The sequence below is a fragment of the Populus trichocarpa genome, chromosome 6 (genome assembly GCF_000002775.5).
Source record: "Populus trichocarpa isolate Nisqually-1 chromosome 6, P.trichocarpa_v4.1, whole genome shotgun sequence".
In the NCBI taxonomy this organism is placed as follows: Eukaryota; Viridiplantae; Streptophyta; class Magnoliopsida; order Malpighiales; family Salicaceae; genus Populus; species Populus trichocarpa.
Genome location: NC_037290.2, coordinates 4,615,935 through 4,731,918, shown reverse-complemented (window position 1 = coordinate 4,731,918; position 115,984 = coordinate 4,615,935). Strand labels below are relative to the sequence as shown.

The 115,984-nt window shown below is 33.7% G+C and overlaps 11 protein-coding genes across 39 annotated transcripts; 3 read left to right on the top strand and 8 right to left on the bottom strand.

Annotated features, from left to right (window-relative positions):
- Positions 1-4,130: 4,130 nt before the first annotated feature.
- On the top strand, positions 4,131-10,245 carry LOC18099925 (uncharacterized). 9 transcript variants are annotated; one of them, XM_024603157.2, is made up of 8 exons: positions 4,131-4,435; positions 6,958-7,027; positions 7,143-7,269; positions 7,611-7,724; positions 8,367-8,565; positions 8,682-8,727; positions 8,929-9,004; positions 9,589-10,245. In XM_024603157.2, exons 2-8 carry the CDS (start codon positions 6,971-6,973, stop codon positions 9,900-9,902), a joined length of 933 nt encoding a protein of 310 aa, XP_024458925.1. In that variant the 5' UTR covers positions 4,131-4,435; positions 6,958-6,970; the 3' UTR covers positions 9,903-10,245. The 9 variants fall into 9 exon arrangements, with proteins under 9 accessions (XP_024458925.1, XP_024458930.1, XP_024458929.1 ...); XM_024603162.2 differs by having other exon boundaries at positions 4,132-4,435; positions 7,190-7,269; XM_024603161.2 differs by lacking the exon at positions 4,131-4,435 and adding an exon at positions 6,358-6,518 and having other exon boundaries at positions 7,190-7,269.
- A 494-nt stretch (positions 10,246-10,739) lies between these two features.
- On the bottom strand, positions 10,740-14,193 carry LOC7485462 (probable galactinol--sucrose galactosyltransferase 6). Of its 2 annotated transcripts, none has more exons than XM_002308025.4 (6): positions 13,971-14,193; positions 13,811-13,853; positions 12,311-13,695; positions 12,004-12,213; positions 11,752-11,886; positions 10,740-11,608 (listed from the first exon to the last, which is right to left on the bottom strand). In XM_002308025.4, exons 1-6 carry the CDS (start codon positions 14,111-14,113, stop codon positions 10,921-10,923), a joined length of 2,604 nt encoding a protein of 867 aa, XP_002308061.4. In that variant the 5' UTR covers positions 14,114-14,193; the 3' UTR covers positions 10,740-10,920. The 2 variants fall into 2 exon arrangements, with proteins under 2 accessions (XP_002308061.4, XP_006381111.3); XM_006381049.3 differs by having other exon boundaries at positions 13,811-13,860; positions 13,971-14,119.
- A 5,308-nt stretch (positions 14,194-19,501) lies between these two features.
- Positions 19,502-28,422, top strand: LOC18099924 (uncharacterized). Its single transcript, XM_006381048.3, has 6 exons — positions 19,502-19,852; positions 20,292-20,378; positions 23,659-23,841; positions 23,940-24,026; positions 24,106-24,177; positions 26,156-28,422. Exons 1-6 carry the CDS (start codon positions 19,640-19,642, stop codon positions 28,100-28,102), a joined length of 2,589 nt encoding a protein of 862 aa, XP_006381110.3. The 5' UTR covers positions 19,502-19,639; the 3' UTR covers positions 28,103-28,422.
- Positions 28,423-33,475: 5,053 nt separating this feature from the next.
- Positions 33,476-34,988, bottom strand: LOC7474675 (36.4 kDa proline-rich protein). The gene is made up of 2 exons (XM_052453930.1): positions 34,318-34,988; positions 33,476-33,757 (listed from the first exon to the last, which is right to left on the bottom strand). The coding sequence occupies exon 1, from the start codon at positions 34,918-34,920 to the stop codon at positions 34,324-34,326; it is 597 nt and encodes a 198-aa protein (XP_052309890.1). The 5' UTR covers positions 34,921-34,988; the 3' UTR covers positions 33,476-33,757; positions 34,318-34,323.
- Positions 34,989-48,806: 13,818 nt separating this feature from the next.
- LOC7474674 (uncharacterized) lies at positions 48,807-56,454 on the top strand. Of its 4 annotated transcripts, none has more exons than XR_002982548.2 (8): positions 48,807-50,179; positions 50,662-51,087; positions 51,207-51,529; positions 51,972-52,133; positions 52,222-53,136; positions 53,240-53,455; positions 54,247-54,384; positions 54,778-54,918. XR_002982548.2 is itself a non-coding variant. In XM_024604024.2 (8 exons), the coding sequence occupies exons 1-8, from the start codon at positions 48,949-48,951 to the stop codon at positions 56,031-56,033; spliced, it is 3,783 nt and encodes a 1,260-aa protein (XP_024459792.1). In that variant the 5' UTR covers positions 48,807-48,948; the 3' UTR covers positions 56,034-56,454. The 4 variants fall into 4 exon arrangements, 3 of the variants coding, with proteins under 3 accessions (XP_024459792.1, XP_024459793.1, XP_024459794.1); XM_024604024.2 differs by lacking the exon at positions 54,247-54,384 and adding an exon at positions 55,785-56,454 and having other exon boundaries at positions 54,778-55,038; XM_024604025.2 differs by lacking the exon at positions 54,247-54,384 and adding an exon at positions 55,687-56,004 and having other exon boundaries at positions 54,778-55,038.
- Positions 56,455-57,214: 760 nt separating this feature from the next.
- On the bottom strand, positions 57,215-60,663 carry LOC7474673 (uncharacterized). The gene is made up of 3 exons (XM_002308022.4): positions 59,955-60,663; positions 59,477-59,661; positions 57,215-57,963 (listed from the first exon to the last, which is right to left on the bottom strand). Exons 1-3 carry the CDS (start codon positions 60,397-60,399, stop codon positions 57,478-57,480), a joined length of 1,116 nt encoding a protein of 371 aa, XP_002308058.2. The 5' UTR covers positions 60,400-60,663; the 3' UTR covers positions 57,215-57,477.
- Positions 60,664-64,035: 3,372 nt separating this feature from the next.
- LOC7474672 (putative clathrin assembly protein At5g35200) lies at positions 64,036-72,395 on the bottom strand. Of its 3 annotated transcripts, none has more exons than XM_024604172.2 (16): positions 72,133-72,395; positions 71,344-71,465; positions 71,166-71,235; positions 70,923-71,020; positions 67,639-67,780; positions 67,438-67,559; positions 67,066-67,149; positions 66,894-66,944; positions 66,724-66,789; positions 66,556-66,621; positions 66,368-66,448; positions 66,194-66,271; positions 65,568-65,717; positions 65,376-65,451; positions 64,977-65,089; positions 64,036-64,822 (listed from the first exon to the last, which is right to left on the bottom strand). In XM_024604172.2, the coding sequence occupies exons 2-16, from the start codon at positions 71,437-71,439 to the stop codon at positions 64,445-64,447; spliced, it is 1,671 nt and encodes a 556-aa protein (XP_024459940.2). In that variant the 5' UTR covers positions 71,440-71,465; positions 72,133-72,395; the 3' UTR covers positions 64,036-64,444. The 3 variants fall into 3 exon arrangements, with proteins under 3 accessions (XP_024459940.2, XP_024459941.2, XP_002308057.4); XM_024604173.2 differs by having other exon boundaries at positions 72,129-72,388; XM_002308021.4 differs by having other exon boundaries at positions 67,459-67,559; positions 72,133-72,384.
- A 3,277-nt stretch (positions 72,396-75,672) lies between these two features.
- Positions 75,673-84,001, bottom strand: LOC7474671 (uncharacterized). 2 transcript variants are annotated; one of them, XM_024603770.2, is made up of 16 exons: positions 83,693-84,001; positions 83,357-83,424; positions 83,108-83,263; positions 82,390-82,557; positions 82,038-82,188; positions 81,603-81,682; positions 80,663-80,935; positions 80,442-80,585; positions 79,890-80,024; positions 79,502-79,600; positions 78,859-78,918; positions 77,824-78,028; positions 77,286-77,404; positions 76,687-76,755; positions 76,183-76,281; positions 75,673-76,098 (listed from the first exon to the last, which is right to left on the bottom strand). In XM_024603770.2, exons 1-16 carry the CDS (start codon positions 83,796-83,798, stop codon positions 75,859-75,861), a joined length of 2,172 nt encoding a protein of 723 aa, XP_024459538.2. In that variant the 5' UTR covers positions 83,799-84,001; the 3' UTR covers positions 75,673-75,858. The 2 variants fall into 2 exon arrangements, with proteins under 2 accessions (XP_024459538.2, XP_002308056.3); XM_002308020.4 differs by having other exon boundaries at positions 78,859-78,915; positions 83,693-83,998.
- A 591-nt stretch (positions 84,002-84,592) lies between these two features.
- On the bottom strand, positions 84,593-100,641 carry LOC7474668 (probable glycosyltransferase At5g20260). 14 transcript variants are annotated; one of them, XM_052453921.1, is made up of 7 exons: positions 100,197-100,641; positions 99,959-100,072; positions 99,716-99,870; positions 97,800-98,154; positions 97,426-97,515; positions 96,688-97,288; positions 92,179-92,348 (listed from the first exon to the last, which is right to left on the bottom strand). In XM_052453921.1, the coding sequence occupies exons 1-7, from the start codon at positions 100,440-100,442 to the stop codon at positions 92,272-92,274; spliced, it is 1,638 nt and encodes a 545-aa protein (XP_052309881.1). In that variant the 5' UTR covers positions 100,443-100,641; the 3' UTR covers positions 92,179-92,271. The 14 variants fall into 14 exon arrangements, with proteins under 14 accessions (XP_052309884.1, XP_052309889.1, XP_052309888.1 ...); XM_052453923.1 differs by having other exon boundaries at positions 92,179-92,693; positions 97,010-97,288; XM_024602913.2 differs by lacking the exon at positions 92,179-92,348 and having other exon boundaries at positions 96,408-97,288.
- A 5,019-nt stretch (positions 100,642-105,660) lies between these two features.
- LOC18099923 (probable glycosyltransferase At5g20260) lies at positions 105,661-108,482 on the bottom strand. The gene is made up of 4 exons (XM_006381047.3): positions 107,947-108,482; positions 107,715-107,866; positions 106,607-106,961; positions 105,661-106,509 (listed from the first exon to the last, which is right to left on the bottom strand). Exons 1-4 carry the CDS (start codon positions 108,262-108,264, stop codon positions 105,841-105,843), a joined length of 1,494 nt encoding a protein of 497 aa, XP_006381109.1. The 5' UTR covers positions 108,265-108,482; the 3' UTR covers positions 105,661-105,840.
- Positions 108,483-111,572: 3,090 nt separating this feature from the next.
- Positions 111,573-114,915, bottom strand: LOC18099922 (probable glycosyltransferase At5g20260). Its single transcript, XM_006381046.3, has 4 exons — positions 114,526-114,915; positions 114,266-114,420; positions 112,489-112,843; positions 111,573-112,310 (listed from the first exon to the last, which is right to left on the bottom strand). The coding sequence occupies exons 1-4, from the start codon at positions 114,814-114,816 to the stop codon at positions 111,648-111,650; spliced, it is 1,464 nt and encodes a 487-aa protein (XP_006381108.3). The 5' UTR covers positions 114,817-114,915; the 3' UTR covers positions 111,573-111,647.
- Between the last annotated feature and the right edge of the window lie 1,069 nt (positions 114,916-115,984).

Below are 115,984 nucleotides of genomic sequence, written 5' to 3'. Positions count from 1 at the left end.
ATGCTTAAATATGTTTGTAGATCAATTACTAAAATAAGTAAAATATATAATTAGATACTCGAATAAAATAAAAAATAAAAATCGGGCATTGAAATTTCAGTTTTCTCTGATTGTGGTCTTCACGCAAACATGTCATGCGAGGTTGCATTTTAAATGACCGCTAAGCAAATGTTCCAAAGAGCGTAGAAATTAAAAGTACGAAGAAATTAAAGGGTTTTTTTTAGTAATATATTAAAATAATATTTTTTTTTATTTTTTAAAAATTATTTTTGATATCAGTGTATCAAAATAATTTTAAAATACCAAAAACATATTCATTTAAAGCAAATAAAAAAATAAATAAAATTTAAATTTTTTCTAAAATACTTTTAAAACGCAAAAACAAAAACGCTTTCTCTTCAATAATGCGCGTCCAATAAAAAATCAGGTGTTATTTCTATTATTGCATAATTATAAAATTCAATTTGTATAAGGCACGAATTTGGAAGGATCAATTTCTAGAAGAAAAGGAATTTAAGAAGCATCAAAACAACATAACATTGTTATGATAGAACAAATTTTCAAATAAAATAAAATAAAATAAATGAATCTAGTTATGAATTTATTTTTATTTTTTATTAAATTAATAGGATTTTCTTTATTAAAGTAGTTTCTTGATCATCTAAGTAGTTTCAACATAACATTGGATTTTAACCTGTGTATTATTAAAAAAATTTAAAAAATTATTTTTTTATTTTTTAATTGTTTTGATATAATAATATCAATAATAAATTTTAAAAAATAAAAAAATATTTTTTTTATATTTTTTAAGCAATAAATATTTTAAAAATACATTTTTAAACACCGCTTAAATTTCCAGCGACGCAAACTCCTTTTACATTCAAACACATGATTCTGGATGCCTTTTCATCTGAAACCAAATTTATATACAAGAAGAAGAAAAAAACGTATGAGCTACCAAATTAAAGGCCCCAGTAATCCATTAAAGCCACATATAAACTAGTTCTTAATCATGAATAATTGGCAATGAATTAAAAAAATGGCATGTTTTAAGAACATGTTTTAATATTTTATTTATCTCATTTAACACATCAATGAATTAAAAAAATGGCAAGACTTGAAATATGACCGGTCATGTTTTAAGAACATGAGAGGATTGAAATCCATATCGTGAGACCTTAAATTACATAATTTAAAGTCTTAACAGACACTCCAATGCACAAAATAATAGTAATAATAATTACATTTATTAAAATGCTGGTATGATTTTCAAAATTAGTTTTTTTTTTTCTTTTAGGTAGTTAAGGTAGCATGGGAGAGCAATGAATTTGCCTATGTTGTCATGTTGAATGATTAAAAAGAAAAGAAAAAAAAAGGAAAAAGGATTAAAAAGAAAAGAAAAAAAAAAGGTCTGAATCATCAATAGCAATCAAATAATAATTGGGTCATGATACTTAGACCACTTGATCTTGGGTCTTGACAGCAGACTCTTTTTTCTTGGGTCAACCGACACTATCCAAGTGCCAGGTGTCCCCAAGTGGGGCGCGGACATGGTTATGCCCAGAGCAATCCAAGCGCCACATGTATGCTAGGTTGTGCCCAACCCCTAAACAGGAGCCCAAGAGCCACGCGTGCTTAGCATTGAGGCAGGACTCAAACGTCACGTATGTGCTTCAGGCAGCAACCCAAACACCACATGTCCCCGCGTAGTTTTTTTCCCGATAATAATAACAATTTTTTGAAATTTATTAATGATGATAATAATAATAGTAATAGTAATAGTAATTTTTAGTTTTACCTTTCAAATCAAATTTATGGTTGTTTTTCAATATTAAGAATAAGTTTTTTTTTTCAAATTTAGTAATTATTTTATTAGTAATATTCATTATTATAAAAATAATAATATTTATAACACCAAAGATAATATTTTTATTATTAATACTTTTGATCATAGGAAAAATAATAATATTCATAACACAAATAATACTATTTTTAATTCCAAGAATACTATTTTTAATTCCAAGAATATTGAAAACACAAATAATAATATTTTTTATATTAAAAATTTGAATTCTTATAATAATAATAATAATATAACACCAATAATAATATTTTAAAAACAAATAATAATATTTAGAATCCTATGACTCAGGAACCTGGGGTCTTGATGAAGAACCCAATAATAATTGGGTCCTGACTCTCGACCCGTTCATCGTGGGTCTTGACGCCGGACCCATTCCCTTTGGGTCCAGTGGCATGACTCAAGTGTATGGTGTCCCAAGTAGGGCGTGGGCATGGGTCACGCCCAGTGCAGCCCAAGCGCCACGTGCGCGCTGGGATGTGCTCAGCCCCCAAGCAGGCAGCCCAAGCGCCACGTGCGCGCAGAGGTGTGCCCAGCACTAAGGCAGAGCCTAAGCACCATGTGTACGCTTGGTCTACCCAACTCACCGGCTGGCAGCCTAAGCGTCCAAGGCTAGGCAGACCGAGCGCCAGGTGGCTACAGCCCAGGGTGCGGCTAGCGGGCGTGGCTTGTCTAGCACCTGTTTGGCAGCCAAGCGCCAGGTGTCCGCAGTACCCCGGGCGCGCCTCCAGCCTGGCGCTTGGGTCCTGTAGGCTGCAGCCTCCCCACATACCCCCACCAACAGTGCAGTCCATAGTGAAAGCATTCACAGTCTACTGCACCCCCGCGCTACAGTGCAGGACAATGCAATCCACAGTGAATTCACTCGCAGTGATCAATATTTCATGTTACAGTGAAACAGTGATTAATTTTAGTTATAGTTAATTCCCCCCTGTTGTACGGCTGAACGGGTCAATTTTTTTAATAGAAAAAATATTTAAATAATAATAACTTGAATGAATCTGAGTTAACTTGACTATCTCATTATTATAGATAATCTAAATAAAAAAAAAGTTCAAGGCTCAATAATCTAATGTCAAAGGATAAAATTAATTTTTTTAAAAAAAAACCGAAGTTAAATAAGGCTAATCTTTGAAACCAACAACTATGGTCATGAAACCATGATGACCATACAGAATAACAAAAAAAAAATTCAATAAATTTCTTAACCATCAAAAAATTAAAAAGAAAACAAATAGTAATTAAAATAATGAGAACCAAATATAGTTTAAAAGCTAATGAAAGAAATAATGAGGGATATAAATGGAAAAATAAAATGAAAAAAGAAAAAGAATAAAAAAAAAGGGGTGGCGCGATGCTTTAGTCGACGCCGCGGAAGGCTACCAACAACCACCAGGAGGCACCACCCGCTTTGCCCAAAGGGTGCGGACACCTCCCACTAGTTTGCGTGTGCTTTGCACACGTCATCCACTTTTGTTTTTGAATTATAGAAAGACCATAACACTCTTGACTCCACTGGAAATTTCTAAGAAAATTGAGGTTAGAAAACCTAAAATGTCCCTTAATCTTAGGCAAAAAAAAGTTAACCCAGAGGGTTATGCGGTAATTATATTGTACAAAAAAGTAAAAATTCAAAAACACCCCTCAAACATTAATTGTGTTATTTTTTTAATGGCACGTGAGTAATTACATTGTATAATAAACATGTGAAAATACAATTCTACCTCAAAGTGTATATATATATTTTTTTACTTTCAAATGGTTATACTTGTAAACTATACTGTGCATAATTTATAGAAAAATACTAATAAATTTTAGTTTTATTTGTAATTTAAAAATCGACCATAACATCCTAATCAATGTTATTAAATTCGCAAGTTAACTCGTAAAATAGTATAATTTTATGAGTCAATATATGCTTAACATGCAAAATCATTTTAAAAACTTGAAAATGGTTAAAATGGGTAAAATCAAGTGAAATCGCGAGTTTAGAACCGTTTTTATGATTTTAACAAAAAAAACTATACTGCAGTATTTCAGGCTTTTAGCCATTGTTGTTAAAATTATGAGTTATATATAACATGTAAAATCAGGTTAAAAACTCGAAAATCAGTATAATCAGTTAAAATCAGACTAACTCAGTAAAATCAGTCCGATTTTACCGAGTTTGAGAAAAGTTTAAAAAAAAATACCGTTTCCCTGAACTTGTATCATTTTTTGGTGGTGTGGCAGTTAAATAATCTTGAACTGCTGTTAATCTTGCAAAAAGAGGGAATCTTCCTGGTATTGAAAATCTGGTAAACATATTACTTGCTGTTAATTTCGGGTGGACATTAATCTTTGTGTTTTGTTGGATTCTCAGGCTCAGGCTCTCAGCCATTAATGATTCAACAATTAACCAGCCACCGTGAGATCGACGACTTCCTCTTCATCAACAACACTCCTTTTTTTCCCGTCATCAACACTTCAACAGCTTTCTCTTCAGTCTTCACTCTTCATCAACATCGCAATCCTTTTTTCCCCATCATCAACGACATCCTTTTCAGTCTTCACTGAATCACTATTCATCAACAGGTAATACTTAATTGCTTATATTGAATTTTTCTTGTTGGAAAGGGATTTTTAGCCCCGGTTGTTCTTTGTCCCATTCCTTGCTTTCTCCTTCTTTTCTCTCCTTACTTGAGTGTGTGACACAGAAATGGTCACCAATCATCATAGACAATTACTTTTAATTGCTTGAGTTTGATCCTTTGTTATATTCGTTCCAGTAATTCTACTTCTTTGCAAGTCTTTTCCTTTGTTAATTGTTCCAGTAATTCTACTTCGTTCCAGTAAAAAACTGGACTGATCTAAATCAATTAAAATTTCAAATTGATAGAGTTGCTATAAATATGTGAAGCTGTTCTTGGTTTAGGCTATTTGGAAACTTGCTGGTGATTTTTTTAGGAGAAGGTGTTACTCAATTTATAGACTGTGGATCGTGGAATGTAAATTGTGAGAGAACAGAGAGCGTAAAAACAGAAAAGCAATGTCATTTTTCCTATTTCAAATCATCAAGCAAAACTTAAATTCTCAGAAGATAATAAATTTACCAAACTGAACAACTGGAAAAAGCTCATCTTGCTCGAAGGGTGTTGCTGTCCGAATCTTGACTTTGTCGTGATTGCATGGGCGATGATGAGTGAGGAACAATGGATTCTATAGTTTTCATGTGAGTAATAAGTTAGACAAGAGGGTGTAAATTTTGGGGAAAAAGTTTGTTTTATCCTCAACTTAATGGGACAATTCAATTTGAACAATCTTTGCAAAAAGTAAATGCCATTTTTTAAATCGAAATCTGTAATAACCTTTCTGTCACAATTGAAAGTTCTTAAGAGAATTGAGATGTATAGCATGATTCTTGAGTACGTTTCATAACAATCAATCCCATTTTTGCTTTTCATATGTTGTCTTAAGTGTTCTTTTTCTTTTTTCAGTTATGCGGTGGTAAAAAATTTAGAGCTAGAATGAAGAAAATGGAGATTTTTCTTAGTAATCAAACATTTGGATAAGCATTTATGCTAACTTGTACCTGCCACTGCCAGGCTATTTGCCATCAGCCAGCTCTATTTTGTCTAGCTCTGCAGCAGAAGCATTATTAATTATAGCCTTTTTTCCTTAGTTTGACAGTCTCATTTTTTTTATAACGTCGATGATGTCATTCCCAATCATCTTTGATTATTACATATACAGTCTCCGTGAGCTTTATAAAGAGCATGCAAGAATTTCTTTCCTTTTTTTTGGCTAGTTTCCTTGCGACTAGTGCGACAGTGTTTTACAGTAACAAAACCAGTGGTATAATATTTACAGTGTGCTGATATGCTATTTGATATAGTCATAATTTTATTGACTATTTATTGATGATCTTTAAAATATGTGCTCTCTCCCACACCGACAAAATCAAAACACCTATAGCAGGTAAAAAACTAAGAAAACTAGAAAAAAATTGAATCAAATCAAAAATAATCACCCCTAATTAAAGGTCGCCAAGCTTCAAGTTTTTTTAAAGTTATTTTTATTTTAAAATATATTAAAATAATCTAAAAATATATATAAAAAAATAAATTTTCACGCAATTTGATTAGGGCCACGCTCGAATTTTCAACTTGAAATCAGTCTCACTATTCCTCGTAAGTTTGTGGGTTTCTTTATTATTTGCTTTCTTTGATTCTAAATTGCAAATACACTACAAGTATTTGAATCTTTTTCACCAATTATGTAAAACATTCCTCCATAGTTACCTCAAATCTAAAGGTGAGATGGAAGGATTTTAGTATTTACTTCTCTATGATTCTCTCCTGTTTAGAACATTAACCATCCACATTTTTTATTTATTTTCACTTATGGATTATTACTAAAACATATTTACGTAAAATAAATTGCCCAAGCAAGATTAGTATCCTCTTATATTACGTTAAACGTGATATATTATATTCTAAGACAAAAAAAAAAAAAAAAAGTTAAAATCAATAAAACAAACTTGCTGGACTATTTTCTCTTGTCCCCGGGAACCGCGGCTTTATGTTGTGGCATAAGATGCGCCTCGACTTTGCTTGGATCCAACCACTTTGGAGGATGGAGATTGAAAAACATTCAATTAGGGACAGTAACCAGTAAGGTAAAAAACACTCCACATGAGAAAATTAGCATCGTCGTTTGAAACAATCTAAAACCAAAGCACCACAAAAACCTTCTCTTCTTTTCTTTCTTTTTTATGGTTTCTCTCTGTTTTAATTTTGTTTTTTTGGGTTAACATAGAAAGAAAGATTATTCAAATAAAGATAGGACCTTTATGGCCAAAAAATCCTCTTTTTTGATCCTTTCTAAAAGTGTATTTCAGTGCTTGCTCAGTCGAAGATATTGCTTATTCAATTCTTAACATGGGTTTGTTCTTGTTCAATTAGAGATATGAATTTAGTCCCTTTCTTGCTTTCTTTCTCCGTTTAAAATCTTGAAATTGAACTCAATGGTTACTTAGGTTCTTATTTTTCTTGTTGATATTGTTTTTCCAAAGGGTTACTGGAATTAATATTGTCCTTGTGTTTTAATATTTGAAGAGTCTCTGGCGCTATGGATCTGTCTCCATTCAAGTTGGACATTGATGAGCTTATAAATGAGTTTGTTGAGGTATTTACTTGGATTTGTTATTTTGGGCTGTTTTTATTTTGTTTAGCTATTGTTTTTCAGGAAGGGTTATTATGTTTTGATTGTTTTAACAGTTGTGGTGTTCGGGAACTGTTAGGGTGAGTTTACAACTTTGGCTGATATGAAAAGAGTATGGCTTTCCAGGAAGTTTACCTACATCTTTGAGGCTAGTCCTCCTACCAAATTGGCCTTCTTTATGCAGTCGTTGTATGCTCATACAATTGGTGAGCTCTCACCGACTTGATTTTTGTATTGTCATTGAAGCAAATAATGTTTGCTAGAATCCAGTTGTCGTTGTGAGTTTTTCTTCAGTTTAAAAATTGTTGCCCTGGTTATAGTTTATAAAGCCCGTTTCTGATAATAGACAAGTCCCATCTGGGGCTGGATAGTTTTTGGATCATGTTGCTTTCTCATCAGATTTCTTGAGACATGTTTAAGCGAGAGCTTGTTTAATCTTACCATGCTCATAGTGAATTTAGATGATTATCTCCTTAAAAGTAAATCAAGGATTTTTTAATTCAATTTCTAATGCAAATTTTGCTAACCAACATGCAATCAATTGCAGGTCACATGATTAGCACTTCTTCTTTATCACAAAGGCTAGGAGGCCTGTATTGCCTTTACTGTCTTTATGAGACTCAACCATTCAAGCCTCCTTTCAAAATCTACTTCTCTCTTGGTATATCTGCACTTTCTGCATAAACTTTATCTTTAATGTACTTAATTTTGAGGTTTAGTTTATTATGATGAGGTTGAACTATGTGCCATGCCATATTATGAAGCTTTTGCTCTAATTTTCCTTGTTGCTTATCTGAATGGCAGGTGATGTGCAATTTGGCTTTCAAATTAATTCTTTGATTCTTCTTACCAGAACTAATTGATTACATATTACTGTGTGACTTTTGGTTGTTTGGAATGATTCTGGCACACTAATATTTTATTAAAATTGGAAGTTACCTCAGACAAACTACTTCTGCCAGGTCTTATTCTAACTCATCAGTATTGGTGTCATGAATAATCTTTGCCTTCTTTTCTTTATGGGGCCACTCTTGTATTCAGCCATGAACAAACAGGGTTTTTGCACTGTATTGCTTGTGATTAATTTTTTTCATTGGTTGGACTTTTAGGTTTAAAGTGAACATGCTTAAGGGTTTTTCTTTGTGTGAACTCCCCCCCATTTGGAAGCATTTTATTGCTCTTGATCATGCTTGATCATGTTGGGGTGAATTAAGTGATGATAGTAATAATGAAGTTATGATTAGCTGAAGTTGTGTTTTCCCTTCTCTTTTTCACCATCTTATTTCTTCTTGTTATCTGACAGGAGAGTTGAAGAAACTCAAGAACCTTGTTATAAATGCAAAAGAACATGGAATAAAAGTAGTACCTGCTTTGGTCAAAAGGATGCTAGAAAAGAACATGTTTCTCTTTGGGTTTGTGGACTTACATGAAGGTTCTGTTAGTGAGACAGTGAACCAACTCACAGAATTGCAAGATGCTCGTGTGCAAGTTGCATATAAGAAGTATGTTTCCTAAAAATGATATGATTTATTCCAATCTAATAGCATGATTAGTCAGGTTTCAGGTTTCAAAATATTCTATGGATCCTCTTATTGCTCCACTGCTTTCTTTATAACAGGTTATTTGATGATACTCGGATTGAGCAGTTCCTCCATATGGACATGGTATGTTGCATAACTCCTCATGTGAAGGTTTTACTTAGGTTCCACTAGATCAATAGTTGCAAATAGGCCCCGCCTTCTTTTCCTGTTTTGAAAATAGTTACCTGTAGGTATAATGATTTTACAATGCTCACAGTTGGTGCCATGGTTTTCCTCTTCTTTTTTTCTCCCTGAATAAGCTTGTGGATTGAACTGCATCCGCAGGGTATGGAATTTGATTTAGAGATGCTCAAGAAAATGTCAACAGAATATGCAGAGGCGAAGAAACATGCCATCAGAGGTATGTTCTTTTATCCATCTCATATCTGTATTTAAAAGTTATAGACTGAATAAGCATCAAATCGTGAAAGTAACATGTGTATTCTTCCTTAATATACCTGTATCTGTACTGCCTAGCAGAGCTAGTGATTTTAGCTGTTACCAGATGCGAAACTAGTTTATCAATTCACTTTTTTTTAACACTAAGAAGCTACATTTACTTGTCGGTGATTTTTTGAATTTATCTAATTGTTGAATTTTTGGTTATACTCCAATTTTTACTAGGATAAATGGTCGGGGTGGTTGAGTTTTTCTAAATATATTTGATTGCTTAGTTATTTCCATAACAGTTTGTGTTTATTCTTATTGTCGATTTGATACTTAACCCAAAAATTTCTCTGTGATTTCTTATATGCATCATTTATGGTGCTGTATAAACTTTGAAGCACATATCAGTTATTAATATCTAAACCATGTTAAAGATGCTTGGTCCAGATATCATGGAGTCTCCCAATTTATATTTCCCTTTCAAAATTCTTTCAGTATCTATAACGTATTTAATTTACCACACTTCTGCTTGTTTTTTTTTTTTTGTTTTTTTTACAGAAGCAAACAAGGCAGTAGATGTCCAAAACATACAGCATATATCAGATGATAGGGAATTTATTGGAGATGAAGTTGAGAGGATCACAGAGAACTGGAATGTCCAAAGGCAAGTGTTTTATCAGCAAACAGGACTGAATCAACGTCATGCTCAAAAAGATGAGCAACAACAGCAACCACAACACAAAAAACATGAACAGCAAGATGATGATTTTGGTGATGAATTTAGTCATCAACTGGAACTGCAACTAATTGAAGAAGAACAGCTACAACAAAAAGAAGAGGATGATGAATCTAATCATGAATTGGAGCTGTAACTTTCTGTAAAACAGCCATAATAATATAGAAACAAAATGGTGAGGAATTATGCTACAAAAACCAGGACAAATAGGAATCCCATGGTTTAGGACATAATTATCTAGCAAGGTGATCATTCCAATCGAGGATGCCGTGGAATTTTGTGATTAGACTGCTGCAATTCTAACCTCCCTTCAAGACCATCCCCAGGACCTTTTTCAGTTTATGGAAGAGAAAGCTGATGGGTTTTCTGGATAGGTTTTTCAAGTTACTGAATTTATTATCAGAACACAAAAAGGATATCTATGTAGAAAACGTTTGTCAGTATATGTTGAGAATGGCATCTTGAAACAATTGGAGTCATTTTTATTGTTCTTCTTTGCCATTGGTCTGCATCCTCATGAAGTCTATAAACCTAGCTTTTCCAGTTCCATTAGGGCCCCTTGTCCCACCCTTCTAGTACCAAGAAGATTTTTTTTCCTGCTAATGCCATCCATGTCTGGTTTTGATGATTGAATACTTATTGATTTTAAGTGCAGATAAAGTTCAGATTGGTTTTCTCTCGCTTTATTTTGGTCCACTGGATTCAAGTTATTGTGTTACAATCATCTTAGGATTAATCAATGGGTTTCATTATCAATACCCCATGAATCATGCTTCACTGAAGGAAACAATTGAAGTGTATTCCCTTTCTTTTCTGGTTTCAGCTGTTCTCGTTTATGTTTGATTAATAAAAGGAGGAAACATTAGTTTTTTTTTTATGATCACCATTTTCAATGATTCAGATTATATGAAATGGCATGGAGATGGATTTTTGCAAGAGTCTAAGTTATTTGGGCTTAGCCCAAAACAGAGTATTGATTAAACAGATATATAGCAGAATTTTTATTTGACCATTCCTCCTCAATTCCTCACATGATTATATGAACTAGTAAACTATACAGAGAAGAAAATTAAAAGGGAAACATGCAAGTACAATAAATACTCCAATACCCAAACCTCTTATGCAGCCCTTAACTCTATTCTAATAGAATTTTCCTATAACTCAATCTCAACAATACGAAGTTTGCCCTCCTCAAGCAAGCTATCCAAGTTAAAACCAACCAACCCAGAATTCGAATCATACACAAAATCAACCACATTTGAGTCCACAATGCACTTCCTTGGCTTAGCAGATGAATAAGCACCAAACTTGCCACACCCTTTAACCTCTACGCAAACTTTCCCTACCAATTCATCGCTATAGTTCCCCACCCTCTCTTCAGTCACACCACTACTTTCACCCCTATATCCATCATCAAGCTCTGATAATTCAGCACCACCTTTCACTTCATACTTCAGCCCCTCAATGGCTCCACCTGCATTGAACATGTTGATTAGCCCTAGGGGTGCAAAACTGAACCCAGGTGCTAAAACCTTGATGGGTGTTACAGTGAATATGTCATGCTCAAGGACTTTGAGTGACACTGGCAATGCTGCATTGTAAGGGAGGGTGATTAGCTCTCCTGTCCGGTGACAATAGAAAGCACAATTGCCATCCCAGTTGGGGTCCGTGGCAGCTTCAGCAACGAGGTGAACATCACGGCCCCTAATTGTGCCTGTTAGGGCCTCAGTTGTGGTTTGGTGGAAAGCGTTCTTTCTTTCAGTGCTGCTCCAAGCTGCTCCTTGGCAATTGTAGACACCTAGGACCCCTGTGAACTTGTTCATGTTCCATATTTTCAATAAGCTGCAATCAAAGAAAAACTGTTTAAGAAAAATCCCCGTAATGCAACATTTCTAGGATAAGAAATTAGCTAAAATTCAGATGAAAATATTTTCATCATGCTAGCTAGCTTAGATGACAAAACTATCAAGAAGAAAAAGACTTACCTCACTCCATCACGGGCAGGGTCAGAGAACAAGCAGTCAGAGGTGGGCCTTCCAGGCAAACGAGCTCGAAGAATAGACCCATCGGGAAGTACCACCTTCTTTAATAGCTCAAAGTTGTGCTTCCCAGGTGCATCACTGCTCATCAAAAATGTTACCACAAACATTTAGCAAATGACATAGCACAAAAGTATTTGATGATATCTTAATTTAACATGGTAATTTTGATTGATGATGAAGTGTAGGATTTATTACCTGACATAGATAGGTCCACCACTAATAGCCCTAGCAGAAGCATGATACTCTGCAGCTGCATGTAGAGAATGGAACATGTCCCAATCAGGCTGCATGAACTCTCCCAAGAAAACACTGTTATATGCCACTGCTGCTATATGAATGGTGTGTGATACTGGATCGCGCGGGTAGAAATCATCTGATGCTCTCACCACTGCTGTTTGTTTGGAGCTGCGCCATGACATTTCAATGCGCACCACATCACATCAGGAAAAAGCCCCAAGCTTGCCAAAAACAAAAACAAGCTAAAGAAGAAAAGGAAACTTACCAGTACAAGGCATCAGTGTTGTGGCTCATGCAAGCAATGCAACCATTATCAAGGAAGTTCCTAGCAACAGAAGCATCAAGGGCTTGATGATATTGCCTAGTCAATTCAACCCTTCCTCCTAAACCAGCACCAAGTGTCTCCAAAATACATTGAACATCCACCTTAACCCCATCGATACCAGCTGCTGCCAAATAACTATGCAACTCATTATAAAACCTGTACACATTTTTTGGATTCACTAACCCTAATCCCTGCAATGTCAATGCATCGTTTTTCCATATGGGCTCATTCTCCACCACCCCCTTTGACACCATTGGATACTTCATCATTGACCCATATTCCTCCATCTCCTTAACTCCTGGACGGACCCCACCCCAATAACCAGTAATAGCATGCCACACATACACATATTTTAAACCGTATTTTTCTTTAGCTATGTTCACTATGCTCTTGATCCCCGCTGCTGGATCATCTTTCTTTTGGAACTTTGCGTTCTCTTTAATCCCGGTCAACCTAAGCAACGGTTGCTGATCTTGTTTCTTCACATCTTGACCATTGGTTTCCTCTTCTGGGTCACCACCAACTGATTGCCATCCATCATCAATGATCACGAATTTTGGCGGGGTACCACCAGAAGCTAGACTTTGTAGCCCAGCTTCTACCCCTTCTTGAGTCACTTCTTGATAAAAGGCATCCCAGGTACACCAACCAAAATGATCAATAATTCCAGGCAATCTTTTCTCATGCCGTTGACGAAAAGTCTTCAGATGCAACTTAACGGCTCTAACAGCCTCCGTTATTGTCCTAAACGGATCGGTCCCGGCATGAATGAACAAAGTGTGAGTAAACGACGACGTTTTGGTCTCTGCATCACCACTCTCCAAACAGAGTTCAAGCTCATCGCTAACATTCCCCTGCAAACAAGCCCTAAATGACCCTTCAATCAACGGCAGAAAAACAGTGTAAACAACCTGATTATCTTCATCTCCACCGTCTGATTCAAGGTGGGACCCATCTTTAGTTTCCACTAATAAAAACTGTGTCTCTAGAGGAATATCTCTCCCTTGATCCCCCATTTTCTGAGCCATCCACCACAACTTGAACCGGAAACAAGCCATGAACCGGACATCACGTAAGGCGCCCAAAGAAGTCACGTGTCTACTATTTTCTTGATCAAACACCGCACCTAAAAACACTCCCTCCACCGGACCTGAAGTTGAACCGGATGTTGCTATCACATTGTCTGGCACACCAGTCAATATTGTCCGGTCTTTAACGATCAATTTCCCGTCTGAAATACGAACCGCTGGTTTGATCGTCATTGCTTCCTTTTCCTCTTCCTTTCTGTCTTCCTTTTTTAAAGGTTTTAATGGAACTTCACTTCTCTGCGATTATAAACGCATACAGTAATGAGATACATCAAAATCAAAACTACTATAAATACACATTACAGAAAAATAATGGGGCATTGGGAAGCTAAAGAAAAGATGAAGAATTTACCTTAAATGCCAATAAAGAGAGTGCTTTATAATTCGAAGAATACCTACAAACTCCAAGAGACGAAACAGGGTATCAAATTTTGTTCAAATTTTCTCAGAAACCAAACAGAAAAGAATAGCAAAAACAATGGATAAACATGGAAAAGAAAAGGGATAAATACCAGAAACAGAAGGCTTTTTTGGTTTTTGCTTTACAGAAGTTTGGAGAGATCCCGATCGAAGATGAAGGTAAGTGAAAATGAGGTCTGCTATTTATAGTACAAGATTGTGGATTGACATTACTGTAACAAAAATTTGACAACATTTTCTTTTCCTCCTATGATCCTCGTCTCTGTTGTGGTTTATTGTCTCTGTAAGAGATTAGAATCCTTCTTTCTTGGATTTCTTAATGCCAAAAAGCAGCTTTAATTATTACCAACGGTATAGATAAGACCTTATTAAGATTCTAACGGCAGATTTATCCGCCACGTCGGATCCACGAAATACCAGTCCACTTACCCGGTTCTAAGAACGTGGACTCTCATTCTTTCACATCAAGGTTCACGTTTTTTCTATGAATTTACGGCTCTTAGCTTGACGTGTAATGCTTTGAGCATGTACAGGTGGTGGTTAGGGTTTGGGTGCATGGAGAATACAATGTATCGTGTGTGGGTTTATTTTTGTTTCTTTTAGTGCACCCTCAACCATTATCAGTGCTGATCTGTGTCCACGTACTCGCTTTTTGGCGTCTCTTTCTTGAAAGGAAGCCAAGCTGTAGCTGTCATTAAGATCACTCCACGTGGATGTAAAAGGGTCTGAGATCATCTGACGGTGGGGACAATTTGCTTGTTTTAACCAGCCTCTCAATAGTTGTCCATTTCAATTGCCACGTTATTAGTGTTAAAAACGACCACAGTTATCGTGCTTTGTGGCCAAGCACGTTGATTGTTGTGTGCGCGCAAAATATTTGACTATTCATTGATGCGTGAGAGGATTTTGATATTTTATTTTACCAATTCTACCGTGCGTAAAAATATCTTAAAATATTAGAGTTAGTTTATTTTGGTAATTTTACTTGCGTGGTGGTCCAACCTAGTGAATTTATTAGTGTTTAAATTCAGTGTTATTAAACACGTTCTAATTAGATGACTAGTCAATCTAAAATCTAATCCAGGTCAAGTTCTTGTGTTAAATAGGATAGAGATTGACGTGATCATTCATAATTTTCCTGGTCAAGATCTAAATAAAATTATGTTTGATTCTATTTAAAAAAATTCAAATTAGCATGTTTTATTTAAAAGAAAAAACTTGAAGCTATACCGCATGAACTTTGTATTGGCACTGCGTTTTAAAAGTGTTTTTGAAAAAATTTGTATTTTTTATTTTATTTTAAATTAATATGTTTTTTATGTTTTTATATCATTTTGATGTGTCAATGTTAAAAATAATTTTTTTAAAATAAAATAATATTATTTTAATGTATCTTGGAATGAAAAGTACTTTAAAAAATAACTGTACCGCACTCCGAAAAACCCTTACTCTACTTAAAACTTTTTTAAAAAACGATTAGTAATTGTTGGGAAAGTTGGTTGGAAACTTGGAATCCATCCTTGATATTAAGCCAAAAAAAAAAAAAGGACAAACATTTAGCATAAGTAATACTTAAGCGATTTAATCCCTTAGTTTAAGGCAAAGAAATAAATTCTAATTTTTCTAGAAGTTAACGTGCATATGGTGCTACATTCACATTAATTTTCTTGTATTTAGAGTAAATTTATTCTCATGGTCAAATTAAAATATTGAAATTAGATTTTTTATAAGTTTAAGGCAAAGGAATGAGTGCACTTTTGTTCAATCATTTGATAACCCACGCTAGCTCAGGAAGGGATCCACGGTCTTATGATTTGACGAAGGTAATATTAGTTTTTGTGTTTTAAAAATGTTTTTAAAAATATTTAAATTTTTTATTTTAAATTAATATATTTTTAATATTTTCAAATTATTTTAATACAATAATATTAAAAATAATTTTTAATAAATAAAAATATATTATTTTAATACATTTCAAAATAAAAAACAACCAAAACTTACACGCCTGCTGTCACGAGGAAGATCTGCGAGTGGAAAGGTGTTATGATCGCTTTTAAAGAGCATCCTGTCACACGCATCTATTCTTTCTGTCTTGATATGGATTGAATTGTTAGTATATATATACATCAATTTGGGATTCAATGATGCATGCATATAAATATAGCAACCATTTAATAGATGGATTTGTTATAAGAATTTAGAATCAAGAAATTTGGTTTTTTTATGATTTCAGGTTCAAGTTATATAATTGCTAATATAATGATTACTGAAAGTTTACATAATCATTAATTTTAGGACCCGTAAGATTTATCAAGATAAACATAAACTCATTCAATCATTCATATTAATAAAAAAAAAATAGCTATATATTCTACTCTGAGTTTTGAAAGAATGATGGAGTAGCATAGTTTATGTTGAGAGATTCATAAAGTCTTAAAGGTTAGCATTATAAAATATTATTTGTATTTGAATTCATAAAATCAACGTAGAAGATATACTTTTAAAATAAAACGAATAAAAACTTAATCATAATGAATTGATTAAAAAAATGCTATTATTATCAAATAAAAAAATAAAATCCCATCAATGATCGATCAATTAATGAGTCGAGCAAGATTACACGAAAACCTCTAATTAACGAGGGAAAAAAAACTAAATTAACATCACTTCATTGTCGCATCATACGCTAATCCGGGAATTAATTAACAGCTTATGGACATCAAATAATGCAAATCAATAGAAAAGTCAACCAATGCACGCAGTCAACCAAGATAGTTACCTTAAATATCGACAGAAAAGCTTTGGAGTTTTTCAAGAACACAATCCAAAGCATCTTCGATCATCATCCACGGCTAAAGACAAGAAATTGCCGAGCTGCCTAACAGTGCCACATGGTGGTTACCCCTTTATCCAGGGCTCACCATGTGCGTCACTAGCTAGAAACTACTCCAACCTCATTATAATTAAACACAATTACTTTAAAGTTAAGAGAAAACTATAGATTAATCTCTGATATTCTGCCACTATTCTTGGAAGTTTAATTACGTCAAGAGACGAATCCCCGTCTTGTAAGAAGCCTAGCTTTGTTTTCTTCTTTCCTGGTTACTTGCTTGCTTCACGTCTTCACTTAACTCTTTCTCAGCCAATTTCCTATTGATCACCCCTTTGTTTTGTCTCCTTCATAATGATGTGAAACTTGATAAATTCGAGAAATAATGTTTCAGTTGGTCTTTGCTGTTAATGAGCTATTAGATTTCATTGTAATTAAAATCAATTATCTATCCATCTACACGCATTGATTAACCTTCAATATATATTACCTCTCAAAATTTTATATATATATATATATATATATATATATATATATATATATATATATATTAACTATAACTAAAACTTATCAGTGTTTCACTATAGCACGGACTACTGTGCACTGTAAATGAATTCACTGTGAACTGCATTGTTTGGTGGGGTCATGTGTGAGGCTGCATTTAGTAGGTCCCAAGTGCCAGGCTGGAGGCCCTCTAGGGCTGCGTACATGTAGCGCTTGGGCTCTTGCTTGGGGGCTGGACACCCACAGAACACACGTGGCGCTTGGGTTGCCTCCCTGTGTGCTGGCAGATCAAGCACACAAGTGGGGCTTGGGCTCTTGTCTCAGTGCTGGGCACACCACAGCGCACACATGGTGCTTGGGCTGCGTCTGGAGTGAGCCATGCATGTGCCCCACTTGGGGACACCTAGAGCTTGGATTGACATGCTGGGCCTGAAATTCCTAGGTCTTATGATTCTAAATAGTATTGTTTGTTTTAGAAATATTATTATTATTCTTATAATTAATATTATTAATGAAATAATTAATAAATTTAAAAGAAAATATTATTATTAATATTGAGAGCTGAAATAATTCGGGACTGGAGAGCTGAAGAATATGCGAGCTGAAACACTGTAGCCCAATCATAGCAGGGCTTTATTGTTCAGACCTTGATACCATAACCAGATCATTTCTCAGATCCAAGTTGGTCCATGTCCAGGAGAGATTGGATCGCATCAAGAGACGAAACCATGGTTTTAAAACAAATCAGGTTGCTTGTAACAACAAAAACTCTTACAGGAAAGGAAAAAAAAAAAAAACTTTTACTTCAATTTGTTTGTTTTTCTCTTCTAATAAATATGCTTTCTTGCTCATCCAAGACAAGAAGCATGATATCTGATCTACGATACACATTAAAAGATTAACATCCATCAATTCATGTAAAATTTTATTTTTTTTTCCTTGAAGATTAATATTTTTTTTCCTACCCCTAAATGCGAGCATTGAATCTTCAAATTAAGCAACTCCATCTTTTTTTATTGCAAATTCTATAATTTTCAAAACTACATCAAATCTTAAATTTTGTTATTTTGGCACTGTTTATTTTTATGTTTGGAATTGATATTTTTTTAGTGTTTTTGATAATTTTAATGTATTGATATCAAAAATTAAAAAAATTACTTTAACATATCTTAAAGCGAAAAATACTCCGCACCAGAACAGTAAATACATACAAAAAAAAAAAAAAAAGATTGCTTCCCCTCCTTTCTCATCAGCCAAGGAAACTTAGCACACATGACAAATTTCCCTCGACAAATTGTGAACCCTTTTACTTCTTTTGAAAACAGTCTCAAAATAACAGTTCTAGTCTAAAGTTGGAAGAACATGCCCTGCCAAAATCATCCATTGCTCTGCCTTGCCCATTAAAAGTTTACATGCCTTTGAAGTTTGAACCATCCCTCTGAAAACTAGTCCAATCCAACCCTAAAATAGCCCATACCATAAAGCCAATCTTGCCCATACCTCATTCCTTATTAAACAGTTATTTACAAAAATGGCAAACTTTATTCTAATCCTTATAGATTCTAAAATGTTCAACTTTCATGAATATAGTTTAGAACCTTTCATATCAATCTCATAATTCTCAAAAAGTTTCAATATGATCATTGTTGTTCAATTAGCTAAGCAGCTAGCAAGACCCTATTTTTGGATTTTTCCGCTCAGTAATCTTTGTTTCACTTTCAAAAAGAGAAATTAAAACAAAAAAATATTTTAAAAATAAAATAAATTTCAGTGAGTCTCCTATAACTTAAATATTTTCTTAGCTTGCCATGCTCTCTAAGAAAATATATTTTTTAGTTCATAATATTTTATATTTTTATGTTGACTCGCTGCTCGTTAATAAATTTGTTGTTATTATTATTGAAAAATTCAAACCTTGTAAGAGCTAAAATGAAGCATTGTTAAATCAATAGGGACTAAAACATAACTTAACCAAAAAAATCAATCAAAACAACAAAAACACAAAATCAAAAACAAAATCAATCATGCTCCCACACTTACTCCACTAAAATACCCAATTAAAACTCCTTTACTCAGAAACCCATTTTTTAACCTCAATCTAGAAAATATAAGAATAAAAATTAAGTACTTTCCTCTTTCTATCCTTATCTCACATTTGAGTTCTCTCCCTCTTCGCTAACTGTCCTTCTCTGCAAATTCCCAAAAACCCTAGGGCCCTTTCTGTATTTTCAACACTCCCAAAAACTCTAAAAAAAACTTCCTCTTTTTTTTTTTAAAAAATCTCAATTTCCATAAGTTAGGGGTTTTTACATTTCCATACGGTTCAGTCACAATTACACATAGATAGATTAGATTAGATAGCGAGAGTTCAAATAAACCAAAAAAAACACTCAAATCGTGACCGTTAGGTTTTTTTTGGATCTGATCATGGACGCACGAGATTCGACATCGAACCGAGACGTCTCATCGAGCGGCGGCAGCGGCACCACCACCGGCGGTGGAGGAGGAGAAGAGGACCCTATCCTTTCCGTCACTGCCGCGCTTGCCAAAGACGCTTGGTTACACTTTAACTCTCGCCGGTTCAATGAGTGCCTCGAGGTTTTGTATCAGCTAAAGCAGAAAAAGGAAGACGATCCAAAGGTGATAATTTCACAAATAATATAAAGTCACTTAATTTTGTTTGTCGGATTTTATTTGATTAAAAATTAGGTTAACTTCGAGTAAAATGTTGTAATGGACTGTTAATTTTGTGATTTAACTCACTTAATTGAGTTGCTGCTTTTTAATTTTAATATTTTCTAGATTAAGTTAGTTAATTATTAACTCACTTAATTTAGTTGCTACTTTTTATTTTTTAGTATTTTTTTTAGATTAAGTTAGATAATTAACTTGAAAAGCTTAATTTTGCACTTTATTTAGTTAGTTCAAATTAATGACAGTATCTCGGCGGGCACACGAGTGCTGAGGTTAAGCAATGTGTTAGGGTATTTGGAATATGTAATTGATGTGGAAATTTTCTCTTCTTTTCGTTTTTTCTTGTTCCTTTTAAGTTTGTAATCTCTGGGTTATGCTTTATTAGGTACTTCATAATATTGCTATTGCGGAGTATTGTAGAGATGGTTATCCAGATCCGAAGAAGTTGCTTGAAGTGCTTAATAACATTGAGGTATGTTGTTTTTGTTATGTTTTTGTAATATTGGCTGGAGGGAGGGAGTGCTACTAGTTTGGTTTTGGCTCTGTGTGAAGATGGGTTTGTTATTTAATTATCAGAGGATAGTGATTTCAAAAGGGAAAAATTATGTTGCTGAATTGAATTTTACATGTTAGATTTTGAGAGCAAGAGATTTCTAGTGGTGCTGCAGTCTATACATTTAGTTCATTGTGAAAGGATGCTATGTCATTGTGAAAGGATGCTATGTACAGTCATAAGAATCTGTTCCTGCTTTCACAGTAGCAATCACGGGTATAATTCCACAAGTGTTCAGTATTGCAGAGGTCATCTCTGAGGCACACTTGGAGTTGTGGGCATTGGGTAGTTTTATATTATTTCTTTGATAATTTACCTGTGCATATTTTATTGTATTGAAATTCAATGGAGTAATTTGATCTGTCATTTCAGTCTTGTATTAGTATCATACTGTCATTGTTTGTTTCTGTTGATTTCTTGAGCTATATCTGGTCTTCTATCCTGCCATATGTAAGTTGGAAAGCTGTTAACTCAGTAATGTATTTACTAGATTGTATTTCTATCCCATTGAAAACGATCCTGGAATTGCTTACTTGAATCCTAATCATGTTTGCATCGATGTATAGATAGATTTTTTGGGAATGAATTACCATCTCATAATACCCATTTCGGTATCTGTTTCAATCTATTTACAATGTACCACGTGGATGTTTTCCCTACTATGCTGTGTTTGGAATTTTCCTTGAGCTGGTATGATACTAAAAGAAATCCATTCCAACCCATTTCATTTTTCGATACCTCCCTCTTCTTAGCTCCTACCATTTGAATCAATCACTATTCTGCACCGGTACATCAAAAATTCATGTTTGACATAGCTAAAAGATCTCAAATCACCTCCTAACATTCATCTTTGTTATCACCAGCTTCCTATGAATGTACTCGTCTTATTCAATTTTCTGTTTTCATGATAAAATTAGTTCTTGAGTTAGAAATCCAGCCCCTTTTCTATTCATCTGTTTCAATATTGTTATCTTATCTATGTTTATTTTATTCATATGCAGCTTCATTCCAGCACTTAGTATCATATAGATAGCTAGTCTAGCTGTGATTTGAAAGAATTTTTTCTAATAATGAATCTTACAATCACATGGTACTCATGTCACTAATCATATCTTATGTCCTCCTTTGCTGTAGTGCCAAATTAAGAATTACATTGAAGCTCCTTTGTTCTACCCAACATATCAGGACATTCTTCTCTATCCTAGCACTGTGAAAGTTGCAATGCATGTGTTACTTTTTTTCTGCTATGCCTAGGCTAAAACTGTACAGCACTATCTTTATCAGACATATATATTGAATTAAAATTCCCTCCTCCTTGAACACTTGTCATTGAGCTGTGTCATCGATAATCTATCAAATGCGTTGTTTAGAGTGGTAATAACATATGGTGTTTATTTGTATCTTTTGAGTTTTCTCATTAATATTTATATGAGAAGGATAGCCTCCATATTCAATTTCCTGAGTCAGACCTTAATTGGTTTAGAATCTGATGCTTCCACACCTTAATATGTGCCCATTCTGTTTTCCAAGGCTTCATAATATAAAATTCAATACTTAATGGTTTTACAACTTTGGTTATCTCATATTTTTTTTTTTCTATAGATAAGAATTCATAGTGTCCTTTTCTGTCCATCTAAGAGTAAGTGATCCCTATCTATTCATCGGTATTTTCTTTGTCTCCAATGTTTTATAGCTAAAGTAATTCCCACTTCACCTCCCTTCAGGAATTTCAAACTTTTATTTATATTGCTGCTAGACTTGTATCAAAAAATGTTGAAAAAATTTCTTTCTCCTCTTCATGTATTTAGCCTTTTTCAAACCTCTTCTATGAATTTTAACTCTACAATCTAGAATCTTTAGTTTCCTCATAGTTTCTTTCTTAGGCAGCTTACCTTTTTTGATACGTGTCATCATGTTGACTTCTGGATACCATTCCCTTTTATCCAAGTTTGTTTTCTGCATATCTTCATTCTACTATTAGAATTTCTTTAAAGGTTAGTTTTCTAGAAATTTTATCACCAACTGTTTTATGCATCTTGCTATTTTCACTCATATGATGCCTTCAGTAGATATTGTCTAAAAGCTGCTTGCTTCTCTCTTCTCAATGCTGCTGCCTGGTTCTTGGTTTTTTTATTCATTTGTAATTTCTCCATCTTATCTGTTCTATAATGTTCACACCCAATTGACTGATTTGTGTTGAGGGATTTGCCCCTTCCTTGGTATGACATCATAATTATTGCACAAGTTCCTTTAATCTCTTTCTTGTGAGAAGCAGTTTATTTTACTTTTGTTTCATTCATTTTAAAAGATAATCAAATGGATTATGTTTTCATGGGATGGAATGTTAACAGTACTGAGTCATAAGTGAAAGAAAGCTCTAACTTCTCAATTAGCCCCCCTCCTCATTTTCATGTACTGTTTCAAAACCACTTGTTATTGCTTTCCACATTTTTATCAAAAGTTCTCCAATAAACATCTTTTCCTCACAAGTTATCCCTTAATTGGCTGTTGTATTCCTGTATCCATGCCCTCTTTTTAGATTCTGTCCAATGTTGTGGTCCTGAGCAACCTTTCCATGACTGTTCTTGAGGGTTGCACAGCATAATTGAATTTTTTATTGAACATAATTCCATTTTGATGATTTCTCTACTTGTAATTCTTTTCCATAGTTTCTTCAGTCTTCATGACAATCCTGGTGGCCTGCATCCATGAATAGGATTTGCAGGGGAGTTCTATCTTGTTGATATAATTATTATGTTTGATACTGCTATGATGACTACACTGCTATAATGACCACTTACTGAATTGACCTGATATTACCATTTAAGAAGTTCCTGTGTGGTTATTCTCCTTTGATGGATCATAAACGATGAGTCAAAGGTAGCAACAAAGTACATGGCGGTCAAAATGTGGATGATAAAGATAATGCTGAATGGTGTAAAAGGTTTTCTAGTGGGTCTACATAATGGATTTACAAATTTGTTATTGTTCTTAAATCTCATTTTGGAGTCTTTCATTATATCTTCACTTTTTTATTTACTATCATGCAGCTACTGAATGAAGCATAGACATTCTGTTAGAGAATTTTGTTAGTTGTGTGGAAAGGTTTGCTGCACCATGTTTTAGTTCCTTTTGGGGGGTTTGGATTTCTTTCATATTGTGACATTTTCTGTCATCTCATTTGCTGGTGTTGGTTCAGAGGAAAAGCAAAGAGCTTGCTCACACTTCAGGAGAGCAGGTGGAGACTGTTAGCAATCTTGGGAATAAAGGTATTTCAGGGTCTAAAGGAAGTGGTGCAATGACACTCCAAGCATCGGCGACAAACAGCACATCTGTTGTTTACATGGATGAATTTGATCCTACAGTAGCAAGGCTAAATATTGTAGGCTCTATTGATATATATATATTTGTGGTTGAACTATGGATTGCTATTGACTTTTCTTTGCAATCTTGAGTGATATGTTAATTTGTCTCTTATAGGCGATTATTTGGTATCATCTTCACGAATATTCAAAGGCATTATCAGTTCTAGAACCTTTGTATCACAATATTGAACCTATAGAGGAGGTATTTTTTTGTTAAGCTATAATTATTTCTCTCCCTTTGTTGTTTCCTTGTGTTCTGATACTTTACTTTATATGTGCAGAGAACTGCTCTTCATGTTTGCCTTCTGTTGCTAGATGTTGCTCTTGCCTGCCAGGATGCATCTAAATCTGCTGTACGTGCTGACTAAATTAGTGCTTAAATATGTTCATTAATGTATTGCAATACCCATCATAGTTGCTTCATAGATGACATTGTGGTCTTAATATCATGTTTTTTTGCTTCAATTTCTCAATCTTGGTGATTGTATGTTGAGAACAGAATGCTGATGCATGTTGGTAGAGATTCTCAATTAAAGAACTGTCTATGCAATAGTGACAATATGGACTGGACATATTGAAATATTGATATATAAGCAGTTCTTAAAAATAAATCACAAAGGAGTGTCATTCCACCAGCCAAGTGCTGAGAGAGTAGACCACAAATGTTCTTAGAGAAAAAGAAAAGAAAAGAAAAGATCACAATTCTAGCTACTGAAATTTGTCTAAAGAAATTCAAACGAGGAAAGAAAATTAACAGAGAAGAAGCCATCCATGTCTTGAATCGTTGCTTAACCTCTGCATTGGAAGTTCCACCTCTTCAAAAGTGTACATGCCTTGCACACGAATACTCCTTGTCAAACACCATCACCCTCCATGTTCTATTTCTGCTTACTGAAGCTTCCTTTTGATGTGAGCTTGAGCACATGATCAACATGACTACATTTTGAAATGCTGCATGTTTGGTTTCAAAAAATAAATTAGATCTAAGACTCCCTACTTTGGTGTTTATATGAACTGATCCAATGCACTAGGTTTTGACAATCTTTAAAAAGAGAAAACAGTAAATTGATTTCCCTGTGGCTGCACTTTTTACTTCATCCATTGGCGACAATTACATTCTCTGCATTGTATAACTCCTTGAAGTAAACTTGAAATCCTAAAAAGCACATGCTAGTCCCTGCTGGTTATCTGAACCTCTCAGTATTAGCTACCTTGATTCTTTGCTTCTGACAGTTTGTGCAAATTTCCAAATGATATCTTTTTCTTTATATTAAAAGAATCTTTTTCATACCAACTCAATTTTTCACCCTCAATTTGAACCATTTTGTACCAATCTTTAACTTATGGTATTAGGAAATAAGTTTTTGGGCACTTCTTTTGGAGTTCCTCTGATATGTTAAAAGAAATGCCAACGAGCAAAGTGACAACTATGAGAGAGACCTATTTAGCCAAGAAACACAAGTGGGGTTAGACTTAAATATGCATTAAGTTTCTTTTCTATCAAAGTCTAACCCCACTTGTGTGTCTTCTAAACTCCTGACCTCAGGCCTCAAACCTCAGCATTGGCTAAATAGGTCTCTCTCTTAATAGGCTTCAAATAAAATCAGTTTCAATGGTTGGGCTATACAACCAGGAAGGTACTTCCCCTTTCCTTGAGCCCTCTCATCCTAGGCGTGGTAGGAGTTCAATAACTAAGTTAGCTTGTGCCCTCTTCAAAATCTTTCTTTGAGGCTGAGGGAGGAGGCTCAATAGCCTATAATATAGTAAAGAATGTGATCTTACTCAAACTGGTGAAAGGATCTTATAAAGACCCCAAATAAAGAAAAGAGCTGTATGGTGAATGATGTCAATGAAAGAAATGAAGGATGATGGTATATTATAATTTGGTTTTCATCAATCATAATCTTGAATTGCAGTTGTTTAGGTAAAGCATTCTTTAATTTTCTTTCGTAGGTGACTCTGTTTGAATATGATGATTAAGTTAAGCCCCTCAGCATGGGCCCATTATTTCTGCTACATTCTGGTGCCATGTTTTTCACTCAAGATGATCTTAAATTTTCTGGTACTTGTGATTGAAAACCCTAAACCTTGCATTATATTGTAATTTGTAATGGAGTCTTTGTTTTATTGGTGTTTTCTATAGTAATTTCAGTGGAGACTATTGGAAGCCATGCATTGCAATTGCAATCCAGTATGTGGCTTTTCTGCCTTCAAACAAAAATGGCCTTTGTTGTTTGTTTGTACTGCAATGTGTTGTTTGAGTTATTGGCAGTTGAAAAGCTCTTAAACTAGGCATTCTTTATTGACTTATAACTTCTTCACCATTTTCAGGATGTTTTATTATATCTAGAAAAAGCTTTTGGCTTTGGTTGTGTGGGTCAAAGTGAGAATGGGAACACAGCACAGCAACAATCTGCAAGTCTTGTTGCAAAATCTCTGTCTGTTCCTAGCAGTTCATCAGGGATGGATGCTAATTCAGATTTAGCTTCTAGTGAGAATGCTTTGGAAAAGTCTTTATCGAGAACTCTATCTTTATCAGATGAGACACTTGAGTATGAATCGATGTTCTCACTAGACATAAGTGGGCAAGACTTAGCAAGGCCTGCGGGTCTTTCATTTTCAACTGATCTTTCAAGGACCCCGATTGATAGGTCCTTTTCTCCTTCCGAAATGAAGCTTAAGTTGCATCTTTACAAGGTTCAATTTCTACTTCTCACCAGGAATTTGAAACAAGCAAAGCGTGAAGTCAAGCTTGCTATCAACATTGCACGTGTAAGGGACTCGCCAATGGCTCTCCTCTTGAAATCTCAGCTTGAATATGCTCGTAGTAACCACCGTAAGGCCATCAAGTTGTTAATGGCAGCAAGTAATCGGACGGAGATGGGGATTTCTAGCATGTTCAACAACCTTGGGTGCATCTACTATCAGCTTGGGAAATACCATACAGCATCTGTGCTCTTTTCCAAGGCACTGAGTAGTAGTTCATCTCTTCAGAAGGACAAGCCGTGGAAGTTGTTAACTTTCTTACAGGACAAATCTCTCCTCATTGTATATAATTGTGGAGTGCAGCACTTGGCTTGTGGGAAACCCTTACTGGCTGCTCGCTGTTTTGAAAAGGCAAGTTTAGTTTTCTACAACCGGCCTTTATTGTGGCTCCGACTTGCTGAATGCTGTCTGGTGGCTTTGGAGAGGGGTCTTCTAAAAGCTAGTCGAGTTCTATCGGACAAGTCAGATGTTACAGTTCATGTTTTTGGAAAGGGAAAGTGGAGGCATCTTGCAATTGAAAATGGGATTTCAAGAAACGGGTATGTGGATTCTGCTGAAAAGGAAGATATGTTTTTGGGTAGTGACGGCCAACTGAAACTCTCTGTTCCCCTTGCTCGGCAGTGTCTCCTCAATGCTCTGCATTTGCTGGATTACTCTGGATTAAATCATTTGAAGCCTGGCTTGCCTTCTAATTTATCCTTGGATGAAAATGAAATGAGCGAAGCAGGATCTATGAAGAGTTCAAACCACAAGAATTTAACTGGCTCTGATTCCAAAACATCAACTGGAGGCCTGGGTCAGGTTAATGCAAATGGGGATGCAAAAGAACAGAAGGGTGGGACAAGTCAGGAGAGCATGCAGAACTCTATCTCTTTCCATGAAGATATTCGCAGGAGAGAAAATCAGTTGCTCAAGCAAGCACTTCTCGCTAACTTGGCATATGTAGAGTTGGAATTGGAAAATCCTGAGAAGGCCTTGTCAACTGCAAGGTCTCTTCTGGAACTTCCAGTATGTTCGAGAATTTATATTTTTCTGGGTCATTTGTATGCAGCTGAGGCCCTCTGCATGCTGAACAAGCCCAAGGAAGCTGCTGAGCATTTGTCAATTTATTTGTCCGGAGGAAATAATGTGGAGTTGCCTTTTAGCCAGGAAGACTTCGAGCAATGGAGAGTGGAAAAAGCTTTTGATTATGAAGAGATGAATGGAGGATCAGTTGCTACGAAGAATTCTTCCCCAGAAGAATCACAAGGTATTGTGTTCCTCAATCCAGAAGAGGCACGTGGAACCCTTTACACAAATTTTGCAGTCCTGTGTGCAGCACAGGGTGATCTTGAGCGGGCCCACCATTTTGTGACACAAGCATTATCCCTTGTGCCTAATCATCCACAAGCCACTCTGACGGCAGTTTATGTTGATCTTATGCTCTGTAACTCACAAGCAGCGATCGGCAAGTTAAAACAATGTAGCCGAGTGAGATTCCTCCCGAGCGGTGTACAATTGAGTAAGTGTTGACGGCTGTAACATTGGCTTTTTTTCTTCTTGTCTGGCCCACTTCGCAGTTCTAGTTAGCAGGTAGATGAGCAATCCTTTAATAGGATCTGTAACATATATATAGTTCGATTCAGAGAATAAGTTTTCTGTTCATTTTTTGATATCTAGGGTTCATTAATTGGTGCGGCCGAGTGTTTTGGGTAGAGTCGGGTGCCCACCTTTAAAATTTATATTGTGCTCTTCAAGACCAAAAACAGAAAAAAGGAATTATTCATCAATTTCTTTCAGATTTCCATGATGTTTGTCATTCAAGCAATGCGAGATATGGTTTTTGATTGCTATCTGTTGTTCGTGTAATTGCTGCATAGTATAGTATGGTGGAAAATAAAGGATTAATCTCTTCTAAGACTGCCATTTTAAGAGTGATGATTAATCATCTTTTAAGAGCATGTTTAATATTATAAATAGTAATTGTTTTTTTTTATATAGAAATGTATTGAAATAATATTTTTTTTATTTTTAAAATTTATTTTTAATATTAGTATATCAAAAATAATAAAACAATATGAAATTATAAAAACATAATTTTAAAAGAAAAAAAAATTCAAAATTTTTTAAAAACAATATTATAAAACTACCATGTTAAGAAACAAGTTATAAACAATTTTTTTAAAAAATTAATTTTTTTTGTTTAATGTTTTTTTAATCATTTTAATGCATTAATATTAAAAATAGTTTATAAAAATTAATAAAAAATGTTATTTTGATTAATATCAAATCAGCTTCAATGTTACAGGTGCTATGGTATAGTTGGTGCTTTACCATTTTCCATTTTGCCCCAATTGGGTTCACTGCTCTTCTATGCCACAAACAAGGGGTATAAACCTCGAATTATCTCATGTTACCACAATTTGATTGATTGATACAATGTAAAATTAGGTTAAGCTGTCACTGGGTTCGATCGATTCCGTCGAAGCTCCACACCGTAAACAAAAAGAACATGTAGCGTTGATTTATAGTAGAAAATAATGGAGGGAGTCATATTTATAGGATAAAACTAGATTTGTTGTCCGCCGAAAATTTTTTTTTGACATTAAAAAAATATTAGGGCAAAATAATTTATTATTCAAGTTATTGGTTCAATTAATAATTTAAATAATATAAATTAAAAAAATATAATAACAAAAAAAATAAAAAGAATCAGACCTTAGTCTGTCCAGATTATCAGGTGAAACTATAAAAAACTAATTTAAAAAAAAAGCCTATTAAACAAGACGAGCTCATAAATTCGGTATAAGATTGAAATAATTTTATAAAAAAAAAAGTAAAAAAAAAAGCTTAAATGATGAAATTGAAATAAATCAATTAAAAAAGGAACAAAAAAAAGTGAATCTGCATTAATATTTAAAACCAGTGATTGTAGGCATGAATCCGGAGCTAACCAAGACAAATTACAAAAAATAACAAAACAAAACTAAAAAAAGGGATAAAAAATAAGAAAACAATAGCTTAGAAAAGGGAGAAAAAGAAAAGATTGTTGATGCCAAACCCAAGAAGCGTTTTGGGCACACACCACCCCATCGTATCGGGAGCGCTAAGACCTTTCAAATACTGCAATGGAAGGCGATATTTGGTAGCTAGACGGCTCTGCACGCACAGCTTGGACGACTCGGGGGCCGTCCAGTACCTAGTGTGTATTACACAAGCGCCAATCAAGTTTGTCAATTCCGTTTCGGTTGGTGTTTCAGTTTCAGAAACATTTCGACGTGCCGTTTCGAAGTTGTATTGTATATGTGTGTGTGTGTGTGTGTATATTCAAAATATTAATTCAATAAACATAATTTCAACTCAAATCCAAATATAAACTAACTTGAAATTATACCATTTAAATTTCAAACACAAGTAAAAAAGTTGGAACTGAACCGATATGACCCAATAGATTAAATGAGTCCAAAGACAACCTGAACGACTGATAAATATATAGTTTGACTAAAAAAATAATTCAAGATAACATATTTTTTTAAAAAATAATATTAGACGAAAATATATTGGATTGACCTAGATCAACATGACTTAACCTTTTAAATTCATGACTTGTTCCTCATTAACCTTTCAAATATATTAGATGAAAATTATTTGTAAGATTTATTTTTTATTATTTTAATGATCTTGAAAAAAATAAAACATTAATAAGTTATTTTCCAGCTCATTTTTCATGACATAATCAAACGCTAGAAAATATTTTTACTAATATAGACATTCTAGACTCATTCATGAATTATATAACTTTGAAAAATTAACCTGGTAATTTCTCTTGATTCCTTGATTTTTAACTAAAATTGAAGTCCTACTATCTTTCTTTCTTGATTTTCTGAGTTAACCTTAAAATTAAAATATATAAAAGTTTATTATATGTATTAAGTTAACGCGAGAGGTGTGGCTTGCTTTTAAGATTGTTAAAAAATTGATTTAATTTTGATTAATGTATTGACTTGAAAATATTCCTTATCCTTGTCATAAAAAAAAACCTAAATCATATAATTGTAAGATATGTTGATTTCAAGTCTGTCATTCAACGTTAAGAGTAACACTGTCATGGATATGTCCACACCTTCCTCCATCGTAAAGTTAGGTTGCATTACTGTTAGAGGAAATTGAATAAAGTCAGAGTCTGTATCATTGACATATGCTATCACAAAGCACATTAAATATTAAATTTAGAGTAACTAGAAACTTATATAATTGTTAATTTTAGAATATGTGATATTAGTTAAGGCATGTGTAAATTAGTTCAAACATTCATATTAATAAAAAAAATATGAAGTATTACTAAACTATAAGGGGGTATAGCTCAACTGGTCAAGTCTTGAGTTTATTTCCCAAAGGTCATCAATTCGAGTCTAACAAACCTTAAGACCACTAGATGCTTCATTGAGTAAAAAATGAGTTGAAAACAGGTTTTTGGGTAAAAAAACTTAAGTCCTGATTTTTCATCTACCATAGTTGTTGAAATCTAGGCAAATCAAATGTCATGTCGGTTGATTTTTTTTTCAAAACAATTTGGGATTGAAATAAAAAAAAATTAAGGACCTAATTGCTCGAGCCTGCTAGGGCAGGCCTAAGTGTGGACCCTGACAAAATGGGCCAGGTGAGCTAGCTAGCTTGCAAAGCCCAACAACGCAAGACCTTCGCTTCTTCTTTTCTTTTTTAAAAAAAAATTAATGATTCTTATTTTATGGTTTTTTTTCTAAATTTTTTTAATTTATATTTAAATTAGTACCTCTTCTATCTTTCATTTTGTTTGAAGAGCCTATTTTAAATGATAATTATTTTTTTAGTTATACATTTAAATTTAAAGAGTTTTTCTGATTTATCTATATTCTTTTTTCATTTTGTATGGATGAACTTTATATTTTAAAATAAAAAAATTTATTTTTAGATAATACTTCTAATATGTGTAGCCTTACATGATATTTTTTTCTCTTTTTATGTTATTCAATAAATTTAATTTGTCTCTATTTTTATTATCGTTTGCTTAAATAAAAAAATATTTTTATAAATAAATTTAGCAAATACAACCAAATGAATATCCTATCTCTCAAGATTAAATATCTTAATATATACCCATCTCTTAATTTTTCAAGTTTTGTTTTTATGTATTATTAATGACTTTTTATTTATTTATTTGTATACATAGTTCTTAATTTATTTGATTATATATATATATAAATTTTTATTTGGAATTGAATTTTTTAAACTATATATATATATATATATATAATTTCTTTATATATATAAAAAAATCTGATATATGACGAAGCGCAGATGACATGGTTAGTTGGAATTCTAAAAAACCACCACCCGGCACACCGTTTCCGCCTCCCATATCTATAAAGTAAAAGCTGTGCGGAAAATATTGGGGCCTCATGCTTCGTATTCTTTCACTCATTTTACTGTGTACTTTTATAGTATTTTTTTTATCATTAAACTTTTTTTTTTTATCAATCGTATCTTTTATAATCAAATTAAAGGGTAATTACTTATATTTTTTTAAAGAAGGAAAATATTGAAAGACATGTGATCAAGATAAAAAATAAAAATGGAATAAAAAATACTGATGGCCTAGATAATTGTTTTGAAATTGACTAAAAAAGTTGATCTGGCCCTTTTAATTTTCAACAGGCTCATCTTTAATCTCTTTATTTTTTTTTCAAAACTCACTTCTGGTCTATAATTTTATTTTCTTATTTTTGTTTCTAGTTTAGGTTGGACAGAGAGACACAAACTAGTTTCTAGTGGTAAAAAAAAAAATTATCGTTAACAAAGATTTAAATAATCAAAATAGTTGATCTTGATGTCAACGAGTTTTATTTGAGGAGAAGAGTTTTATTAAGGTGTTTTTTCACCTTCAAATCACTTGAAAAAATAGATTTGACCTCTGAAAGTTCTTGAGTGAAAGGCATAAACAAGTTTGTTTAGGTCTATAGAGTGTTTTAGGGTCAAAAAATTATTGGAAATAGATTTTTAAGTGTGAAATACCGTTGACCTGACTTATTAGTGATCAAAGATTGCCAAAATCTTGACATAACAAGTGTGTTGTTTGCTATATTTGTTTTCAAAAAAATCAGGCCCATCCCATAGGAAAAAAAAATTAAGCATGCTTAGGCTGCCCTGACTTGGGCGCAAAGGTCTTTTTTCTCTTTTTTATTGTTTTTTTTTTCAATCAAATTTGATCGTTTACAATTGGATCTTTATGATTTTCCTTACTATATATATTTTTTAATTTTATACTTTAATATTTTATTCATTTCTAAAAGGGCAACATATATAATTTGTTTCGGTTTGATATTTGAAGGTTTATGGCGATCTCAAATAAATATTTTGATATTTAGCTGGTTCTTAATTTTGTGAACAACTATTTTTCTTATCATATAATTAAATATAAATTATAAAAAATAATTATTGAACCCGATTGAGTCCATGACTTGATGCACGAGTTTTGCTGATTAACTTCGGTTGATTAAGAATTGAGTTTCGTAATTTATTTTGGTTTGTTTTGTATTGAGTTATTAAAGTCTCAAATAAAAATCCTAACATTGAGTGATGCTTGATTTTAAGATTATATATATATATATATATATATATATATATATATATATATATAGTGTTGCTTAAGCTTGCAAGTAATCCTTGAGAAGTTTTGAATAACAATAATCAGTCAGTCAGATTGTTGGGACCGGGATTAATTGGAATTCCCATTTACGTGTCATGGAATATCAAATAGGTTACACATGCAGTCGATAATTTACAGTCGGTAGCTTAAGAGTTCAGCTTTTCACATGCCCAAATGTACTAAGGACAGAGAGGAAAAGACGCACAAAACAAAACGCTATGTAACAAATCGAGAATCCAATAAGATTTTGAAATGAGAGAGAAACATACTCTTGATTGCTTCCTTGTCTAAGACAAACCACACATGCAACATTAATCTTTGACAACAACAATAATAAAAAAAAACAATAAATGGTGTACAATATGGCCAAACATAATTGATACCAAATTAAAGAGAGGAGACATCAGAAACAGGAAAGAGAGCGAGTGAGTGAGAAAGGAAGGAGGGATCAGGCTCGACATCCTTTCATGTCGAATCTATCATCCATGGATCAGCTAGGCAACCTGCACACATATATACATGAGAACATGTGTATCATGAGCCAGTAATTCCCTTCCATGTATCTATACATAAAAACATTTTAAAAGCAAAAAAAGGAAAGATATATTTATATATATAATTTAGCATTGATAAGAGCAAACAAATAGTGAGGTATAGTCATGTTAAATCAAGGATCGATGAGGTCCATCTTGTTAATTTTTGTTAATTAGACGACGAGCGAGCCTTTTGGCCCCGTTGCTTTTTGAGTGTGTGCAAACAACCTTAGATAATAAAGATTAATTAAATTGTTGGCACTTAGCAATGCTAAGAATTAAATTAGTAATTCTAGTGAATATTTTAGAAATAATTTCAATGTTTTGGCTTCCAAAAATCCTTGTCATGGACTCATCTTCGCAACACGTGAGCACTTAAAAGTTCATTTTCATTTTTTTTTTTAAAGATGCAACATTATGCAAACTACTGGATCAAGATATATATATATCAACTTAAGCAAACTATTAAATAGTATGTAGGATAAGATTTTGGGATTTTAGCCAGGTAAAGTGAAGAACGTGTACTTAACTTGGATCTAGAGAGAGCAAGTGTAACCAGGAGGAGGTGTCTTCCCACAAGTAACAAGGAGTTGAAGAGCAAGCGGGACATAGATATTGAGGTTAAGAGCCTTGATTTTGAGAGTGGTGCACAAGCAGACTGCAGCTTCAAGTTCAACAAGTCCTGTAAGAACTGGGCAGCACTGGTTCACAACTGGATCACCAAGGCCAATGTGCACTAGCCCACCAAGAAGATCCACACAGGCACCAAGTTTTAGTGTATCAATAGGGCATGTATCCTTGGGTGATGGAGGTGGAGGGCATGGCTTTCCCTTTGGTGGCTTTGTAGTCACCGGAGGAACTGTGATAGGAGGGACTGTCACAGGAGGGAGTGTCACAGGAGGGAGTGTAACTGGTGGCTTCACAATTGGAGGAACTGGAAGTGGAGGCAGAGTCACTGGTGGCTTCACAATTGGAGGAACTGGAAGTGGAGGGAGTGTAATAGGAGCTTTAGGAGTCTTAGGGTGTTTGTTCTTTGGATGCTTGCCACAAGAACCACAGTCAAGAGTTGGGGCGGCTGAGGAAATGAAGATCATGCAAAGGAAGAGGAAAGCTGAAATTTTGGTAGAATCCATGTTTACACTCCCTTACTTTGTGTTAGAGAGAGAGAGAGAAATGCAATCAGAGTGGTAAAGTTTGTGGAGAGTAGTGTTGTTATATAGGAATAGTGATGGATGCTAGAAAACAAAAACCCTAGAAGCACAATCACGTGAACATATATGGGGCTTATGGCTAAAAAAGGCAGCTGCCAAATTTTGCTAGGTGGCACCTACCTTACAAATGCATGAATCCATTATGAATTTATATTCCCTGCTGTTTACTGGTTACTGGCTTTCAATTGCATGATTGTGGGGTTTTATCATGGAAACATAAAAAAACTTCCAGTAATTCCTAGCAAGTAGCTACTGCCTAAGAAAGATTGAGATTCTGATCAGTATTTAATTTGTTAATCAATCAATCACATTGTAAGATTTGGATTTTGTTTGGCAAATCTTATTGGAAGAATGGGAACTTAACTAATAAGTATGTTAGCCGTTAATGGATTGATTACATTAATAAATAAGTAAAGACAAGGTTCGTTTGTGTATGTATTTGTCACAAGAAATTCCTTGAAGGTAATGTTAATGGCGATATCCAAATTTTTGGAGCAAGAACTTCTTATAATTGTGGGGAAAAAAAAAATACTAATAAAGACTAGCTGGACCTAGATCATAGGATAGTTTATTTTTAATTTTAAATTAGGGCTTTTTCTATGCTAAGATGGAAGGAGAGATCAAACACGTTCAAAATCATGTTCAAGCTTTAAGGATTTGTTTACTACTACTAACAAAGAATGCAAGTCAGGGTAATTTTATTTATAATAAAAATATTTCCAACAATTTCACCACCTTAAGGTTGGTGTTAATATCTGAGCTGCCGCCAACAACAACTTCTATAAGCATCATCTTTTCTTCATCAATCAAGACAAGAAAATTGAAGGGAGCTGGATCAAAAATAAGGTTGGCAAAGTATTCTTATACTTAGCTCCCTCAAGAATAACTCGAGTAAAAAGCCTAGCCTAGTTGCTGCAGCCTCAGCTAGCAAGGTTGGAAGTTGAGGCAGAAGGAATGCTACCATGAGAGCCTCTATAATTGGGATTGGAACACCAGGATCTATATGGGTGGAGACCCTTTTCCTTTTAAAGCATGTGGTAGTGTCTATAATCACTTTAGAGAGATTAAAGTCTACTTGACCTCTGGTTAGAGGAGTATATATGACTACACTCAACTTTATTTTCTATGGTAGTTTTGACTCCTGTTTTTGTTTCCTCAAGAATGAAAAGTTCATAAACAATTATGGGGTAATTCTCCATCACTTCTTCAGCCTGTCTTCTACCATGACAAGAGACAAAGATTTTTTTTAGTAAACTCTCTTCTGTAAATCTCGTTGAAGTTTCTCCCTTATCTTTAGCTGTTAGCCCTATATAAAAAAAGAGAAGTCAATAATCAAATGGCAATAGAGCAATAAAAGAATAAGTAAGCAACTTACTTTGCAAAGCAACTTGGTAATATACTTTGGCTATTCTATTGACTTTATACTCTATCAAAGTTGAGGCCAGCACGACATATATTTTCTTCTTATCCGAGCTTAGACGAAGCTTACAGTTTACATCAAGGGAAGAAACCCTACAACAATGAGAATAACCCTAGATTTGTTGCATTCCATCTTTAAGGTTGATTGGCTTGTTGTACCTCACTGTCATCCATCTCCCTTTTAATTTTTGACATGTGTAGGCTTCCCACATAAAGTTCCCTTCATGGCTCATGTGGGTCAGTTGGCGAAAGTGAAAAACCGATGCATATCATTGCCATCATCAGTGCTAACAACCAAATGATAGAAACTTCTGAAGATAATGACAGAAGGCTCAATTCCAACGAGCCTACAAAACTTGTCGAAGATTGACAAAATGATCCACCCATTTGAATGTAGCTGACTTAGACCCATCTAGTAGTATTTGAACATTTCCCTTACGAATCCTTGAAGAGGGAATGAATACCTAATCTCATACATGCAAAAGGGGTTCTAATCTCAAAATAACCTTAGAAAGAGCCGATGGTCTCCTAATTGATATGCTCAGCTTAGTTAGGCATTTGAGTTGTGCACTCGTAAGCCTAAAAACAAGAAATGAACTTTATATCCTCCATGTCTAAAGTGCTTGGAAATCGGGGTGTCACTTCCTCTATTCTTGTGGCCCAATCTAATGGACCCCTGCTTCTTTTTCCAGCCTCGGGTTGGAACCTGAACTTCTCTTCAGAAGAAGTAACACCTCTCTTTTTAGAGACAAATCTGACTCCTAAGCTAGGGAGAATAAATCAGATTGTCAGAACCAAAAAATTAACCGATTATCCAAAACATAAATCTTATGCCCCTAAGCTACTTGGATTTTTTAGGACATTATCACTTTAAAATTTTTCTTTTCTTTTTGTAACTGAGTGACTAAGATCTCTCAAGAAAAAAAAATCTATTGAAGTTAACATATCTAAAAATAATATACTTATATTATATATATATATATATATATATATATATATATATATATATATATATATATATATATAGTCATATTGGGTTGTGATTCAGGCAATGGCATGGTATATATATAAATGAATATACTTATATTATATGTTGAGAACTAGATAAATAATTACATCTAGAGCTATTTTTGGAGTAATTCTGTATGTATTTTGACAATATTTCTCTTACATTTACATGAATTAAGTACTCATGATTTATAATGTTTACCTACTTGCCATTGATAGTGTATCAAAACTTATTATGATAATTTATTCTTAAGATATAGCATTAATATTCTTATTCCCCTTTATATATTTATGAGATCTAAATATTTTATCCGTTAAATTAAATCATTCCACGTTTATCCAAAAAATAAATAAATAAAAAGTTCCTCCCCGTTGATCATGTAATTCTATTATTTTAGTGGTTAAGGTATTTTTTATCAACCTTTGTTAGAAGTGACGAGTATATTATTCGGTCTAAATTGCAAATTTCACCAAAGCATGCAACGAATTCGATTTTTTTTTTTATGGTTATTTTTTTTATTCTATATATATATATATATATATATATATATATATATATATATATAACTTTAGAATTTTAAGAATACATGTCAAATTTTTAAGCATGTATATATATATGCGATGTATGTTTTCATAAATCATGTTTGTTGATTTCTGTTTTCTTCTTTCTTTTAACCTTTTGTAATAGGATTAGTAATTAAAAACTGTAAAAGGACTAGTGAAAAAAGAAAAAAGAAAAAGCCAAAACCCGATTGAAATTCCTAAAAACCGAACCATAATTTTTTTTTAAAAAAATAAAAACTAGAACCACCCGAATTTCTTAATTAAGAACTAAAAGAAAACCTTAATTTGGTTTTGGTTTGGTTAAACCAAATTGAAATCTTCTAAAATTAATTAAAACCCAAAAAGAATAATTCAAGTGGGCTCGGTTTTGGCTTCAATTAATTTGATTAAATACAAAAAGGAAAAAAAAAAAGAAGTGAAACTTGACAAAAGGTCTTAGCAGATTCAAGAGATTCACAGGGCAGTTGAAAAAATTTTGAAATTTTTTTTTTTAAAAAAATTTTATTTTATTTTTTAAATTAATATGTTTTTTTTTATGTTTTCAAATTATATTAATATCAAAAATAATTTTTTAAAAAATAAAAAATATATTATTTTAATATATTTTAAAATAAAAATCACTTTAAAAAACAATCGTTACCACATAATTTTTTTTAAAACTTTTTAAGTTCAAACCTAGAAATCAACACCTAAGTTATTTTATATTAAATTTATTTAAATATCCCAGGGTATATTCTTGGCTTTAGCATCCCAATTCCCAAGACTAAATCATTTCTAATCAGTTCTTCACAAAATTATTCATTTACAAACTCAGTTCACGAGACATATCTTTCTCCGATTAATTATGGAAAGTCCACAGCTTGCTTTTGTCTATTATCCATTGAGATCTGAAATTCATGCATGATGACTTAGACGAAGCCAATTTCTTTCTTCAATTATGCAGCATATTTATATCTGTATGACATATATAGAATCAATCATTCAAGAAGTGCGTATACCCCAGAATGAATTGTTAGATAGATGCATGAGGAAACATTTCATCAAAAAAGAGATGCATGAGGAAACAATACAGCAAGGCAAGCATGTGCCATTTGGTAAGATGATCAGTAAAGATCACGAACAAAATGAAAAAGAAGGTTGCCTACACATGCAAGAGAGAGAGAGAGAGAGAGAGAGAGAGAGAGAGAGGCATGGTTTGTAATGAACAATGGTCTCCCGTGAATGATTGGCTATGGTTATCTTTGAGAGGCTGGATTCTTTTGTTATCTTGTGGATCCGTGTTTCTACTTTGTCTCACTTTGATGTGATTGGTCTCTCCCCCACTGCAATTTCTGATGTCATTACCATATCATTGTACTTCTCTTTGAAGGGCTAGATTCAATTACAGCTAACAATTACAAAGGAAAAGAAAAAAAAAGGAGAAAGAACAAATTAACCCCACTTGGTGCTGTTGCCAGTGCTGTAATTAGGGCATGTGTGATCCTGTATCACTGTCAACTAGTCTATCAGTAATCATAAGGGACACACACTTGCAGAAAGCACAACGTTCTATCACCATAACATATATGGCTAAAATTAAGAACGAGGGCTATACATATATATCTCCATTGGAGTATCAATGAGCCTTTTGAGCTCATGACAACAGCCTTTCGATCAACAAGAGAAATGAAGGTTCCAATATCTACCATGGCATGGATCCTAATCTCACTGCAAACTAATTTGGAAAAACTACCTAACAATCAAATGAATAAAAGAAGAAACATGTATATGACATGGCTGAGGTTTGATTGAGAGAGGTTACACATAAAAGAAGAAACCTGTATATGACATACCTAACATTTTGTTTTTTTGCAAAAAAGTATTTCCTTTTAAACAAAAATTGACCCCCCCGTTGAAAAAGTCAAATTAATAGGTAATTTATCAAATTTACCGTTCAAGGTATGAAATTGAGATAATCTAATATAAAAAATAAAAAAAATTACAAAGATCATTTAAACAAAAAGATAACGTTGAATAATAAAATTGAAAATAAAAATAAAAAAACAATATCAACTCATGTTAAGTTTTAAAATTCATAAGTCGGGCTAGCTTGACTCTTTTATAGAGTTATTTTTTTCATAACAATTTTTTTCTTTTTGAATTTTAGAAAAGACCACAATAAAATATTTTTAAAATGACCTGACCATATGTTTAATGTTATAAAGAACAGAAGAGTTAAAGGGGGTTTTAATTTGGATTATCTCAGCTTGCCGCCAAACCTAAAATAAAATCCCTTCCAATTAATCACACCTTCTTTTATGGGCTTCTGGGGGAAGATGAAGGACTAGAAGAAGGTGAAGGCAGGCAATTTATCAAGACAAATTTTTCCACAACACAAGCAGACATTACTCACCATCCTTTTAACCACACCAAAATTCCAGCACATAAACCAACACAGAACATATTTATTAGACTTTGTCTTGTGTGATATCTCCACGCAACAAGTAATGATGGCTGCAAGACAAATGGCTCACATTTTCTCTTGGAGACGAATGGCTCACAGTATATACATACAATTCTGTGTGCCCCATGAGATTTGTGGGTTATGATCTGGTGGTTGTGGTTTAATTGTTTAGGATCAAATGGAAGATGAAGTACATCCCTAGCTTGTTTGATGTCAAGAAGAGAATCCAAGCAAGATAAAAAAATTCAGTTCATGAACAAACGAACCATTTTGGTTGAACGTGGAGAAAGGGACTTTATTCTTATCCTCATCTGTGAAATCTTTTTTTAACTAGGCTATGGCTTATCTTGAAAGTATACCTAGTGGTTAAGAAGGTCTGGTTGTATTTTACAGCTAACACCTAGAGAAACTGTTTCCTTGAACGTATTAGATTGATGTGAGATTTGAGAAGCGTTTTCTAAATTATTCGGAGAAAAAAATTAATTTTAATTGATAAGCAAAATGATTCTAAGATCCCTATAATGTTTTTTCCCCAAAAGAAATCCTAAGTTGATGTTTGTCAAAGGAAACAATACTTTTATTGTATAGTTTAAACTATGTAGGCTGATTGTGTTATTCCACGGGCAGAACATATTTTTTTTTAATGAAAAAAAATGTTTAAGTGTTATTAGTGTGTTTTAAAAAAGTGTGAAAAACACACGACTTAGGTCATGCACCACTCAACTTGGTCTAATAACTTGGTTTCATTTAATTATATAATGAAAACAAAAAGCTACATTAGTAAATAAACCAAATTAAAAAAGAAAAGTGGTTATGATAACATGTAAAAAAGGCGCTTGCTGGAAAAAAAAAATTGGATTTTGTTTTTCCAATACCAAACATTAACTAAACAACAAAACATTTCTTCAATAACATGCGATCTTTATACATAGGCATAATAAACAAATCACCAAGATTAATTTCAAATTAATATAACATTAAAAGACCGGAAAAAAAACAATTGAGGGGTTAAAATGAAAAAAATCCTAGAAACAAAAAAAGAAAAAGAGAAAACCTAAATTTGCAGTGATTCCTCTCAGAGGGCACAACGAGTCATTGAGCCCTCTTAATTTTCTCTCTATATATAATCAAAATAACTAATCATCTTTAATTGATTCAAAATGTATTTCATTCATTTTCAAACCAAAACTATAAAATTAATAAAGAATTGTATCTCATTATCTAAGGGTATTGATTAAATCCAGCCTCATGAATCTCAAACCATATACAGTCCAATTTTTTTTTCTTGACCTGGTAACCATGGGGCACAAGGTAGGAGGATGTTTGCCTCCTTGTTCTCCCCTCATAATTAAATAATATATTTTTAATTTTATACATACATGATTAACTTATAATATATGTTGATACATAATATTTCTTATTATTCATTATAAATTAAAATTTTATTTAAAAAATAGTTTTTAGGCTTGTCCACTACTTATAAAGGATGAAAGTAGCTAGTAAAATGATCTTTTTCCATCCTTATTTTGGACCAGGCCTAAGTTGTATAGTAGTGGGATTGAGTAGGTGAATAGTTTTGGCCTTGTTGTCACAACAACCTATAAATAGGTTGGACCTATTTCTTTCTCACCAAACTCAACTCAACCAAATTCATCTCAATTTCATGTCATTCAAAGCAAAACATTCCCTCCATTTAAAATCTAGAGTCCACCTTGTCTCTTCACTACCAAAAAAAAAATATTACTACTAAATTTATCTTATTCAAAATCCAATCTCACCTCCATTATCACCTTTTAGAAATCTTTGTTATCCATTAATATGAAGAAATGTAGTTGATGAAGAATTACTTATTGATTCATTCAAAATGCTAGGATTATATATTTATACACAGATCATGCTACTTTATTGTCTACAATTATTCAAAGTCATATACAAGAATAGAAAACAAATAATCAATTAAATTATTTAACAACTTATTCTATGAGATTCTTTCCTTTAACATATTTGATGAGATTATTTTTTTTAACACCCTTTGAAGTTAGAGTGTATGTTAATGACACCTAACTTTATAAGTAGTATTTCAAATTGTATCGAACTCAATGGCTTAGTGAACAAACCAGCTAACTGATTTGTAGCTTGAATATAAGTTGTTAGCATTATCCCCATTTAAATATTTTCACACATTAAATAACAATCAATCCTTATGTGAATTGTTCATTTCTGAAACAAAGGATTTGAAGCAATATGTATAGCAGCTTGGTTGTTACAAAACAATGTAACTCGTTGTGTGTGATTCACTCTTAGTTTTGTCAATATATTTTTCAACCAAGTAACCTCACAACAAGTAGTGGTCATTTATCGACATTCTGCCTCAGCAAGACATAATGCTTTATCTATTTGTCTTCTAAGAAATTGGTGTTTTACCGAGTAAAATGCAATAGCCAACTATTGATCTCCTTATATCTTTGCATCAGACCTAATCGGTATCATAAAATACTTGTAACTTTAATAAACCTATAGAGGGTAAGAAAATCTCTTGCCCAAGTGATTGTATGATATACTTGAGGACTTTATGTGCAGCTTCAAGGTGTGGTTGTCTAGGTTTATCTATAAATTGACTCGGTGTATAAACAACATAAACTATATCAGGTCTTGTTATGATGAGGTAATTCAATTGACCCACAAGTCATTAGTATAGGGATGGCTCAATTAATAGCTCTTTGTTTGTCTATATGAGTGACAAGTTAGGCTTGATATGGAATCATGAGGATTTTTCACCTAGAAAACCTTTATCTTTTAAAATTTCTAATGTATATTTTCTTCGACACAATATGATTTCTTGCTTTGATTGTGCAACCTCTATCCCTAATTTTTTTTTAGTTGACCTACGTCCTTTAATTTAAAATGATTTTAAAGGGATTTCTTAGTGCTTTTAATATCTTCTAAGTTATTTCCTGCCAATATTACATTGTCAATATAAACCAATAATGTTATGATGTTACTTGGATAGTTTTGAGCGAATAATGAGTAGTTGAAACATGATTGATGAAACATATTAGATTTAAGAGCACTTGATAAATTGATAAATCATTGTTGTGAAGCTTGTTTTATACCGTAAATAGATTTATGCATCTTGCATACTCGATTCTCCTTTTTTCCTACAAAACCAAAAAGTATAGACATGTAAACATCTTTGAAGAGGTCATCATTAAATAATACATTATTAATATATATCAAGTTTGGTGAAAATGTCATCCTTGAAGTGTAACAATGTTAAGTAGTATACTAATGATGGTTAATTTAGCCATCAAAGCAAATGTTTTTCTATGATCAACACTTATAATTTGGCCATAACCTTTTTCCACCAAGCAAGTTTTATATCTCTCAACAATACCATTGGGATGAAGCTTATTTTATAGACCCATTTGCAGCTAATAGGTCTTTCATGAGATGTCAAAGATCCAAGACTTAAAGCGTTGTTGGTATAAAATGCTTAGACTTCATTGTGCATGACTTGACACCACTTTGGATCTTAAACAACATGTTAAAAATTGGTTGGTTCTTTAAAGAGGGTAAGTTGTGTTGTGAAAACTTTATGAATAAGGGAAAGACGATCATATGATAAAAAAAAAAAACAAGAGAAAGGATGAGCAAAATTATTGAAAAAATACGTGATGGGCCCATAAATAATTTCAAAATGGTCCTTGGTTTTTATATTTTTTGGCTTTTTATTAAAATAAAGACAAATTAAAAACTAAACAAAAGACATTATAGTGTGTTTGACAAACATGGCCTTAGTCTAAAGGTTGGGCTTGTTAGGCCCAAGCCTAATTTGGTTGGGTTGGGCCGATTGAAGGCTCAACAATTTCTTTTTCTTTTTTTAAAAAAAATGGGCTGGATTGAGGGTCCAACCTACACAACTTAGTCATTAGCCAAGCCTAGTGACTAAATTGTGTAGTAAACCACGAAACGTGAATTCTAATTCACGTTCTGCATGTTTACACCAAAAAAAGGTGAGGAAGATGGGAGAATACGATTACCTGACTTGGAGGTGCTGCTTGACTACCGTTGCTGGGAGGTCCGGAGTGAGGATGGTGGGGACTCTAGTAGAAGAGTTGGCAATTGGCGATGCTGTTAGATAGATAGTTGGTGCCCCTATTACTGGTAGAGAGAAGAAGCTTGCGTCGTTGGAAAAAGAAGAAGTTGTAGTTGGTGGAGGGAGGTTGATTCTCATGGTGGAGAGAAGGAAAATGTTGTGGCAATGGCTGAGATGGGTGTTCATGTAGGTCTATGAAGAAGGAGAAAAATGGTTGGTTGGGAAGCTAAAAAAAGATGTGAAAAGTCTTATTTTTGGCTTACTTTCCCTTCAGATTTCTCCTCCATGTTTGCACAAAATTCACCTCTATTTACAGGGGATAAAAAGTGAAAAGTTCATCTGATGTTTATTGATAATAAATCTTAGCCCTTGATTCAAACAAGAAGGATCTCAGTCGTTGTCCAAGAGGTCAACATAACAAGCTGCGAAATTTGGTTGCAAAGGCTGATTGGGTCAGACTCTTTGGAGCAGCGTTACGGTGGCTATAGAGGCGACTAGCCGACAAGAATCATGTTAGGGTGTAGTATGGTGTCGGGTCATGAGAGTGATGTCTTGTTTGTCTTGTTTGGTAGAGAGATGAGGGATTAAATGCTTCTGAAAAGCAGCCGCCTAAGCAACCTTTTGGATATAAAAGGTTGAATATGATAAATAGTGGGCACACGACATGTCGTCTAGCACCCTCTTTTATTGTGTTGGTCAAAACAGCATCGTTTTGTACCAAAACAAATTGTTTTGGTCAAAACACATTGTTTCATTTAAATGAAACGACATTGTTTTAACACCCTTAGGGTTTTAATTATGGATTTGACTAAAACTCAATTGAGTCCTTTGTTTTTTGATTTCTTTTAATTACATCCGTAATTGACTTCAAACTTTTAATTTTATGTAATTTTACCCTCGCCAAACTCAAATATCAACTTTGAAGTTCAGCGCTTTTTATTTTGATCCTTGGTTTTGGATTTATACAAATTGATCATCAATTGACCATTTAACTTTCAATTTCACCAATGTTTTCAACCAAATTGAGTCCTCGAAGTTTAACGCCTTTTTTTAAAAATGTTCTTGGTTGCAAATTTCTTTAATTTGACCCTTAATTGACCATAAACTTTGATTTTCTTGCAATTTTATCCTTGATTTCAATTAATTAACATTGTAAAAATTAAGTTTGATCCTCTAAAATTATAATGTTCTCGATTAAGCTCAAATTGGGCTTCCAAACTTAATTTTTCACCAATTAATTCCCTAATAAAATTAATTTGACCCATTAAAAGTATAATTAAATTCTCGCACCTAATAAATCTTTTAATTTGATCCAAATTAATTCTTAAACATAATTAAACCTTTAATTTGACCCATGATTAAATCAAATTGATCTATTAAAAATATAATTCAGTCTCAGTCTCTAAACTTAATTTTTATACAGATTCGCCTAATAATCATTTAATTTAATCTTCAATCTGCATTGTCTCTTCAGTCTTAGATACAATAGGGTACAATTGGGCTCCTAATTTTATCCAAAACTGCAGCTTGATTTCTTTATACATTTGAAACACTTCTCAGTCTGCTTTTGCCAAGTTACCTGTCTTTTTGTTATTATTATTTTATTTTTTATTTTTAAAAGGAAATAGGTAAATTTGGGGGAAACCCAAGAAATGGGTTGTAACACTATGTATGAAAAAAAATAATTTTCTTATAATTTTACGATCAAGTTTACATTGTATTTTTCATGTCATATAAAAAAAAAGTTTTTGACAACCTTAATATGGACACTAATACTTAAACTTGGTTTTATATCATTAATTAGATATCATGTCAACAAGTGAATAGATGTGAAAATTCTCTCCAAAACCTATCTAAAAATTTAAAATAATAGTGATTATATATATATATATATATATATATATATATATATATATATTAGAAAAAAAACACACACACATACCCTGATGTATAACGTTGATAGCTTATATAAGAAAAACCCCCTTTTACATTTCCAATTATAGTTTTTTTTCCTTTATCAAAGTAAACCATAAGATAATTCATTCTTTATATTTTTTTAATCTTAGATATTAGTATTCATGTGTTGGTCAAAATCACAAGTGCACGAATCGTAACAAGTAATAAAGTAAATGAGTATAGTATCGTCCCACAAGGATTTGCAAAAATTATCCATAAGTACCAAATGTATTAAATTCATATCTATTTGATGATTCGATTATAAAAGTTTGTGAAACTAAAAACAATTAAAACAAACAAGCATATAATTAAACGGTGTTGAAATCAAGTTTAATGGATCCTAGGATTTTTAACTTTGTCGTAACTAATCCTATGCGAATTTTTCAATTGTTTTAATCCTATGGAAATTTCTTTATTATTGTTGATAATCAGGTTTTATTAATTTAATCACTAATCTCTCTGGAGCATCAACGAATTATTTTAACATGCAAACTTGTCAAAATTTATTAGGAACGATAAAATCCTTAAGGATTATACAAGATCCATGGATATCTCTATCCTATAGATTCCTTATGGTATTTAAAAAATGGTTGAGTCAATTGCCATTTCTCAATCTCAAATTGAATCCCAAATCATGCAAACGGTGATTAAACGTATACAAACATTAAGTTTAGAATGAAATACTCAACAAATACTGAATTAATTCAATCAAAGAAATATTTGCATAATCATAGTTAGACTATATAAAAAATACTAGAATAAAAAACTACTCATATCTAAATAAATAAAAAAACTTGACATAATGAACATCACTTAAGAGTATTAGAAGATTAGAGAGTTGGATGTCTTGAAGGGGTTGTTGTCCTTGGCTTTTTTCTTTTCAGTTCTGATTGCTTCAGCTCCTAGATGCCACCTCCTCTCTCTTGTGGTGTTTTTAGGGTATTAAAAACGTCATTTGGCTGCTTTCTAAAGGGGTTTTTATAGTATGGCTTTATCCTTCAAAGGAAAGGAAATAACTTTTCTACTGTCACGAATTCTAACTTTATTTTCTTTCCTGATATTGCGAGCCAATTTTGGGGCAGAAAATGTATGAGCTGAGACTTTTCTATTTTTAAAACAATTGTATAAAATTTTCTTTCCAACAAAACTGGTCTTGCAATTTTTGAAAATCTAGAACTCGAGATATGGGCCAAAAACCAAGACAGTGTCTAGATTGCAGGGATTCTGGGTCTGATTCATACTGTGTATTTCAACCTGTTTTTGTGATTCAAAACAACAAAACTAGGTTCTTTTATCATCATAAGAACTGTAGGCCCATGTCTTAGCTTTTCAGAAAGGTAGAGAACACATGAAACAGAGTTGTATAACTCCCGTTATAAATAAAAAACCTTTTATCATCATAAGAACTGTAGGCCCATGTCTTAGCTTTTCAGAAAGGTAGAGAACACATGAAACAGAGTTGTATAACTCCCGTTATAAATAAAAAACCAACCAGTGTTCAAGATTATCTAGGACAGACCAACCAGTGTTCGAACTCTAAGCTCAGCCCATTATTTGCCTCCTCATATGATCCCAAATTCAGCAAATTCCAGTAGTTAAATACCTGAAAAATACATTGAATCTACAAGAAATAAATACTTCTAAAAGATATCTAAAACTCTAGATAATTCACTAAGAATCAAACAAAATTCTCTAAAATAAAACACAAAGGACTAAAAATGCATGTGCTATTTATTTCCCAATCATCATGTCATCATTTAACTTACATGACAAATTAATAAATATTTACTTAAATATTTTATTATGCTAACTAGTTGCATCAAGTACTTATCTAAATAGAATTAAAAATAAAACATTCAATTATATAACTCAAATAAATTGAGACACTCAAAATTAATTATCCTAATTTTATTATGTTAGTACTAATAGTTGGGTTATCCTAAATTTATCTAGAAAAAATTATCTTTTAACACATTCAAAGAAATCTGACTGCCTCATAAAACCTAAAGTTGTAATGTCATGTATATATATATATATATATATATATATAATTTTCAGACATGTTATTTTTTTATTTCTCACCTTTGTTATTCTATTTTACTTTTTAAACAGTAATTAAATACTACCAAACATTATTGTTTTACAGGGTGCTGTACCTTCTTCTCCAGGCTTCATAATTTTTGTTTTGTTGCTTGCAACCCAATTAATCCTGAACCACGTGGCATCTCCCTGGTCAGAAATGTGGCAGGATCTTGTGGGTCCCACAAATTCACACAAATTTCCCTCCCAGTCTCAGCTCCTCTCCCCTCTCCTCTCCCTCTCCCTCTCTCAGAAACACAGCCAAGAATCAGAACCACCCAAAAACAAAAGCCTTCTCTCTCTAAAAAACAAAAAGCACGCACAAAATTCACTAAACCCATTGACATAAAAAAGAGTCTTTTTTAGTGTTTTTTAATTAAAAAAAATGAAAAACCACAGAGTAAAAACCCTTAAAACCAAAACCCCTAAACCCATTTCGTCTCCATTATCGGAAACCCCACCGGCGGCGGATTACACGGTGAATGTGGACTGTAGTGAGGACTTTCACTCCGTTTGCAAATGGGTTATCCCAGATTTCAGGAAAATAAAGTCCAGGTCTTTATATAGCAGATATTTTCAAGTTAGTGGCTATGACTTTCGTTTTTTAATGTACCCAAAAGGGGATTCTTTATCAGTACCTGGACATATCTCTCTTTACTTACAAGTTAATGACCCTTGTAGTTCTAATTGTGATTGTTATGCTTGTTACAAGATTGTCATTGTTAATGTCGTGGATGAGACTAAGTCTTTGTCTAAAGAGAGTGTTTATAGGTTTTCCAAGAACAGGAAATCTATTGGTTGGTGTGAATTTGCGGTTTCTAATACAGTTTTGGATGCTAATTCAGGGTTTTTAAAAGATGGGGTTTTAACTATTAGTGGTGAAATTCGGGTTTTGGATGAGAAAATGGAGTTTTCGAGTGATTGTAGTGAGGGAATGTCTTATGCTTTGAATGGGAAGGTTACTTGGAGTATAAGAAATTATGGTTTGTTGAAGCAAATGGTGAAGACTCAGAAGATAATTAGTTCGGCTTTTCGAGTATGGGAGGCTTATCTTGGGGTTAATTTGTCGAAAAGCATGGTTAATGGGGCTGAGAATTTGTCATTGTTCTTGGATATTAAGGATATAGAGAAGAACCCTGTGATTGATAGGAGTTGTTGGTGTCTTTTTCGAATATCAGTGTTGAGTCAAAAGCCAGGGGTTAGTCATGTAAGTAGGGAATATTATGGGAGGTTTGGGGGAGGAGGTGATACGAGTCTTGGTTGGACTGAGTTTATGAAAATCTCTGATTTTTTTGATGAAGGATATGTAGTGGATGATAATGTGTTGGTTAGTGTATCCTTTAATGCTATTCAGGAGTCAAGTTTTTCCTTCAGGATTGAAGGCGTTTCTAGTGGTAAGTGTAAGGGGATGATTAATTGTGGCTACTTGGGTGGTAAGAGCAAGTATGGTCTGGTAAAAAGATGTGATGATTACACAGGAAAAATCATTTGGAAGATTGAGAATTTCTCAAGGTTGAAGGATATTTTAAAGAAAAAGAAGATGAAAGGTCTGTGTGTGAAGAGCAGGAGGTTTCGGATTGGGAATATGGAAGTCCGCATTTTAGTTTATCCTAGAGGTAATTGTGAACCTCATTTATATTGTTTTGTTTAGGGTCTTACATTATGTTCACTTTTTATATTAGGAGCATGCATTATCAATTGGGCTGAACTCTGATGTAGAGTGGCTTCTAACACATAGAAAGAAGGAAGTGTGCTTGAATTCCATGATAATAGTTATTTGAAAAGGCTTGAAATTATTCTATACAACTCTGTGACAGTTTGCAAAATTCCAGTTTCTGCATGATTTGCAAATACATGAACGCGATTCATGTACAATCTAAAATCATAGTTGAAAATCTTATTTGGCATTTCTTTTAAGAAAATATTAGTCATAATAGCCAAGTCATTTACTGAAAAAGAATGGCTATGCTGCTGTTCAGTGCAAGTAATAAAACAATGGATGTAGATGGAGTTGATTTTTATAACAGTCACTGATATGTTGAGATTTTATTAAAGCATAAAACTGATGTGACTTTTTGGTAATTCCTGATGGCACCAGGTCAATCTCAGAAACCAATCCACCTTTCAACGTTTCTTGAAGTTTTGGATCCAGGAAACAGTTCTGGTGATTGGAGTTCTTTTATTGTCTATCAGTTGGCAGTTATGAATGGGAAGATGATAGAGAAGTCTGTTGTGAAACAATCTGCAGAACGATGCTCCAATGCTACAAAAAACCATGGCTGGTCTGAATTCATGACCCTTACTAGTCTTTTTGACCAGGACTCTGGGTTTATTGGTCATGAAACTGCTGTCTTTACAGCAGAGGTTCACATATTGAAGGAGACATTCATGACAACAGAGTCGAGCGACAATGCTTGTTCAGTTACATGGAAGATGGAAAATTTTTTATCCTTCAAGGAAATAATGCTAAGCCGAAGAATATTAAGCAGATTTTTTGAAATTGGTGGCTGTAAACTTCAAATTGGTGAGTTGGTTTTTTAAACAAATTATACAAGATTTTCAAGGTAATATCATATAAGTGGGGATCCTCTTGTCCGTAATTATTCTTACCCTGTTATTATTATTATTATTATTATTTTGCAGGGATATATCAATCATCTGCAAATATATGTGCATACTTGGGGAGTGATCCGTTGATTGACAATTTTTGGGTCAATTACAGGATTACTATAGTTAATCAAAATGACCCTGCTAAAAGTTTGTGCAAGGAGTCTTCCCTATGCACAAAGGCATATTTCAATGCCGATCTTCAATTGATGAAAGTATCAGATATGCTGGACACAGATGCTGGATTTGTTGTTCATGAGACAATTACTTTGGTTTGTGAAATCCTTGATTGCTGTCCATGGTTTGAGTTTTTTGAACCTGAGACTGGTAACATGGAAGCAGAACCAAGTGACTGCCAGGTTTGTTTATTCTCCAATTTCTGTTTGTGAAACTTTCTTGGGATTCAATTAGCCAACACAAGGCAGTGATTTATTGATTACATATGATGTGGTATTTCTTGTCCCTGTCTGATTCTGAAAAGTAAAAGACAGACTATATTCTGTCAAAGCAAGTTAGTTGTTATTGCTAGAAGTCAGTTGCCTAGGAATTGGCAAAATTGTCTGACAAAATTTTAATAACCAATATTTGTTCTGACTTCAGATTATACTGTCCTTGAACATCTTAGGCAAAATTCTTTCCTTCATAAGGTCTTGGTTGCCTTCAAAATTGCAGTAAAATGATAAGGAATGAATGGGATCCATTCCAATAAAGCAAATAATACAATAGCAAATGAGCGTAACTGTTATGACTTTCCTGCTGCACTTTTTTTTTTTTCTCGAAGTAAACTTCGTGGTATTTCAGTTCCTCTCTGCTGTCTGTCAAATGGACATCAACAACGAAGAGTGTAAAAAAACATTTTCTGAAGTTTCTGGAGTTTTGGGGAGCACACCTTATGAAGCTCTGCAATCTGTTATTCACTTGTTATTTAAATCTGCATCTCAGTGCCAGTGTATTCCTCGAGCAGTATGCATCTCAACTTGATCAAATTGTATTATCTCTTTGCTGTCTTTCTTTCTTTCTTTTGACTTGTTTTATGATTGGTTGCTTGCAGGTCAATGTTGTTCGCGCAAGGCTAGAACTTTTAGGAGCTGAGATATCACCCGATCTGTTGGATCTCCTGGGCAGCACTATGAATAGTCAGCATGAGATTGCTGAAGCAATGTTGAGAGAAATTGATAGTGTCTTTGCACTTGATGAAAAATGCAAACTGCTGGATGTGACTCCATGTCCATTATCTAAAGAAGTGCCCTATTTAGATAGTGGAACCAGACTTGCAGCCAACAGCTCACATAGGGAAGATGAATCAGGTAGTCATGTACATCATCATTTTTCTGATATCTTTATCTTGATTGATATGCTGTCTATACCTTCCCTCACCATTGAAGCTTCTGGGGTTTTTGAGAGAGGTGTTGCTCATGGATACATTGATAACCAAGTAGTGGCCTTGGTCTTGGAAAAACATGCTCAAAGATTTAGTGCAAATTCAACAGCCAGGGAGAAAAATGCAGAGTCTTTGTTTTCTGAAGAATTTTTCACCCCAGTTCTTGCTCTTGCAGAAACATTGTCCCTCTCTATAAACTCTCAAGTTCATAATTTTGTGAAAATGTTTTATGTTACACTATTTGAAGTGTTTTCTGGTGAGAGTTATCACACAAGAATGCTGAGAGGGCTAGTTGACCTTGCCACAAGCCCTGTGGAGAATTCTTTGGAGATGAATCTGGATATGTTGATCTTCTTGGTTCACAGGGAACATGGATTTGCTAGACCAGTTCTAAAAATGGTGGGGGATGCTGCTAAGCATGACAACGCTGATCATTCTGCCATCAGTCATCGTCTGCGTTGTTTAGAGGAGAAAATTATTCATATTGGCAAAGAAAAGCGAGCTGAACTTTCAAATATGTCTAGTGAGAAGGCTACTTTGTTAGAAAGGCTGACTGAAACTGAGGCTGCTCTCCTTCATTATAAGGTATTTGATCCCTTGTCTCTGCTTATCTCCCTTGTCAAATGCCACCACATGCACCTGGTTTTGGTGAGCATATGAGATTTAATGTTTTATATAAAATTGGCAGTCTGAAATGGAGCTTGAAAGGGACCACTTTACTTGTGAAAAGACAGAACTCTGTGCACATATACAAGATATTGAGACTCAACTTGAACAGTTGTGCTCCAAGCATAAGGATCATGTTGCAAAGCACTGCATGGAGAAAAGGGATTACCAAGATCATCTTTATCATGTGGAAACACAGTTGTCACATCTAAAGTCCTTAAAACACCAGGAATTGAAGGTATGAGTGTCGAGAATATATCCAACTCAGATTTTAAATTGCTATATCCAAGAAAACATGAAAAGATGATCTTTTAGCTGAAAGTTGCTATGTGAGTTTCCTTTAGGCAGTCTGAATCATGGATCACTGTGTTTAATATGATTAAATAAGAGAATTCTGAGATAGTTTCTTAGGCTTTTGTAAGTAAATTTCACAATATTTACTGCCTAAATGTGGCTAGAGATAGTGTCTTGTTTGGTTGCATTTGCAAGTTTTTTTTTTTAAGCTTATGAATCTGGTAGTAAAGCTTCTTTCTCTTAGTTGATTGGTGATTTGGCATCATTAAAATATGAGGTATTTATTGGTAGAGATTCATTGGTTCCATGATTAAGGGATCAGTTTGATCCCTTGGTTTGCTTGAGAGGTTTAGGAATGGAGAGTGGAATGGTTTCATAAGCTTTGGCAGTAAAACTCTGGAGGCAATAATTTGTCTATCATTGTTTGATTGATGGATAGATGGATAGATGGAGTGATAATGTTAAATAATTTTTTTAGACAAGCTATGATCTGTAAACATGTGAGAAACCGTATTCTGCTACCCCTTGAAGTTGGTATACCTTTGTGCTTTGTGCTGATTGCTATTCTACATTAATGGCAGATTCATTGGTTGTTAACTGCCATCGGATGGTGGTAAAATGGTCTAATGATTTTGATATTGGATACACAGTGTTAGAAGTGTTTCATCTACCACTTCAAAAAGTTTGTATTCTTGACACTTAATTGAAATATGTTGTTCTCTGTGTGACTTTTAGAGATTTTTGTTCTGTCTACCGTCATCTTCCCAACAACATAAATTCTGGAACTGGTTGCAATTTCTGTCCTGAAATTTCCTCAAGAATGGGATGTTATGCAAAATCAGAATGAAACATGTAGATGACAACTCATTACAGGTAAATCAGCATGAACCAATTAATAATGGTTGGTGGAAAGACTTCCTGTACTTACTTGAGAGTGCTCGAACAATGAAATCAGGATTATTGTTGCCACTAGAAAAGCTTATACATTATCGTCTGTAGTTAATAGAAGGATGAAGCAACATCTATTCAGCAGAATTTATCGTAATTGCCCCCTTTTGACCCATCTCCTACCTTCATCAGCACCCATCCCTTGCCCTTGAGGTGGATGACTCCCAACCAACAAGGCTACAAATTTATGTAATGAATTGCTGACTATCCTTTCTCTGTAATCTGGATGGTCTTTAGTGATGTGCTCGATTACTGTGCCCTTAACTTATGGAAAGTTCCTGAGGTTTAGATACTGAGTTTAATATGTGCGTGATGCAGAAACTACTTAAAGAGAAAGAAGTTCTTGCTGAAAGATTGAGACATGCAGAAGCTAATCTAGAAGTTTCTGATAGAAAACTGAAAAAATATGCTTCAAAAGTTGTGATTCAAGAGGAGGAACAACAGACACAACTGGATGAGATTTGGCAGTTGAAACAAAAAGTTGAACAAATTGAAATAGTGAAACAGGACAAGGAAGAGGAGGTTGCTCATTATAGAGCATGCACTTACGATTTGGAAGCAAAATTGAATGACTGCCAGGTTTGTTTCCTTACCAATTCTATTCATGAAACTTTCTTGGGGTTCAATTAACCAACTGAAGCAGTGGCTTGTGGTGTACATATCCTGAGGTGTCTTTTTCCTTTTCTAGCAGTCAAAAGTAGAAGACAGATAATTATGTCATAGCAAATAGCAAGTTAGTTTTTATGCTAGAATTCAATCTCCTAGGACTTGACAAATCTTTCTGACAAGGTTTTGAAGAATCACCCTTTGGGATGTGTGTATTTCGGAAGAGACATCCTTAGAAATGTTTTTTGGAAAATTTATTTGCCTTCATAAGTTCTTGTTTTTCCTACTGGGACATTTCTCAAGTTTTGCTCTTCTGATTAATAATATCTGGTATAATTAGATTTTGTCTGATTTGCTGCATATAATATACCGAGAATGCTCTCAATGGTTGTGATTGGTGAATCAATAGATGTGAATATATTAATTTTTGAATTGGGTTTTCTTTACATATGGAACTTCTTCTTTTGTGGGTTTTGAAATTTAGGAGACCAACTTCAACTTCTTAGGCTCAAGCTTTTGGACAAGCAAACTATACTTTTTAGTACGTGAAGTTCATTTATTATGGTAAAGAACATAGATCTTAATGGTAAAGAACAATGACCGCCTCTCATGCATCTACAGATGATGCGCGGGCAAGTACATCTTAATAATGTTGGTCTCATGGCTTTGAACTGCTTTCTTGGATGTTTATGCTATCAACTGAAAAATCCCCCCTGCAGAAACATATCCAATTTCTTGAAAATGCACATCGGGAGGAGATGGAACAGCATGCTCCTCTATATGGTGTAGGCTTGGAATCTCTCTCAATGGAATCATTGGAGAATTTGTTGCGCATCCATGAAGATGGGATAAAAAACATCCATGCCCTTCAACATCAACTAAGAAATCGGAGTGGTGATCTTGTCTCAAGTGCAAATCCTCTTCAACTCAGACAGTTTGCAACCTACAGCACAATATCCTATTGCTGATGGGCATTCCACTTTTGTCATCCCTAATGGCGTTCACATGCACAAGAATAGGCCTAACACTGCTACTACAGCATCCCGGTTTATCATAGGAGTTAACTTTTGACTGGAGATCATTCTTAACTGTATATTTCAGATAGGAATCTTAACTGCTTCTCAGGGATGGGGCTTCTTTAATCTGGCTGGCCTTTTTTCACCAGTCAAGCTCAGCAGTTATTCACTAATGAGGTCCTCTTTACGTAGTTATTTTGTATAGTTATCTACTGTGGAACTTGGAACCTCAGAATGTTAGTTGAATACATGATTATTAGAGGGGATTGTATGAAGGAGACTTCAATGCTTTTATTACTCTTTCACGTAGGTGTTTAAATGTGCTTGCCAGTGTGACTGCTGGTTGAAACCACATCTTGCTGTGGTTTTTGTATTCCTCTTGTTTGCCAGTTTCTTCTTCTGGTTGCATTGAACAGCTGTCGCATTTTTTATAGTTGCTGTCTGGACAAGGATAGGGAAATCAAGCAAACGATGGTTTCACCTTTTCTTCAGAACTTTCCTCTAGACAGCAGCAGTCATATGTGACCTTTTATTTTCTCAATAGGTGTGGTGCCGTTGGACTTGCCCATGCAGCAGTAGTTTCGGTTGAACTGGACATTGCTCCCGCTATTGGTAGGCTTACTTGACTAAGAAATCAACAAGATAGACTGAGATCTGGACATAACCTACGCGCTGCTCGTGTGAGGGCAAAAGCAATTTCTTTCTTTTTCTTCAGTTTTCACATTATGATTCCAAGTAGTTCCCTTTGAGTATGTTTTCGTTGGTCAAGTTTTTTCCATGGTAGTCATATAAGATCGGCTCCGCTTGTAGGCCCAATTGCTATATAGACGGAATAAAAACTCGGAATTTTGAACAAGAGATCCTCCATGACCCAGAAATTCCTTTCAGTCTAGGCAACTCATCCTGTATGCATTCATGTTTGAAAGTCAGGCAACAAAGAATACGGTTGATTAGCAATCGATCTCTTGTCATTAACACTATCAATCACAATCAGAAGCAAGTCTAGGGTTGATGCATGCACTTCTTTCTCTCATGACGGATTATGCACAGAATCCTAAATGATTTGCATCTGATAAAGCAATCAAAGGCTAAATAAAATTGTGACAAAATCCAACCTCAAGTTACGACCTGGAGAATTCCAATACTTCCTTAACTGAAGCATATAGAATAGCATAAACCATTAGAATAACACGTAATTATACTGACTTAATTATCAGCTAAGAACAATGGACACGTGACTGGTTGGGTTCCACAAAGTAAAGAAACCAGAGGGAGGAAGAAAAAATGTTGAAACGAACGTAACAGGTGGGATTCTGCAAGTGCAGAAACCAGAGGGAAAGGGGAAAAATTGTAGAAACTTTACAATAAAATCACTTATCAAACATTCACCAATAGTCTAATCAAACTCATCAACTTTATGCCAGTCAGTGGACTCGGCATCTGAATCTTTATCACGAGAAAATGACTGCCTTGCCTTACGTAGACCACCCAGAATGTCAGAGCTTTCATTCAGTTGGACCCAATCGCTGGATCCACTGGGTGAAGGAGCCCTAATGCTCTGTGCTTTCCTAGAAGCTGATAATCTTGTTGAAGAATCACTATAATCATCTTCCAGATCGCTGAATGACACATCCTCTTTGCCTTCAAGCTTTTTCCGGTTATCCATTGAAATGCTATTATCAATTTGCTCTTTTAAAAACTGCTTAGAATTCTCTTCATCATTAATTTTTAAGCCTTCAGTAGCATATACAATCCCGGCGACCTCTTCTCTAGATGTTGTATTCTCTCCTTGTGTCTCACTGATAGAATTCTTGGAGCTTTCCAACTTCACATTCTTCTTGTTTCGCAGCTTCTCCAGAAGTACATTTCTTGTTTCAACTATCTGCCAATAAGTCAACAGTTTAATGAGATTACATGGCCACGAGAATGAAATAGAAATATCACTGCACACAAAGGACTGTTGCCCCCTGCTCTAAACTATGATCATTATTGGGATATTGAAGTTTTAGTTTCTCTAAAAAAGAATATCAAGTCTCCTATATTAGATGCTTGAAGATTCAGTCTCCTAAATTTCCTTAAGAAATCAATACCAACTGAATCAACAGTCCATATCACTTGATACATACAACTAGCACAGCACAATAGCTCACTTACAATTAACAGGATCATTCTTCCAATATCTCAGATGTCTGAAACCTCAGAACTTTAAAACCAATTTCAGATGAAACACTTTGCTCTAATGTCAAATTATAAACACCAATTCCATCAAAAAGTGTAGAGATGGTTTGTTTCAAGTCTTATGATGTCAAAATAAGGAAAAAAGAAGTGTGCATATTTTACTAAAATTTGGAGACCCTGCACTTTTGTTTCCCCTGGGGTGAGTTTTGAAGTAATAAGTCAGCACGATTACCAATTACTCACACATATGCTTCGTTCTGCATATTCTCAGAATTCTTCAAACTTAACAATCCCTATCCCACCCCTCTTCTAAGATGACTATTAAAAAATATGCAAGTGCCATCATCCTCGCATCTTCTAGTTTTGATTCTCAATATCAAGATTGAAGATAGTAATTACTTCCTCCAGATTCTGGATGAGTACATTGGAGCTATGATTTCCATTGCAACTTTACAAGAACATAAATGAAAATACAGCTGATTGCATGTTATAAAAGATTATTATTCCATCAGGTGACAAAAGGAGGTCACCTCCTCAAAACTTTCAACCGCAAAGACATCAATTATTCTTACACACAAAATATCAGAAACCATATAACCCTCCACACTAATGGCATGTAAACTGTAGCTATGCAAAATGTTTTATTAACTGGTACGTTATCTGCTTATGCTTGCTAGATGCCTGGAAGATCAACTATTGTCTTCCCTACCTTAAGACATATAACACCACCAGCACATTTGAGGATCGAAATAAATAATGTCACAAAAAAATAGCAGTGCACACTATCTGCTCAGCAAAAGCAATAGACACCAATTATGGTTTCGCTAGTATTGTGGCTCAAAATAATTGCACACAACTGCCGGTGTGCATAATGTGTTATCAACTACTAATACAATATCTACAACAACAACAAAAACAAGACACCAATTATGGTTTCACTAGTATTGTGGGTAAAATAAATTGCTATGCTCACAAGAAGCCATAGCATGCGCACAGACCATGCTTAGTCGAGAAAAAGCAATAATGCAGCAAAACCAGCAGTACAAGTGTACAACTACAAAGCACCCTTCGACCATAACAACAATAATAATAACAAACCCCCATTATGATTTCACTACTATTGCAGCTAAAGAAACCTGAAGACTTGTCTCAGGCCCTTACTTCCACAGGCAAATTATGCATAAAAGGAATAAAACATATCAACACAGAAATCTTACCTGGGGAGTCGATAGAATCTCGAAATCACCTTCATTCAATCTTGGAATCAACAATATAAAATAAACCATCCAAAATCGGCCATCCCCCGTTTCACTCCTAAGATTATATCTAAGTTGTGCCAAACTAGGAACAAAACGTTCAATATTTGAGGCGTGTTCTCTTTGAGCATCAGTCATTCTAAAATCTGCACAAAAAAAAAAAAACTCCTTTTCACCCAAAATTGAAAAATTCTTCACATAAAATCAATTACTTTACACAGTTCAAATCCCACAATCCATATAAAATCTATAAATACATCAATTCAAAAATATATCAAACTCTTGCACTTCAGATACACATTTTTTTTCTTCAACTTCATACTAAAATATATATCACATTTGTCACAAATAATTAATAAAAAGAACAATTACTCACTACTGACAGGTAAAAAAAAAAAAAAAGGAAGACTAAATTTTTTATTTTTATTTTTATTTTTACCGTTTTGGAGTGGTAAAGGAAAATCAACCCAGTACTCAGGTCTCAGAGAAATCTCCTTAACAAAACCAATCACCTCCTCATTAATCCCCGCCACGCCATCCTCATAATCACCTTCTTGACTACTGTTGTTATGATCATCATCTTTAAATCGCAAGAAATTAAAAGTGAGTTTAGAGAGACCATATTTTAAACTGTCACCGATTTCGGCGAGATCGTTGCGAATCCCGATGAGAGCTCGTGATGATTGAGAAGAATCGGACGGTTGTGATTTGGCTGCTTCAGGACGGGACGGGGGTGGAGGGGCGAGGAAGTTAGCAACGCCACGTAATTGACGACCTATAGAAACACCGATGGCCGACAAGTGGTCTTTAACTGAAGGAGGGGGAGGAGAGTGTGGGGGTGAACCTGGGTCGTTGGATTGGAGTGATTTGAAAAGCCAAGACATATTGTTTTTAGGGTAGTTAGAGACAAGGCATTGAGTTGAGAACAGTGAGAGATTTTAAGGTTTATTTTGAGGAACCAGAAGACGAGAAGAAGCTGTGTTCCTCTTTGTTGGTGTAGTAGTTGTAGAGGAGTAGTTTCTAGTAGTAGTTATTTGGTGTTTGGCTTTGACAATCTGATTTTGGTACAGATCTTGTGCTGAGTTTTGATTGGATAATGATTTTATTCGAAGCTTACAGGTGTGTTGCTTGCTTACTACTTTTTGAGGGGTGCGGATTCTTATATCCGATTAAATTGGACTTTAATCCTCTGGTTTTCAGTATACAATATTATATTATGCTTGGACTCCCTACAGTACTGGTCTTAGGCTCCTGTGCTAACCGGTTTGTTCTCATCATGTCAGATAAAAAGTAAGGTTTTGGAAGAAGAAAAAAATGCATCGATTTGAATGTTAATGGTTTTTTTAAGCTTTCAGGATGAAACTTTATTTATTAAAATATGATGATTTAGTGTTTATGTGAAATAAAGGAATCTAAAAATCTATGGAAACTGGAAATATTCTTGAGATAAACATTTTTTTTAGTTATTTTTTAATTTTCTTATTATGTATTGTTATGTTTTTCTCTAAGAAAATAGTTTTTTATTTTTTTTTCTTATTCAGCATCACTAATGTTTTTTTCTATAGTTATGGTGTTTTTTTTTTTTTTAGATTTTAACTCGAAACATACCTATTACTCTTCACTCTCATCTAGGTTAGATATTACCATGTCATTTTATATTTTAATTTGTACTAAATCTTTCCTTGAGCTATCTTAGATAAAAGAGACGGAGAGACAAAAACACTGAAGATAAGATTAAAAAAAAAAGATAGAAATATAATTGTGTTTTGATAATGATGTACAAGACATGGTGGTTGTCTCTGTATTATGTTTTTTTATGATGGACAAGACAATATAAAATATAAAAAAGTTTATTTCACCTTTAATATATATTAGTGTCAAACTTAAATATTTTAAAAAATAATTTGATATTATTTTTTTATTTTAGTTTATATTAAGTGTTGAAATTAATAATGTTATAATAACTCTAGTTATAAAAATCAAACTGACCTGACAGGTTGACTTGACCTGACCGGTCAAAAAATAGAGAAAGAATTGACCCGACCTAACCAGTCAAAAATCCAAGATAAAACTCAGGTCAAAAACCTATTAACTTCTTCTTAAAAAATTTAGTCAAAAGAAGGTTGTTTTGATTCATTTTCTTAAAAAAATTGGTTCAACCTGGGTTGACCCTCTCGACCCGTAACTCGGGTTTTGTCTTGGGTCAACTTTTAAGTTGAGTTTTAAAATTATAATAATAACCACTTTTATCCATATATTGACTTGGGTCAACCCGGGTTGATCCTCTCAACCAGTGACCCCTGCTTTGCCCCGGTGGACCCTCGAGTTAAATTTTAAAACTATAATAATTATTATTTTTATCCTTTTATTGACCCCCCCGACCTATTACACGGGCCTTGCCCCTGGTTAACTTTCAAGTTGAGTTTTTAAACTATAATAATAACTATTTTTATTTTTATATTAACCCAGATTAACGATCAACCCATGACTTGGGTCTTGTCTCAAATCAACTTCCAAGTTGAGTTTTAAAACCATGATAATAATCACTTTTATCCTTACATGTCCTAGTTGGACAATTATAGGATTGAAAGTCTTTTACAATTATATTTAAAAACATGTTCTCTCTATACCTCATGTTTTGAAAGTATAGAAATTCACTTTAAAATTGTTTCAGAGACATTTATTTTTATATCTCTATCTCTTCAATTAAATATATTTTTGTCTCCATTATTTTTATCTCTAAATTATAAAACACAATATTCATAGTTTATCACTATTCAAAATAATGACATTTAAAAAAAAATAAGAAATGGGTTGCCTAGTAAGAGAGAAGAGAGATAAAAAAAAAGAAAAAAAAAGATATTAGAGACATATCGAAGCTATGATTATGATAACATTGATATTATAAATAAGATCTCAATAAGATAAATTAAATGACACAAAGAAAGATCATCAACGGTGATCCAAGTGAGCCCCCTGCCATCTTTGTGTGACAAGTGTGGGCACACTCGGGTCACTGTTGGTGATTTTTTTTTGTGTCATTGGATTTATCTCGTCGAGATCTTTTTTATTATACGAGTGATATTGTAATCAGAGTTTCAGTATGTCTCCGAAGTTTATTTATTTATTTATTTATTTTCTCTCCTCTCCTCTCTCCTAATATGCAGGTTATTTCATGATTTTTTTTAATGTCATTATTTTGAATAATGACAAATTATAAATATTATATTTTTTAATTATAATATATATAAATTATGTTATTTTTCCAAAAAACAATTTAAGCCAATATAATTAAAAAAATTAAAAAAGACTTCATTAATGTGAATTAAGACAACATGCACACCCAAACCTGAATTATCTATCAATGACCTTTTAAGTACATGACCAACCTTAGTTTTTGCTGGAGGTCAAGATTTTGCAAGCATACATTGATGGATTACTAGATGGGTAGCCCGTGTTACATCTCGGTTCAACCCAATATTATTTTATATAATAAAAAAAGTCAAGGTGATACAAGTGTTTTAAAACAAAAACAAGTTGAGACTCAGCTAATTGACCTAACCCGAGTTAACAAACTTGTATAATTTCAATTATATAAATAAAAAATAAAAATAAAAAATGTTGAAAAAACAATCCAAATTTATCTAGGTTGGCATGCACAATTTACAACTTGACCGTGACATCGAGGTAACCCTATCAAAGATAAAGTGATAGTTTAATCATCAAATAATTCAATGTCAAAAAAAATTAAAAAAAAAATCCTACTCAAATTAGGTTAACCTGTTAACACTCGACTATGGATATATAATTGGGATAATCCCATATAAAGTAAAGCAAAAAAAAACATAAAAATCAATTTTCAATAAATTAAATATTAAAAATTGAGATTAGAAAAAAGAAATTCAATAAAAAACCTAAAAAAAGATTGAGTTCAAACCGTGTTAATATTTAAAACTCATAATGTTTAAAACTCATAATTCTAGTTATGAGTTTGGAATTAATCTCATTGAAGATAAATTTTAAAAAATAACAAAGTAAAATTCTCCATAACAAAATATAGAAGAATGATACTTGAAAAAAAAAAAACAAAAAAAAAAAGCAAAACAACAAAAAACACCCAGGCTATATTTTTTTGCTTTTAAAGAGTAAATAAATAATCTCACCATGTACCCCAAACAAATTGATAATAACATTTAAAACCCGTGAAAATATCAATTTGCCCTAAAAACACTCTGCCCTTCTCTTGCAATTATGGAAGGCAAAATTGTAAGTGCACTTGCCTTGCTCTACAGTAAAAACTGAACAAGCGTAGCTTTTTTTTAATGCAAGGACTTTGAATCTCTTTTTTCCCACACAGAGAGTGAGAAAGCTTCAGATTTGTCAACACAACAAAATTGACTCCAAAATTCTGCTGCCTGACAAGTTCAAAATTGTTGAGAAGCTCCAACTGTGGGGCAAACAAGAGTAGACAGAGAATAGTAAGTATTGTTACAAGAACCAATGACATCTGATGCTGAGACTTTGAGTCACAAATCAAACTTGGTGTTCTTTTTTACATAAATGTGGTAATAATCACAGAGATTACATATCATTCCTATCATCTACAAGTAAACCTGACGGGGGGAAAAATAACAAGATATGAAATACCTGCTTAAACATCATCAACAACAAAGCAGGTTGAAAAAGCTGTAGTTGTCTGAAAAGCATTATTACTAACCTTCAATGCAAATAATCGCTAATCCACAGTCCTTTGTCTCACTAGTTATTAAAGAAGAATCTCATTCTAACTGACTACTGCACATACACAACATACAGTACACAACTATCGAGTCTTCAAGCATTCCCAATCTCAAAAACCAAAGCCGACCGCTCTCCCAAGATTTTTCTTTCACGTGTTTCCATAAAAAGAATGTGCTTCGCGCAAAGCTTCTAAATAAGGCCCGAATATGGATTGTATGCTTGAACAGGCGGCCTACCTGAGCCATAGGGGTGGACACTGCTTCCATAAGGGTTGTCGAAAGGATTTGAAGGTTGCTGTTGTTGGCCCATCATCATCATCATCTGCTGCTGCTGCTGCTGCTGCTGCTGTAACATAAAAGCTTGCTGTTGGCTTGCCATTTGTGCCATTTGCACTGAATGTGGTGCAGCCACCATGTTGGAGGCAAAGAAAGGATCATGCACAGCTGTTTGCATCATGGGATTAGCCATTGGGGCTGGCTCCCAAGGATTGTAGCTCACAGGCTGGTTGCTCCTTCTAATTGCATCATCATAGAGGCTGTCTAATGTAAGTTTATCGAGCCCTCCAGCCTTTGGTGTCAACACAAGTGATAAAAATCAGCATAACCAGAATGCTACTGCATACGTTGTTCATATGAACAATCCAAGTCTATGGAAGTAGACAAATTGAAATTGTTCTAGTGAGATATTAATTGCCAACAGGAAACCAATTATGGAAAATTACCAGTTTGCTAGCAGCAGCGGCACTTTCATTTGAACTAGGAGCTGTGACAAGTGCCAGTTCCCAGCCTGTAGTTCCATTTGCATGACTTGGGATAGCAGTACTTTGTTGTTCAGCTGCAACAACAGAAAACAGCAAAACATAAAACCTGATTCACTATTGCAAACAAACTATTGCAGTGGAACTTAATCTGATCAAATTATACAACCATGGTCTTCATTCTATTTTAAGTCTTAATGTTTGAGGGTTTGCCTTCCATAAGGTTAATTTTCAATGTATGTCTCAACACAGCAGCTACACATGTTGTTGTAGTGTATGCTACAATCTAATTTAAAATGAGTTCTCAAACTTTTGAGCCATAATCCAAAAGCGTGTAAGATTGGACCATCATAAGGAACTCACCGACTGGAACAATAGCAAGAGCCAGGGCATTCTTCTCATCTAGCTCTGAAGCAACTGGAAGAGGATCGCCCAAACCCTACACCAAAAGGAGGGAAAGAGCAGAGCTCATAAGAGAACCGAAAAACATTCAGAATCTTCTCTGGAAAAGAAATACCACATCCAAATTAAAAGAAACAGAGGTTGAGAAATTACCAACAAATCAGGTGGTTGAGCTACAGGCTCTTCCACTTTTACTGGTTCAGGTGGAGGTGGTGATGGCGGGCATTCCTCCTCTACCCCAGGTTCCTTTTTGTACTCTATGGCTAAGATTTCCTTGGGGGCAGCAATTTTATTATCCACAAACTGCAAAGTTGAAGATTACATTGTCAATAATCATTATTGCAAGAACATAACAAAAGGTGATAGCATAAACCAGGAACTAAAGATATATACAAATATTAGTTATTACTTTTTAGAAAGGAAAAATAGGACCTTTATAAATAATTACAGAGAGTGGGGACATGGAAAATCTTACATGCTGGCATTAGAAACGCATGCACTTTTAATTATGCCTAATTCATGTGAAAATAGATTTGATAGAGGTTTATAGCATGCCTTGCCATGTAACATTCAGTAACATCGCATGCATGACAACTTTGTGCCCATGGTGCGCAGGCAAAAGCAGAGGTTTTCCTTTTGAGAAATCCACTCCATTGTCAATTAACCAATTTCATAAAAAGTTTTGTTTAGCTAATTTTCGACATAAATGATATCTGATGCCCCTTTGCTGTTCTGTTCTTCCCTCCAACACAAATCTATTACACACAGAATTTCTGTACCTGATCCTTTCGAGCTATTGACATCCTTGGAGCATCTCGCACATACTCTTCCATGGTTTGTAGGAATGATGAAGGGGGCTTCATTATCAACAAAAAATTAGTCGACTAGAATAAAAGAGAAGGATCCTAAAAAAATATATGTTCCAGGAAAACACCACAAATGAGAATGCAAACCTGCTCAATCTTTATAAACCGTTCTCCACGTCCAATATCCATGCTTTTACATATCTCGTAAAATTCTGAAAGTCTCTCTGCCTGAAATAAGCAGAAAGTTAAAGAGTACGACCATGGAAATACATAAATAACAGCTACGCTAAGAGATGGTTAAACTGTCATATGCACAGCATTCAAGAAGATATTACCTGTTGGCAAGCCCTTCTATATATTTCCAGAGCCTTCAAAGCATCAAGGCGCGTCATCTCAAAGAACTGTCATCCATAAAAAGTATTGTAAGTACATGATTTGCTCAATAGCCTAGCTTCAAACGTGAAAAACAAACATTTATTTGACAAACAATGATGTTTGCTTACCTTGTCAACCAAATTGGCAGTACCATCAGTTATAGCTTGATAAACTCTAATGCTCTCTGAAGAAACCTATTATTATAGATGACAAAAAGTGTAAGCTGTAAGAAGTAAAAAAAACCTCTGCATGTCAAACCAGCTACACAGAATAAGCATGATTTACAAAGTCCACTCACCAATTGAAGTGCCAACTGAATGACAAAGTTATTGACTGCTGCACCTTGTGGCTGCACGAATGGTACAAAATTGTTTGCCCATTTAAATACAAAATAAAAGGCATTCATGAATAACTCTATCCTAAATCGAGAAACCATTATATTTTCACTTTAAATTGAGAAGATCACTTACCTGACAACCAAGAACACGGAAAAGAAGCTGTTGCAAAGCTGGCAACTGTTCCAGTATTTCAACAGTGTCCAGATCTTTGGTCCTCTGCATAAAAGATTTATCAATGAAACTCCACAGTTTTCGATGACACATCTAGCACAAATGTTCATGCTATTTGAGAATAAAAGGGGCTGAAATGAAGTAGCAACAATTCCTTCTAACTAAAACCAAAATTCTTTTTACCTAAATAAAAAATTCAAATTTACAAATGTCAATGCTTAGGTGCTGTAAAGTCCACACAATAGTATTTATAGTAAAATGGTTGAAATGATAAACTTTAACAGGGATTTCAACAAATAAATCAAGAATAAATTGAGAGCTAAAATATGTCACATTAAAAAGATGAGCTCTCACAGGTCGATCCATCTCAACGTCATACTTCAACACGCGAAAGCATTCCAACCTCTCCTCCAAAAACAAGGCATAGGCGCGAACCCACGCGGAATAATCCCATGCTGTCCAGCACATAACAATAATCATCATAAACAATGATTTAACAAGAATAATCACTTCACCAAGAAGAAAAAAAGATACCATTCGGACTGGAATCATCTTTGAAATGAGCCATGTTAAGCATATGACTTCGGGTTCTTCCATAATTAATGATTTCTTCGTAAAACGTGGGGTCCACTTCTCTCAAAGCACGATGAATAACGATTAAAGTTTTCAAAGCAACCTAAAAATTAGCAGCAAGTCAAACACATTGTAGGAAAACACATGGATAGATCAGAAATACACCTATGCATATGACATAATGTGAACATCAAATCACTCAAAGCAATGACTTTGGAAAGTAAGCAATTTATTAATGAATTACAACAAATGCTTTCCATAAAATGAACCACAGGATTCATGAATATTGGAAATTGAACTACGGATACCACTGACATGAAGCGCTTTAACTTTATCAAGAATAAACTTCATTAATATCTTTCTGTTTCAGAACGAGATGGATATAGAGGCAGATAGGGGAAATGTCAACCAATCCCATCTATAAATTTGAGTTGCTCAAGAAGAAACTTTCACTTATTTGTTCATGTAAAAAGGATTTTCTTGCTACTTCATTTTGAAATTGGTAAAACAGAAGACCGCAAAAACATGGTGCTGCAACAACAAAGACCACAGGGATATATATTATTCTGTCAGGTGGAAGTTCAGGTGGTCGTTAACTTTTCCAAGATATGAACTATCATGCTACATGATGCATCAAATGCCTTCAGTCTAGTACTCAAAATAGGTGACTCATCCAGAGGGCTAGTGTTGCTTATGATCAGCAGTTTATGCATTTACCATCGCCTAACTGAATTCCAATGAAAACAGGAACTGTGGCAAATATTTGACACTACCAAAAAATTAACAAATAGCATTGGAAACCCGATGAATAATATCCCGTCAATAATTTCCGATAGAAATACCAATAGAACATTTCCATCAATAATTTTCAATGGAAATAGCGATGAAATAAAAAAAATAAAAAAAAATCAATTAAAATTTCATCAGCAATTCCATCAGAAATTTTACACGTTAGTAATGCCGATAGAATTTATATCAGCCATTTTAAATGAATTAAAACCCGATAATTCTCTCTTTCCTCCCATTTCTTCATCTTCGATTGCTAAAAGAACAGCAGCAGCCCCATCTTTTAATTCCGGCAGCCCTCTTGCAAATCCAGCCCCTCAACCCACCGATGTCGACCAACATTTGTCAATAGCATCAACTTCCGTCTCTTGGTTCTATTTTTTGTCAAGTCTCACACCACCAGGTTTGTAAACCCACCTTTTTTTTTTAATTCATTTATGTTTTTAGTTAATTTATTGAAACTGTTTGTAGTATTTGTTGTATGCTTATATATTTAAGTGTTTTACAATTTTTTTCTAGATAATTTCGTTGTATTAATGCTTGATTTTATATTAGGGTTTGTTTGAGATTTTGAAAAAATTGAATTTGATTTTGTAACCTAAGTGTGTTATAATTGAAGAAATAATGGATAATTTAATGGGTACTAATTATATTTTGTTAATTTTATTGTTAAGTTGGAAATTTGAAGAAAATTGATTTTGTGGAATTGATAATAATTAAAATGTATTAATTTATGATGAATAAGCTTGAATTGAATAAATTAGTTATTCCGAGCCAACCCACACGACTCGTCAATAAGTTTGAATTGAATAAATTAGTTATTCTTGGGATATCCTTGCTACTCAAGAAACGAAAAAAAATCTGAAAGAATTGATGCTCAAATTAAATGAAAGAAACGTCAAAATAAATCTATCATTTTTTTTTTCAAATGATTAAAGGCTTGTCATTCAAATGCAGAAGATGTGAAGACTATCAACTAACATAGAGATCCCTACGGTTTCCCTTCAATAAAAACAAAATTCTCTAAACATAACATTATATTGAATCATTGATATGTTCTAAAATGATATACACTCAGAATTATAGTAGTATGAAACATTTGCACCTTTCAACTTCAAAGAATGAGGATAATGTAGCAAAAAATCGGTAGGATTTACTACAAATCTAAGCCAAAAGATTTTACTAGATTGCTATCTTTTGGTTGATGTACAATATTCTTAAACATGAGTTTGAGCTTGTCATATTGAATCATCTTTTCCATAATATTATCCTTTCTGTTGTCCGCCTTATCAAATACAACTTCCAATGACTACCACTTTTGTTTATGCAATCAAACACCAGCTCTGACAATCACCTTTTCTCAACTTGGTGAAATATTTTTCCTTTTCCATTGTCCCTAATGTAATGAGATGGTAAACATAGACAACTTTCTCTTGTCCTAGCATGTAGGCATGGTTAATAGCTTGCCTTTCAACTAATGTGTTCCACACAACATTAAGCAAAACCACCCTTGAAACGCTGACAAAATTTATCCCTTCAGAACAAATCTTATTATTTGACATTCATCTACTTTAATCTTTCTATGCATATATAATACATCTTCTCTTTGGATCCAACTGAACTTTAACTCGAGCTGCTTGATTACCATGAAGAGAAGGATTTTGATTAAAAAGTAGTGTTGAATTGATTTAGATACAATGTTTCATTGTGTAATAAAATTGAAATTGTGTAAGACATTTGTTAGTGTTTTATAATGCATTACATTCATATTTTTTGGATAATGTTTTATGTTTTTTCGATATGTGTTTATTGTTTCAATAATTCCATGAGTGTTTTTTTGTTGTGGTTATGAGTTTAATGTGAGTAATTATTGACTTGAAGATGCTTGGAGTTGTTGTATGTTTAGATTAGCTAGGGGATCATAACAACATACCAAAAAATTAGTGAAAACACTGACGGAATCACCTACGGATAGCTTCATTTATGTCGGCAATTTCACATCCATTTCATTGGAAAGTCACATAAAGTTTGGGCATTTTCAACAGAATCAGTGATTGAAAATTCCGTTGGAAATTAATTTTCGATGAAAAATGGGCAATAAATCTGATTTTTTGGTGCAAATGGCAACTTTTGTTGCCAACAAAAATACCGACAAAACAACAATTCCCGACAAGTAACTTAGCAATGACAGGTTTCCATCAAAAATTTTGTTAGCAATTAAAATACCGATGGAATATTGTGTGGTGTTTTCCAATTTTCTAGTAGTGTGAATACCTTGAAATAAAGAGGAAGTTAGTGTAGATTTGAGGGCTCCTGGAAGCCAAAACAAAAAATTTATTTCCAACCAAGGCATGAAGATTTGGATACTTAAACAGGCAGAATAGCACTTAATTTACTTCAGACCTCTCTATTCATAGCTATCTAATCACATAAGATTCATATGATGCTGATGCACATACCGCCCAGTTATGTGTCCTCGATAAACGCCGCGCAAGTGCATGGATGCAATATGCAACATCAGCCCGAGGTCTGGTAGCTGAAACGGCAGCAAAAATAGCTGCAAAGAGAATCAAATAGAAAGCACATGAGCTTCACATCCATCAAATTTTTCCTTCTCTAGAACGTCGCATTTTTTACTGCCACAATCAATATGTTGCTCCCAACTTCCTATCTTGTAAGATTAAGGAGAGCATTTCATGTACCTCTAATGTGTCTTTCCCTTGCAGGTCGCTCATAGTGATTCGTGGCCTTAACTATAGAAACGTCCAATTCCTGAAATCGCAAAAACCACCAAACCAACAAGATCAATACTTCAAAACAAAACCTAACTTTAAATAGCCACAACAACAACTTCATGATTGTTTTAAACTAGTAAAATACCTTGTAATCACTATTGACTTTGGCCAATGAAACAGTGGTGGTATCCTTGAGGGCACCAAGTGCTTTCCTCAAACTTTTCTGGGTTCCACCTGACATTCTCTCTCCCTCTCAAATACAGAATTCTACAAACAAACTCATCAAGTCAATTCTCCTCACACTAACTCTCTAATTCAATTAGCACTTAATTTAGAGAGTCAAAATCTGATCAAAGTTTTAGACCCCTGAACTGACTTTAATAAGCTCACAATTACCGTTTACATTACATTAAAGTAATTAGATCCAGATAGATAAAAGATAAAGCTTCCATCAGTAACAGTAAAATATCAGCAACATTTACTAATTTTTTTTTTAAAAAAAAGAATCTGTACTGCCACCACCATAATCACCAAAATCCCACAAAATCAAAATAAAAACACAAAAGAGAAAGAAAAGATAGGCAAGAAATCAACATAAAAAACAAAAAGCTGTGAAATCCACCAAATTCAATGAAAGAACAAAAAAATCAAGAAACGAAAAATGATGTCCAAGAAAACATTAAATACAATATCAACTAACACAAACAAGTTAAAAGACATCAACAATCAGCAGAAGCAAAATAGCATCCATGCTTAGCTAAAGAAGAAAAGAATGGAAAAGGAAGACACCCTTTGACTTATCATCGCCAAAAGATCTAAACCAAAACTAGAAAAAGAAAGAAAACTTTGCAAATTCAAGAGAATATATTATTACATCATCAAAACTCAAATTTTAAAAAAATCCAGGAAAAAAGAGCTGGTAATAATCACCTACCTGAAACTGAATACCAGAGAGAGAGAGAGAGAGAGAGAGATGGGGAGAGGCAAAGGAGGAGGAGGAGGAGGAGGAGAAGTGATAGAGACGAGAAAGAAAAGTCTGTCTGACAGAGAAATATGAAAGTATGTCAGAATTTGATTAGTTCGTTCGGTTTTGTTGGTTCGTCGGCGTCGTTGAATATTATTTATTTATTTAATGCTATTTTTATAAAATTATAAATAATGTCTCTCTCTCAAGTCTCATCTGATGGTAGTTTCTCTCTCTCTCTCTCTCTCTCTCTGTGTCAGAAATACGGCTTGTACTGCTGTCTCCTTGATAAAAATAGCTAGCCTGCCTGTGCCTGTACAAGTCAGTTAGCTGTTAAAAATCGTGGCTTTTTGCCTCTTTATTTTCAAGGAACTTATAATCTTCTCCCCAATACATCATTTGTCATATGTTCATTCATAGAGTTATATTTTTAAGTATAGGTTGTTTTTATATTTGAAATTGTATTTAGTTTTGTTTTTAATTTTAAAAAAATTAAATTGATCATTTTTTAATATTTTTAATATTTTGATGTACTTATATTAAAATTTTAAAAAAATATAACATAAAATCATTTTCATAAACTTTCAACTAAAACTTTTTAGAAAAACATTTTGTATCACAATATACATTAAGAGCCTTTTTAATTTTGTGATAGCAATTACTTTTCAAAGTATTTTCAACTTGAAAATATATTAAAATAATAATTTTTTTAAAAAAATTATTTTTGATATATCAAAACGATATAAAAGTATAAAAAATCAATTTTGTTCAATAATTTTTTTTCCACCGCAAAAACAAATAGGCTCAATGAGAAAGACAGGCCATTAATGTATTCCACCACAAGTTTAAATAAAATGGTGCGCGTGACAAATCAAACTATGAAATATGTTGTATTTTAGGATGAGAAGAGTGTGAGATAGTTGTAGCAGTTGTTTTTTAAACTGTTTTTCTGTTCAAAAAAGCATTAATTTAACTTTTTCTGTTCAAAAAAGCATTAATTAAGCATTAATTTTCTGTTCAAATAAAATGGTGCGCGTGACAAATCAAACTTTAATAAAAAACAGATTAAAACTCTTTCAAATACCGGGTAGCTTTAGGACAACACAACAGCTTGAGAATTTCTTGTCAAAGAAACAAGAACAGCAAGAAGAACGGAAAGGGAAAGTTGGGTTAAAGACAGGAGAGGTTTTTGACTATAAAAGAGTGTCAGCCAGCTAAAGTTTAAAGACATCAAATTTGAATTTTCTTTTAACTTTGGATGAGTGTCCTTGCTTTCTTGGCAATATCATCAATGCAGCCTTCTGCTATTTATATAGGATTTTTCACTCTTTCTCATGGCGAGTTGAAATGGATCCCACTTCCACGCGCCAACATCATTTACAATTTAAGCATGCATGATTATTTTCTTAATTGGTATCTCTATGTTTTTGAATTATTTTTTTTTATTTTTTTAAAAATGGTTTTTGCATGAAAATAAATTAAAATATTTTTTTATTTTTAAAAATTTATTTTTAACATCAACACATTAAAACAATATAAAACATCAAAACAATTTAAAAAAATATAAATAAAAAAAATCAGATTTTTACCAAGAATCTAGAACTACGTCTATTCATGTGAAATTTCATTGAACTCATGGGAAAATCTAAAGGACATTCATGATTATTTTTTTACAGTAAGTTGTTTAATCCAACAATGAAAATCATTGACAAAATCGAACAAACACTTATTTTTTTATTGGTGGGTGATCACTGATCAATCCGTGGACCGTAATAGTTAATACAGCTGGGAGGGAGGGAGAGGTTAGATCATCACCGTCACTGTTGGCGCCACGTGGAACGCAGCTATGCCAGCCAGCAGTGATTCAAAATGAGCCACCCTATTCGCAAAAGGATGATCACACCCTTCAATCAGGAAAAAAAAGAAAAGAAAGAGGAACAGGTTAAAAACACCACATTAAATTAAAAATATTCACGGAATAACATAGTTAAAAAATTAATGAAATATCATAGTTTATACATGTTGTGATTATAAAATGCGATATTTATAGCTTATCGCTGTTCAAAATAGCGATATCCAATAAAAAAATATTAAATGAACAGTAAAGATGAGAGATAAGAGAGAAATCGAAAGAAAGAAAAACTTCATAGACAAATCAAAACTGATCACCAATGATAACTTAAGTAGGTCACGCTTGCCGTTTAAAGATGGTGGGTGACACACTTGTCTTTAGTGGCAAGTGTCTTTCACTCGGTTCATCGTTGGTTATTTTTCTTGGTGTCATTGGATCTGTTTTTTGATATTTTTTCAATAATAGTGATGATGTTATAATCAAAATTTCGGTATATTTATAAAGTTTTTCTTTCTTTTTATTTCTCTCTTGTCCATACCGTATATTTTTTTTAATACGCTGTTCTAAATAAAACAAGCTATAAATATAATATTTTTTAATTACAATATGTACGGATTATATTATTTTTTGCATTGTTTCACCGATTAAAAAAAAATACAAATAACAAAAAAAAAAAGTAGTCATCCACCACATCTTCCTATCATTTGAACAATTCACAAGGACAGCTTTTGTCCTGTTAAATTCTGTTTTAACTTATGGTGTCCGGTCCCACTCGGATCCATCCTAGCTGGCCTTCTTGTTGGGGGGGGGGGGGGGGGGGTGTTGTATAAAAGAATCTTTTTCGATGGTTATAGGAATAATTAATACATTGATATGATATTTTAATGTAAGTTTTATTCATCGAGATTAATTTTTTTAATAAGAATTTAGATAGTTTTTCACTTATTTTTTATATATTGAGAAGGAATTTATAAATTCATCCATCAATATATTCATTAAATTTCTTCTTGTTCTATTGTGTTTTCTTCTGCGTCCAAAATAATAACACAAAAAACAAAATCATTTACCTATCTAAAGCAAAGATGAATGGTGGGTGTGAGCAAGGTTTTCACCGTGGGCTCCACTTTCTGTCATTCCTTATTTACCCTGAAAAAGTTGTAGCGGTCTGATCACTTTTTTGATGTACAAGATTTGATTTTGACTTGGAAGCAGAAATTGGAAGCATTCTAGAAAGTAGAATAGAATCTCCTGGCGATTCACGTGGTTTATATTAGTGCGAATCTACAAATGCCAAACCAGTCCAAATTTCATGAACCCTATAGCGATGCATTCAAAATCACCAGGAATTATCATAGAGCCAACTTGGATGCCAAATAATGCCTTCAAAATCACAGCTAAGAACATCACGTGGCATGATTAGATTGAAAAAAAGACCAGAAGCAGGTTGGACCGTGGCAGTCACAGAAGAGCAAAACAAGACCCGGTCTATGAGCTTGGTGGGGCTCCCGCGGGCATAAACTGAGTGCTGCTAAAGTGATATTTTTGCTAATACAAATATTAGTGGGCATTGACTGAAAATATGGAAATCTACGAGTTGAGGAGAAGCTACCCTCGGTCTGACATCATGCTGAGCAGGAAACCACCGCCCAAAAAAGGGGTTAGAATGCAATAGACGATGCTCTACTTATTTTCTCTTTGGAGATGATGGTATCTACATAAAATGATAAAAAAAAAATAATAATGGAGAGAATTTGTAGAGAAACAAATTAAAAATGTTACAATTGCTATACCACCTAACTAAATTGCCTAGTGTTTCAAAATTGACTGTCCTTAAAGATAAACCTTCAAGATCTCTTGACAACAACAGTGGCAAAACATGGATGGTGGATGAACTCAAAGGAAACCTTGAGCGACGGATCGAGAGCTCCGACCTGACAAATCACATTGAGGGCAATACTATTGTGTTCTGCAACCTGCTCCAATACGCGGAGTTCAGCTAATCTGTCTGGGTCATTGGAAAAACCACTCCTCACCTCCTTTGCAATATTCTGAGCATCCTTGAAATAATTATACATAACTAATGTCTGTAGACAGAAAGAGAAATCATTTGAGATTTATATAAGAAAAGATCATGTAGCGATAACTAGTAACCATCATAGACTACTTACAGAGAAGCGGGCGCAGGATGTTGATTCCTTGAATGAAGGGTATGAAATGTGATCAGGGATACAAGCTTTTTGTAGAAGTTCAAAATGCTGTATAAACCTCTGGAGAAAAATAAATTTGGCGTGAGAAGAAATGACATCATTGAGCCATCTCATGGTCGCTTCTGTGCGAGAAATATTTTTTTATCTGATGTCTAAGCTAATTTTTTTGCTCCTCCAATCAAATGAATTGATTTTAATGCAAAGAAAAGATAACTTGTTAAAATAAACACCGAGCACAATATCTCAGTCAAGACTCTGCAACGCCATATTTCCAACAAACATATCAATTGATCTGAATGACACCATTCATCTTGGCAACACGGTTAATGCTTAACATTATTTGTGGAGAGAGCAACCATTATTTCCTCTTTTAAACATATGGCATTCTATGATGCTCTACCAAACATTGCCTTATTGTTTATAGGTATGATATTAACTACCATATACACAAGATATACACTTTACCTCGTGTTCAGAATTAAATGGGCTGGGAGATTGTAAAACCATCAGTTCATTCCTCAAAGCAGCAAGCAGCTAGACAAATAGAACAAGTCCTTTAGAGCAATTGAGATGACAATGGTGAAACAAACGCATTTTATTTGAAGAGATGGAAGGCATATGTTCTCAGATTCACAATATATAAAAAGACAATATCGATTAAAATAAAAAAAAATCCTTTCGAAACCTGCAAAGTAGGGTTCAAACTTCCTAGAAGCAAGGGCATATAAAATGGAAAAAAGGACAAATTCCATCCACAGTAACATCAGATTAGGTAGCTCTCGAGAATGGATGCATAACCTCATAAACTAGACCCCCTCTCCCCATGTTTGTTGGTCCATCACAAGAAAGATAAAAATTACTATGATTGATTGTTGAAATTGAAAGAAAGAATCAAGACTTCGGGTTCTACTTCTACATTTTTTAATTGATTGTAATTGAATGAAGTTGTATATACATATATATTATTGCAGTTTAAGAAATTGAGTAAAAGTTTTGTATCAGTTTAGCTTTTGTGCAATGGACATACGATATGAGACAACAAGTATTAAAAAAAGGACATGTACCAGTGTGAGTCCTTCAGCAAGACATATTTGGCATTGAAGAAACAAGATTGCAGGAGGAATCCTAGTGTCTCTTGCCAGGTCCTTTGGAGAATCCTTTCTTTTCTTTCCCTTTTGTTTAGCTGATTGACAGATGAACATGAATGAAACAAATTGGTGGTGCATGCTAAGGAGATTTACCAGTGAAGAAACAATTGTATGAGGAATATAAGAAATATTTTATTATCCTGGAACTAAGAGTCTGCCCACACTCAGAGGAACTGGCCCAGTCAGCCCACCAAGTCAATTTTGTTCAATCAATGATCTGAAAATGCTAGAAAACTTTGCAAATGACCCATATGTCAATGTCCTGTTAAGCAACAGCTCATTTACAGACAGACTCATCTAGTCAAATCCTAGACTGAAACCCCAAGGCAATCTAGCAGAATTGTTTTGTGCAGTTTTATGCTTCCAATTTGTCATACTTCAGAAACGTTTTTGCTCCTAAGTTCTGGCCTCTATCCCTGAAAACAAAACATGCGAGAAGTAGAGGTATGCTTACCACTGCCATCGCTCACTGTCATCTTCAGATGTGTTTTCTCTGCAAGCCTGATCAGAACAACATACAAATACCAATACACCATGCAATATTCACTGGGAGAATAGAGCTCTAATTCGAAACCCAGAACAAGAAATCGATGGGAAATCCAATAAGTTTGCTCCTCCACCCAAATGAGGATGTGTTTTAATATTCTCGCTGATGCATTCTGCAAAACCAAATAAATTTAATAACTCTATGTAAAGTAAGTATCTCAGTTTATGACATTGGGTGAACAGAAACTGAAACACAGAACTGCTAGAATGCAAAGATAAAAGATTCACAGATACCCATTTATATCTAGTTCAATAATGAAAAAAATAATAATCTGAATCCACTCTTTTGTACTCATTTAAGCCAAATGGCAATAGAACTAATCATACAAGTATTGTCAAGTTTGGACGCATGACGACATGAAATCTCAGAACAAAGAGCCTTCCTCTCAACAAGCAACATCTATGCAAAGCCTTGCGATGAAAATTATAGTAGATTTAATCAAGATATAATAAGGATGATTAAACAAATAGAATACTTCTGCCCTAATTTCTGACAGTGTTCAATTACAACTTCATAACAGCTTTATACATGCTAGTTTTCTCACAACAGCTACGCTAATCACACTATGTTTGAATTTCAATGTTCTATTCACAATAGCAGAGTATGATTATGGCATTTCTGTTTTTCTCTTTAAGAATAAAAATAAAAATAAGAATGAAACCAAACAGTAAAGCCGCTCAGGCAATTCCCTTTTCTAAATGTATTATAAAGGACCCAAATGGTGAAACCACAAATACTGAGCATCTTGAGGCAATGAAATTGATTCCCAAACTCTTTCACTTTCAGCCATACACACGGTTACTTATTCATCTACCAATCTAAATGAGTATGTTTATATGCATAAATTGGAATTATTTATATGATTAAGAATCCAATTCCCTTTTATACACTGGTACTTTTTTGGGTGCAACAATAAGTAAAATGCTCAAGAGAGCAACATACCTCGCCATTTGAAACGCTAGAGCCTTCTCCAAACTCCTTTCTGAAAGCAAGCTCTATCTGCTAACAAACAGATGTAGAACATAAGAATAAACACCACCTGATGTCTGCCAAAATAACTCTGAAAGCAGATACATGGAACCATATAATTTACATTTGGTCTTGAAGAGTTAATAAAAATCATTAAATTGCAAGAAACTCATCAAGCTTGAATAGCCAGATACTTAACAGAATAAGGTGATGTTAAGGTTAGTGGCTGTGGAGGAGCAGACAACATTGCAATAGCAAAACCAGCACTTAAAGCATGGTAACCTTAAACATCAAATAGACCAAAATGAAAAATAAGTAAACAAAATTTTAAGCAGAAAATACTAATACAAGAGACATGCCACACTTTCATAATTTATGTAGACAAGGCAGATTGCATGATAGTTTATACAACTTTGATTAGGTTAAGCATTGTTACTCATTTCCACAATAATGGTTAGGTTCAGGACAGGTTAACATTCAATTATCTCTTCAATAAATATACTAGAAAGCATTGTCATTAAAATAAATGGTGCATTTGAAATGAAATTTGCTTCAGGAACAGAAACAAACAACCCAAGCAGACAAAGCAGACAATACATTAAGGAAGATTACAAACCTGTACATAGATAACACGCCAATCTTGTAAAATCTTTCCGAGTTTACGCCTCTGCCATGCAGCATTTGTGCAAAGAATTTTGAGCATATTGATCACTAACTGCATCACATGTGATAATTGAAAAATTATTAGAAGATAACATGGCATTGACCACCATCACTTTTCATGATATTCAACTTATTTAAATAGGATATGTGATAGTCATGACTTTTCAAATTTGCTTCTTAGTTATTATTATTATTAATAACACGTTATTTTCAAGTGTCATTTTTACAATGGAAAGGCAGCTTCAAAAATTTATAATGGGGAGTGGAGAAATAGTAAAACTTTACAAGGCAGTCACTTTTGAGACTGAGGGAATATAATAAAAGACAACACTTGTCTTCACCTGTCCTAACTGTACAACATATTCATTCTTCTGAATATCATGGTGCAGAAAGACCTCAGGAAGACGTGCAGCTCTAATAATCAGAGAAAACATAGGACACCGCCCGTAGAGTTTTCCATCTTGAACCAACAGAAGCTGTTACAAGTTGTCAAGTTTAAGAGTCCAGAAATGTAATGATAAGTAACTACCAAAAGAATCTTGTACAAAATGGTGAACAAGTTAAACTAGATAAAAAAAAAAAAGGGAAGACAAAGTAGGACAGATTATTAGAATGCCAATCACTAAGCATAACTCAAGGAACAAATAATACAGCATTCCATAACAGGCTCATGAACTGAAAAATGGCAACACGTCCATATTCTTCTTCTTTTTTTCAGCTAAAAATTAAAATAACTAGGCCTGGGCTAATAAAAAGTGAAGTGCATAATTCTTTTCAATATGATAAGAGAACCTGGACCAATTAAAAAGGTTAAGGAATTCATAAACAAGGAAGCAATCCAGTAGCAGCCATTCTAATAATCAGAAAGATAGCGTGGAAAAAGTCAAAATAACCTGGAGATGTGCTCTTGCAACCAAATCAGGCTGTGCTTTTTGAAATTGAGCCACAAAGCGCAAAAGAACTTCCAAAGAAGGGTCCAACGGGTATGAACATATAATATCTAGATCATGAAGAAGTTTTTCAAAATACTCAATGGCCTGGCAGAACAGAAAGATAAAAACATTAATGAATATGAAATGAAGAAACACCACACTACTAACCATCAAGTTCTAACCTTTTTCCAACTAAGAATTTTAATTGAACGTGGTGGAGTTGGGGCTGAAATTCTGCTGTTTAAACTAGCATCAAACCCAATAGCTTGATGGCCAGAAGCAGTTGTTCTATCTTCTGTACCATCTTCACAAGTTCCATAGGCATTAGACATTAGGAATTCTGCTGATTTAAGAATTATTCCCAGCTCTGAAATGCAGGAAGCTATATGTTTTCTTGCCAACTCTAGACCTCTTCCTTGAGGTCGCCTCATGCAGGTTAAAACATGGAAAAAGTGCTGAAAGCAAGGGAAAGATGGTCAAAATAAGTACAAGACATACCACAAAAGACAAGTGCAAAGTGCTGCAAAGCTTAAGCACATAGAACCAAATAAAAAAACAAATGAAGTTGACTCATGGGCGACCATATTTTCTGAAAGTGAGAAAAGGATAGAGAAGACATAAAAGAAGAGGCATACTTGGAAATCCAAGATACCAGGCTACCAGAATTGTGTTATAGTAATATCAGCCAGGAGAAACAAGAAAACGTAGATAATTGATGAGTAGAAAGGAAGAAATATCCAATTATAAACCATATCACTGATTCCCCAACATTGAAGTAAGGAAAAGAAAACCCTAATGTTGCAGACAATATTTAAGTCTTTCAAAAGTGACTGTCAAAATGAAAACTTCATCATTTGTTTTCAACAGCATGAGGTTTTTTAACCAGAAGTCAAAGCAGGTGTTTTAAATCCTGACTCCTTGATAAATTTTGGCATTCAATATCTCCAGAATCCTCTATGTAGCTACAAGCCAATCTAACTAAATTTGTGATCTCAATTAGAAAAGAAATAAATCCATTGAACATTCAGGATATGAGCAAACATTATGAAAGAACAGAAATTAAGCATAGAAAGGACCCATATTCACCACAGCACGCATTTTAGAGAAAACACAGGATAAGACCTTACGAAAGCGTAAGCGGCATAACAATGCTTTGCAGTAGCCTTCTTCCAGATCAGAATTAGTTTGTAAAGGCTCTATATCTGCATCAAAAAAATCACCATATTAATTAAGAGAAATACGTTGATACATCTTGCCAAGCAGTAAAAGATAGTGTGGAAATATGAATGGTAACAAAACACAACCTTCTCTTTTATTAAACCAGTGCAATTGATGTGAAAGTCACAATTTTACATATTAAGTGATTGGATAAGTAGATGAGATCAAGCTTTTCAACTATACTTTCAAAACAATTCAAAGATCACCCCCTCTATCCTAACAACAAAAATATGTGGCCCTTGTGAATTTTTTTAACTTTAAGTGCTCATTTCATCCAATCCTTCTCAATGTTGATATACAATGCCCCTGTTAAAATTATATATGTTATCAGAAAAATACCCTCTAACGGTTTTCTTTTGGATGAAGGGGCTTTACAAGCTCGTAGTTGGCGAGAAATATTCTCTTCAACAGCATTTAACAATGACAAGCACTTTTCATCTCCATCCCCACTCAGGGGAAGGCCATAAGCCATTGTAAAAAGATCCTCTTCCTGCCAAATAACCAATTTGTAAATCATTTTATAAAAAACAAGCACAAGAAACAATAAAAAAATTCAAGTATGCAGCACATCTTGCAATTAGAATGATCATAAAATTTAATATTAAGATAGCAATCATGCATGATAAAAAAAAAGCAAATAATTAATGATACAAAATAAACAGAGGTTAAAGGAGATGTTGGAATACTTTACTTCATGAGTACGTGCATCTGAGACAACTGTAATCACTGCCTTGCATGTTGCACGTATGACTTTGCAATAAGAATGCAGTAGGGCATGTGATGATGTCCTCTCTGGTCTCAGAAGGTAGGCGCAGGAAAAAACAGTTTGTGCCAATGAGTGACCCTTGTGCCATGTTGCCTTCCATGAAAAGACAATTGTTTAGAAACATTATTGTATTACTGATAAGAACTCAATTTAGGATTTGCCCCACTCCCAGCCCACCTATTGAACCAAAGTCCAGGACCAGGGCTGCTTATGATGTATCAGCTACAAGGAAAAGAAAAGAAACAACACCCACATTCACTCATATTTGCACATTAGAGACGTGTAATTATTAATGCATGCAAATTCCAGTGCATGCATGTGCATATAAAGTATATTTTTCATCAAAGATTTCACTTTTTCATCACAAACAGGGCAGGTGAGCATTGGATAAAGAGAAATGTTGATAAACTATATGCGCTAGGGAAAAAGGGAGTATATGGAAAATATATTAAGTAGATGTTTGAGAGAAATTTTAATACAAAATGAATTATAAACAGGTTTCTTTCTTTCAGATAAAAATGTAACTGCCAGGTGGTACTCATACAACTTCCACATTCAATTGTGATGAAATGCTCTTGATCCCGCTAAATTTATGCATCACTAAAGGAAAGTAAACCTCTTATTAGAATTAACTCCACAATACCTCACACGTCAAGAGATAGTCCATGATGTCAATCATGCACTGAACATCAGTAGTTTTGTCAGAGCTAATAGGCACAGGCGCCACACCGTCTTCAATTGCTTCATCAAAAGAACAGTACCTGTTGACGATACCAGAATCCATCTTCGGGTCCATTATCTAACAAAATCAATTAATACACAAATTAAAGCCAAAAAAATCACTAAACTCATAAATAAATACTGTATTAAAAATGAAAATGTATCAAGTTACCTCTAAAGCAGACATTGCAGCGTAAAGATTGAAATTCTCACCGTGAATTAGCTCACCATCGCGTAAATCTGTTACAAATCATTATTTTAATTAAAATCAATCACTAAAAAAAGAGTCGAATTATACATTTTGCACTAATTAATTAAGTATTAAAGAAAATTCAAATTCTAATAATTGTAGAATCAGTAGTCTAATGCTTGATAATAAAAAAATGAGAGCTCAAATCACAAAAATAAAAGAAATAGCTTAGTTCACGATTAATATTTTACTATTTCAAATGCGATAAAATAAAAATAGAGTTTTAGGAAGTCGAAAAAGAGAAGCTAAATCGGAGACCTTTACAAGCCGCTTCAAGGAGAGAAGACGCGTCAGCCCAGACAGTGTTTGCAGTTGCAGGAATTGATGAGGAAGAGGAGGGTTGATGCAGTGCGTGACGGTCCATCGATGCTTGCCCTGTGCTCTTCCAGTCCGTTGATGAATGTTTAAGCTCTCCTTGAAGTCAGAGAGAGTGAGAGAGTTTTTGAGTTTGATGCTTTGATTCCAAGAGCGAGATACTAGAGGGACTGTGCGCGTCTAAAAGTAAAAGAATGGAGGAGAAGGGTTACTGGTTTAGGGCACTTGTCTCGGTTTGGACTTTGTACTTAATTGTGCACTTGGTCCTCATACTCTTACGTTTGTCTTAATTTAGTCTTCTTGCTTCTGTTTTTTTTCCTTTGTCCTTCCTTTGCTCTCTATAAACCATAGGTATTTTCATCATGTACTCTAAAAAGAAAAGAAAAACTTAAAATGAAATTTTTTTGAAAAAAAAATCAAAACTTATATCGGTAGATTACTAAGTTGATTTTTTATAAGCCATCTGTATTTGATCCATCTTATCTGGGATTGATCCGATCCAAGTTTTTTTAAAAAAAAAACCTAGAACAAGCTTTATATCAACAAATTTCTAAGTTAACTTATCAAGGCTAGTTCTTTTAACCAGGCTGCAAACCAGAATTCATAAATCATCACTTAGGATCCACCCACTTTTTTTTTTTTCTGTTGTTATTAGTTGGATGAGTTAACATAACCATTTTTTTTTTATGATTCGGTCTTCCACTCAGTTGCCATTATAGACAGTGTGCTAGGCGCATATGCATTATCATCCTTTATCAAGCTGCGGTCAATGAGGGTGCTTTTACCTCTGACTGCGTTTTCACATCTGTTTGTCGAGCAGAGCAGAGTTTCTCACAGCACATCGCTGCTTAATTCGTATGATCCATCATGTTATATGGACTGTGGGAGATAAGGATATATCAAAACTACTGTTTTTGTCACATCCACACACAATGGAAAAGGATCATAACCGAGGCTGAAATGAAATGCCTGACTTGGTAAATCTTCAATCAAATGATAGTGTCTATGGCATCCTATGATTAAGCCTCCTTAACCATATCGAATGAAGTATCATATGAATCATATCATATGGCTTTGCCGGTCGATTCAACGTAAAATGTCTCTGTGCTTGGATCACTCTTCTCTGCATTGTAAGGTATCTTTTATGCGAAATCCCTTTTAAAATTGTTTTGATTTCCTGTATCTTCTCCGACGGAATGTTTACGGAGAACTTGCTCCAGTCAAGAACATCACTAAATGGCAACGAATAGTTATCGGAAATGATCACAGGAACACACCCCAATTGAATCGCCGTTACCACTCTAGGACTTGCTACTTCATGCCCACTTGGGCACAAGCAAAACTTGCTTTGGCCCATTAATTTGAAGTAAAGATTATTATTTTTCTTCCTTTGAGTGACGTACTCGTGGACTTGAATCTCACCATCCTTGTCTTTCCACCGTTTTAACAAGACCTTCCTTATGCGACCATGAGCTCCGCCGGCGAAAAAGGCAAGGATTGGACGCTTACTTGGGGGCTGGGCGCCTTCACGCGGCAGTCCAAGCTTGCCAACATGAAGGAAGATTTCTGGTACCGAGACATCTCTTTGGGGCTGGAACCCTTCTGATGTATTAGCATTGCAAAGAGCTCTAATAAAATACTTGAAGAGTTCAGGATTGGTTCTTGAGATATCTGGCCCCTAGGATAAAAATTCCAAATTAATATAGGATTAGCTTTCATGTAACATCCACTCTGATAATTAGTATAGCTTGTCAAAATACACAGACCAAGTTCCTTTTCGATCAGGTCTCAAACAGCTCTCTCTTACTCAAAGTCTCGAACTATTTAATGGATTCACAATTTTTCTTCTTCTTCAAGCCTTCTACAGGATTCGAGTCCTAGATGATAGCGCTAGTGGAAAACACACACACACATATATATAGCCATAAATGAAGTAAGTTTTCCTTACCCAATCATGGCAAGAAATTGAGAAATGGTCAGCTCCATTGGTTCTGTTCCAGTAAGTGTACTTATCAGCTATAACACGAACATAATCTGTGACCAAGGTTTGTAGTTGGTGGCGAGAGAAGGTCACGCGAGGTTTATAGATATAGTGCATGATATAGGCCACACTTAAAGGGAGAAGAAATGCATGTGCTTCGTCAGGATGGCGAGCAATAAAGTGGCTTTTGCCCCTCTCTATTTCATCAAGAAATTGACCTTCAACGCTATAGATGTTGTTTACTGGTCCACCATGGAGAACAGGTAGTTCTCCTTCCTTATAAACCCATATCTTGAATCTTTTCTCCATCTCTGTGTGACTCCTGAATAAAAATTAATTAATATATATAATAACAAAAATAATTGCAGATTAATTTATTTAGATTTTTTTTCTTATTTCTGGTACGTTTGGTTTATCTCCTGTCTGGTGACAAAAGTCCAAGCAATAAACTATACGGGGCAACACAAAACCAACTTTGTTTTGGCACAAGTTATTTGTCAATCTTCATAGAAGTATCTCTCAATTATTAGTGATCCGAAAAAATAAATATTTCTCAAATCTAAATTATTGTTCTTGAACCAGCACAAATAGTGGTTACAAAACGTCCCAGTCAGGGACGAATTGAGGGCGGCGTCGGCGGCCCTAGGTCCCCAGTTTTGTTAAAAAAATCAGATTCTTGGAATAATTTCCTAATTCTTGGCCAACTTGTGGCATGATTTTTCCACCAAAGCTAGAGTCTTGCACAGATTTGGTAATGTGGTATAGTGAATGCCAAGTTGAGGTCTCATTGGGGTGGTTGAGACCTGAGACCTCTCATTGGCAAGCTGTCAATTTTACTACATATGCAGGCATCTGAAAGAGGGCTGTAAGAGGGGCAAGACAGCTCGCCAATTTAAAAACCAATAAAGCATTAATGTTACTGTCGAGGAAAAAAAGAATTGTGCAGTAGAGTGAAATCTTGTAAGCGAAAATATTACTGCAAAAAGTGCAAAGACAGAGATCTCTACTCCAAACTTAACTGATGAAAAGCATATTGATTTCTGTAGATGACTCCTCTAGGTACGTAACTTCCCTTCTTGTATGATGAAGAGTTCCTTGACCGAATTGCTCTCAAAATGGCATCTCTTGCTCTTGCTAAACCATCTTCAATTCTCTCGAAACCCGTCTTGATTTTCTGCCAACAAAATAAATAAATAAATCAATAGCCAAAAAGGGAATCGCAACTCAGGCTCACTCTCTCATGCCTTGCAACCGCTGGAAATCTGGGGCTAAAACTTACTGTAATATTCTGTACTGCCAATAGAACAGGTGAACGTGATGGTCGGAGCCTTTCATCAAAAGGGCTTACCTTGATCTTCCAGGTGATTTGCGCATCCTGGCCAACACCAAGAGTGGTGTTTGGTGGTGGTAGCAGCAGAATTGTTGATGGATAAGGTTGAAAATTAGGAGTATAAAAAGAAGACAAACGGCTGGAAATATTGATAGGCTGGTAAAAGGGAGATAAGCAGACGAGAAGCAAAGTGGAAAGAAAAGCTGATTGCAGTAGACAATTTATGGGAGAGCTAAGAAAAGTTGCCATTGCTTCTCCTTCTCTTTCAGTACTTGGTTTTTTTCCTTGTACTGATCACGGAGACAGAGGTGGACAAGCATGGTGTGGTATCTTCATAAGTTCATCAAAGACTAGCAGTGGATTTTTATTGATGATTGAATGTAGAGCTGGACTTGCCATTTGATTTAACCATGGCAAGTAGCAAGCAATCGAAGCAACAAATTAACGGCAAAAAGGCCCTCAGACTTTAATTGTTTGTCAAACTGACCCTTATTCAAAGTTTCGCCCAAATTGATCATTCTACTATCAATTTTAGCCAATTTTAATTCACTCATCAATCTCTGTCAATGATAAGAAATAATTTGGTAAATTTAAACAATGAAATATATACATATTTAAATAAAAAACTAAATTGAGTTAAAAAAAATTAAAATTTAAAACACTGAAGATTAGAATCCCAAAAAAATTCAAAGTAAGAGGACCATTGGTGATTTTTTTCCCCGTTGTGGAATCCTTTTGTCTTGTTTTTAAAAAATTCAAGCTCAAAATCTCAATCATCATTTGGGAGGAGAGGGTACATTGACAAATCTGATCTGTACCATTTTGGTCGATTTGTGCCCAAGCAGGACTGCGAAGGAGTTACTGAAACACCGACGGACCTTTTTCTTTTTCTTTTTTTTTCTTTTTTTCTTAAAAGACATTATTACACTGGCCCGCATTTTGATGTAGATGGGATCAATTGTTTTTTTAATATAAAAAAATTATTAAAAGCATAAGGAATCTTTTGATAATGATATTAAATTCGGTAAAATGAGTTAATTTTAAAATTTCTTTAACTTAACTACTTACCTGACTCGAATTTTATTATTATTATTTGTAATTTAAATTACATGTAAGAAGAATGTTTGGGTGTATGCTATTTTATGTTGTTAATTGCTTTTAAATTAAGTTAAAGAATTTTGGATTTTCAAATCATGTTAATTGTTATTGTCCAAAAAAATGTGATCCCAGAAGAAAAATGGTGTCAATGTGAACAAATTATTAATCAGCATCTCTGAAAATGGAGACATCAGCAGCATTGGTTTCTTGAAATTGGTTCGAACGGAGAAACGACTCCCACTTCTAGACCATCAAGCCTAGAACAAAACTCTGCAAGACTCTGGAAAGCCGCGTAACTTCACAGTCCAGTCTGTTTTGCTTAAGATATGCAGTAATGGCCTCTCTGTGCTAAGCTGCACCAAGGAATTTAAATGCTATCAAAGTAAAAATTCGATCGTTAACAATAATGAAGATGACAAGAAGAAAAAACTTATCACAGCAGAGGAAACCCTTTCCTTGGCTAGTATTATGATCATGGTACTATAACTAAGTTCAGTTGCCTTAATCATCTCAAATTAGTAACATTCTCTCGTGTCATAGGACTGAGATTTCCAGCTAGCATGCCATATAACTTAAATGCCATCCTCAAATAGCAAAATAATTTAGCACCCAATTTCACTTGACAGTCAATGAACAAGACCAAGTTCATGAAAAAACATATTTGCAGATCTATAGTGAGATTGCAAAGGCAAAAAAGCTCTGAAATAAGGGTGATGACACAAACAGTTCAAAAGATTGTCGTGTACTCATTGGTGTTCCAAATATGTGCAGAGGCCAGTTTGGAGCTATTGCCAGTGTCCTTGCCCCAAAAGATACAAGGTAGGCAGAGCATTGGATGAGTTATCATGAAAACAATCCCATTCTACTTATCCAGAATTTCTCAGCATCAGATCCTTTATCTAATGGGGGGTTCAAGATGATGGAAGACAGAAATCTAAGACCATATTTCCAGTTTCCCACAAAGAAACTGGTTAACATAGACAAAAATCTATGCTAATTAAAATCTGATTCCTTGAATGGTTAGACCATAACTTGGATTTGCAGTAAGGACTGCAAAGTGCAAATCAAGGAAAACAGCAAAAAGCCCTAAAACATAGCAGCAATTGAAAAGACCTAGCAACACTGATGTATCTGTATATGGTTGTGCTACAAGTATCATGCCGCTTCTTGTATGAACAAAAATCATTTAAATGGAGATAGATATGATACATTGAAAGGAGGTCCAAGAAACCCATCCTCTGTAATCTTCAACAAACCCCGGGCTGCATCATCATCCATCACAATTCAACAGAATTATATATAACAAATCACAAAAGCAAAAATTCGAGAGAGAGCATGCTTTGCATACATTGACGGAAGTTTGGAGCACAACTGTTTTTTCCTTCCTTGTCAAAGAAACAATGTAGTGATTTCTTTGTAAACTATGGTTCGAAAACCCATGTTCTGGATATCATACATAGTTACAAAATGACTCGCTCAGTGAAAACACAAATACATTCGTTTTGTTATGCTGTTTTGCCTTCTGTCTTCAAGCAAGAACACGACTAGAAAAATAATTCTTTAAGCAAATATTACAATTATACGAACTAAAAAAAAAAGAATCATGAATTTGATTTCATTCGAATGACAGCAGAGAGTCTTGTGAGATTAGGAAGAACAATCCTCTTTCAAATACTTCAACAACCAATGGACTCTCTCTAATAAATATACAAGTGATGCTTATGTAGTGGCGGAGCCAGAAATTTTTAAATGAGAGAACAAATTATTAACAAATATTTGATATTATATATATATATATATATATATATATATATGTTATATATAGAAATTAATTTGAAATACATGTACCAACTCAAGTCAAGCAAAATTAATTTAAGAATACTTTTAAAATGATAAAAACTTATATTATAATTGTTTTCTTCGAGATTTTATATTTTAAAACTGCTTCATAATAATTTTATTTTTAATTTCATTAAAAATATATTTCTCAATATATACTACAAACTTTCATTTATCTATTTCTAAATCTTCCAAAGACTAGGAAAGTTGTTGACAACAATTCTATGCTGACATATGGTACATAACATCTAAAATTATAACTTAAAAGAATTGTCACAAATTAATGTTGTTCTTACTAACTTGTTGTTTTGTACAAGTAGATTAAATATAATTATTAAATATTTTTTTTTAATTTATCTATTATATCTCTAATTTTTTTAGTTGTCTTGTACTTCATTTTTAATCATTGGTAAATTCATTATCATCATTTTTCATATGAAATTCATAACAAAACTTATTAATTCATCAAAACTCATTTCAATTCATATCCATTAGCATATAATATTACCCATACACATTAATTCAACAAACCCATAAATTATTATAAACCCTAACATTTTTAATAACTAATTTTTGGAGATGTAGACCCAGTATTTTTGGAGCTTCCATATCTGGTTGATCTATTAGGAAGAGATGAAGTGAAATTCAAAAAAAAAATTAGTATGTTTTAGATTGTTTTGATGCGCTGATCTCAAAAATAAATTTTTAAAAATAAAAAAAAATCATTTTGATGCATTTCGGCACAAAAAACACTTTGAAAAGCAATCACAATCACACTCCTATACAAGTAAAGTCTCTAACAGCACAAGTATAAAAAATATAACTGCTGGGCAAGCTATCTCTTTTCTCAAACCCATCAGCTGCCTCATTCTATATATATATATATATATATATATATCAGACCATGCATAGAATTTTCTTTATTAAAAATAGATAAGAGAAAGGAATCAGAGGAAGGGGGGCAATTGCCCCCTCTTGCCTCTACATGGCTCCGCCACTGTGCTTATGTCATGCCTTGTGTGGATGACAATAGCCTCCAAAAAAAAAGTTCATGATACAAATGGGAATGAAAAGATTTCATATATATATATAGAAATTAATTTGAAATACATGTATCAACTCAAGTCAAGCAAAATTAATTTAAGAATACTTTTAAAATGAAAAAAATTTATATTATAATTGTTTTCTTCGAGATTTTATATTTTAAAACTGCTTCATAATAATTTTATTTTTAATTTAATTAAAAATATATTTCTCAATATATACTACAAACTTTCATTTATCTATTTCTAAATCTTCTAAAGACTAGGAAAGTTGTTGACAACAATTCTATGCTGACATATGGTACATAACATCTAAAATCATAGCTTAAAAGAATTGTCACAAATTAATGTTGTTCTTACTAACTTGTTGTTTTGTACAAGTAGATTAAATATAATTATTAAATGTTTTTTTTAATTTATCTATTATATCTCTAATTTTTTTAGTTGTCTTGTACTTCATTTTTAATCATTGGTAAATTCATTATCATCATTTTTCATATGAAATTCATAACAAAACTTATTAATTCATCAAAACTCATTTCAATTCATATCCATTAGCATATAATATTACCCATACACATTAATTCAACAAACCCATAAATTATTATAAACCCTAACATTTTTAATAACTAATTTTTGGAGATGTAGACCCAGTATTTTTGGAGCTTCCATATCTGGTTGACCTATTAGGAAGAGATGAAGTGAAATTCAAAAAAACAATTAGTATGTTCTAGATTGTTTTGATGCGCTGATCTTAAAAATAAATTTTTAAAAATAAAAAATATTATTTTGATGTATTTCGGCACAAAAAACACTTTGAAAAGTAATCACAATCACACTCCTATACAAGTAAAGTCTCTAACAGCACAAGTATAAAAAATATAACTGCTGGGCAAGTCAACTCTTTTCTCAAACCCATCAGCTGCCTCATTCTCTTTATATATATATATATATATATATATATATATATATATATATATATATATATATATATCAGGCCATGCATAGATAGATAAGAGAAAGGAATTGGAGGAAGGGGGGCAGCCCCCTCTTGTTTCTACATGGCTCCGCCACTATGCTTATATCATGCCTTGCGTGGATGACAATAGCCTCCAAAAAACAAAAAGTTCATGATACAGATGGAAATGAAAAGATTTCACCAATTTAGAAAGGGGTATGACATGACATGTACAAAAAAGAAAAGGGGTTTTGAGTCCTTTGATCAAATCAATCATGGAAGCTTGACATTAAGCCTCCTTAACCATACAGAATGAAGTATCATATGAAGCATATCATACGGCTGAGCAGGTCGATTCAACGTGAAATGTCAGGTCGATTCAACGTGAAATGTCTTCGAATTTGCATCACTCTTCTTTGCATTGTAAAATACCGTCGAACCGAAATTCCTTTCAAAATTATCTTAATATCAGGTATCTTTTCCGACGGAATGTCAACAGAGAACTTGCTCCAATCAAGAACATCACTAAATGGCAATGAATAGTTATCGGAGATGGTCACAGGAACACATCCCAATTGAATTGCTGTTACCACTCTAGGACTTGCTACTTCATGCCCGCTTGGGCACAAGCAAAACTTGCTTTGACCCATTAATTCAAAGTAAAGATTATTGTTTTTTTTGTTCTTTTGAGTAAGGTACAACTTGAATCTCATCATCCTTCTCTTTCCAGCGTTCCAATAAGATCTTCCTTATATGACCATGAGCTCCACCCGCAAAGAAGGCAAGGATTGAACGCTTACTCGGGGGTTGGGCGTATTCCTGGGATGGTCCGAGCTTGCCAACAGGAAGGAAGATTTCTGGTATCGAGACATCTCTTTGGGGTTGAAACCCTTCTGATGTATTGGCATTGCAAAGGGCTCTGATGAAGAACTTGAAGAGTCCAGGATTGGCCCTTGAGACATCTGGTGCCTGTGACAGATTTTGAATGTAGAATTAATTAGTTTACGTTTTCACTCTAAAAAAATCACAGCACCATGATAAGATGCATATAATTTTGCCAAAATAAGATGCATATAATGCTTTGTAAATATCTTGTAAGCGAAAATATTACTGCAAAAAGTGCAAAGACAGAGATCTCTACTCCAAACTTAACTGATGAAAAGCATATTGATTTCTGTAGATGACTCCTCTAGGTACGTAACTTCCCTTCTTGTATGATGAAGAGTTCCTTGACCGAATTGCTCTCAAAATGGCATCTCTTGCTCTTGCTAAACCATCTTCAATTCTCTCGAAACCCGTCTTGATTTTCTGCCAACAAAATAAATAAATAAATCAATAAGCGAAAAGGGAATCGCAACTCAGGCTCACTCTCTCGTGCCTTGCAACCGCTGGAAATCTGGGGCTAAAACTTACTGTAATATTCTGTACTGCCAATAGAACAGGTGAACGTGATGGTCGGAGCCTTTCATCAAAAGGGCTTACTTTGATCTTCCAAGTGATTTGCGCATCCTGGCCAACACCAAGAGTGGTGTGTTTGGTGGTGGTAACAGCAGGATTGTTGATGGATAGGGTTGAAAATTAGGCGTATAAAAAGAAGACAAACGGCTGGAAATATTGATAGGCTGGTAAAAGGGAGATAAGCAGACGAGAAGCAAAGTGGAAAGAAAAGCTGATTGCAGTAGACAATTTATGGGAGAGCTAAGAAAAGTTGCCATTGCTTCTCCTTCTCTTTCAGTACTTGGTTTTTTTCCTTGTACTGATCACGGAGACAGAGGTGGACAAGCATGGTGGGGTATCTTCATAAGTTCATCAAAGACTAGCAGTGGCACTTTTTATTGATGATTGAATGTAGAGCTAGACTTGTCATTCGATTTAACCATGGCAAGTAGCAAGCAATCGAAGCAACAAATTAACGGCAAAAAGGCCCTCACACTTTAATTGTTTGTCAAACTGACCCTTATTCAAAGTTTTCGCCCAAATTGATCATTCTACTATCAATTTTAGCCAATTTTAATTCACTCATCAATCTCTGTCAATGATAAGAAATAATTTGGTAAATGTAAACAATGAAATATATACATATTTAAATAAAAAAACTAAATTCAGTTAAAAAAAATTAAAATTTAAAAACACTGAAGATTAGAATCCCAAAAAAATTTAAAGTAAGAGGACCATTGGTGATTTTTTTTTCCCGTTGTGGAATCCTTTTGTCTTGTTTTTTAAAAATTGAAGCTCAAAATCTCAATCATCATTTGAGACTGCGAAGGAGTTGCTGAAACACCGACGGACCTTTTTCTTTTGCTTTTTTTTTCGTTTTTTCTTAAAAGACATTATTACACTGGCCCGCATTTTGATGTAGATGGGATCAATTGTTTTTTTAATATAAAAAATTTATTAAAAGCATAAGGAATCTTTTGATAATGATATTAAATTCGGTAAAATGAGTTAATTTTAAAATTAACTACTTACCTAACTCGGATTTTATTATTATTATTTGTTATTTAAATTACATGTAAGAAGAATGTTTGGGTGTATGTTATTTTATGTTGTTAATTGCTTTTAAATTAAGTTAAAGAATTTTTTAAATGACACTTTTGGATTTTCAAATCATGTTAATTGTTATTCAAATCTAAATTGTCCAAAAAAATGTGATCTCAGAAGAAAAATAGTGTTAATGTGAACAAATTATTAATCAGCATTTCTGAAAATTAAAGGATAAGTAAAAAACTGATTAAATCGAAAAAATAAAAAAGAAAATAACTGAAAAAACAAACCGTGAAAAAAAACCGATTAAATCGATTAAAATTTTGAAAAAACCGACATGTTCAGTTCGATTTCGGTTTTTTTTTTTATAAATCGGTTTGGTTACTATTTTTTGATAAAAACCGAACCGAACCGAAAATAACCAACTGTACTAAAAATGGAAACATCAGCGGCGTTGGTTTCTTGAAATTGGTTCGAACAGAGAAACAACTCCCATTTCTAGACCATCAAGCCTGGAACAAAACTTTGCAAGACTCTGGAAAGCCGCGTAACTTCACAGTCCAGTCTGTTTTGCTTAAGATATGCAGTAATGGCCTTTCTGTGCTAAGCTGCACCAAGGAATTTAAATGCTATCAAAGTAAAAATTCGATCGTTAACAATAATGAAGATGACAAGAAAAAAAAACTTATCACAGCAGAGGAAACCCTTTCCTTAGCTCGTACTATGATCATGGTACTATAACTGAGTTCACTTGCCATAATCATCTCAAATTAATAACATTCTCTCATGTCATAGGACTGAGATTTCCAGCTAGCATGCCATATAACTTAAATGCCATCCTCAAATAGCAAAATAATTTAGCACCCAATTTCACTTGACAGACAATGAACACGACCAAGTTCATGAAAAAACATATTTGCAGATCTATAGTGAAATTGCAAAGGCAAAAAAGCTCTGAAATAAGGGTGTTGACACAAGCAGTTCAAAAGATTGTCGTGTACTCATTGGTGCTCCACATATGTGCAGAGGCCAGTTTGGAGCTATTGCCAGTGTCCTTGCCCCAAAAGATACAAGGTAGGCAGAGCATTGGATGAGTTATCATGAAAAGAATCCCATTCTACTTATCCAGAATTTCTCAGCATCAGATCCTTTATCTAATGGGGGGTTCAAGATGATGGAAGACAGAAATCTAAGACCATATTTCCAGTTTCCCACAAAGAAACTGGTTAACATGGACAAAAATCTATGCTAATTAATCTGATTCCTTGAATGGTTAGACAATAACTTGGATTTGCAGTAAGGACTGCAAAGTGCAAATCAAGGAAAACAGCAAAAAGCCCTAAAACATAGCAGCAATTGAAAAGACCTAGCAACACTGATGTATCTGTATATGGCTGTGCTACAAGTATCATGCCGCTTCTTGTATGAACAAAAATCATTTAAATGGAGATAGATATGATACATTGAAAGGAGGTCCAAGAAACCCATCCTCTGTAATCTTCAACAAACCCCGGGCTGCATCATCATCCATCACAATTAAACAGAATTATATATAACAAATCACAAAAGCAAAAATTCGAGAGAGAGCATGCTTTGCATACATTGACGGAAGTTTGGAGCACAACTGTTTTTTCCTTCCCTGTCAAAGAAAGAATGTAGTGATTTCTTTGTAAACTATGGTTCGAAAACCCATGTTCTGAATATCATACATAGTTACAAAATGACTTTCTCAGTGAAAACACAAATACATTCATTTTGTTATGCTGTTTTGCCTTCTGTCTTCAAGCAAGAACACGACTAGAAAAATAATTCTTTAAGCAAATATTACAACTATACGAACTAAAAAAAAAAGAATCATGAATTTGATTTCATTCGTATGACAGCAGAGAGTCTTGTGAGATTAGGAAGAACAATCCTCTTTCAAATACTTCAACAACCAATGGAGTTTCTCTAATAAATTTAAAAGCGATGCTTATGTCATGCCTTGTGTGGATGACAGTAGCCTCCAAAAGAAAGTTCATGGCACAAATGGGAATGAAAAGATTTCACTAATTTAGAAAGGGGTATGACATGACATGTACAAAAAACAAAAAAGAAGAAGGGGTTTTGAGTCCTTTGATCAAATCAATCATGGAAGCTTGACATCAAGCCTCCTTAACCATACAGAATGAAGTATCATATGAAGCATGTCATACGGCTGAGCAGGTCGATTCAACGTGAAATGTCTTCGAATTTGCATCACTCTTCTTTGCATTGTAAGATACCGTCGAACCGAAATTCCTTTCAAAATTATCTTAATATCAGGTATCTTTTCCGACGGAATGTCAACGGAGAACTTGCTCCAATCAAGAACATCACTAAATGGCAATGAATAGTTATCGGAGATGGTCACAGGAACACATCCCAATTGAATTGCTGTTACCACTCTAGGACTCGCTACTTCATGCCCGCTTGGGCACAAGCAAAACTTGCTTTGACCCATTAATTCAAAGTAAAGATTACTGTTTTTTTTGTTCTTTCGAGTAAGGTACTCATGGACTTGGATCTCATCATCCTTTTCTTTCCAGCGTTCCAATAAGATCTTCCTTATATGACCATGAGCTCCACCCGCAAAGAAGGCAAGGATTGAACGCTTACTCGGGGGCTGAGCGTATTCCTGGGGTGGTCCGAGCTTGCCAACAGGAAGGAAGATTTCTGGTATCGAGACATCTCTTTGGGGCTGAAACCCTTCAGATGTATTGGCATTGCAAAGGGCTCTGATGAAGTACTTGAAGAGTCCAGGATCGGCCCTTGAGACATCTGGTGCCTGTGACAGATTTTGAATGTAGAATTAATTAGTTTACATTTTCACTCTAAAAAAATCACAGTACCATGATAAGATGCGTATAATTTTACCAAAATAAGATTGGATTTTTGCCCAAAGTCAGATAAAATTAACTCAACTCTATTTAGGTAAGAGGGAGAAGGTTCTTGTTGATGCTGGTTATATGGATGCCCAGCAGTGTCCTTGATTGATACATCCGTTGGTCTCTTCTGGTTCAGAAATTTAAGTTATGGTGTTGATGTTAGAAATTTGAATTGTTAGTCATAATTTTCTTGTAGTGCATTTAAAGTTAAATAGAGGATATTTTACTGGGGCTTTTAATTTAGGTTTTTGATTTTTTTAATTGTGATATTATTATAATTTTGTTGAAATCTTGTTTTATATATATATATATATATATATTGTGAGAATTAATCCTGGTAAAATATACGATTTGAGACGGAAAATGGAAACTGGTAAGCGAGAAAAGGAGGAGGAAGTTTGTTTGTCATACCCAATCATGGCAAGAAACGGAGAAATGATCAGCTCCGTGGGTTCTATTCCAGTAGGGGTGCTTATCAGCTATAACACGAACATAATCTGTGACCAAACGCTGGAGTTGATCTCGAGAGAAGGTAATCCGAGGCCTGTAGACGTAGTGGATGATATAGGCCACACTTACGGGGAGTAGAAAAGCCTGTGCTTCCTCAGGATGGCGAGCAATAAACTGGCTTTTGCCGCTCTCCATTTCATCAAGAAACTGCCCTTCAATGCTGTAGATGTCGTTCACTGGCCCACCATGGACGACTGGCAGCTCCCCTTCCTTGTAAATCCACACCTTGAATCTTTTCTCCATTTCTTCGTAACTCCTGAAGAAAATTATTTCGTTATTTGTAAATATTGTTAGTCGCTTTGTAAGAAAACAGGAGTAATTATTCTTGGACAATTAGATGGAGACAAGGCATATATACTGTCATGGTTATAATAAAACGTCCCCTTCGTTGAATAAATTGTATTATGAAATAATTAATAATAATAATAATAATAATAAAAACTCCCCAAGATAAACTAATTAACCATAAAATTAATTTGAAGCTTTATTATTCTACTACAAAACACAGTGATTTCGCATCTTAATTATTATCCGTCTTTACCATCTCATGTATAAAGACCTATAGAAACTCTTAAGAATATTTTATTGATTTTTTTTTTTTTGATAATCATCGAGAGAATATTTTATTAATTAGAAAAATAAAATTAATCTTCATACATGAAAATTGATTAAAAAAAACATAAATCTCTGAATATTTAAAATAAATAAAAAGAAGAATAAAAAGATTCAACGTGTTATAATTCCAAGGTGGAGTACTCATGAAAAACATAATTTACCCTTTACTATTAGCGCACACAATGAAAGCACTTCATGTTTTAAAGAAAAAAAAATGGATTGAGATTGTTTTTAAATTATTTAAAATATATATATATATATATATATATATATAAAATTTTAAAAAATTATTTTTAATAATAATACATTAAAACGATAAAAAAATATAAAAAATTAATTAATTTTATCCATTTTGTATTCCAGCCACAATCCCCCCCATTGTATCCATAAACTCGGAATATCATTACTAGGACCATATAAGCAACTTGGCAAGGTTGATTTTGACTGGACAACAGTCTGGGCCAACTCCTGGCATGTTCTGTCAACGTCTAATTTCTTCCACATCGTGTCATTAATGGCGGTATGACTGTATGGCACTAAGAGAATTTGTTTCATTTGTGAAATTGATCGTTTTATCCAAGAGCTTGCCTTCCCCTTTCTTCTCCTCACAAGGACACACAACCTCAAATCCATTAAAAAATTGAAAGCGTATGCCCAGCATTTTTCTTAACAAAAGTACAGCCACTAAAAAGAAGTTTCGTACTTCCATTGTTAAGAAGGCAAGGGATGTTAGCTACTGTTCAAGAACAAAGGCAGGATGGTGACAGGCTGCAAGACCCACAAAAATTAAGCACTTGCCGTAAATTAATTTCAGTAATCGGTTTAGAAATAAGGTAATTAATGACTAAATTAAAATCAATATCATGATCCAGGGAAAATAATATCAATACTGGCACGCATGATCAATCCTATAAAGTAGAAAAAGGAGAGAAGCTGTTTCCACTTCTGTAAGATAGGCAATATGGGGCCAAGAGTGCCACTCGAAATAATTAAGACATGAAGGGAATTTTAGTGGCGAGGGGAATTTATGCAGTGCAGGGAAATCTTAGAAACGAAAACAGCTTTTCAAAGTACCAATTGGCTTGCTGCAAAGCGAGAATTATGAAGTTTTGAATTCAGATCCTACCTTTGTGAAGCAACTGCTAATAATATCAAGTACGAAAAGAATAGAAATAAATTAAATAGTATTATTGGAACTTAACTGATGAAAAGCATATTGGTTTCTGTACATGGCTCCTCTGGGAACGTAGCTCCCCTTCTTGTATGATGACGAGTTTTGCGACCGAACTGCTTTGTAAATAGCTGCTCTTGCTATAGCTAAGCCTTCTTCAATTCTCTCAAAACCTGTCTTAATTTTCTTCCCAGAAAAACACACACACACAAATCAAGAAAACAAGAAACCATATATTCGATATATGCAGTGAAAGTTAAGTAACCAGGCTCACCTTTTCATGCCTGGTAATTACTGGAATGCCGGGGCCGCTAAAAACTACAGAACTGTTCTGCACTGGCAATGAAATTGGTGCTGGTGATGGTTGGAGCCTTTCAGAAATCTTTCCCTGTCCATAACACCAGAGACAAAATCAAGAAATCTATTTTTAAACGAAAAGGAGAGGAGGAAAAAACATTTTTGTGCTGTCCATGCATGCGTGGTTGTAAAAAAGATCATTAAACAAGCTTTACTTTGTTCCTCCAATTAGTGATTTCTTGATCATCTCCAACAGTGGTGTTCGGTGGTGGTTGCAGTGCAACTGGTGAGGGAAGAGGTTGAAGCCTTTCAAAAGTATAATTATATGTATAAAAAGACGACAAACGGCTAGAAACTTTGATAGTTTGGTAATTGAAGGGAGATAAGCAAACAAAAAACAAGGTGGAAACAAGAGCTGCTAGCAGCAGAAAACTCAGGGGGGAGCAACTTAAAGTTGCCATCTGACTTCTCTTACAGTTCTTAATTTGTAGGGTTTATTAATTTCTTGTGCAGATATAGACACAGTAGGAGATGAAGCATGGTGGGTTTTTCATATCTTACACCTGAAATAGAAGGCTAGCTAGCAGCATATTACAAGACACAACTAGCCAGTACAATCATCTTGAGAGTGGAAAGAAGGCTTTTCATGTGAGCTAGTAACCGTCGGGCATTGATTGAAGCTATAGATGATTTATTTAATTTTTCCTACTAGGAGAGCTGGGGCAAACTACATTTTTACCCCTATAGATTCATAAGTGCTCCATTTCTACCCTTTTTGTTTAATATTTTTAATATCACCCCTACAATTCTTAAAACATCTTGATTTTACCCTTAATCATTAAATAACTAATGGAATGATCTAATGATGAGCCCACTTTTTGAATTTTATTTCTTTGATTTTATGAGATATCATCGCATGTATAAGTCTTGAGACTTGAGAGGATAAAATACTGAGAGAAAATAAGAAAAGGCACACAAAGAAGATGAAAATAAGTAAAAGAAAGAAAAGAGGTTTTCTGGCTATTTCAAATATTAGGGGTAATATTGAAAGCTCTAAATAACTACAAGGGTAACATTGAAGTTTTAAACAATATGAATAGATTTAGGTGGAACATTGCTATATAGGTGTAAGATGCCAATTTTAACACGTACAGTATAAATTGACAAATTGATAACAGGCGCTCTCTTTTTCACTTAACCAAACCGAATCGAACCGATCTAGTAATTGAGTTTATACTTAGCCATTATGACACTAAACATAGAAGTAAACATAAAAACTAAAATATTAATTAAACTAAAAAAATTAAGAAAAAAAAACTAAAAAAACCAAACCATAAAAAAAAAAATTAAACCGATTAAAATTTAAAAAAACCGACCGGTTTGGTTTGGTTTTGGTTTCATAAGACTGAAACCGAAAAAATCGAATTGAACCAAACCGAGAAAAAACAGAGCCAAACCGGTTTTGTCCTAAAAAACCAAACCGAACCGAAACCGGTCAGTTTGAACCGGTTTCGGTTTTTTTTAAAAATAATTTAAGTTTAGTTATTTTTTTTTATAAAAACCAAACTGAACCGAAAATGATCACCCCTAGCAAAACATAAAGCAATATCATAAAATTTTATTTTACATTTTCGGGCTTAATCACCTTTTCATTTTAACAAGAAGTCGTTTTCAAACATAGATAAACAATCGAGTTTTATTTGGAAGAAGAAATCGGTTTAATTTGCCAAAGAGGTTGCTTCCGGAGGGTTGATCGGTTTCCGGATCAATCCAATAAACCGGGTTGGATTAATAACAGTGCCAAAACAATTTTTTTTTCTCCCTTTCCTTTTTTTTACCCATCCTTTTGTATTCTTTTGCTTTTTTTATTTCCCGAGGCAGCTATCGGCCAATACATGGCTGCTTGCCAGCCGCCATCCCACAGGTAAAGAAGAAACATCGAATTATTGACTTTCTTCCCTCTCTTCTCTCGTGGGAATTCTTCCTCCTTGATGAGCGAGTTCATCAAATCCTTTTAAAACCTCGTTATTTTCTTTTGTTTTTTCTTTTTCTACTTTTTTATTTATAAACTTATTCATTTATTTCAAAGTTTTTAAAAGTCTTTATTTATATGAAGTGATGACAAAGGCAAATTGAGGAATTCATCTTATTTATCATCATGGTTTTCATATTGATTTTTAGCTTTCTTCCTTTTTTTTAAACTAGTTTTTTGCACCACGAGAATTATTCAAGTTTTATAAAATATTATTATATTAATAACTCTATATTCATAAATCATGTTTAAAATATTAAAATAAATATAACACTCACAACTTAAAATATTAAACAAACAAAACGTTAAACCCTGAGGGGTGTAGCTCAACTGGTCAGACCATATGTTTGCTCTCTAGATGTCAGTCGTTCGAGTTCCACAAATCTCAGGGCCACTAGAGGCTTACATGGTCGTTAACTTCAGGACCTGTAGGATTAGTCGAGGTGTGCGCAAACCGGTCCGAACACCAACATTAATAATAAAAAATAATAACCCTGGGGGTAGCTCAACTAGTCAAGCCTTGGGTTTGCTCCTCAATGGTCACAAGTTCGAGTTCCCTTAGAGTCATTAGAGGCTTACATGATTCTTAACTTCAGGGCCTGTGAGATTAGTCGAGAGGCGCGCAAACTAACCCGGACATCCACGTTAATAAAAAACAAAAAAAAACATTCAAAGTATTTTATTTTTAATAGTGAAATATATTATAGAAATGATAGAATTATTTTTTAAAATATCATAAAGGGATCATTACCGAAACAATGTAGTCTACTTTTTATGTTTATTGAAAGGACTATAAAAGTTAAAAACTATAATCTATATAGTATAATAGAATAACGTAAAAAACAACTATGCAAGAAACATATATTAGAAAATCATATCAACAGTACATGAAATATACATAAATTAAAGGATCATTAAAATAATTTAAGAGCATTATAGTCTTTTAAGATTATTCAAGGATATTATAATCAAACAAAATCTTTATGTTCACATTAAAGTTGTTAATCTTAGTTCTTATATGATTAATGATTTATAATCTTGGCCCTGGGAGATTTCTTTTGCTAATAATGAAACCTCATAAATAATTGTAAAACTTATAATTACCAATCTAATATTAAATTATGCTTCTATTACTAAACGACAAGTTGTGTCCCCCGACTAAAAGAATTCCACTGGTTTTAGCTCAAGACAAACACAGTCCAACCGTACTTATAAAGACATGGAAAAATACGAAGAAGTGGAAAAGTGGGCAGGCCACTAACAAATGTTCATAATGTGACACATAGTACTGTTCCATCCCGACAACCTACAACGCACGCCATCGTATAAAACCGTAAGGAAAAAAACAATGAAGAATATAGTTTAATTAGTCAAATTTTATATTTGTTTTTTAGATATTATAAATTTAAGTTTTATAAATTTTAAAATTACTGGAGTCTTATATGGTTATTAATTTTAAAATTCGTAAGATTAGTCGAGATGCGTGCAAACTGACATAGACACCTATATTAATTAAAAACAACATGGAAAAAAGGAAAAACATTAACATAAAATAAAATAATAAGGGAAGGTAAATCAGTTTAATCAGTGTTAGGCATAAACAAACTGTCTTTCAGTATAAATAATATATAATTGTTTCAACTTAAAAATTTAATCTGTATGTAAGATATAAAAATAATTTTATATTTTAAAATATATTTCTTAATAAATCTTTTTGAACATTAGATTCACCACTATCTTTGCAAGAAAAAAAAGGTGACCAACCATCTAGGTGGTGGCCCAGTGGTAAAAGATTGGGACCAAGAGGTTTGCTCCCTCTGTGGTCTCAGGTTCGAGCCCTGTGGTTGCTCATATGATGGCCACTAGAGGCTTATATGGTCGTTAACTTCAGGGTCCGTGGAATTAGTCGAGGTGCGCGCAAGCTGGCCCGGACACCGACGTTAAACTAAACTAAAAAAAAAATGGTGACCAGAAAATAGCAACAGCTAGTACGAATAACAAGTTATTTTATATACCTCATAGATATTGACTAAACAATGTCTTAAAACAAAACATAAAACAAAACCCAGCATCTTGTTCAAGTAGGATTAGCCAATTGAGCCAAACAAATCAAGAATCATTGAGACATATAATTTGTGCTTTGTTATATAGATTCTTTTAATGCATTTTTTATAATGAATATAATTAAAAATTGAAGGATTAAATTAAAAAAATATTCAAATTAAAAAATAAAAAAAAATCCAAATCATATGTTTTAAAAAATTAAATGGAAAAAAACTACAACCAGAGCCCGGAGGCAATAATAGTAACTATTATCTCAAACAACAATTTAAAAATAAAAATAAGGGTTGCCTATGAGATTTAAATAAAAAATAGTCTTCATTTTTTAAAGTTTGATAATAAAAAGAATTTTTTTAAAAAAAGTATGCACCTGGCATTTTGTTTTTTTTTTTTTTTTTTTTTACTTTTAAAGGGTTTTTAACCTCTTAAAATAAATATAAAATAGGCCAGGTTCATGGGACTTTCCATATGCCTCACATATAAAATGGCCTAGCTCGCGTGCTAGACCTGTGAAAGAGGTCAGATCTACAAGCCAAACCTTTTTTTCCCAATAACAGAAGACGTATAACACGTTATCCACCTTTCTTTTTAAGTGGTTGTTTGGTATTGTGGCTGCGGGTAAGGTTCACCCGCAGCCACAATTTTTCCAGTTTGGTAACATTCCCACCACAATTTTTCAATGGTGGGTCTCATCATTAACTGTGGTGCAACCACAGGTTACAAGAAGCAGCTCTCGACTGCTTCTTGTAATTGGAAAATGGATGAACAGTGGAGCATGGCTCCACTGTTCATCCATTCTATTCTAACAGTGGAGCATGGCTCCACTGTTCACGTGAACAGTGGAGCATGGCTCCACTGTTCATCCACATTTTCTTCAAACATGGATCCATTTTTTTCTATGAATAGTGAAACTGGTCCGATTCAAAGCTAAAAATGTATTGAACTGAGTCCGATTCAACAAAATATTTTTTTTATTTTTAATTGTGTTTTATTTTAAAAATTAGCGTTAAACATTATTCAATGACTACATAAATTAAATAGAGATCGCTTGACGACGCCGCATTTACAAAATTTGATCGCAATTTCAATTTCATACGTGATGGAATTGTAGATAGTTTAATGGAACAATAAAAAATATTTTAAATAAAGTATTATTTATTTCATGATGTAATAGCAATAGTTAAATCTACAATATTAAAATTAAAAATCATCAATATTAATATATATTTTTTAAAATTATTTTATAACCTCAATTTCAAAAGCATTATTAACCAAATACATTAAACTACTTTTTGTTCAACCTCAATTTCAACCACAGTTTTAATCAAACACTTATTTTTTCAAACCAACCTCAACTAAAAGTATTTTTTATAAAACAACTTTTTTCAAACCACAACCATAAAAGTTACCACAATATCAAACACGCTCTAAGTCGTCCACCCTCTAATTTGTTTTTCAAATAAAATTACGTACAATGAATGCATCATCACTTAGGATTCAGTGACCAAGGATCACTGGAAAATCAGTATTTTTTGCCCAAAAGTTTTATTCTCAACTCATGCCTCCATCTCCATTTCCATTGGAAATTAGCTATGAAATTTTTTTCCTCAGTGTTTTCATTGCTATTTATGGATACTTTTCAATAGCCAATGAACATTCTGAAAAGCTTAAAAAAAATGCATATGAAAATACATGCATGTCTGCTTTTACTACAAAAGAATATCTTTTGATGCCCTACGTGGGTGTGGGTGTAAAGCTTTTGAACATCAAAATGGCAGCCTGACATTAAGCCTCCTTAACCATATCGAATGAAGTATCATATGAAGCATATCATACGGCTGAGCAGGTCGGTTCAGTTTGAAATGTCTCCGTATCTTTATAACTCTCCCTTGCAATATCAGATACCTTCTGAACGAAATCTTTTTTAAAATTGTTTTAATCTCAGGTATCTTTTCCGACGGAATGTTCACTGAGAACTTACTCCAATCAAGAACATCACTAAATGGCAATGTATAGTTATCAGAAATGGTCACAGGTATACACCCTGATTGAATTGCTGTCACCACTCTTGGACTTGCTACTTCATATCCACTAGGGCACAGGCAGAACTTGCTTTGACCCATTAATTTGAAGTAATCGTTTTTCTTGTTATGATCAAGATACTCATGGACTTGAATTTCATCGTCTTTATCTTTCCAATGCTCCAACAAGAGCTTCCTGATGTAACCATGAGCTCCCCCAGCGAAGAAAGCGAAAATCGAGCGCTTACTAGGGGGTAGACCTTTGCCAGGCGGTCCAAACTTGCCGAACGGGATGTTGATTTCAGGTATTGAAACATCCCTTCGAGGCTCGAATCTCTCTGATGTATTTGCATTGCAAAGGACTCTAATAAAGTTCTTGTAGAGACGAGGATTGGCTCGTGAGATGTCTGGTGCCTGAAATTTGAAATGAAGAATCAATTAATTCACAAAATTAATCGCACACATTTAGTTTTCATTACCGGACGACAAAAAGAACGTAAATTTCTGATACCCAGTCATGACAAGAAACCAAGAAATGATCAGCTCCCTCAGTTCTATTCCAGTAAGGGTACTTGCCGGCTACTACAGTAACATAGTCTTGGACCAAACGTTGCAGCTCCACACGAGAGAATGTAACGAGGGGCCTGTAGATATAGTGAATGATATAGGCCACGCTGATAGGGAGTAAGAATGTGTGTGCCTCGTCGGGGTGACTAGCAGCAAAGGGGCTCTTCCCACTTTCCATCTCGTCAAGAAACTGACCTTCAATGCTGTAGATGAGGTTTAAGGGCGCAGAATGGACTAGAGGAAGCTCTCCTTCCCTGTAAACCCATATCCTGAACCTCTTCTCCATCTCTGTATAACTCCTGAATAAATATAAATTAATTTTGGTTATGTAATTAATTATAATTAGTGCATGTTGATCTTAACAACTGATCATTGGAACATGTAACATGCATAGTACGAATTAATACTGTGAGAAAAACGTGTCCTTAGTGGAGCTGATGTTTTTCTCAGCACCCTCCCTTCCCTATTCTTCTCTCCCCCACAGACAAATTCAAATAATATTCCATTGTATTGCCACTGTAGCCTTGAAAAACCAGAAATCATGCACAACCAAGAGCCATGCCACATATATATTGTACGTAGCAAAGGAGAACCAATAAATGAAGTATCATTATCATGAAGGAAATAATTGGCGTACGGTGTACGATGTACAATGGTGACAGGCAGCTGGCACCTGGCAGCTAGCACAGCCTTAAACACTTGATTACCATAAATTTAAGTTCTGATCAGTTCAAAAATAAGGCAATTAATGATTTTTTTTACGACTAACGAGCTTCAGCTAATTAAACTCAATATTATGAAATATAAAAAATATAAACAAACAAAATTAAAATATTAGCAACAATGAATTCTGTAAATATACTAACAGCTTCCTTTTGCGTTTCAAAAAAAATGAAAATAAATTTTGTAAAGCATGAATGGCTTGTAGCTCGAATGGTCAAGATGTACTCTTCCTAAACCGAGAATGGTGGGATCTTGAATTCGAGTTCCACTTTTATCAATCAACCGCTAGTTAATTAATATCCGAAAAGAAAAGAATGTTGCAACTTAACTGATGAAATGCATAATGATTTCTGTACATGGCTCCTCTGGGGATATAACTCCCCTCCTTGTATGATGAAGAGTTATGTGATCGAACTGCTTCGTAAATGGCAGCTCTTGCTCTAGCTAAACCTGCTTCAATTCCATCAAAACGTGTCTTTTTCTGCCCAAAAAGTACACACACAAAGAAAGATCAATAACATAAAACAAATAAAAAAAGAAGATATTATTAACCAGGCTCACTCTTTCATGTCTTGTAATTAGTGAAATGCCTTGTGATGGTGACGGCGAGGGTGACGGCGAGGGTGAGGGTGAGGGTTGAAGCCTTTCAAAAGTGGGGTTTGGAGGTGGTAGCAAAAGAATTGGTGAAGAAAAGGATTGAAAGCTATCAAAAGTATGGTTGGTGTTACCATCAATACTGTAATTAGGTGTAAAAAAAGAAGACGAACGACTTGAAATCTTGGTTGTTTGATTAAAGGGAGATAAGCAGAGGAAAAACAGAGTGAGAACAATAGCTGATAGTAGTAGAAAACTGATGAAGGAGCTAGTAAAAGTTGCCATGGGAACATGCTCTCTCACAACTTCTCTATAGGTTTTAAGCACGCATGGTGTACGTCTTCATAGGCTGCCCTGGAAAGGATGAAAGACTAGCAATAATTTAGAAGATACAGCAAGCACAGAGAGACTTTTCATGTTGAGGGTACAAAGTATCCTTTCATACGAGCTAGAAATGGAAAGGAATTCATTCAGCAACAATATTTACAAATGAACTCTCTTGTTTTGTTCATTAAAAAGAGATGGGGTGAATTACGTATATCCTTTTTCTCCTATGTTGCATACAGATAAGATTTCAAGGTTAATCACTTATTAATTTATACCCATTGAAATTATGTCTATATTTTATTTTGAGTTTGTTCGATTAATAATCTAGATTCATTTAAATTCTATTTGGACCTTATTTTTACATTATTAGATTTAATAATTTTACCGATAAAAATTTATATCGGTACATATATCATCAGTGGACTTACGGAAGGAAACAGTCTGTAAAAATAACTTTCATCGGTAATTTATGGGTTGTTGGTAAGTTTGTCGTTAATAAATATACCGATGGATTTATAGACGGACAAAGTACGCCAAAAAAATTTACTGTTTTATTTCGTCGGTATATCTATCAGTAAATATAATATACCACCAACAGAATACCATTTGTAATTATGTTGGTGTTTTAACAGTAGTAGTGACATTTTTAATAATTTTTTTCCAACTCTCTGGAATATACTAACAGTCTAGTTTTGTCGGTAACTTCATCGGTAATAGTGGCATTTGCAGTAATTCTTTTCTAACTCACCAACGAAAGAACTTCATCGGTATATTTTAGAGAAAATTAGAAAAAAATTATTGCAAATATCATTGTTAATATCAACTCACCGATGAAATTACAGATGATATTTTGTCGATGATATGTTATATTTACCCTTTAATAAAGAGAATTCTATTTAGATCTTTTTCCCTTTTATCTTGGTAAAAAAAAATACAAAGCTTCATATAATTTTATTTTTTTCTTGGTCTGGGTTGATTTTTTTAAGTGATGAAATGCTAATTTAAGAACAAAAATGAATTTGTTGATGCATCTAACGTTTTTTTTTTTTTTTTGAAAAATGAGCGAGAATGGAATTTTTCAAGCCTAGGAGTTGACAATTAGATTTGTTTAGCCATCATAGATTGCTAAAATCTGAAACAAACTTGTCATTTACAGTAAAAAATAATAATAATAATTAAAGAAAGCCCAAGCAAACGTGCTTTAGCTTTTTCAAGGAACATCAGAACATGTGTGTTGCGAAAACAGTCACCGGCACCCGGCTTGTCTTGATTATTAAAAAATATGATAATAATTATTTTTTAAAATAATTTTAATTTGAAAATATATTAAATAATATTTTTATTTTTAAAATTTATTTTTAATATTAACATATAACAATATGAAAATATTATAAAAAATAATTATAAATAAAATATTTTATTTTAAATTTTTATAAAATGTTGTTTATAACGTATTTTCAAACGAGATCTTTGGACTATATGTTACGAGGTATGACATGAAACACGTTAGTTCTTTCCTTGCCCAATTTGTTCACGCATGTTTTCTCGTTCTGATGTGGGAAAAGGTGGAAGATATGATGGAGAATTGATCCAACTCATCAATTACGATAATTACGTTGTAAGTCTGAATTCTTTTTATTTTTCTCGATAATTACGATATATATTTTCACGCTAATTTTTATACATCAAGATTATGTTTTTCTATAATCGGATTTTAAACAAATCATTTATACTTAAAAAAAAAAATTTCTTTTTGTTTATTAGACTAGAGTGTGTATATAAAAAGTTGTTCGAAAATTGATATGATTGAAATAATGGAACCAAGAAGGTCTGTTATATCTTTGTTTCTTATTAATTAAAATATAAAACTAAAAAGTGCAGAAAACATTGTTTTGGCCCGCCAATTAACTTCATGGATTAAAATAGTAATTCACAAAGGTGGTTTTTATTTTATTTTTTTACATTTTGATCCTTTTTTGTTTTTCATTTTATTATTGATTTTTTTTAATTTAGTCCTTATATGATGTATTTATGGGGATTTTGAGTTGATAATTTATTTTAATTTAGCATCGAGTTAATATCAGAAAAATACTCTAGCATTGCGGTATAATATATTTTTAAGAAAGTTTAGTTAAATAAAAAATAATTTTTTAAAAAACTAGGTTATTAAACTTCGTGGAGTCAATGACCTAGTTTGCAAGTTTAGCGAGGTAACCCTGAATATCGAAGAATAAAATTGAAAACAATAAATTAAAAAAGAAAAAGAAAAGTTAAACTCTTCATACCCATCAACAGGCTCATGAATTTTCTAAAATTTAATAATATGTTTTTTTTCCAAAACTATTTTTTAACTATATAATAAAAAGAAAAAAAGATGATTATATATATAATCCAGTTCAATTAGAAAAAAAAATACTCTGCTAAACTCGTAAACTAAGGGAATAGAATTGAATTTTATAATTTGTTTCGTTTTGTTTTCTATGAGGTTATCATAGTCTTAAAAAAAAAATCTCAGTATTGATTTTACGTTCAATTTTACAATCGTCTATTTTTGTTATCATATAGTTAAATAAACAATAGTTTAGAAAAAAAAAAACAAGTTATTAATTCCAATGGAGTCCTTACCTGGTTTGCGGATTTGACATGTTGACCTGGGTTACTCAATTCATGGGTTTTGCAGGTTTATCCATTAAACCTTATATGTTTTTTTTTTAATTTCTGGTCCTTTAATTTTTTTAATTAATTTTTTTTATTTCACTCTTCTTCAATATTGAATTGGTTGAGAAATGAAATTCATGGTTTATTTTTTTCTACTTTTTATAGGGTTATCACAAACTCAAATAAATATTTTTTTAGTGTTGGTGCTTGATTTTGAAAGCATCTAATAGTTTCATAAAATTAAATAAAAATAATTTATAAAAACAACAAAGTTATTAAACTCATTGAAATCCGTGATCTAAGTCGCAGGTGATTGAGTTTGATCCAATTTGGCATCATCTCAATATAAAAAAATTGCTATGTTAAAGTTTTTTTTTAAGTTATGTTATATTTTTACCGGTCATCCAAATTGTTTTTGGACCCATTAAATTGAATAATTTACTTTGGATCAATTCTTACATGGTTTAATTTGAAACTCAAGTTAGGTAAGAAATCGAGTTGATATGTTTCAAAATCAAACTGTTTTATTGGATTTAATAATACTATAAAAAAAACTTCATAATCTTAATATTTTTTAAGTTTAAAAAAATAATTCATTCATGACAGAGTACGGTCAAATATACCAGTCCTAGCTATGATGTGTGTCATGATCATTAAAAATTGTATAATTTTACAGACTAAAATCAATGAGGCACCCTAATGTTGAGCCTCCTAAGCCACACTGAGTGAAGCACCATATGAAGAACATCATATGGCTTAGCCGGTCGGTTAAGCACAAAATGCCTTTGCACTTTCATCACTCCCTTCTGCATTTTCAGGTACTCATCATACGAAATTCCTCTCAAAATTGTCTTAATTTCAGGAATTTTCTCCACTGGAATTTGTACCGAAAACTGGCTCCAGTCAAGAACATCACTGAAGGGTAAATTATAATGGTCAGAAATAATAACCGGAACACATCCTGAATAAATTGACTCCGCCACTCTAGGACTAGCCACTTCAAAACCGCTAGGGCACAAACAAAACTTGCTTTGCCCCATTAATTCCATGTAATCTTGATCCTTTGGTAAGTATTCATGAACTTGGATCTCGTCATCTTTTTCCTTCCAATGTCTAAGCAAGATTTTGCGTATGTCTCCGTGCGCACCTCCTGCAAAAAATGCGAAGATCTTGCGTTCGTGGGGAGCTAAGCCACGGCATGCTGGAGTGAGTTTTAAGGGGGGGCAGTTCAGCTCCGGCAGTGTAGCATCTCTTCTTGGTCGGAATCCTTCAGAAGTGTTGGCATTACACATCACTCTTATCAGATTCTTGTATAGTTCTGGGTCATCTCTCGAGACCTGTGGTGCCTGAAATTACAAGGAAAATGCACAAGAATTCCAAATGTGCAGTCGCAACGTTAGTATAACTAGAACTTCAGTCCCCGTGTCATCTTCTTGCAGGGGACATGCTAGGTTCAATCTTATCAGATTGTCTACGAAGAGACACACCAGAACTTCAATTCTACATAAATAACCACGTACGTACCCAATCATGGCAAGAAACCATAAAATGGTCACCACCTCTGCTTCTGTTCCAGTAAGGATATTTATTTGCTACGACTGTAACATAGTCCTTGAAGATTCTTACTAGTCTTTCACGATGATAGGTGGTGATAGGCAAGTAAACGAACTCAACAATGTAAGCCACGCTGATTGGTAGGAAAAATGCATGGGCCTCATCATGATTGCGGGCTAAAAATGGGCTCTTCCCACTCTCCATTTCATCGATGAACTGGCCCTCAATTGAATAGATATGTTTCATGGGCCCGTTGTGAACCATGGGCGTCTCTCCTTCCCTGTAGACCCATATCTTGAATCTCTTTACCATCTCTGAATAACTCCTGATTAAGGCAGAAGAAAACCTTGTTAATCAATCCTGTACGTGTAATAAATAGCAAGAAATATTGCTCAGTGGTTAAGGAGATGTGTTGCTTTTCTTGATTTTCTAGTCTGACTTTCAAGAATATTTATTAAATTTTTCTAAGTATGTCATGTCGATGTGGAGGTGGGTGTGCCTTTAAAACATCTAGAGAGGGACTTGGTCTCGTTGATACAGAAGCTATTCCAAAGATACCCTTATCATTAAAAAAAAAAACAAAGAAATCATGAGCATCCAACTAGTTTTGGAGACCTCGTATATGGATAGAATACAAATAGAAGTAAACTATAGCGCATGAATCGATATAAACATTAAGTACAAGGATGAAATTGAAAAAATAAAAAAGAAGAAGTAGGAGAATGAACAATAAATTCATTGTAGAATGACAGTGCTGTATACAGTGCATTTAGACAACCCAAAATAAAAGCAAGTCCCCTTTTAATTTTAATTTTAATTGTACTATGAGAATTTACGTGTCTCGCCATTCTGGGTTAACATAGATGCGAGTGGAAAAATGCAAATGGGAATACGGAGGCATGCCCGTTCTACTCGTTATATGCTATCGAAAACAGGGCTAGCTTTTACCAGGCCACATGCCTCAACAAATCCCGATCCCTAAATGAAGTAAAACATTTCAAATCAGTCCCTATTGGTAGCAATATCTTGATAATCTCAAAATAACCTATTTTATCATATGATTTTGATTGTTTCGAAGACTAATAAGTTAGCATCAATGCACACATCGCTACTTAACACCTTTTCCTTTTTCTTTTTCCTAAAAAAATTATAAAATGCAAGATAGTTGTTGTCCAAGAACTCAGCTGAAATAACGAGCCAATAGTGATCCCATTACAATTTTTTTTTTTTAAAAAAAAACATTTCTTATAGAAATCCTTAAAAATCAAAATCATAGACTAAGAAACACTTAATTTGTTATCTCATGTTTCATAATGTTTCGGTTGATGGGAACACCAATGTTTAATTAGTCTTTTAAGAACAAAAAAAGAAAGTTTGATGAAATTAACACAGATTGTAATCATAGGGTTGATTAACCTTCCTTCTCCTTCTTCTCAAAAAAAAAAAAATGGTAAAATAAAACACCTCTTGAGTAGAGCTTTTTTACATGTAATATACATAAAAACTCTTCGTAGAAATGATATATTTAAATAAGACTTGACTTCTTAAATTTTATATATAGATATCAACATAATTAAAGAAATAAATTGAAAAGAATTCCAATTTTACGTTAGATAAGTGAGCAAATATTAGAATCGGCAGTATTTCATAGGGTAAAAAACAATACAACCATGCATCACACTATAGTAATTAATGTGTAGTAGTATAAACATTAAAAAAAAAAAGGAGTGGTCAATAGAAACTTAACTGATGAAATGCGTATGCATTTCTGTACATGGATCCTCTGGGAATGAAAGCATCCTCCTTCTCAGTTAATGTATAGTTCTTTCTTCGAATTGCTTCTTGTATAGCCACCCTCGCATTTACTAAATCTGCTTCAATTCTCTCTATACCACTCTTCTTCTACAACATGAAAAACAAAAGAAAAAAAAAATCATCCGTCAAGCCAAACAAACAGTTTCTTACCAAAAGAAGAAGAAGAAGAAGAAGAATATTGTTGATGATCACCTTTTTGTGGCTAACAATGCTATTGTTTAGAGCAATATTGGTAGAAGTTAAAGGTGACCCAACTTGTGGAAGAACTTGAGTGGTGTTGCTGTTAGATTTGTGTTGGTTAAATATTGGGGTTAAAGGAGGGGAAATTATAGTTTGATTGTTTTTGAATAATGGAAATATTGGGGTTAAAGGAGGGGAAATTATAGTTTGATTGTTTTTGAATAATGGAGAGTTGTAGATAAGTAGGAGGAGAAAAATGGTTGAGAGCAGAATGAAATGTATGGGGCAACTAAAGGTTGCCATGGCGATAGGTTGCCAAGGAGTGGTGAACTATCTGCTATATATCTAGGGTTCTTATATATCAAGGTAGGAAGAGACTAGAACGGGGTTTGTGTAGAGTTCTCTAACTAAGCCTCGCCAACTTCTTGTGTTTTAAAAATGAAATGAAGTACAAAATAAATAAAGACCTTAACCCAAAAAACATAAGAAATTTTCTTTGAAAATAATATACTGATAAACTGTGAATACAAAACAACAAAAAATTACAAATTTGAAGAGAAAACCATAATGTGCTCTTAATAAATATTCAGTTCGATTCAAATTTGTATTTTTTTATATATAATTTGGTTTAAAAACCAGAAAATAGTTACTATAAAAGTAAAATTGATAGTGGGAAGGACGTAATATCTTTCTAAAATCCACACAAGTCAACGAGAAGCATATGGAGTGCTCTTTCCCTTCATTCACTGGATGAGAAATTTGCTATACTTAGCTTCTGAATCAGGCGGTATGTTCACTGCCTGATTAGCAACATTTGTGCTTTGAATCCGCTTTACAGTGCATGATCAAATCTTCTGTGTATATTGAGCTAGCTGTGAAAAGGCTATGGGGATGGGAAGATTGTGTATAGAGCTAGCTGTTCTTAGAATAAATAATTAAAAATAAGTTGAAATTATGCGTACTTTTTATACTGAGGCACGGACTTGACCCGGGAAATAATCTCATTCACCAAAATATACAAATAATTTAAACAAGAAGAGTTTCCTTCGCTAATACTCTATTGTTATTATTTATTTTTGATTCTTAAATTAAATCACTAGATTAATGATCTTTACTAATTACAAGAAACCATATCTAACATAAAGAACTTGTTCACAACTTGACTGGAATAATTTAACGGGCGATGTCTCCAGTTTTTCCTCAAAAATTTACTCTTCTTGAAGGGTAAATAAGAGGAAATTAATGCATGGTTACTCACCTTATGCATCCTTCTTGTGATCTGTGGTTGACTTTAATCAGCACTAATTAAATGCCTCACGTGCTATGGCCCTAAAAAGGGTTACAACTACAAGAATTGTATGTGAAGAGTATTATCATAATTAGTAAATGAAAATATATATAGTAGTTCTAAAGGTATATTGGGCGGTTCCAAGACATTATTTTATAGAATATGATCATGCAATTAAGTTAA

Bases quoted from the DNA above. Each gene is read 5' to 3' on its own strand.
- LOC18099925 (XM_024603157.2), top strand. From the start codon at position 6,971: ATGGATCTGTCTCCATTCAAGTTGGACATTGATGAGCTTATAAATGAG. The intron at 7,028-7,142 runs GTATTTACTTGG...GGGAACTGTTAG, and splicing joins TTATAAATGAGTTTGTTGAG to GGTGAGTTTACAACTTTGGC. The intron at 8,566-8,681 runs GTATGTTTCCTA...TCTTTATAACAG, and splicing joins GTGCAAGTTGCATATAAGAA to GTTATTTGATGATACTCGGA.
- LOC7485462 (XM_002308025.4), bottom strand. From the start codon at position 14,113: ATGTTGTCAAATTTTTGTTACAGTAATGTCAATCCACAATCTTGTACT. The intron at 13,854-13,970 runs GTATTTATCCCT...TGGAGTTTGTAG, and splicing joins AAAAAAGCCTTCTGTTTCTG to GTATTCTTCGAATTATAAAG. The intron at 12,214-12,310 runs GTAAGTTTCCTT...GTCATGGCGCAG, and splicing joins AACACTGATGCCTTGTACTG to CTCCAAACAAACAGCAGTGG.
- LOC18099924 (XM_006381048.3), top strand. From the start codon at position 19,640: ATGGACGCACGAGATTCGACATCGAACCGAGACGTCTCATCGAGCGGC. The intron at 23,842-23,939 runs GTAGGCTCTATT...TGTCTCTTATAG, and splicing joins CAGTAGCAAGGCTAAATATT to GCGATTATTTGGTATCATCT. The intron at 24,027-24,105 runs GTATTTTTTTGT...TTATATGTGCAG, and splicing joins ATATTGAACCTATAGAGGAG to AGAACTGCTCTTCATGTTTG.
- LOC7474675 (XM_052453930.1), bottom strand. From the start codon at position 34,920: ATGGATTCTACCAAAATTTCAGCTTTCCTCTTCCTTTGCATGATCTTC.
- LOC7474674 (XM_024604024.2), top strand. From the start codon at position 48,949: ATGAAAAACCACAGAGTAAAAACCCTTAAAACCAAAACCCCTAAACCC. The intron at 53,137-53,239 runs GTATTTGATCCC...TAAAATTGGCAG, and splicing joins CTGCTCTCCTTCATTATAAG to TCTGAAATGGAGCTTGAAAG. The intron at 53,456-54,777 runs GTATGAGTGTCG...TGCGTGATGCAG, and splicing joins TAAAACACCAGGAATTGAAG to AAACTACTTAAAGAGAAAGA.
- LOC7474673 (XM_002308022.4), bottom strand. From the start codon at position 60,399: ATGTCTTGGCTTTTCAAATCACTCCAATCCAACGACCCAGGTTCACCC. The intron at 59,662-59,954 runs GTAAAAATAAAA...TTTTTTGTGCAG, and splicing joins TCCTTTACCACTCCAAAACG to ATTTTAGAATGACTGATGCT. The intron at 57,964-59,476 runs GTAAGATTTCTG...ACTTATTGGCAG, and splicing joins AGATTCTATCGACTCCCCAG to ATAGTTGAAACAAGAAATGT.
- LOC7474672 (XM_024604172.2), bottom strand. From the start codon at position 71,439: ATGTCAGGTGGAACCCAGAAAAGTTTGAGGAAAGCACTTGGTGCCCTC. The intron at 71,021-71,165 runs GTACATGAAATG...TTCTCTTTGCAG, and splicing joins AAGGGAAAGACACATTAGAG to CTATTTTTGCTGCCGTTTCA. The intron at 67,560-67,638 runs GTATCTTTTTTT...TGTGCTGGACAG, and splicing joins AGATGATTCCAGTCCGAATG to CATGGGATTATTCCGCGTGG.
- LOC7474671 (XM_024603770.2), bottom strand. From the start codon at position 83,798: ATGGACCGTCACGCACTGCATCAACCCTCCTCTTCCTCATCAATTCCT. The intron at 83,425-83,692 runs GTCTCCGATTTA...GATTTGTAACAG, and splicing joins CCTTGAAGCGGCTTGTAAAG to ATTTACGCGATGGTGAGCTA. The intron at 82,189-82,389 runs GTAAAGTATTCC...GTTATTTGGCAG, and splicing joins CAGATGCACGTACTCATGAA to GAAGAGGATCTTTTTACAAT.
- LOC7474668 (XM_052453921.1), bottom strand. From the start codon at position 100,442: ATGGCAACTTTAAGTTGCTCCCCCCTGAGTTTTCTGCTGCTAGCAGCT. The intron at 99,871-99,958 runs GTGAGCCTGGTT...TTTTCTGGGAAG, and splicing joins TAATTACCAGGCATGAAAAG to AAAATTAAGACAGGTTTTGA. The intron at 98,155-99,715 runs GTTAAGTTCCAA...AATTTTCTTCAG, and splicing joins AACCAATATGCTTTTCATCA to GAGTTACGAAGAAATGGAGA.
- LOC18099923 (XM_006381047.3), bottom strand. From the start codon at position 108,264: ATGGCAACTTTTACTAGCTCCTTCATCAGTTTTCTACTACTATCAGCT. The intron at 107,867-107,946 runs GTGAGCCTGGTT...CTTTTTGGGCAG, and splicing joins TAATTACAAGACATGAAAGA to AAAAAGACACGTTTTGATGG. The intron at 106,510-106,606 runs GTATCAGAAATT...TTCAAATTTCAG, and splicing joins TGGTTTCTTGTCATGACTGG to GCACCAGACATCTCACGAGC.
- LOC18099922 (XM_006381046.3), bottom strand. From the start codon at position 114,816: ATGGCAACCTTTAGTTGCCCCATACATTTCATTCTGCTCTCAACCATT. The intron at 112,844-114,265 runs GTTAAGTTTCTA...TGCCTTAATCAG, and splicing joins AATGCATACGCATTTCATCA to GAGTTATTCAGAGATGGTAA. The intron at 112,311-112,488 runs GTACGTACGTGG...TTGTAATTTCAG, and splicing joins TGGTTTCTTGCCATGATTGG to GCACCACAGGTCTCGAGAGA.